The sequence below is a fragment of the Rhinopithecus roxellana genome, chromosome 7 (genome assembly GCF_007565055.1).
Source record: "Rhinopithecus roxellana isolate Shanxi Qingling chromosome 7, ASM756505v1, whole genome shotgun sequence".
In the NCBI taxonomy this organism is placed as follows: Eukaryota; Metazoa; Chordata; class Mammalia; order Primates; family Cercopithecidae; genus Rhinopithecus; species Rhinopithecus roxellana.
Window position 1 is genome coordinate 81,419,004 of NC_044555.1, and position 121,896 is coordinate 81,540,899.

Below are 121,896 nucleotides of genomic sequence, written 5' to 3' on the forward strand. Positions count from 1 at the left end.
AGCGTAATATCTTAATTTAAGTTTCAGGAAATTGCAGAAGGCAGGCTTCCTTTTGAAATCAGGAGTTGAGAAAATGAAGAGTCAATCTGATGCCAATCAAGGAATTTTTCAATATAATTGTAACCTTTGGTTAGTACTTTTACGTCTGTTTTGCATAAGTCGCTTAATCAGGCGGAGTTCAAGCTATGAGGCATTTAATAAATACTTATGAATGACATTTAAAGACTTAGACTCTTTTCTTTTTTCACACATTTCTAAGGCTGCAAAACAACAGAAAAAGAACATGTTAGTAATATCCAAGGCATACATGAATAATCAGTGATAGCAAAGGATGTATAGCACAAAAGACTTAGCTCTCCTAGGCCCTATCCAGCCACAAACTGGTAATTGTTGAAATAGAGTATTGGGGGCCGGGCGCAGTGGCTCAAGCCTGTAATCCCAGCACTTTGGGAGGCCGAGATGGGCGGATCACGAGGTCAGGAGATCAAGACCATCCTGGCTAATACGGTGAAACCCCGTATCTACTAAAAAATACAAAAAACTAGCCGGGCGAGGTGGCGGGCGCCTGTAGTCCCAGCTAATGTAGTCCCAGCTACTCGGGGAGGCTGAGGCAGGAGAATGGCGTAAACCCGGGAGGCGGAGCTTGCAGTGAGCTGAGATCCCGCCACTGCACTCCAGCCTGGGCGACAGAGCGAGGCTCCGTCTCAAAAAAAAAAAAAAGAAATAGAGTATTGGATATATAGGTGATTTATTCTCACCTTTTTTTTGTACAAGTTTGAAGTTTGCCCTAATAAGGGAAAAACAAATTCTAAATTCAGTTGACCCATGGTCTATTGCTGTTTAAACCTGTTAAGTGAATTCAGATAGTGAAGTTATTTAAAAACCAGATGCTCTCACCTGGCTCCAGGTACTATCAAGATAAGATATTGAAAGCTTATTGGCAGTCTGTCTTTTAAATCCTGAGCCAGACTTTTACATGGCTTCAACAAGGTGATTTTTCATGTCCTTAGACATTTTGACATACACACTCCCACTAAAAACTGTATTTACACAAACAGATAAAACGAAACAAAAGTGATTTTAACTTTGGTTTGAGAATTGTCAACACCTTTTAGGCAACGCAGACATACTTTAGGTGTCACTGGCTGTTACGAGTTGAATTGCATCCTCCCATCTCAAATTCATATATGTTTAAGTCTTAAGCCCCAGTACTTCAGAATGTGACCTCATATGGAGATTGGGTCTTTATAGAGGTAATTACAGTCATTAGGGTGGCCACTAGTCCAATATAACTGGTGTCCTTAATTAAAGGGGAAATTTGGAGACAAGATGAGAATGGCTTATGAAAATTGGACTTAATGCTGACACAAGCCAAGGAATTACCAGAAGCAAGGTTTATTAGGTGTTCTCCAGAGAAACAAAACCAATTGTGTGTGTGTGTGCGTATGTATATGTGGGTGTGCCTGTGTGTGTCCATGTGCACGCGCACATGTGTGTGTGTGTGTGTTTAGGGAGAGAGAGATTTATTTTTAAAAATTGGCTCATGAATGTAGGCTCATGAAATTTGCAGTGCAGGCCAACGGGCTGGAGACCAGGGAAGAGTTGATATTACAGCCTGTCTTACTCAGTTTTGTGCTGTAACAGAATACCTGACACTGGATAATTTATAATGAACAGAAATTTATGTGGCTCATGATTCCGGAGGCTGGGAAGTCCAAGGGCATGGTGCCAGCATCTGCTCAACATCTAGTGAGGGCTTTCTCTTGCGTCATCCCATAGCACAAGGCAGAAGGGCACGAACATGTGCATGTGAGGGGTGGGAGAGGTTGGGGGTGAAGAAGGAGGGAGGGAGGGTAACGAGGTCAAATTTATCCTTTTATCAGGAACCCACTACCTCAGAAACTAACCAGCTCCCCCTAATAATGGCATTAATCCATTCATGAGGGGAGAGCCCTCATGATTTAATCACCTCCCAACACTTTTGCATTGCAGATTAAGTTTCAAAAATGTGAACTTTGGGGACACATTCAGACTGGATTGTGAGCACAAACTGGTGCCATGGCACAGCTCCAGTCCAAAGGCAGTCTGGAGGTAGAATTTCCTCTTCCTCAGGCAACCTGTCTTTTTTTCACTTAAGGCTTTCAACTGATTGGGTAGGGCCCACTCACATGAAGGGTAATCATCTTTATTCCAAGTCTACTGATTTAGATGTTAGTCTCATCTAAAAAATACATTCACAGTGATATTTAAACTGGTATTTGACCAAACATCTGGGTACCATGACCTACCCAAGTTGGCACATAAAATTAACTATCCAAGTCGAAAGGCCTGGGACAGAGCTCTCATTGCCCTCAGAAGGAACCAACCCTGCAGAGAACTTGGACCTCAGATTTCTAGCCTCCATAACTGTGAGACAACAAAAAATTTTAAGCCACCCAGTCTATGGTACTTTCTTACAAACTAATACATTGGCCTGAAGACCTCCAGTAGGGAGTCAAGCCTAGAGGTAAGGAACCTCTATGGGATTCACAAACTTCCTACCAGTCCCCTTTAATGTAATGGCTGCACATCTCTGGCTCCCTGAGTTCAGCGCACATTCGCACAGTGACACATACACAAAGCAAAGCGCATGGCACTGTGCCAAAAGACTGGCTTCTTATCCTGCTGTGCTTTACTTCACAATGCACATAGAGATGATGCTCGCTCCTTTCACGTAGGTGTAGTCTTCCCTCTAGCTTAGATGGAGCAGAGTCAAGGACAGCAGTGCAGAGGAGAGGAGCTAGTGCACAGCCAGTAACTAGCATGAATGTGCACAAAGAGAGGGGAGGATAAAAGCACATTTGCCTCCTTGCTCAGCATCACTGAGGACCATGGTGTGGGTTTTGTATCTTACACTCTTCTTGGAAAGATGGTATGAAGAAATAAAGTTCAGATTTGTAAGGGAAATGTGTCTTTAGTGCCCCTCAACTTCTATGTTTGTGTCTTTTGCCACCCATTCCCACCTACCTCAACCCCCACCACCACCCCAGCATGGCCATACTGCTAAGAGCCCGTCTTTTGGCAAGAGAAGGCAGAATCTGAGATGGCAGAAACACCCTGCTGTGAACTGGTTTGCTCTGTGTTTTTCTTACCCATACTATGTGCATTTCAAGAGACTCCTAAGGGAGAAGTTACATACCTGGAAGGTACAGTTCAAGTCTTGGTCATCTTTGCATCATAGCACCCACCACTATGCTTGGAGCACAAGAAATGACAATACATTTTGAAATGAAAGTGCTAACTGGCAGAATCCCAGCTCTGTGAGACTAGATGGGGTTCATCGGGAGGGTCCTCTTTTAGATCAGGCAGGATTTGGGCGGTCCTTTGGATCTTTTAGCTAGGGATATGAGACCCTCTTCTCAAAGGAGAAATATTTACAAGTGTTTTAAGAGTATAGACATCCCTACAAATGGGTGATGGCATTTGAGAAAAGGAAAGACCCCCTAGTACTGTCTCAGAGCGTGCTGGCAGGCATGGCACAGTTCTTAGTTGTTGAAATTAGGACCAACATCTTTGTCCCCAAGGGAGCCTACTCGGGTCACTTGACTAGTACTCCCAGCACCCATTTTGAATGAGGCACTGTGTCCCTAAGAGATACAGCTCTGACCAAGGCAGACACGGTCCCTGCCACCATGGGGCTTAGATACTGAAGAGGATGCGGTGATAAAGTACATTCCTGGTCAGGTATTAATTCGACCCTGATAAACACTGTGACCACAAAGCAGTTCTGGGCTGACCTGGTGAGCACGTGGTCGGGAGAGCTTAGAGGAAGGGATGCTGGTGTCAGTCACCTGAAGTGGTGGTAGGGATTCACCATGCACAGATGGAGGGAGAGTCCAGGAAAGGAAGAGCATCTGCACAAGCTGGAGGGAAAGGCAGGAGTTGGAAGAACTAAAGTCCATGTGGCTGGTGGGCAGGCAGGAGCACCAAGTGAATGTGAGGGAAAGCAAGTGGGTCTGTCATCGTGGGGTGACCAGTGAGTTTGAGGAACAAAAATGGATGGATAATTGACTCCCATTTGTCCTCCCTCCACCTCAGGGTGTGTATTACTAGTCTGAATATTGTCCTACCTAGAAGTTTTCTCATGATCTTAAGTCTCTATCGTTTACAGCTTTCAATCCTCTGCCCTCTTCCCTCTAGGTTATTGGGTTCCTGCAAGTTATTTGGGAACTGATCAAGGTTTCAGGGTAAAGATGGTGGTGATGAACAGCCTGAGGGCCACTTGTCCTGTGTCCCCATGCAAATTGCTGTGGAGAAGTTTCTAGATTCCAAGGCCCAGGCCATCCTGCAGCCTCTGTACTTGTACTTACAAAATCCAGAAATAAACCTGTGAGTACACCATTTCATTAAAGAGAGGAGAAAAGACTTGTTGGTTTTATAAAAATCACGTGTGTTAAGCATTTGTAGCTATGATGTCATTGGCATTCCAGTGTGAGCTTATATGCCTTATGGACTGTGAGAATAACTGTTTCTCTATTTGTCCAGTAAAATAAATATGGAACATTCCTTCTTGACAAATGTTAAAATGTTACATTGATGTCATGCAGAAACTGGAGAAGGTTTCAGATATTCTGGAACCTGTTCTTTATTATTTATTGTTAGCAGTTGTCTTTTTGCTAAGGTTGATCCACAAACTGCAGATTATTTCTGTGAATCTTAAATTGCAGGAAGCTGCACATGAATGTTTGCAAGCACTTCAGTGGCTTCATGCTTCAGAATATTCTCTCCAGAGTTAAGAATTGCAGAATTAATTCTAGCTGACTGATTTGCAGGTGTGTGCTCTGCTGTAAAAACAGAAGATCGTGTGATGCAGCAGACGGTCTTCCTCAAGCCTTTCTCATCTTGTTCCCCTCCTGGAAATACAAGGTACTATCCGCAGCTGGATGTTGCAGGGATTCTGCACTGCGGCACGATGGACATTGGGGATAGATCATTCTGTGGTGTGGGGGCTGCCCTTTGCTCACTAGATGTTGAATGGCATCCCTGATCTCTTACCAGTAGCACTCCCCAAATGATCACATTCAGATATGTTTCAGGACATTACTAAATGTCCCCTGGGAGGGAGGGCAAAATAACCCTGGGAGAGAACCACTGAGATGATAGGAGAGATGTCTGTGATGGTGGAGAGATGTGTGTAATGAATTGGCTAAATATATCTTTTAGTTTTTTAAATATATTTTTCACTATTCACAATGAATTTACATAGTTTTCAAATACTGGCTTGTTTCAGAATTTGAGGTTTCTCAGATTGTGCTCTTTGGGTTTACCCTTGTTGAACCTCCGTGCACGTAAGAAAAGGAATTCCATTAATAATGTTGATCTAGCTGGATCCATTGACTTGAAACTGCTTCAAAAGAATTTTTTATTACAAATTTATTTTGTTTTATCCCAACATTGACTATGTTCTCGTTGAGATGAGTTGGTCGGGGTCATAACAAATTTATGATTGCTGGGTGTGCCCATATCCTACCCAGATTGGCTTATTCCAAACCCTGGCACTGCATTCTAAGGCTTAAAGTGGAAAAAATTTAGTCATTTATCTAGTTACTAACGTTTTGTGTGAGTGTGGGGTTTCTGCCTCGATCTTTAGTTTGTTTGTCTTTTTTTTTCTGAAAGTTGAGAGTTAAATCCCTAAAGTCCAGTCAGCCTATGCCATTAGGATAGTTTGCTGCTTTTAGTGCCAACAGAAACCAAACAGTGGTCCCCCGAGGAGGTGGGGTTCGCTTGACTAATAGCTGTATTATATGATGTGTTCTTGTTTCCAAGTTACTAGAAAAAACAGGTGAAAGTCACCATTTGATTTTGTTTGTGGTATATTTCACTGTTCCAACCTGTTTGCCCCAAGAAGAATATTGTGGTCTTTCTTGCCCTGAGCCTTTGAGCAGGTCCTATTCCTATATTCTGGACCCTCATCTGCTCAATTGTAAAAACAATTCTCCTTGTTTCTGACAGCTCAGTACCCCAGTGGAAGGCTAGTGTACACTTGTAACCAAGAATAACCCGAGATTCTTGAGGGTTAGAAACTCAGTTATGTGGCCGCGCACGGTGGCTCATCCCAGCACTTTTGGGAGACCAAGGCGGGCGGATCAGCTGAGATCAGGAGTTCAAGACCAGCCTGACCAACGTAGTGAAACCTCGTCTCTACTAAAAATACAAAAATTAGCTGGGCATGGTGGGGCATGCCTGTAGTCTCAGCTACTCAGGAGGCTGAGGCAGGAGAATCACTTGAACCTGGGAGGCAGAGGTTGCAATGAGCCAGGACCTGTACTCTGTCTCAAAAAAAAAAAAAAAATGAAAAGAAAAGAAACTCAGTTGTGGCAGCTACTTCTAGTACTTTGATTGTTATCATCATCATAGGCTCAGTGCCTGCCTCAGATGTTTTAAGTCTGACCATTTTAAGAGGAGGCAAAGCAGCATAAGGAGTGAATGAAAGTAGGAGGTTGTGGCAAATTCGGAAAGCAGCATTTCAGGTCAGCCCTGTGCTCTGTGCTCATCATATCTTTGCTCCCAAGGCTCTCCACAGATAATCTTTAGCTGTCAACTCAGATTGCTGTTTGCTGTTATCTCAAGTAGCAGACAGTAACTGTTGAAAGTCCTAACTTGAGGGACTTGTAATAAAACAAGATAAAAATAAAAGCCTACACCTGTTATCCAAGATGAAAATAAAATCAATTTCACTTAGTGTATCATCTAGTGAAATTTAGCATAATGATCACATAAAAAGATTTAGGTGGCCGGGCACGGTGGCTCACGCCTGTAACCCCAGCACTTTGGGAGGCCAAGGCGGGCAGATCGCGAGGTCAGGAGATCGAGACCATCCTGGCTAACATGGTGAAACCCCTTCTCTACTAAAATACAAAAAATTTGCCAGGCATACTGGTACGCGCCTGTGGTCCCAGCTACTCAGGAGGCTGTGAGGCAGGGGGATCTCTTGAACCTGGGAGTCGGAGGTTGCAGTGACCCGAGATCGTGCCACTGCTCTTCAACCTGGGCAACAGAGCAGGACTCCGTCTCAAAAAAAAAAAAATTAGGCATGAGATCTTAGACCATAGGAAAATTAATCATGTTAATTCTTCATGAAATATAAAGATTATCAGCTATAATGTAAATAGTACAAATTTAATATTATTCCAGTGATTCTTAATGTTCATGATCTCCCTGCTTTTAGAAAGAAAAGAAACATTTCCTTTTAGGATAACTTGGACTAGAATGGTGCTGTCTAAAATGTAGCCACAATTAAATGTAGCCATTATGGGTATTTACCTGTAAATTTAAGCACGTTAACATAGCCTCACGTGACTACAACTTAACCATAATGACATTTTCATCTTTAGAGAAAGTTGTATTTGACAGCACTGATCTATATTAGAATTCAACTGTATTATAAAGTTCTATTATTTTTCCAATTAATTTTGAAGAACCAAAGCCTGGAGAACAATACTTTTTTTTTTTTTAATTTAGCTTTTAAGTTCAGGGGTATGTGTGCGGGTTTGTTATATAGGTAAACTTGTCATGGGCGTTTGTACAGATGAGGACAAGAGTTTTAACAGGCTTGTTGTGCAATGTGTTCCTAAAGACCTCTGATATAGGCTGGGATGCCCCAGACTATATTGTCTTCATTAACTTTCAAAGGATCTTGAGAAACAGTGGGAGGATTAGGAGTCCCATGGAATTGTACTAATGGCTTCAGGGTTGTCTTCAGCTACCTGGGACTGACTATTAGCCCTGGAACTGACCGCCAAGAAATGTGGGCTTTTAGTCTCCTGTGCTGATAACTGCATGTGTATCCTATGGCTAATGGACTTGGCATCCAAGTGCCTTTTACAGCCCTGATGCTCTAACAAGGCAATTTGTGATCCTGCGATCATCCTCAGCCAAGTCATACAGTGGATCCCTGTGTATCCCATCACTGCACTAAGGCCAAGGCCTACGCAGGTGGTCTTCAATTACATGAGGAAATAGCACATCCCTCATAAAAAGGGTGGTACATAGCAAGGGACCAGATAAAAAGCACGTGAGGGTATAGGGCAACATTGTCCTATAGACATATAATTGAGCCACATGTAATTCTCAGTTTTGTAATAGTCATATTAGAAAAGGGGAAAAGAAAACAGGTGAAATTAATTTTAGTAACATTTTACTTAACCCAGTGTATCCAGGATATTATCACTTTAACATGTGATCCATATAACAATTGTTAATGAGTTTACATTCTTTACCTTGCACCAAGTCTTCAAAGCCTGTTGGGTGTTTTAAATTTACAGCACCACTCGTTTAGGATTGACCAAGGGGGCAGCATGGGAACACCAGCGTTTGGAAAGAATGAGGAGAATGATTAGATAAATGAGGAGGGTTCTAATAGAAAAACACAGGCACTTGGACCCAGAAGTTTCCACTTGATATACTGTCTTCAGCACAGGAGCACCCTGACAAAGCTGGTAATTTGGGAAAACTGAGTGGCTGAACTCAGGGTAAAGGGAAGTGAGAAAAGAGGACAAGTGACCAAGAGGCTTTGTGTGAAGTCTGCGGTGTAGGGTTCAGAACTAGGCTAGTGGTCTGGGCAAGGCGAGGAAGAGCTAAACCTGAATGATTGTTAAAGAAAAATAATGTGGGCCGGGCGCGGTGGCTCAAGCCTGTAATCCCAGCACTTTGGGAGGCCGAGACGGGCGGATCACGAGGTCAGGAGATCGAGACCATCCTGGCTAATACGGTGAAACCCCGTCTCTACTAAAAAATACGAAAAACTAGCCGGGCGACGAGGCGGGCGCCTGTAGTCCCAGCTACTCGGGAGGCTGAGACAGGAGAATGGCGTGAACCCGGGAGGCGGAGCTTGCAGTGAGCTGAGAGCCGGCCACTGCACCCCAGCCTGGGCGGCAGAGCAAGACTCCGTCTCAAAAAAAAAGAAAAATAATGTGATCCGTGGCAGTAATGGGAAATAAAGCAAAAAGAAGCAAACTTCTTCAGTGATACGCTTCATCTGATTCATTCGATCTACCATAGTAGTTGAAAGCCAGCTTGCATCAGGGCGCGGTGGCTCATGCCTGTAATCCCAGTACTTTGGGAGGCTGAGGTGGGCGGATCACGAGGTCAGGAGATGGAGACCATCCTGGCTAACATGGTGAAACCCCATTTCTACTAAAAATACAAAAAATTAGCTGGGCGTGGTGGCGGACACCTGTAGTCTCAGCTATTTGGGAGGGGTGAGGCAAGAGAATGGCGTGAACCTAGGAGGCGGAGCTTGCAGTGAGCCGAGATTGGGCCACTGCACTCCAGCCTGGGCGACAGAGCGAGACTCCATCTCAAAAAAAAAAAAAAGCCAGCTTGCTTGCAGAGCAGTGGGGGAGGCCGATAACTAAGCACGTGTACATAAAATTGTAACTATACCCATGTAATAATGTTGTGAAGGGCAAAACCAGAGGGCTATGATTAAAAATTCAAGGGGATCATGTTATAATAGGGTAGTCACAGGAGCCAGTGCCAAGCGGAATGAGGGGAAATTGATTCCAGCAGAGGAGGAGAATCAGGAACTAAGGGGCTTGATGCAGAAATGAGCTTTCTATATTTGAAGAGCCCAGGGACATACAAGGAGGCTAGAGAAATAGGTGGTGCAAGCATAAAATAAGTCAAACACAGGACTAGGCATATAAATAAGAACTAAGACCAAGTGCATCCTCACCATGAAATCTAAAGGAGTTTTCTTGCTCATCAGTGAGAGATTATTGACACCTTTTTAATGACAGTGTGCCCTTCGCTCACTTAAACCATGATTGAAACAGTCACAGTCTCTTCACTTTCTACACATAAGAAAAACCTGAAAATGAAGCCTCTGTTAGAATGCTTCGTCATTACCTTCCTGTTTTGAGGGAAAGTATGACAACTGCCAAGAAATCATTTCTATCTGTATTTTGTTAAAATGGCAGAAGGGGAGGGAAGAGGAAGAGAAAAGTGTGAGTTTATCATTAGCAAAACAAGCCCTTGGCAAAAAGTTGGCTTCAATAGGGGGATAGTGACCAAGGACTGCCTCTCCCCACAGTGGGTTGGATGGTCTAGCCTAGATGGATGGTCTTTGTTTAAAAAGGAGGAGGTGGGTAGGAGGAAAGAAAACCTTCTGGAAGCTGAACTTGTAAACTCAAGGGCATAAATTGATCGTGTCATTATGGTCATTAAAGAGCAATTGCAGGAATAGGCCCAGTTGTCTTGGGCTGGTATTTGCATGAGTGTGAGTGTTGATACTTCCCATTTCATGAATTAAATGGGGAACAATTAAGGGTGACCAAGGCATCATCTTAGGGAGCTGATTGTGACTCCAGTTCTTCCCTAGTCTTCACAGGAGAATGGCTTTGAATGGCTTTGAAGAATATGAATTCTCACATTATCAACCACTGAGTATCTCAGAGGGGAAGGTGCGTAGTCTCTTTGTGTCAGGAATCTTTAAAAATAGAATCGGCCCTTTAAGGGCTTTCTAGAAGGAATCTGCATTCTGATCAGATTATAGTATTGAAATATTGTGCCAGTTCAAATGCATTTTTAATTTTTGGCTCCTAAATTTAATGGAAAATTATTGTTCTTCTGTGAGGAATTCTTTCATACTAAGAAAAATTAAAACATTGGGTTCAACCTGTTGGGTATTATGCTCACATGGCTGGGGTGACAGGACCGTTGGGACCCCAAGCCTCAGTGTCACTCCATATACCAAACCTGCATGTCTACCCTTTATAGTTAAAGTAGAACTTAATTTTTTTAAATAGGTTTAAATCTCTTTAGAGATAAGAGAATACTATGTTATAGGAAGAAGTAGGAAAAAGAGAAGAATATTCTGAGTTTCTGTAGACTGAGATTCTCAACTGGGCCACTGTTGACATTTGGGGCTGGGTAACTTTGCAGTGGTGGCTTCCTCTGCTTTGTGGAATGTTTAGCAGCATCCCTGGCATCTATCCACTAGATGGCAGTAGCACCCTCTTCCAGTTGTGACAATGAAAAATGTCTCTAGACAATGCCAAATGTCCCCTAGGGCCATAGTCACTCTCTTTGATGAGACCACCAGTCTGGACACTCCCAAGAGAGCTCAGTGTCTGTACTGCCAGGACACTTTTGCCCACCCTCACAAAAAAATAAAGCTAAAGCTAAGATTTTAAACTTCCATCTTTGGGCTGCTACTGAAGCAGGAGAACTGTCCCCCTGTAAGAGTAAACCAGAGGGAAGTTTCTGGTTTTTATGGAAACAAGAGGGTGTCTCTGCCATGTTTGGGGGATTTGACTCGGTAGGAGCTGCCTAGTTATTTCTTAAATCCTTCGACCCATTCTTAGTGGTAGGGCGAGATGCAGAGGGGTCATTGGTAATGATTTCTCTCAATACATGTTTCTCCTAGTTTTCCTGTTGTTCTTGATCCTACCCATCCATGGTACTTCTAAAGGACAGGCAGCTGGACCACCCCAAACTGATACACATTGGTTCTGCTCATCACACATGGGGGTCTCAACAGGCCGATCTGTGTTATCAGCAAGTCTGCTGATACTTATTAGGGACTTGCTACAGAGACCTGGTGCTTGACTCTGGAGGACAATCAGCATCAGCAATGTCTTCAGTGCCTGTGGGGGATGAATTGTATGTGTACACCTTAATAGATAATCTCCACATCCCTGTGACACACTGCGACCTCCAGGGACCTTAGCAGTGCCGATGTTCTAGCCAGGTTTTGCAGGATGGCTGCCTGGTCCTCAGAGTTTGCTTACATAGGAGGTGAACTCAACTCAGCATGCACAGTTATGTGGGGCGAGCATCTTAAGGATGCAGGCTATGCGAGCCTTGATTTCTACCAGCCAACCAATTAAACACAATACTTGATTGAACATTTCCTTTCTCAAAGTTCTGCCCCCATTTTTTTTGTGTGTGTTTTTTGAAAATAAGTCTGTTATTGAAAATCAAATTAGTTTGTCTTTGTATTTAGAGCTAGTTTGGGGGCTTAGGGCTTCGGAAATTCTCAGTGAAGAAAAGAAACTCATTTATGAATACCTATTTCCACATGGCACTAATCTCCATGCATTTTACTGTTATCACAGGACTGATAGCACTTGGTTTAGGTGAGCTTAGTAGGCAGACTGAGATGAGTTGGGTTTTCAAGATGGCAGAATGCTGTTCTTCTGCTTTTAGCCTTTGCTTGTCTTTTAGCCTTTGCTTTAGTCAGCTGATTAAGGCCCTGAATGGCTAATTGCTAAAGCTGTTAGTTCCCATTAGCCTTGACAGGGTCTCCAGAAGTAGAATTGCCTCATATGTGATGCTAGATAGTGGACAGTCTTGATAATAGCCTGACCTGCTTTCTTCTAGTGCATCCACTCTGGGAGAGCGTGGACCTGGTTCCTGGGGGCGATCAACAGTCACCCATCAACATTTGGTGGAGGGACAGTGTTTATGATGCCGGCTTAAAACCGCTCACCATCTCTTATGATCCAGCCACCTGCCTCCACGTCTGGAATAATGGGTACTCTTTCCTCGTGGAATTTGAAGATTCTACATATAAATCAGGTGAGGGCAAGATCTGGTGGTCTTGTAAGGAGTTAAAGAAACAGTGTCATGTTAACAGAGGACAGATCAAACTCTCTCCATGACAGTATTGACCTCTTTGTGAGCAATGGCATGGAAGTCATTGGAATTTAAAAAAAAATTATGGTAAAATATACATAATATGAAATTTATCATCTTATCCATTTTTAAGAATACAGGCCGGGCGCGGTGGCTCAAGCCTGTAATCCCAGCACTTTGGGAGGCCGAGACGGGCGGATCACGAGGTCAGGAGATCGAGACCATCCTGGTTAACACAGTGAAACCCCGTCTCTACTAAAAAATACAAAAAATTAGCCGGGCGAGGTGGCGGGCGCCTGTAGTCCCAGCTCCTCGGGAGGCTGAGGCAGGAGAATGGCGGGAACCCGGGAGGCGGGGCTTGCAGTGAGCTGAGATCTGGCCACTACACTCCAGCCTGGGCGACAGAGCAAGACTCCGTCTCAAAAAAAAAAAAAAAAGAATACAGTTAAGTAGTAGTATATTAAGTACATTTCCATTATTGTACAATCATCACCACCATCTAGCTCCAGAAATCCTTTCATCTTGCAAAACTGAAACTTTACCCATTAAACAGTATTGCCCCATTCACCCTCCCTCCAGCTCCTCGCAATCAGTATTTGGCTTTCTTTCTTTCTTTCTTTTCTTTCCTTTCTTTCCTTTCTTTCCTTCTTTCCTTCTTTCTTTCCTTTCTTTCTTTTCTTTCTTTTCTTCTTCCCCTCCCCTCCCCTCCCCTCCCTTCCCTTCCCCCACCTCTCCCCTCCCCTTTTCCTCCGCGTCCGTCTCCTTCTCCTACTCCTTCTTCTTCTCCTCCTCCTTCTCCTTCTCCTTTCTTGACAGATTCTTGCTCTGTCACCTAGGCTGGAGTACAGTGGGGTAGTCTCAGCTCACTGCAACCTCTGCCTCCCAGGTTCAAGTGATTCTCCTGCCTCAGCCTCCCAAGTTGCTGGGATTATAGGCGCCTGTCACCACGCCCAGCTAACTTTTGTATTTTTAGTAGAGGGGGGTTTTACCATGTTGGCCAGGATGCTCTTGAACTCCTGACCTCAAGTCATCTGCCCGCCTCGGTCTCCCAAAGATCACAGACATGAACCACCACGCCCAGCCAGTATTCTGCTTTCTGTCTCTATGAATCGAACTACTCTAGGCACCTCATATGAGTGTAATCATACAGTATTTGTCTTTTTGTGACTGGCTTATTTCACTTGGTATAATGTCCTCAGAGTTCATCCATGTTGTAGTGTGTGTCAGAATTTTCTTCCTTTTTAAGGCTTAATGATACTCCATTATATGGATAGACCACATTTGTTTATCTATTCCTTACCTTTTGGCTTTTGTGAATAACGCTGCTATGAACATGGGTGTACAAATGTTTCTTTTTGTTCTTTTGGGTATATGCCCTGAATGGGCTTTCTGGATGATCATTGGACTCACTTTTCAGTGTATGGAAAAATTCCCTTTTCTTTTTTATGGACGTTTCCTTCTAGTATAGGTAATATTTTTTATTAACAAATACGTATATCTCTGTGTACAGATTTTGTAATTGGCATAGAAGAAAGGGCATGAAATGAAATGAAAGCTTTACCAGAAATCTATTTTCTGTGTGTTTATGTGTTGAATATGTACTAGTTTTCCTCTGCTGGCTTACTTTGCAAATAACTTCTATATTAAATAGTAATTCTATTTAATTACATTGTAAAATATAAGATCACAATACAGAGCAGAAGGATAATTAGGCAAGAAAAGCACGTTTTATATTTGTGGCCACCTAATAACACGTATGAATTTTATCATTATTTATGTATCCAACATTTTCTGAGTGGCAACTATGTGCAAAGCACTGCACGAAGTGCCAGGAGTACTAATTGTCAACCACCCAAAGGGCAAAGTCTAGTGAGGGAAGAATGCTTGAAATTAAAATTATAAAGCAAGTGTGGTTTGAAAAATGTTTCTGAAAGGGCTATGGGACCACAGAGGAAGGCGTGTGATACAGACTACTCAGCGGAGTCTATGATGATTTCACTAAGGAGGAGCCATTTATATTAGGTATTAAAGGATGTATGGAAGTTTGCCAAGAGCATTAGAAGGGCATTCTGGACTGAGGGAAAGTCGTGCAAAGGCAGATGTGATAGAATGTTCAGGAAATGACCAAAAACAAAAAAACAAAATGATGTGGCCAGAATGTTGAATGTGTGTTGTGGGGAGAGGCAGTGAGAGTGGTGATCATCAAAGCATAATAGGGTAGATGGAGGGCAGGCTCATCAGAAACTAGTTATATGTAAATGAGAGAGTGGCATAGCATGATTTTAATTAGCCAGTAACTTTATGTTTTTAGATTAGCCCAGGCAGCAATGCAGGGCCACAAGTTGAGATTAATCCAAGTGATAGGTGGTTGGAGATTAAATGAAGGCAATAGAAATATAGAAAATAGCAACTTTTAAAAAGCATTTCTGAAATAAAAGCAACAGAACTAGGAGGTGACATCCTCTTCCAGAGAAGAGAAAGCAAAGTTAACCAAGACCTTGAGGTGTCTCACTTAGGAGACTTGGGGGAATGGTGATGCCAGAAAATAAGTTCATGAGTGGTGGACAAGGAATGATTTGTAGAGAAGTTATCTTAATCCATTTGTGTTGCTACAAAGGAATATCTGAAACTGTAATTTATAAAGAAAAGAGGTTTACTTGACTCATGGTGCTGCAGGCTGTACAGGAAACATGCTGCTCACATCTGCATCTGGTGAGGTCCTCAAACTGTTTCTCCTCATGTTGGAAGGCCACGGGGAGCCAGCACGCAGAGATCACATGGTAAGAGGGAAAGGAGGAGGTACCAGGCTCTTTTCAGCAATCAGTTCTGTGACTGGACGCAATGGCTCACACCTGTAACCCCAGCTCGTTGGGAGGCCAATGCGGGAGGATCACTTGAGGCCAGGAATTGGAGACCAGTCTGGGCAATATAGTGAGACCTTGTCTATACAAAAAAAAATTAAAAAAAAAAAACAAAAAAAACCCAGCCAGGCATGGTGGCACATGCCTGTAGTCCCAGCTACTTGGGAGGCTGAGGTGGGAGCGTCACTTGAGCCTAGCAGGTCAAGGCTGCAGTGAGTCACAGTTGTGCCACCGTACTCCAGCCTGGGTGACAGAGTGAGACCCTGTCTCAAAAAAAGAAAAAACCTAAATCAGTTATCTTGGGAACTAAAAGTAAGAACTCACTTCCACCCGAATGGCACCAAGCTATTTATAAGAGATCTGCCTGCGTGATCCAAACACCTCCCATGAAGCCACCTCCAACACTGGGGAGCAGGTGTCAACATGAGACCTGGCAGGACCAAACAGACCATATGCAAACCATAGCAAAAATATAGGGAGATCATAAGGAAATATAATTGCTTCTTATAACTTTTTTGTAATTTAGGTTTTGTTTGGTTTGTTGGTTTTGCTTTTTTTTTAATAGGATCTCACTTTATCACCCAGGCTGGTGTGCAGTGGTGCAGTCATAGCTCACTGCAACCTTGAACTTCTTAGCCCAAGTGATCCTTCCGTCTCAGCTTCCCAAGTAGTAGGGACTACACAGTTGCGTAACACCACACCCAACTCATTTTAAAATTTTTTGTAGAGACGAGGTCTCACTGTGTTGCCAAGGCTGGGCTTGAACTCCTGGCCTCAGGTGATACTCTTGCCCCAGCCTCCCAAAGTGCTGACGTGAGCCAACGCACCTGGCAGTAATTTAGTTTTAAATGTAATATCAACAATAAAAACATTTTAAGTGGTCATCTCTCAAAGAAGAAGTGTGTCTTCAACTTTTTTTTTTTTTTTGAGATGGAGTCTTGCTCTGTCACCTAAGCTGGCGTACAGAGGCACGATCTCGGCTCACTGCATCCTCTGCCTCCCAGATTCAAGCGATCCTTCCACCTCAGCTTCCTGAGAAGTTGGGATTACAGACACCCACCACCACCACGCCTGCTGATTTTTGTATTTTTTTTTTTTAGTAGAGACGGGGTTTCACCATGTTGGCCAGGCTGGTCCCAATCTCTTGACCTCAAATGATCCACCCACCTTGGCCTCCCAAAGTCTTGGAATTACACATGTGAGCCACTGCACCCAGCCAGTCTTCAAGTGTTGTCTAATTCCTATAAGGATAATTTATTTTTCTCAATGTAAACATTTTCTCTTTTAAATGTAAATGGATTTTAGATGTTAGTATTTCATGGAAAGCAGAATGGGAACGAGCAAATGTTGATCCCTTACTGAAATGCGACTCAGTTTGCTATATGAATTTTATTTTTTCTCCCTAAGTCCTTTTATTCCAAAGAAATATTAATTGCTATTCTTGCCTAAATTTCTTCCTGGTCTTTGTTTCTATCTCATTTTGGATTGTCATATGGTTTTCTTAGTGGCTTTACTTTGGGTGAGGAAACATGTTTAAATGTCATAGGTTGACTGAGGGTGTGGGTTTATTCTGGAGAGATTCTGTGTAGTCATGTGTTAACCCTCTTTCCATGGTGTTTCAGCTGCACTTAGTGCATTGGAATGCAGTCAAATTTGAAAACTTTGAGGACGCAGCACCGGAAGAAAATGGTTTGGCTGTGATAGGAGTATTTTTAAAGGTAAAAAAAACTCACCAACTTTAAATGATGTGGTGTATTCTAGAATGAAAAGATAGAACATTATAATATTGTTGTTTACTTTAAGAATATTGGGATCCATACACTGGTAAGATAAATAGTGCTTGAAATACAGGATGGTTAAGGATATATTTTAAATGGCATGAAACTGTGCCGTCCAATAGAGTGATCACAAGCCACATGTGACAGTTGAGCTCTTGAAATGTGGCTGGTGTAACTTAGGAAATGAAGATTTAATTTACTTCTAATTCACTTAAATTTCAATTGAAAAACTGATATTCAATTCAGTTATTGAAAAACTTTTGGGTCGGGCGCAGTGGCTCACACCTGTGATCCCAGCTCTTTGGGAGGCCGAGGCAGACGGATCACTTAAGGCCAGGAGTTCGAAACCAGCCTGGCTAATGTGGCGAAACCCCGTCTCTACTAAAATTACAAAACTTAGCCAGGCGTGATGGCAGGCGCCTGTAATCCCAGCTTCTTGGGAAGCTGAGGCACAAGAATTGCTTGAACCCACAAGGCAGAGGTTGTAGTGAGCCAGGATCGTGCCACTGCACCCCAGCCTGGGCGGCAGAGCGAGACTCTGTCTCCAAAGAAAAAAAGAAGAAAAACTTTTAAGAATGTTTGGAACCATTTGGATATGTATATATATGTTTTCAAGTATAAATTTTTTTAAATCTAAATATAGATCAAGTATCTTGATGAAAAAGGTAGCATCCAAATTGAGATGGGCTGAAGTATAAAATACACAACAGATTTTTAAAACTTAGTATGGAAAAAACATAAACCATCTCAGTAACTTTTCTTACTGATTACGTGTTGAAGAGATAATATATTGAATATATTTGGTAAAATTATATTATTAAAAAGGATTTCATCTATTTCTTTTTACTTTTTAAATGTGGCTACTAGAAAATTAATTACCTCTGTGGCTTCTATTTTTAAGCACTGGTATAAAAGGATAAAGGCAAATAAATAAATAATGGTTACAATGTAAAATGTATTTTAGACCAGGTGTGGTGGCTCACACCTGTTGTCCCAGCACTTTGGGGAGGCCAAGGCGGGCAGATTACTTGAGTCCAGGAGTTCGAGACCAGCCTGGCCATCATGGCAAAACCCCGTCTCTACTGAAAATACAAAAATTAGCTGGGTATGGTGGCGGGCACCTGTAGTCTCAGCTACTCGGGAGGCTGAGGCAAGAGGATCACTTGAACCCGGGAGGCAGGGGCTGCAGTCAGCCAAGATCACGCCACTGCACTCCAGCCTGGGTGACGGAGTGAGACTCTGTCTCAAAAAATAAAAAAGAATACATTTTAAACAGAAGAATGTATTTTAAACAGAAAGATAAAGGCCGTAAACTCTAGGAAATCCTCATGAAGGGAACTAATATTTATGAGTGCTAAGTGACTCCATATTTGCCAAGTACTTAGTTTATCTTTCTAGGAACTCTCTGATGGCAATATTATTGTCTCCATTTTTCAGATGAAGAAAGTGAAGCTCAGTGAGGTTAAGTGCTTTCCTGCTAGGTCACACAGCTAGCTAATGGAGGACTGGGGTTAAAAATCCGTAGGCCACACTCTCATGGGGCCCCAGAGCTCTTGCAGGTTCGGCAGCTGCAGGCTCCCTGCATGCTCCCAACTTTCATCTGCACTGGAGGCAGAGTGTTTTAAGGGTACCTGGGATTTGTTTTAATCAGGTATAGTAAGAACATGCAGACATGGGAATGACTGTCATGAAGGAAGAAGTTGATCCTATTCCCAGATCCCTAGAAGCTGGAGGCATGACACACCGTGCAGGGCCACATGAGGAAGTACCGGGGTTGGTCAGGAGGCAGAGAAAGTGAGGGGAAAATGCGGGCAAGAGCTTTTATTGTGTTTTCAGTGGGAAGGAACAGGCGAGGCAGGGTATGCAGGCTTGGGATTGGCTACTTCGAATAATTTCAGAGTGTTCTGTGGCCTAGGGGGCTGTCCCCACTTGGCTGATACCTGACCGTGGGGTGATTGGTGCAGGAGAACAGTGGCCCTGGTGTAAGAGCCTGATAAAGTAGATGGCGGGGCTGTAAGCTCTGGATTGCAAATGAAGGGCGCTCTTGCAGCTGTCTGTTCTCTCTGGGAATCAGCCAACCTTGGGAGGGACAGTGCTTGTGGTGTCAACAAGTCCCCAGATGTCAAAGCATTAAATACAAAAGCTATTAATAGAAAACGTGCTTTATATACTGAGGCTCCTGAAACATGCCCTTGAGGACTTAGGGGTCTGTGCCGAAAGCCTCGCCTTCATGTGCTGTAGCCTGTTTGAAGAGCTTCAGCCTCCAGGGTCCCTGTGGGCCAAGGCTTAGAAAGGCTGGGGGAGGTGAGTGGAGCAGGAGCACCTTTCCCTGTGGACTACAGGCACAACTTCAGACAGCCTGCTCATGTATTCTGTGTCCAGTTTAATTCGGCAATGTTTATAACATTCTAAATTGCCAGTTTCAGCGGTTTCAGACTGTGATTTGTTTTTAGATAATCACCAGATGGTCATTTTTAATTCATATTTCATTCCAGTTCTACAGTGAGATGTCCGTTGTTTTTAATGTTTTCTCATTTTTTGTTCTTTAGCTAGGCAAACATCATAAAGAGCTATAGAAATTGGTGGATTCCATGCCATCAACTAAGCGTGGGGTAGTATTTTTCCTAAATTACCTGAAATATATTTTATGTTTCAATCTCAAGAGTGGCGACATTACCAAGGCACTTTGAATTGGGAAGTTTAACTAGGGGAACTGTATTCCGGTTCTCTTTGAACATTGCCTTAGAAGGAGACCTGTAATTTATGAATGACCCTGGCCCTGGGTCACATTGCAGGGGACAGAGGTGATCATGTGGGTGGGCCAATGAGCTTCCTGCGGTGCTGCTGAGGACTTGGGGACTCAGGAACATATTGCTGTCCCCTCCTCTGTTCCTGACACTGGCTCCTTCTAAGTCCTTGTGAACACACCCAGAGCAGCCTTCTTTTCTGTAGCTGCCATCCCACAGGCAGGGAGCAGAGAGCAGTTCTACAGAAACTTGCCTTGTCCAGCTGGAAAGAACAATGACCCACATCCTTCAGGTTGGATGCCTTTGTCCAGCCCCCCAAGATTATTTCTTCTATATTCAGATTATTTGAGATTCTATATTCAGAATCTCAAAGGGCTGTGCTCTGGAGGCCCATATATTCTCTCCTCCCTTTCTTCCCCCACTGTATCCTTCTGGTCCCCACCTCTTTCCCCCTCCTTTCCTCTCCATTTCCCTCTTTCTTCCTCTCCCCATTTAGTACAGAATTCTGACTCCTCCTGATCTGCATTTCATTTTTTGTTTCTATCAAGTTTTATTTTAGATACAGGGGGTACCATGTGCAGGTTTGTTACGTAAGTATGTTGCATGATGCTAAGGTTTAGGGTACGGATTCCATCACTCAGGTAATGAGCACAGTACCCAATGGGTAGTTTTTTAACCTACCCCTCTCTCCAGTAACCCCCAATGTCTATTGTTCCCATCTTTATATCTGTGTGCTGAATGTTTAGTTCTCTCAAGGACATGCAGTACTTGGTTTTCTGTTCTTGCATTAATTCGCTTAGGATGATGGCTTCCAGCTGCATCCATGTTGCTGCAAAGGACATGATTTCATTTTTTTATGGCTGTGTAGTATTCCATAGTGTATATATTATCACATTTTCTTTATCCAGTCCACCGCTGATGGGCACCTAGGTTGATTCTGTGTCTTTGCTGTTGTGAATAGTGTGACAATGAACAGATGAGTGCCTGTGTCTTTTTGGCAAAATGATTTATTTTCCTTTGGGTTTATACCCAATAATGGTATTGCTGCATTGAATGGTAGCTCTGTTTTTAGTTATTTGAGAAATCTCCAAACTACTTTCCACAGTGGCTGAACTAATTCACATCCCCACCAACAGTGTATATGCATTCCCTTTTTCCACAGCCTCACCAACATCTGTTGTCTTTTGACTTTTTATTAATGGCCATTCTGACTGTTGTAAGATGGCATCTCATTGCGGTTTTGATTTGCACTTTTCTGATGATTAGTGATGATGAGCATTTTTCATGTTTGTTGGCCACTTGTATGTCTTGAGAAGTGTCTGCTCATGTCCTTTGCCCATTTTTTAATGGGGTTATTTGTTTTTCTGCATTTCATTTTAAAAGGAAAATTCTCAGTCTCCCTTGAAGAAGTGAAGCCTCCTTCTTTATGCGCTGGGCACTGTCTAATACCTCCCAACAATACTTAGAGGAGACTACCTGCTGGAGCCTCACTAGAATTGAGAGATCAAATGGTTTTGGTTGTTTTCCCACTAGGGAATATAAAAAATACACAGTTAATTGCAGAAACAAAGGCTGGGCATGATTCCATCCTAAGCAGCGATTCTTCAGGTAGCTGCTCAGAAGGGCCTGAAGCTCCTCTGGACCACTGTTCATCTCCGCATACTCCCTGAGAACCATCACCTCGTCGTCTGATTCCTGAGTGGTTTTCACTACTAAATAATGACTCAGTAACCCAATCTCTTGGCCAGGACGCTCTCATGGAATTTGGGTCATTGGCACTTCCTGCCTGGTGCCCACCTTTCTAGATTACTGGACCCAAGTAGGTCCAGTATCTCCCTGGTCCAGCCCTGTCTGAGTCCATCACCTGGATCATTAAGAAGCAGCCAGTAGAGGTTGATCATGATCAGGTACATTCTCTCCACAATTTTCATCTAAGGAAATCCTCGTCTCCCCTTTTAAAACAAAGCTGGGCTCAGATGTGGCATCAGTTTTAACATCTTGTAATGCTTATGCATTTTTATTGAAGTGTACCAATGTCTTATCTCAGTTTGGACATGAATTTAGAGGTATTTCAGATTAGCGAAAGAAGAGTTAAAGTGACATGTTTTTATTATACATGCATTGTGTAGATTCTCTATGAAAATTAATACCCTTTTAAATAAAAAAAAGAAGGCTGGAAATGGGTGTATTCAAAACCCTTTAAAATCCTTAAGGGAGTTTTGCTATAGAATCTCAGGATAAAGACAGACTCCAGCAATGTTCATCCAGAAATTTTCATGTAAGTCAGTTGTTTGAAACTTGGAATTTATTTTTCTCTTAGAAACCAAATCTAAGTGGTGGTCACTGCATCAGCACACAAAATCCTGTTTAATTCATAAACTAAACTGTAATAATAACTGCGTATACGCGTTCATATTGGATTTTTATTGACTAAAAGCTTCCAGCCTCTTTTTTATGCAGCCAGGATAACAGTGATACCAAAACCTATCAAAGATTAGACCATCCTACCCCCGAAAAATAACAATAGGCCAATATCTCTGAAAAATATGTAACAACAACAAAAAAAGCTAAATAAAATACTAGAAATAGAGTCTAGTAGTGCATTAGAAGAAATATATACTTTGTCCAGGTAGGGTTTATTCCAGTAATCCAAAGATGGTTCAGTACTAAGAATGATATACTTAACGATTAATGGATTTCATCCTGTCAACAAATCTGTATGATCATTTCCATAGATTTCCTAAAATACATTAGATAAAACCCACCATCCCTTTAAAAAAATTTTTTTTTAATGAAACAGAAATGGAGAATTCCCTAACTGGATGAAGTAGATTTATCTCAGCTCAAAAATAAATAATATGTTTAAATGTTAACTCCATGATTATTAGCATACTAAATACTAAATTTAATTGAATTAACCTCAGGCAGGATCCAATAAAGTTAGACCAAAAAAGATAAAGAACATTAGAGAAACACTAAAAACTCCTACAAAGATAATTCAGCAATTAGTGGAGTACCATGTCAGTTTATAGAAATCAATTCCTTTGACACATGTAACTCACAATTAGTTAGAAGACATAACAGAAGAAGGAAGCCTATTTATAATAGAAACTAAAAAACTAAAATGCTCTTAATAAACAACATAAACTGTTAACAAGAAAACTATAAAACATTTCTGAGGGACACAGAAGACTTGAATTTATAAAATTCATATACCCTGTTTTTAAATAGGAAGATATCATAAAGACACCTTTGATGTCAATTCTCCTTAAGTTGTGATTCCATAAATTTAATATGGTTTTAATAAAAATACCAACAGAATTTTAAAACTAGATATAGTACTTCTAGAGTTGATGTGGAAAAGCAAATAAGCATGAACAGCTGGAAAAATTCTAAAGGAGAAAATAAGGAATGATTAGACCCATAAGGCTTTAAAGCCACAATAATTAAATAGTATGATACTAGCACATGAATAGGAAGATAAATCAAGGGAAGAAAATAGTTCAGAAATATGGCCAAGTACATGAGAATTTACTTTATGATAAAGATAGCATCTCAGCTCAATGCAGGAAAAGATAAATCCAGTAAATGGTATTGGGGGACAACCGAGCAGGCATTTAGGAGAAAAAGTTGGACCCATCGTTCAATCCTGACAAAAATATATTCCGGATGGAACAAAACTTCAAAGGTAAAAAAATGCCATAAAATTACGAGGGTAGGAAGATTCTTTCATACATCCAAATGGAGGAAGCTTTTCTAACTATAAATCAAAACCCAGAAGTAATCAAGAAAACAACTAGCAATTAGACTACATACAAAAATTTTAAAATCCTTTCTGATGAAAATCACCATAAACAAAAGATAGATGACATACAGGGAAAACATTTGCAACTGTTTACTCATTCAGCTACTATTTATTGAATGCCTACTGTATGCCAGCTACCCTTCTAGGTGTTTGAGACATCATAGTGAACAAAACAGAGAGTTAATTGCTCTAATATATAAAGAGTCTCTAGAAATCAGTTTTTAGATAATCAACAGCAAATGGTATAAACAGACAGCTTACAGTTAAGGAAACAAGAAGCCCAATACCATGTGAAAAAATTTTCAACCTTATAAAAAGCAACGAAACAAGATGAAACTACACTGAAATACGAATTTTCACGTATCAGATTAGCAGAAACCCCAAAATTATATTGCTCACAGTGCTGGTACAAGTGTGGAGCGTGGGCAGCCTCATGTGTTAGTGGGAGGTGGTAATGACACATGAATAAAGATACAAGAGACTGAAAAGTATGTTGTTTTACTAACAGTTAATTACAATATCAAAGGAAGATACAATGCTAAGTTGGTACTATTGTAATAGCTATCAGAGTGCAATTTACCAAACAGCAATTTAGCCTACACATAAACTGCAGACCTAAACAATAATACATATACATAATTATTCTTTGCCCTATTGTTGGCAAACAACCTGAATACCAGTCACCTCTATGGCATTCCTCCTCCAAAATTTCTATCCCCCATCTAAATCATGAGAAAAGACAAAACCAAACTGAAAAAGGACTTCTACAAAATACCTCACCAGCCCTCTTCAAAAGTATCAAGGTCGTGAAAAACAAGGCAGAAAAACTCAAGAGTGGAGGAGACCAAGAAGGAGTAGGTTCTGGAGAAGACAAAGGACACTGGGGCAATCTAAATAAAGTCTGGAATTTACTTAATAGTATCAACCCAATGTTAATTTCTTAGTTTGAGGAATGCGTTGTGATTATATAAGATAACGTTAGAGGAAGCTGGATGCAGGGTCTCAACCTCAGCACCACTGACATTCAGGGCAGATCATTCTTGGTTGTGGGGACTATCCTGTGTATTGCAGGATGTTTAGTTGCATCCATGCCTCGACTCACTGGATGCCCATAGTACCACCTCCCTAGGTCGTGACAACCAAAAATGTCTCCAGACATTCCCCACTGTCAATTGCAAACTCACCCCTTGTTGAACACCAAAAACACCAATGATATACATTGATCCCTAATATTAACTAACTGATAAAATGCTGTACCTCTTGGTGTATGAGAAGAAGAAACACATCTTCAATGTCTATGAGAATGGCTTTTAACTAATCAACACCTTGATTAACCAGTGGAAGGCATATTTAGTGGTGATTCACTTATGACTGCCTATACCTCACCAGGACAAAATTGTGGTTTGTCAAGAGTCTTTAGTCACAAACAGAATAAACAACCACTGGCTTATGTTGCAAAAAGGATATGGGAAATTCTATAGACATTGGAAAGAAAAAATACATTAAAAGAAGTCCACACCAGGCGCAGTGGCTCATGCCTGTAATTGCAGCACTTTGGGAGGCTGAGGCGGGCAGATCACCTGATGTCAGGAGTTCAAGACCAGCCTGGCCAACATGGTGAAAACCCCGTCTCTACTAAAAATACAAAAAATTAGCTGGGCGTGATGGCGGGTGCCTGTAATCCCAGCTACTCGGGAGGCTGAGGCAGGAGAATTGCTTGAACCTGGGAGATGGAGGTTGCAGTGGGCCAAGATCGCGCCATTGCACTGCAGCCTGGACAAGAGTGAAACTCAGTCTCAAAAAAAAAAAAAAAAAAAAGTCTATACCCACTCTAATGCCATTATCTTGAGACATCTTAGATATGAATAAAAAGCCATTCCAATCATTATGAGAACTGTCTTTAGAAGAAAATTATACCATAGGAATATCTCTAGATTTTGAAAATCATATACCTAGAGATCATTCCATAAATAAGGAGTCAGGCAAAAAACCAAAGGAATTCGTCGGTGAGTGTTAGGAATCTCATTCCCCCACAACTACTGGCTCACCCCAACCCTGCATTGCAAAACACTTGGCCCCCTCTGACCTCAAAAAGCATTTGGTGCTTCCTCGTTAAGCTCTATTTAGTGTTTTCAGTATTCACCCATCTTCCTCAGTCTGGACCAAATCTGTTGCCCGATCTTCACATTGGTTGCGACGTTTTTGTCTCTTCCCAATTCTGGCATTCCAGAGGGTCAATAGGTTCCTTCTGCAGGTGCTTTTGAGGGAAGTGTCCCCCCTAAAAAATTGTTTCACACCACCTTGAACAGACTCTAAACTTAAGCACTACAGTTACTAAGCAGCCTTTGGATTCTTTGTTTTTGAAGTTAGGTTTTTCAGCTATTAGTGGAAAGTGTGCCTCACTCTACTCCAGGATTACCAATAGAAATGAAAGGACAGAAATGGCATTAGTGTTCAGAGAAGATTATCCATACATGGCTGTATGAACACTGAAAATTACATGAGGGTCAACATAAAATCAGCATTACAGGTACTGAAACATAAATCCTGATGGCTTTCACCATTTTCTTAAGAACAAAATTGCAAAAAGTGATATTAACAGCCATCCTAGACGAATATGAGTAAATGATTTGTTTTTCCTTAAGAGAGCATCCAAGTGGATTGTAATCGTTTTCACACATCAAAGAGAGCACCCTTCTGTCAACAGGTATCTCCGGTTTTCAGGACCTGGCAGAAATTCTTCTGTGTTCTGCCTTTAAAGGTCAGGTACAAAAGTAGAGGCAGCTGCCAGGCCCCTTTGCCCAGAGCTAAGTGTCTGGGACCATGAGTGGGAAGGATTGAGACTTGAACCTCCTTGGGCCACCAGACAGCATGGGGCACCACCCACCCGTTCTGCAGCTGCGCGCCGCAAAGCTCTGGCCTGGCCGTAGCCTCCTGCCCCATGGGACACTTGCTGGCCATACCATACCCAGCACACGGCGCATCGTGCACTTTCTGACATTTTGATGCCAAGGGTCGCTGGTCACTGAGCACTGACATTTGATCTCGGACCGTGACCGCAGATTTTGGAAATTTCTGGCACCCCAGTGTCTACTGAAAGGCCCCACCCACTGCCCTGCTCTCATGGGCAGCTACCTGAGCCGCTTCCTGGGCTGGCTCTGGGCCAGAAAGCTGTGCCCCGCCCAGAAGCACTGGGCCCTGCGGTCCAGGCCCTTCCTCAGCCCCCAGGTCCAGGAGAACTGCAAGGTCACCTACTTCCAAGGGAAGCACTGGGTCCACACCTGGCCCCTCCCCACCGCTCCTCCCAGCTGGGACTACCCCCGCATCCGCATCCAGAGAGAGATGGTCCTCGCGCCCATCCACCTCGGGAGATGGTCCCCCAGGCCTGGAGGTGCTTTCCCAACAGGCCGCCGCTGCTGAGCAACATCAGGCCTGATTTCTCCGAGGCTCGCGTGGCTTACTTACGTGAAGCGGTGGCTTTGGACCGCCCGCCACTCCCCCAGCCTGTCTGCACCCTGGTGACTGTGAAAATCACCCTGCCAGAGCGCAGAGGGAACCGGACGCCCAGGCCATCTGCCTTCTTCAAGCCTGTGATGAGAAACGGAGTGGCCCATTCCTTTGTGCCCAGGTCTAGGCCGCTGGGTAGAGGCCCCCACTCCCAGGCAGCGTTGTCTCAATCCTCCCTGGCGGCCGCCTGCCATGCTGCAGGATGTGCGGCTGCCAGGCGCCCGGTCGCCGAGCCACCGCAGGAGCGCTGGGCCTGCGGGCACCACTGCCCTGACGCCTCAGGCTTGCCTGCACCTGGAAGGAGCTTCGCCAGGGGGGCCATGAGCCTCTGAGCACACCCAGCCTTCTGCCCAGCTCCAAGAGTCAGGCCCCTGCCACCACCTCCTGAGCCTCCAGCCCTCAGCGCCTTCACCCTACTGACTGTGGTTCCACCCCCACACCAGCCACCGGCCCCACCAGGGCACTTTCCACTGCTCCAGCCGACCACTCAGCGAGCCCCAGGCCCACCTCTCCTGTCCTTTAAAACCCTTCCCTTTTCCTTGCGCATTCGCCCCTGCCTTCTCCCTGGGGACAGAAGGCATGCTTCTCCCCAGTTTCCCCAGTTTCTACAATAAAATATTTGTTGTTGTTAATAATAATAGGTGTCTTTATTATAGAGATTGTCATATGCTTTCTTTCAAAGACAACACCATGGTTTCTCCAGCTTGGCACTATTACTTGGGCCAGATGGTGCTTTCTTGTTGGTGGGGGGAGGGGGCAGGGGGGAGGGGCACGCTGTCCTGTGCATTGCAGGGCCTTAGCAACATGCCTGGCCTCTCACCTCTAGGTGCCAGCAGCACACTCTCAGTCCTGACTATCAACAATGGCTCCAGGCGTTGCCAAATACTCCCTGGAAGGGTAGAGAGGTCAGAAGTCATACTGGTGGAGAACCACTGAGGATCAGTGACCTCTAGTGGCAGAAACAGGAAAGCCTAGTCCCCCAAAATGTGCGGTTTTGTAATACATATCAAAGACGCAGGGACAAACCAAATGAAGTGGCGCATGCTGGACAGAAAACATTTTCACCAGTTTTCTAGAATGCTTGGGGTGTGAATGATTCCTGTGGTCTGGTCTTACTAGCAATCAGGAAATGCAAAATTGTTACAAATGAGCTACTATTTTAAACTTTTCAAATTGGCAACAATTTAAAAGTTAAATAATACCGAGGGCTGGTAAAGACCCATGGAATTGGAATCCCAGGTGACGCTGTAGAAGCAAGGAGTCCAGCCACTCTGGAATGGCATTTGCAAGTGATTCCTAGAACAGAAAATGCAGCTACCAGAAACCCTGTGGCACACATACACAGACACTGGTGAGGATGTTCTTTGCAGCACTCGTCATCATAGCAGAGAACTGAAACAACCCAAATGTTCATCAGTACAGGAATAAAGTAAATACAGTATATGCTGTCGAGGGAATACTGTTCCACAGATTAAAGGAAAGAAATAAGCCAGGTGCAGTGGCTCACAACTGTAATCCCAGCCCTTTGGGAGGCTGAGGCGAGTGGGTCGCTTTGAGTTTAGGAGTTTGAGACCAGCTTGAACAATATGGGGAAATCCTATCTTCACAGAAAAAAATACAAAAATTAGCCGGGTCTTGGTGGTGTGCGCCTGTAGTCCCAGCTTCTCAGGAGGTTGAGGTAGGAGACTCGCTGGAGTCCAGGCGGCAGAGGTTGCAGTGAGCTGAGATCAGCCACTGTACTCCAGCCTGGGCGACAGAACAAGACTCTGTCTCAAAAAAAAAAAAAAAGGAAAGAAATAGTGCAGGGGTTTCTCAACATCAGCAGAATCAGGCCAAATAACTCAGTGTTGTGAGGATACTCTGCATTGTAGGATGTTTAACAGCAAACCTGGCATCTGTCTACCAGAGACCATTAGGACTACCAGCAGTTGTGACAATCAAAAATGGCTCCAGGCCTATAATCCCCGCAATTTGGGAGGCCAAGGCAGGTGGATCACTTGAGGCTAGGACTTCGAGACCAGCCTGCGTAACATGGTGAAACCCTGTCTGTACTAAAAATACAAAAATTAGCCAGCTGTGGTTGCACATGCCTGTAATCCCAGCTACTCAAGAGGCTGAGACACGAAAATCACTTGAACCCGGGAGACGGAGGTTGCAGTGAGCTGAAATTGTGCCACTGCGCTCCAGCCTGGGTGACAGAGCGAGACTCCGTCTTGAAAAAAAAAAGAAAAACCAAACAAAAATGGCTCCAGGAGTTGCCAAATATCCCCTGAAGGACAAAGTCACCCACTGGTGGCAACCACTGAGCTAAGAGCTACATTTTTTTTAAAAAAAGGATAAATCTCAAAAAAGTACTTTCAAATGAAAAAGATTGGAAGTATTTTGTGCAGCACAGTGCCATTTATTCAAATAATATATTTTATTACATACTATAGTGCTTATAATTTAATTCATATTTATATTTTATTTATAAATTTATATAGCAATTGCTCATTAAATATGAATTAAAATGTTCATAAAATTGAGGTATTTTGAAATGTTAATATGTAATATATTCTGTTAAGTTTCATATAAATATTTTATCATATAAATTACATAAAACATACCAGATAATATTTCTGGCATGATAGAGGAGGGCAGAAACCAGGTAAGAGGTAATTTGGATACCTTACCCATATTGTTATTTTTATCTAAAGCCTCTTTAAATACTGTTCAAACGTGAATTACATGGTATTCCCCTTTAGAGAGTCATAGAATGTAAACTGCATAAACTAAAGCAAATTCCCTTCTCATGGAGCTTGCTGTCTGAGGGGTTGGAGACAGAAGATAAACAAGTAAATAAATGCATACACTGCATACTGGTGGAGGGTAGGAAGGCAAGTGCTATAAAGAAAAATAGGGAGGGTCGCATTAAACTCTCAACCCAACTGGGGCCCCAAATACTCTCCTTGTCCCAGTTACCATGGAACGACACTCTCTTACTATGTATGCAAGTTCATCAAATGTTTCAATGTTTTCTTTGGTGGCAACTCATACTTTAATAGAGTACCTCACAAATAAAACGAAGATATTTTATCTACTTAGAAATAAAGATTCCCATAAGATTCAAATTGTTGCTGAAAATATTAAACCTTACATTTTCAATGGAAACAGTTTTGGTTACACACAAAAAGTCCTGGACTGAAGCTCTAAAAAATCTAGCTTTTAGTCTGAAATTTTCCACTCCCCCATCTCTGGGATTGACAAGGCGTCGCAATGTGAATGAGGTACAAGAAGGGACTTGGGTTCTGTGTGCATCAATGGTGACACTTTTGGCATTTTGGGTGGGATATTCCTTGTTATGTGGGACTGTCCTGAGCCTTAGACAACGTTAATTATTTCTAATCCCCACCCTCTAAATGCCATAGCACTCTGAGTCATGGATATAGCTCCAAAACAACCCTTCGACGTTTCTGGATGCTGAGGCGAGAAAGACTTCTAAATCTTTGACATTTATTTTCACACTCCACTTGCCTGCTTCTTGCCAAAAATTTTCTAACAACCATCTATAGTTACTCATCAAGGGCTGGTAATTATTCATTCATTTATTTGGGCTACATATTACTTTCTTCTTGTGAATTATTTCACTTTTAGAAATTGTATTCTTTGTATAGTTTTAGAGTTTACAGAATGATTAGTTATTTGAAATGCTGTCTTGCTCATTTGACATAGGTTTTTGTGGGCATTAACGCCAAAGCTGCTTTCCACAAGACACATCTGAGCTGTCAGTTGTATTAAAATATAATAGTGAGTGTGTGATAACACAACTCCATAAACTGCTTGACACTCCCCCCTCCAGGAGTGAAGCTTAAGTCTCCTTCCCTGAGTATAAGGGTTTAGAGATTCCCTTCTGCCAGTTACAGTTTGGAAAGGGAAACGTGGCAGGCACCACGTGATCCAAGGGATCAAGGTGAACTTAACAGTGATGTCATGTGTGTATCAGGAACCCTGACACCATATGCTGAGAAGGGCACTTCACCTCATTTTCTTCTCCAATAATCCCTATGTTCTGGCTAAATTATGAGAAAACAGCAGATAATATCCAGTTGAGAACTTTTACAAAATACCCAGCCAACCCTCTTCAGAAGCACCAAGGTCATGAAAAATAAGGAAAGACTGAGAAACACAGAGTTGGGAAGACGAAGGAGGAGGAGATCTAATCTCCTGTTGTAATGGATGCATGGTGGTTAGGTATAATAATAGCATTAGGGGAACTGGGTGAAGGGGCCAGAGCAGGCTTTCACAACCTCGACATTTGGGGCCACCTCATTGCTGAGGGAACCATCCTATGCTTTGTAGGAAGTTTACCAGCATCCCTGGCCTGCACATGCCAGCAGTACATCCCTTTCACCATAACCCCCTACCTGGCCAAATTGTGAAACCCAACAGTAAGTACCTCTGTATAGTTCCAAATGTTCTGGGGTAGGGAAAGGGCACAAATTGCCCCAGGTTCAGAACCCTTGTAACAAAGGAACTCTGTATCTCTGCAACTATTTTTTGAATCTAAAATTATTTTAAATTATGACATATATTTGTATATGTATTGATATGGTTTGGCTTTGTGTTCCCACCCAAATCTCATCTCAAATTGTAATCCCCATGTGTCAGGGGAGAGACCTGGTGGGAGGTGATTGGATTATGGTGGCAGTTTCCCCCATGCTAGTCTCATGATAGTGAGTTCTCATGAGATCTGACGGTTTTTTGTTTGTTTTTGGTTTTTTGTTTGTTTGGCTGGAGTGCGTTGATGTGATCCCAACTCACTGCAACCTCCGTCTCCCAGTTCAAGCAAATCTCCTGCCTCAGCCTCTCAAGTAGCTGGGACTACAGGTGTACGCCACCATGCACGGCTAATTTTTGTGTTTTTAGTAGAGACAGAGTTTCACCATGTTGGTCAGGCTTGTCTCGAACCCCTGACCTCAGGTGTTCCACCCTCCTTGGCCTCCCAAAGTGCTGAGGTTACAGGTGTGAGCCAAAACGCCCAGCCAGATCCTATGGTTTTAAAAGGGGCTCCTCCCCCTTTCCTTGCCTGCCACCATGTAAAAACATGGCTTTGCTTCTCTCTCGCCTTCCACCATGATTGTAAGTTTCCTGAGGCTTCCCTAGCCACGCGGAACTGTGAGTCAATTACCAGCACCCCTACTTCCTTTATAAAATACCCAGTTTCAGGTAGTTCTTTAAAGCAGTGTGAGAACGGACTAATACATGTATGTATCTATAAATTGATATATAGATGTATTTTAGCAAGAGCTAAGCAGTTATTGAAAAAGTTGCCTAGGCACTATAAATTAAACTACAGATAATGACATAAAGCACTGGATAAATTACAAGTTCTGATTGGCATCATTGATAATGACATAACAGCTAGAAATACACTTCAAAAATAATGAGATATATTCAAATGCAAGATATTGGCACCTGCCAGGTGCAGTGGCTCATGCCTGTAATCCCAACACTTTAGGAGGCTGAGGCAGGAGGATTGCTTGAGCCCAGCAGCTTGAGACCAGCCTGGGCAACACGGTGAGACCCTATCTACAAAAAAATTTTTTTTTAATTAGCTGGATGTGATGACATGCACCCATGGTCCCAGCTACTTGGGAGGCTGAGGCAGGGGGATTGCTCAAATCCAGGAGGTTGAGGCTATAGTGAGCCATGATTGCACCACTGCATTCCAGCCTGGGTGACAAAATAAGACCCTGTCTCAAAAAAAATTTTTTTAAATACATTGGCACCCATATGTTATAAGAACAGTCTTAGTAATTATTCAAAATTTTAAAAACTTAGCGTTTTTCTAGACATCCAATGCACTGTCCATTGCACGACAGAGCCAAAATTTAGCTTTTTTCTGTATTCACATGTTTCATATGTTTGTTTTTTTGCCATCCACTATACTAATGCCTTCAGTAGCACCATTTCTGTCGTTTCTTACAGGATTGGCATTAGGAAAAAAGGTGAATAGTTTTACTTGCTTAGGGTCTTCTTTAATGGAAGAATACTAAGCATCCCTCCTATAAGATGGTGCTGCCAATAGAAGTAAAATCTCAGATTTTAAGAAAACAAAAAAGTTACCTTGGGCTCAATAAATAGCAGTCATAGAAATATATCTGTAGAGATGTGTTTATATTTTGTTCACATACATGCAGTTGAACTAGAAATTAATAAGCCCACTTCCCACAGTAGCAATGTTGTGGGAAGGGGGCCAGGGGAAAGCCTAGCCCTGCTCTGAAGGCAGCCAAGGCTGTATATGAAGATGGAGACACACTCTGGGCTGGCACTTCCTACTTGCTCGGATGATGCTTTCAGAAACTAACTGATGTCTTGACCTCCCCAAGAGTAAGAAACCGAGGTCCAACAAAAGCTAACACCCAGGCAATAGGGAGCTGCTTCTACTCTGGCCATTGTGTGCCAAGTCCACCATAGGAGCATCCTCCTATGGGACTGAGGCAAAAAAGAGGAAGAAATTGGGGGGATTTGGGGGGACACTGTTTTCTTGCACCCACTGCACCTCAATAGACAGACCGCTGATTTAAGAGCCAGGATGTTAAACATGCTTCATTCACTCACAGCTGTTTACTAAGAGCTAACCTTGATTCGCCAATATGGTTAGGGATATGGTTAGGAAAAGAGTTCCTACTACAGCAGCACTTAGATTCCGTGCCCCATCCCATGCAGGAATTTAGTGATGCTAAGACTCTTGAAAACCAAGACTAGAGTCTTGAGCCCACCGGAGCATTAAATACCAAAGTGGAAGCCAGTAACCCCCACGGTGGCAGAATTTGCACATAGTTCCATGCCCTGTGTGAGAATAGACCCAGGACATGGGGAGGACAAAGAGCTTCTAGATTTCACATGGCTTGTCTGCATTCTTTGTCAGGAGGGTCTCTAATCCCTGCCCTGATTTGAACTTCATGATCTCCAAGCAAAGAGCACCTGTTTTAATTTGATCAGTTGCAGGGTCACTAGGGAGACTATCAAATACTTTGTCCATCAGCAACAAATAGATTTCTCTGTGCCCTGGGACATGAGAACATGCGGCCCAAGTGTTTCCTGTGCAGTGAGCCCCTGTATTCCTGAAGCTTGGCCAATGTGGACCATTCAGTAAGTGATTGTGAAATGAGTGGATGGATGACAAGAGGTTAACATCTCACTGTTTCTGGAATTTTTCCCCAAGAGACCCTGTCAAACATTTAGTTGTGTAGGAGCTGCATTAATAAATAAGGGAGGGAAGACGGAAGAGAGATTACTTCCTTGAAACTTCCCCTACCCGGATACAAATATTCAGAGACACATTATAACAAAAACTATAGTGAAAGAAGAATCCTGAATATGCTGTAGATTGAGGTAGCCAAAAGAAATTGTAAACATAAAGAGAGAAAATTTGTGCTAAAAGAGAAGTCACATGAAGAACACAGCTCAGTAATTCACTTCTTTAGCTATCAAAGGATAGACATTTCCTCTAATTATAAATTTTGTACAACTGGGGACTTCATGGTCTTTCTTCAAAATGTCACTACATTGAATGTCCTCCAAGATTTTAAGAGAATGAAAAATTAATCAACAAGCACTTATTCAGCTGGACATGTCTTTTAATAAGCCAAAATACCATTGGTGTAACTAAATAGAAACCCTGCATTTTCAAGGTGTTAAAGATAGATGGGTCTGATGAATTCACTTCAGTAATCATTTTGACCAGTTGTTTTTACCGAGAAATTATATTAACTCAGACACAAGTGTCTTCTTTAAGCAAATCACAAAAAAGAGGTAAAAGTGTTTACTCCCCTTCCTCAAGTGTGGAAAGCCCTGGTCTGAAGGTTTCTCTAAGAATTGGCTCCACTGCCATTTTTCATCAATGGCGCTAGACAGGGCCAACTGCCTCCAAAGAGTAGTAAGAATTGGGCTCTTGTTTCTGGAAATCAAAAGAACTAAATGGGCGCTGGGCTGCTGTTTTACAAGCACAAGACTGTTAATCCCCTTACCGTGGATACAACAGCACATTGTTCCTTTTTAGATCACGAGATTCATCCTTGAATAATTAGGTAGAGGAAGAAATCCATTATATATCCTACACCATTTAACTCAGAAAAAGAAAGCCATGCCTGAGCTAGACCTCTACCTCTCTTGCTAAAAATGATGAATTATCTAAAAGCCAATATTTGAGTAAACTAAGCAGTTGAATTTCTCAGTTGACCTGAGAAATAGTCAGGGGCTGTAGATAAATAAGAGAAGGAAGGAGAGAGAAAATTTCCCAGTTGACCTGGGAAATGGAGTAAACTTTATAGCTTCCTGAGAAATTACTTTCAACATTGTAAAATCCTTGTGACATCGTTTTAGTAGATCTGGCCTAAGTCTTATTATAAATAGTGGAAACACCCAATTTTTCAACCAACAACTGCAGAGTTGACATTTCCTATGTAAGTCCCAAGAAAACCTCAAATAGAATAACCTGTAGATATTAGAGCATTCTCCTATCAACTAAGTTTTTTCATCTACCATTCTACTTTTTTTTTTTTTTTTTTTTTTTTGAGACGGAGTCTCACTCTTGTCACCCAGGCTAGAGTGCAGAGGTGTGATCTTGGCTCGCTGCAACCTCAGCCTCCCAGGTTCAGGCGATTCTCCTGCCTCAGCCTCCTGAGTAGCTGGGATTACAGGCACGCACCACCACACCCAGCCAATTTATATATTTTTAGTAGAGATGGGGTTTCACTGTGTTGGCCAGGCTGGTCTCAAACTCCTGACCTCAGGTGATGCACCCGCCTTGGCCTCCCAAAGTGCTGGGATTACAGACAGGAGCCACCACGCCTGGCCTATCTTCCATTCTACTTTTAAGGAAAAGCAGCAAATAACAAGAAAACCATTTAATATAAAGATTTGTAAATAATCACTTCAAAAGAAGTGCCTTGTTGCTGTCACATTTAGTCCATCTTCGTGTAATTCTTATCTGGGCCAGTTTCTTGGGCATGGGACATGTGCAGTTACACAAGCCTGTGCTCTTAAGACGGTCTTACCCATAGTTTAATATTCTGCTGTTGCAGTCTTGAAATTCTTAATGATTTAATAAGGGGTCCTCCATTTTCATTTTGCACTGGGCCCTGCAAATTACATAACCCATCCTGATTTCTACAACTATAGAATAGCACAATGGGAATTCCGTATGGATTAATAATATGTGACACTTATGGCTTTTTCTATATGCTTCCAAGTACTTCATATAAATTACTTCATTTCATTCAATGGTAAAATTCGTAGGTGCTTAACTTTTAATGAAAGACAAAGTCAGATGCACTCTAAGGACTAAAAATTATATGTAGCATTACATTTTAAAGATTTTCAAAACATAATTTGTTGTGGAAATGAATTATTGTCATGAGGTATCCCCCACTAGATGGACTTCCTGTAGGATCAGGGGCCCTGGTCTTCTGTAGGGATGAGCAAGCTTTTCTGAAGGGCCAGGTGCTAAGTATTTCAGGCTTTTTCTGTCAGGACTACCCAACTCTGCTCTTCTAGCAAGAACGCAGTCTGTGAGCAATAGATACTCAAATGACCAAGCCTGTATTCCAATGACACTTGGTGTGTGGACACTGAAATTGGAATCGCAGATAATTTTCAGGCATCACAAATCTTTTTCATTTTCCACCTATTTAAAAATGTAAAAATCATTGTTAGCTTGTGAGCTGTATAAAAGCAGGCAACAGGCTGGATTTGGCCCACAGGCCATGCTTTGCTGACTGCTGATCTTAGCCCTCATTTGACTCTTAGTGCCCAGCACATAGCAGGCTTTCAGTAGAGGTCACTTGATCCTGTGGCTCCAGCCACAGCAATGTAGTTCCATGGGCTGACCTTGTGGACAGCAGTGAAGGAAGAGGTTGATGTTGCTCACACTGTTCCTTTTGGGCACTCTGTCAGCTCCTTCTTCCTCACCTCTTGACAGCATCTGGGGCAGATGTTGTGGCTTTCCTGTCACTTCCGGCTACTGAGGCATCCGGGCCAGTCTAACCAAAGCTGCCTTCCTGCCTCTCACCTACAGCTGCTCCCCTTCAAGCAGTTCTGGCCAGAGCAGGGACCTGAGCGGCGGGCTCCCGCCATTTGCTCCGGGCTCCACTCCCTCCCTGCCTGTGCTCCCCTCCCCCATGCTTCATTCTCCTCGCTTAGGGACAGGAAAGCAAGATGATGGGGGTGTGAGATAGACAAGGAAAGGCCAAATTCTTCTTCCTGAACCAGGGCCCTTGTGGTTCCCCCTGCTGTGAGGGGTCCTCTGTGGTGGTGGGCGTCCAGATGCTCTCCACTCAGAATGCTCCTGTGGAGCCTTCAGGGGCCCCTCCCGGGACCTCTGCACTGCGTCTTCCCCTGACATGGGTGACATGCTCTGACCAACTTCCTGCGCCCCATCTCAGCTCTGCCTCCAGGGGTGTACACCTCCAGCCTCACTCTGCTGTCTTGTTTTGCCCTGTCTCACTTAAGGACATGGGCCTAACAGGCAATGACTCCATCCTGTTCCCTTCCAAAACCTCTGTTTGGCCCCAGGAATATATTTAAGTGCAGACTGCTCAGAAAACTGCCCTCTCTCTCCCCAGTCACAGGCACTCAAGCCACCCTTCCACCATGAGACTTCTCCAGCTATGAGGCAGCCGCTAGCTTCAGAGTATCTTCAAGTTTTCTGAAATAGTCATAGAATAAGGAATGAGAAAAAAATAAACAGCCAATGTCCAAGACCTCTGAATCCATCTTTGGAAAGGATAATTCTACTGTGTTAGTTTCCTACGGCTGCCATAACAAATACCACAGACTAGATGGCTTAAACAACAGAAGTTAATTTTCTTATAGTCTGGAAACTGGAAGTCTAAGAGCAAGGTATCCGCAGAGTTGGTTTCTCCTGAAGCCTCTCTTTTTGCCCTGTAATAGCTGTTCTCTCCCTGTCTTCATGTGATATTTTTCTGTGCACATCTGTGTCCTAACCTCCTCTTCTTATAAAGACAAAAGTCAGATTGGATTAAGGCTCACCCTCATGACCCCATTGTACCTTTATTACCCCTTTTGAAGACCCTATCTCCAAATACAGTCACATTTTAAGGTACTGGCGTTTGGAACTTCAACATATGAATTTGGGAGGGTGGAGGACAAGATTCAGCTTATAACAGCTACCCTCCAGAATTTTTAATTCACTCAGTCTCACTTTGGAACCAAAAGACCTCTGGAAGGCAGATTTAAAAGCTAACCCATTTGCCAAGCTACTGGTGTTTTCCATCCACCCACCACACTGGAGAGAGGCAGTCTCTTTGCAAAGTTATTTTTAATCCCATCTTGCATTATGTGGTGCCCTTTCCCATAGGAAAAGGCTGTTCACGTAGGAGTGCAGCTTCCTGTATGTCAGTGCATGTGGAATCCAGCCCAGCACCTGAATTGCATCCTAAACACATCCTGCTTCATTAAGCTGCCCTCATCACTCATCGCCCTGACAGCCAGTACTGCTGGAACTCATACTGCCTGGCAGCAAGATCAGCATGTCCCTCCATGCAGGGCACCTGGCCAAGAACCAACTCTTCCTGCCTGGAACATTTTCCCCCTGGCAGGCTCCTTTTTGTTAATCCAGTCCCAGCTTAAATGGCACTTCCTCAGAAAGGCCTTCTCCTGACCACCCAAGAAGTCCTCCCCATCCCACCCCACCATATCATATCATTATCAAGGTAGTTAGTAGTTCTTTTCCTTTGTAACGTGGTTTACCATCAATTTCTCCATTGGTCTACAGATGTCATGAAGAGCATTTCCTAAGGACACTCAAGTTGTCACTTGTATGTTCCAATTTTGGCTTGGGAAATTTTGTGCACCATAGGCCTAACAACAGGCATCATTTATGTCACTGTGACCTATGCAGTTGGCTGCTACTTTTTCATGTAACTACACACAAGTAAAGGTGCAAGTATGTAGACAGTGGTGGCCCCAGGGGATGGTTTGGGGAGAATTTAGCCCATGATAAGTTCCATCAGTACTTCTCTCATAGCCACTCCATATAAATGTGAGATCTCAGTGAAAGGGGAACTTGCTGCCAAAATGTAGCTTCAACACAAGTCCCATATAATCTCTCCACCCATCAACAAAGAAAATCTGAAGCCACCACTGTCTGTGACGGTAGACATTCTCATTGACTACTGAAAACTAGAAGGAATGTCTCATATGTCATTAATGGCTATTTTGGTCATAGGATGGGTTGTTTTTTTTTTTTTTTTTTGAGACAGGGTTTTTCTATGTCACCCAGGCTGGAGTGCAGTGATATGATCATAGGTCACTGCTGCCTTGAACTCCTGGACTCAAGTGATTCTCCCGACTCAACCTCCCAAGTAGGTGGGACAACAGGTGTGCACCACTGTGCCCAGTTAATTTTTTTAAAAATGTTTTCTAGAGACGGGGTCTCACTTTGTACTCAGACTGGCATTGAATTCTTGGTTTCAAGTGATCCTCCCGCTTCAGCCTCCCAAAGTGTTGTTGGGATTACAGGTGTGAACCGCTGTGCCCAGCCAGGATGGATTTCAAGCTAATTTACATTGCAGTGAAACAACTCCCTTGGGCGTGAAGGAAGAACTGGCTTTAGATGTCCCCTTGTACTATCTGTAATAAGAAAAGAATAACTTGCTGAAATACAAATAAAATCCAAATCCTCACTTCAGTGAAGAATTTTGGGATTCTCTTTCCTCAAAGTTACTTTCATAAATATAAGGAAAAATAAATTTGAGTTTCACTCTCCCCTTGGTCCCTTTCCCTGCTTAAGTAGCAGAAGCACAGAAAGACCTCTAATCTACACACTTGAAAATCAAGAAAGACTATTGTTGATTAGGGGTTGGTACACACTGTTCAGATAGGGAAGGCTTATTAACACAATGTAGAGATGATGAATGAGCCTGTTCAAGTGTAGATAACAATGATGAGCTCAGTGCAGCAGATAAAAATGAAGATCCTACCTCCCAGGATGGCATCTGAAGAGTGGATAGTATTCTGCCAGCTTTGGAAACTGGATGAAAAGCAAATCTGGCAGAGGTACCCATTCCATTCCCAGCTTGCTCAGTAGCTGGTGATTGGAAGAAACTCTGCAACAATGTTCAATCCCTGGACAGGAAACCCTCCTTCCATGATTCTTCTTTAACATGGGTCTGAGAAAAAGAGAAATACTGTATTTTTTTAAATGAAGATGCTAGCCAGCTCTCACCAGAACACATATTTAAATTGTTTTTCAGTTCTTGAGGATGATTTAACCTGATCTGTCCTTTCATTGATTCCTCTTAAAACCAAGAGCTTGAGCTGGCTGGGTAGAAGTCCAGTTTTGGTCACAAAAGAAAGCCCCAAGCTATTTAGATCAGAACAGGATTGATGTAGTTCTAGATTGGGTTTTGTATCCTGCCAGTGAAACCAACTTATCCTGGACAAGTGTGAACAGGTTGAAAGCTTGTTCATTGAAATACATAGCATATTTCCCCTAGGGCATTCAAAACATTTCAAAGAAAGAGCCTCCATGCATAAGTGAAATTGAGCACATATACTAATGAGAAGGTGTAGAACTCACAAGAGGATAAGGAAAGAGATAATAGCTCTCAACATATGTATACTCTGTGACCCAAATTTCTACTGCTAAGTAAATACCCAAGCAAAAGAAAGCATACAGAAAAAACATGTACAAGAATGTCCATAGCAGTTTAGCCACCTGTTGTGCATATATCTGACGCAAAATAGGTGCTCAATAAATGTATAAAATTGAACATATCTTTATATGCCACATATGGTTTCACAGGCCAAGTGACACATACTAGTTGTGTCATCAGTTCATATTTCTAGCATGTACTATAAATACTTTAATAAAAACCATTGTATTAACAATTTCCATTTTAGTCTACTATTGCCTTAATAAAACATTAAAAAGAGGTCTTTAGGAATGATTTACTCAAGCTTAAGATAACTTTGCGGAAGGGCCCAGCAATAAAGAAAGTGTTATTAGAAAGCAATTTTTTCAAAATGAACACTCAGGTACTTCACTGACTATTTTAGTTCCCAGAGCTGCTCTGTCTCACTCTAAAAACATTTCTTGCCAAGGGGTTGGTTTTGATCAACCCAAAAATCTGGTAGCTGTGAAAATCAAAGTTAATGCTATAGAACAGCGTTGTCCGGTGGGACATTCTGTGATGATGGGAATGTTCTGTGTCTGTGCCGTCCAATATGGCAGCCACTACACATAGATGGCTATTGAGCACTCGAAAAAGTGGCAATAATGCCAAAATATGTCAAACAGAGCCCAGTGATTCCTAATATTTTATGCAACTGGAATGAACAAAGAACAGATCTACAACTAAATGGCTCCAAATTATTTACTGAAAGTTTACCCTCTGTCATTTTAGGTGGTTTAATATTTTCTTTTGAAACTCGTAAAACAGTCACAGGCTCAAATCTCAAGCCTCAACACATCTGGAAATTTAGAGAAATAACAAGTCCTTTAAGTCAAAGATGCACTCAAACAACAGAAAACTGGTTTGTTTTTGTTTATGTTTTTTTCTTTTTGCTTGGAACAGAGCTGGATGCAAAGTTAGTTAGGTTTTTTATTGCTATCTTTTAATATTATTTTTATTGCTGTTTTGACAGTGGTTATTGTCCAGCCTTTTCTCTTACTGGCCCATGTTAATGTATTTTTAAGTTTCAAGGCTAACTACCTGGTTGACAGAGTTCTGCCTGAATAGCAGTTACTGGCCAGGCACGGTGGCTCACGCCTGTAATCCCAACACTTTGGGAGGTGGATCACTTGAGGTCAGGAGTTCGAGATCAGCCTGGTCAACATGGTGAAACCCTGTCTCCAGTAAAAACAAAAAAAATTAGCCGGGCATGGTGGCAGGTGCCTGTAATCCCAGCTACTTGGGCGGTTGAGGCAGGAGAATTGCTTGAACCCGTTCTCATCATTGCAGTCCAGCCTGGGCCACAGAGTGAAACTTTGTCAAGAAAGAAAGAGAGAAAGAGAAAGAGGAAGGAAGAAAGGAAGGAAGGGAGGGAGGGAGGGAGGAAACAACATCCTTTTGGAATAGAAAAAAAAAGAAAGGAAGGAAGGAAGGAAGGAAGGGAGGGAGGGAGGGAGGGAGGGAGGGAGGGAGGAAGGAAGGAAGGAAGGAAGGAAGGTCGGTACTTTTGGAATAGAAAAAAAAAAAAAAAGCCAAACAAAAAAGGAAGAAAAACCCACTCTGCACTTAAAGCTGCCTGAGCCATTCTGTGACCCAGATTAAGATATCAGAAAAAGAACAAATCCATCACCTAAAAGGTTTAATGATTAACACCCATCATTTGGGTTAATATTTTCTTAGAAGTCGCCTGTCTCCTGTCAGTTATTTATGGAAATCTACAGATTCGTTGTTTTTTCCAGACTCTACCTCAAAAGAATGTTTCCTCTGCTGCCTCAAAGTTGGAATCCTTCCCTCGCCCCTTCTGCAATTCTCTGGTTAGGTGCATCATGGGAGGAACTGAGTCCTGTCTAGAGGTTTTCTTGGCATGCACTTTCCACCTTTTCGGGGCTAGGATACCGATTCATAGACAGACTATCTTCATTCAGGAAACAAACGTGACTCCTTTCTCTCTGGTAAACAAAGGGTGCCCTTCCGTGAAGGGCCTCACCTGAATCTCACCACAGCGGGTGAACATCCCAGGAGTGCTTCGGAGCTTCCTCTTACCTACTTGAGGGTAGAGGGTGGGAGGAAGGAGAGGATCGAAAAACTACCTATCGAATACTATGCTTATTATCTGGATGACAAAATCTGTACACCAAACTCCCATGACACACAATTTACCTATATAACACACTTGCGCATGTACCCCTGAACCTAAAATAAAAGTTAAAAAAGAACCCTGAAGTTGCAACAAAACCTCAGAGATGCTCTGAGAATTAAGAGTGTAAAAGAATCTTTCCCCGGTGGGCATTCCACAGATGCCAATCAATGCCCCGCCCAGAGGTTGATGTCAGGGCTTTCCTCTCTACCGTTCTGCCTCTTCATAAATTCAGTCCCCAAATTCCACCCCATTCCTTGAAAATCATGAATGGCAGAATTAGATTGGGTGACCCTGGTGTTAAATAGAAATATTGGATTTTCAAAGCAACAACGAGGAAAATATCAACAATGAGACTTCTGCAGCACTTTGAGAAACACATCATTTCTCCCTCCTTGTAAGGGTGGTATTTTATTGTAAAGGACCCACGTCCCGTCAGCTAAATCCAGCTGAGGAAGCTTTTTCTCTCTCCTTCATCTTGGTTGCAAGGACACAGAGTCAGGAAAAGCTGTACTAAAGGGAGAGGCAGCCACAAGTTAGCCCAGCCATTTCTAGCAATGTCACTATATTAGGTGCAATGGAAATTTCCAGAAGGAAGAGCTCACCTAGCTAACCCCTGGGGAAAAAAAAAAAGCCAGACTAGATGAAGTCATCTTGGGAAATGTTAAACTAAGTAAAGTCATCATGGTAAGGAAAAATCAATATACATAGATAGAGATTATAACAAAAGCATTTTGTTTGCATCAAGGAAGAAAGCTATGCTAAGGACATAGAAATCTGCTTCAGCTTTCCTTTAGCCTTACACTTCATAAAAGTATCAAGTGGCTTTCTTTGGCTTTTACTTAGTCATCTATGTAACTAGGGTTGAAGACAGTAAAACACTGGGTCTTAGTGTAAGTCATTCATTTGAGAAGACAATCTCTTGTGAATGATGGTTTCTCGATGTTTGTTGTATCATCTTTTTAAAGGAGCAATAGAAATTCTTTTTAGAAAATACAAAGAAGCAAAAGGAGAAAAGTAAAAATCACCTGTAATTCCACCAGCGTCAATGAATGACCAATGTTAACATTTTCTAAATATTTGGAACATACCTTTCTAAGCCTTGTGTTTTCTTTTGTGTGTGTGTGTGTAAATACATATACATTTCTTCTTAAAAACAAAACTGGAATCATGCTATTATACAGCTTTGTCATCTTCTTTGTTGAACTTAACTGTGTTTTGTTTTTGATTTTTGTTATTGCTGTTGTTTTGGTGTTGTTGTTGTTGTTGTTATAGAGACAGGATCTTGCTCTATCACCCAGGCTGGAGTGCAGTGGCACCATCATAGGTCAGTGCAGCCTCGACCTCCTGGGTTCAAGCAACCCTCCTGCCTCAGCCGCCCTCCGCCCCCACAATAGCTGGAAGTACAGGCACATGCCACCATACCCAGCTAATTTTAAACTTTTTTTGAATGGATGGATTCTTGCTTATATTACCCAGGCTGGTCTCAAATTCCTGAGCTCAAGCAATCTTCCTGTCTCAGCCTTCTCGATTGCTGGAATTACAGACCTGAGCACTGCATCCGATCCACAGTGTCACTTTGAGTGTATTCCCACATATTTTAATGACTGTCTAATATTTCATTCATTTTATAGATCTATTATATGCTTTTAAATTTATTTTTTATTTTTTAAAATTACAACAGGCAATGCTATAATAAATATTCTGGAAAATGACAAATTTTTATTCACTTCTATTAATATCTTTGGTGTAAATTTAAATTTTGGAGTCAAAAGGTATACAAACATGTAAGGTTTCAGTACATGTTAATTTCCTTTCAAAAGGTTTATATCAGTGTACAGATTATTTGCTGTATATGAGTGTCCATTTTCCGGAGTCCTGCACCATATATTATTGGCTCTCAAAACTCTTTTGGCAAAACAAATGGTATAGCAGTATATAAATACTGCTTTGATTTGCAATTCTTTGTTTCATAGTAAAACTGAACTTTTTATATGTTGAATAGTCATTTGTATTTCTTTTTCTGCTTATTTGATCCTTTGCCTTTATTTTGCCAAAATTTTCATTATTCTCTATTTTTTTGCATGACTTTATGTGTGCACAGGCATTCCTTTTTTTCCTTTTTTTTTTTTTTTTTCTTTTTGAGACAGAATCTTGCTCCGTCGCCCAGGCTGGAGTGCAGTGGCTCGATTTTGGCTCACTGCAACCTCCACCCACCAGGTTCAGGCGATTCTCCTGCCTCAGCCACCTGAGTAGCTGGGATTACAGGCACATCACCATGCCTGCCTAATTTTTGTATTTTTAGTAGAGATGGCGGTTTCACCGTGTTGGCCAGTCTGGTCTCGAACTCCTGACCTCAGGTGATGCACCTGCCCTGGCCTCCCAAACTGCTGGGATGACAGGCATGAGCCTCCGTACCCTGCTGCACAGACATTCTTTGCCAGTTGTTAGTTCCCCCTTTCAATTTGATATATGATTATTTTCTTGCATTTTCCCAGAAAGCAATCCCATATTTCATGTCATCTGCATATACTTTAAAGTTTCTCTCCTGCTTTTCAATAGTAATACCTAGTTGTTGATGTTGTTGTTTTGTCTCATTGTAGTGGCACTATCAGAACAGAGCGACATAATGGTGGGATAACATGGACACTTGTCTTCTTCCTTACTGTAATGGGACTGTTCCTATTCCACATAATCTGGTGAGTCACTGTTAAATATGATTTGCTTTCTGATAAAAGTATCCTTTTATTTCCAGTTTACTAAAAATCATTTTAATCAATAATTGATTTTGAAATGTAACTATCTTTTCAGTATGTATTTATTATGATCATTGGGTTTTTTAATCGTTTAGTACATTATACTGATAAATTTCTTTACATTGATCTAACCCTTATATAAGTTAATTTTTGTTTCGATTTCTCATTATTTGATTTTGACTATTTTAGTTATTTTCAACAAGCTACTGTACGTATTTTGCTAGGTTTTTCCTAAGATTTTTAGCTCTATTTTCATGAAGAATAGCATATAGGTTTCTTTTCAGGAGCTAATTCTTGAAGATTTTTTTTTTATTGCCACCATGAACGTGGTATAGAAATATTTCTAGCACTTTCTGTGTTTTGAAATACTTTAAAAAGCGTATGAAATAAAAACTTTATGGATAAATAATCTGAATCATGCATATTTGTGGTGAGAAGTTCTCTGAAAACTTCCCATTTCTTCCATGGTCATTGATATCAGATTTCATGAATCTTTCTAAATCCATTTAGACTCTACAATTTCCAAGAAAATCCTTTAATTCATTCAGATTTTTCAGTATTCTCATGAGCATTATAGGATATTTTCTATAAAATACCTGTTTTTGTTGCTATGTTCTCTTTATATTTGCTAGTAAATACATTAATTTTTTCTCAGTTTCCCGTTGGACATGTCAGAAGTTTTGCTAGTTTTTTGTTATTTTTTCAAAGAACATGCTCTTGGATTAATTTTCACTGTTATTCTTTCTGTTTCCTGATTCATTCATCTGAGTTCATTGATTAAGTCTGTTTACCAGTTGTTGTTGTTGTTGTTTTGCTGTTTTGTTTATAACTCTTGAGTTGACTAATAAGCTTGTTTATTTTTGGTCTTAGTTAGTAATGACAACATCTGTGGCTATGGATTTTCCTCCAAGTACTGCTCTGGCTATATAACATAAGAAATATAGATGTATAGTAATCTCATTATCATTAGTTTTCAGAATAGTCTATAATTACAGTTTTCATTTTTTCCTGTAACCCAGTTATTACGTTTAAAAGTATTTTCTAAATTTCTAAGTTCTTTTCAGATTTAACTCTAAATATATATGTACCGTATTTTAAATATTGTTCTTATTCATCTCAAGCACATTAATACATATTTAATCTTAGAGTTTATGGGAAAAATCTGTACAGTTTACTTTTAATCTCCAAATATATTTTGTAAATAACTTCAAATAAGCATCTGACAATATTCGTTTATTATTGTTATTTCCTCTGGCATTTCTCCTTTTTTTTTCTTTTTTTTTAATTTCAACTTTTATTTTAGATTTTTCGGGGCACATGTACAGGCTTGTTCCAAGGGTATATTGTGTGATCCTGAGGTTTAGGGTATGATTGAACCTGTCACCCAGTGAGCATAGTACACAGTAGGTGATTTTTCGACCCTTGTCCCCCACCCTCCTCCTCTTGTCATCCCAGTGTCTATTGTTGACAATATTCTTTTTAAAGGAATTATGAGTGAATATTGCACTATTAAATTTCTGTTTTTAAAATAAAAGCATCGTCTTGACTTTCCCATTATTTTAAAGCTGATCTATCATATTAATACGATGCTGATCTATCATATTAATATGATTAATACTATTAAAGGGCATGAAGTGGAAACTTTCTTAAGGTAGTAAGATTTTCCTATCAGGATAAAGCTACTTCTTGCCCATGGGCTGATGTGCTCATATGTTTAGATTTGTTTGACCACAGCAAAAAAAAAATTGCTAAATGTGTGGCCCAAAGTGGCAAGATTTCAGTTAATGACTTGTATACGTTCTATAAGATGAATAAAAAGACAAAAGCTCAAATGACAAATTTGCGACACTGCCAATAACTTGATTTCAAATATGAAGACACCACAGGTGACATGTCACATAGAAGGTACAAAAAACAAATTCATTGTTAAATAGCTTGATGGAGATCTCAGTAAAATAAATGGAAAATGGAACTTGATACTAGGATTCTGGCCTTTCAAGATATTATCTTTATTTTCTTAAACTTTTCAAAATCTTGCACAAATTTAGTGCTTGTCTTGATGTACAAGTTTTTGTGGTTTTTTGTTTTTGAGACAGAGTCTCACTCTGTCACCCAGGCTGGAGCGTAGTGGCGGAATCGCGGCTCACTGCAGCCTCGGACTCCTGGGTTCGAGCGATTCTTGTGCCTCAGACTCCTGAGTAGCTGGGACTACAGGTACACACCACCACACCCGGCTAATTTTTGTATTTTTAGTAAAGACAGGGTTTAACCCTGTTGGCCAGGCTGGTCTCGACCTCCCGACCTCAAGTGATCTGCCCGCCTCAACCTCCCAAAGGGCTAGGATTACAGGAGTGAGCCACCATGTACCCGTTTTAAGTAGTAAGTTTCCAGAGTCTTTAGATCTGTGTAAATTGCTTCATCAACTGCTCATTTCAGCAATTTCACATAAGGGAGCTTAATAACTTATTAGTGACTTTGGAAATGATGACAAATAAAGCAGTTTGAATCATTCTGAATATGTTACTATTTACTTCCAAACGTTCAGAGTGTAGAGCATGTAGATTTAAAAGTTCAGATGACTGTTGCCATGAGCCACACAAAAGGGCATCAAGTCTCCTGAGATGGGAAAAAGAAATTGATTTCTCCGTGTTTTTTATACTTCACAACACTCTTGAAAATCACTTTCTGGGCACTTAACTATTGATCTACTGCTCTGGGGTAAATAAAATATGAGATCACATGAAAATAAAACACGTGTCATTCTTTTGATTCATGCAAGATGCCTTTTAAAGTTCATCAGAGTCATAAAAGCATGAGGGCATATGTAGGCTCAATTCACCTGCAATAAAGCAAGAAGTAGGGAGGGCTGATGTTCCTTTTAAATTTGACTCTGAGTATTCTGTTTCATTATCACAGAAATGTAGTAAACATATAATGCCTAAAACTAGTATTATAAATTGTGAAACCATTTCAAATGTGACATTACTCTGTAAATTTGTATTGGGTTTTGGGAAATTTCTCTGGCTGTGACACATTAAAAGAAATCAAATAAAACCTGTGATGGCTGAATATGGAAACGTTTTATAAGATTTTAAAATCGTGCATTTTTAAAACTAGCATCTAAACCATTTAGCACCATCCAGAAATTTTCTAGAAGTTGTAGATTTTTAATCAAATGCGATCCTTCATATTTTAATTGCAATGAAATTGATATGTCTACATAATAAAACAATTTCAAGAGGTTTATAATAATTAGCCCAATATTTTCTGAATAATTAAGAGGTAACAAAATGGTTCTATTCTCTTTAAGCTATCATCAGGTTAAGATACATGTGGAGATAAAAGATTTTTGCCTCATGTGCAAGCCCTATTGTACTTTAACCCAGGGGTTCTCAATCAGGGGCAATTTTGCCCCCCAGAGAACATTTGGCAATGTCTGGAGAGACATTTTTGGTTGTCACAATTGCAGTGGGCAGGGATGGGGGTGCTACTGACATCTAGTGGATAGAGACCAGGGACACTGCTGAACGTCCTGCATTGTGTAGGGTAGCTCCACCACAAACAATTATCTGGGTCCCCAAGGACAATAGTGCTGAGGTGGAGAAACCTTGTTTCAACCTAATGTTGCTACTTTCATTGTATAAATGATTTTGGGGCCAGGTGCAGTGGCTTATGCCTGTAATCCCAGCACTTTGGGGGGGGCGGGGGGGGGCGGGGGGGGCGACAGATCACTTGAGGTCAGGAGTTCGAGACCAGCCTGACCAACATAGTGAAACTCTGTCTCTACTAAAAATACAAAACTTAGCCAAGCATGGTGGCATGTGCCTGTAATCCCAGGTACTTGGGACGTTGAGGCAGAAGAGTTGCTTGAACCCAGGAGGCAGAGGTTGCAGTGAGCCAAGATCACGCCCCTGCCCTCCAACCTGGGAAACAGAGTGAGAGTGTCTCAAAAAAAAAAAAAAAATGGTGATTTTGGATAATGGATCACATATGCCTTCCTAGTTTCCCAATATTAGAAATAGTAACTTAGGGTCTAGTGTTTTAGAGACAGTTTTGGTGCTGACACCTGGTTAATTGGCATCATTACTTTTATTGTTGACATATATAAATAAATAAGCCCTATACTGAGGAAACCTCCTAGATGTAGGTGTAGTGAATTTTCTCTATACCTGCTTAAGTGACAATGATTGAGTTCAATCTTGAACTCAGTCTTGACTGCTGCCTAGCAGCTTCCTGTCTCAGTACTGCACAGTTTACCTTGAAGAGTTCTGAACTTGGACATGTTAATCTTAAACTGAAAAGAATGCAAAGAGTTTGCTTGTAAACTTTTACACTGCTTGTACAAAATGAAGTTTTCATTTAACTTCAGTCTTTTCTTTTCTTTCTTTCTTTCTTTTTTTTTTTTTTTTTTTTTGAGACAGAGTTTCACTCTTATTGCCCAGGCTGGAGTGCAGTGGCGTAATCTCAGTTCACTGCAACCTCCACCTCCCGGGTTCAAGTGATTATCCACCTCAGCCTCCCAAGTAGCTGGGACTACAGGCGCCCGCCACCACACCTGGCTAATTTTTTTGTATTTTTAGTAGAGACAGGGTTTCACCATGTTGGCCAGGATGGTCTCGAACTCCTGACCTCAGGTGATCCACCTGCCTCAGCCTCCCAAAGTGCTGGGATTACAGGCGTGAACCACCACACCTGGCCTCTTTTCTCTTTTAAAGCTCTGTTTTTCTCTAAAGTGAGCACAGCATTTTGATATATTATTCTTATGAAGTTTCCCCCTATATTATCACCATCAACCTAACATCAATTTGCAAATTTCCTCTGTTTGTCCTTTTATTAACTCCCGTTTTAAAATTTGAGGTTATTTCCGTTAACCCAATTGATAAGAAGAAAGAAATTACCAGTTAAAGGCCTAAATAATGTTTCTCTAAAGATTATCTTTTTTTTTTTTTTTTTTTTTTGAGACAGAGTCTCGATCTGTCGCCCAGGCTGGAGTGCAGTGGTGCGATCTCGGCTCACTGCAACCTCCGCCTCCTGGGTTTGTGCCATTCTCCTGCCTCAGTCTCCCGAGTAGCTGGGACCACAGGTGCCCACCACCACGCCCGGCTAATTTTTTATATTTTTAGTAGAGACGGGGTTTCACTGTGTTAACCAGAATGGTCTCGATCTCCTGACCTTGTGATTCGCCCACCTCAGCCTCCCAGAGTGCTGGGATTACAGGCGTGAGCCACCGCGCCCGGCCTAAAGATTATCATTTAATAAACTTATGGGATACTGTTTAAAATGAAAGATCAGTCAAATATATATACAATATATGTTATAAGCTTATCATTTATCATTTGTTCCATATGTTTAAAAATTTATTACTTTTTTATTTTTTTATTATGGGTACATAATAGTTGTATATATCGTGTACATGTGATGTTTTGATACAGGCGTACAATTTGTAATGATCAAATCAGGGTAATTGGGGCATCCATCACCTCAAGAATTTATCATTTCTTTGTGTTAGGAACAGTCCAATTCCCCTCTTTTATATTAAAATATACAATAAATTAGGCCAGGTGCGGTGGCTCATGCCTGTAATCACAGCACTTTGGGAAGCTGAGGCAGGCGGATGACTTGAGGCCTAGAGTTCAACACCAGCCTGGCCATCATGGCGAAACCCTGTCTCTACTAAAAACACAAAAATTTGCCAGGCATGGTGGCATGCACCTGTAACCCCAGCTTCTTGAGAGGCCAAGGAATGAGAATTGCTTGAACCCGGAAGCTAGAGGTTACAGTGAACTGAGATCATGCCACTGCATTCCAGCCTAAGCGACAGAGCAAGACTCTGTCCCCCTGCCTCAAAAAAATATATATATGTATATATATATATATATACACACACACACACAATAAATTATTGTTAACTATAGTCGCCCTATTGTTATGTGCACTTTTATTTTAGGAAATACTGCTAAATAGCTTATTGAAATGTTGTAGCAATTTATACTTTCATGAGAATGCATGACTTTGCTAATATCCTCACATTCACCAACACTGGATATTATTACCCTTAATCTTAGCCATCTTATAAGTAAAATTCATTTCTTTTTGTTTAAATTTGAATTATTAGTGAGGTTGGGAATAGTTTTGTATTCTTTTGTTTTAACTTTCAGGTTCAGGGGTCCATGTGCAGGTTTGTTACATAGGTACATTGCATATCCTGGGGGTTTGGTGTACAGATTATTTTGTCACCCAGATAATAAGTATTGTACCTGATAGGCAGTTTTCCGATCCACACCCTCCTCCCACCCTCCACCCTCAAGTAGGCCCCAGTGTCTGTTGTTCCCTTCTTTGTGTCCATATGTACTCAAGGTTTAGCTTCTACTTGTAAGTGAGATCATGCAGCATTTGGTTTTCTGTTCCTGTGTTAGTTTGCTTAGGATAAGGCCTCCAGCTCCATCCATGTTGCTGCAAAGGACATGATCTCATTCTTTTTTATAGCTTCATAGTATTTCATTGTATATATGTACCACATTTTAAAAATCCAGTCTACTGTTGATGGGCGTTTAGGTTGATTCCATGTCTTTGCTATTGTGAATAATGCTGTGATGAACATACATGTACATCTGTCTTTATGGCAGAATGATTTATATTCCTTTGGGCATATACCCAGTAATGGGATTGCTGGGTGGAATCCAGTCCTAGCTGCTGGCATCACTATACTATTAACTGATTGTAACCTCAATACTACTTTCTTTGACCCTGCTGGTGGAGGTGACCCTATCTTATATCAACATTTATTCTGATTTTTTGGTCACCCCTAAGTCTCTGTCCTTATCCTACCAGGTTTCAGAATAATCTCCCATATTGTAACATATTATTCCAGGAAAACTCCAAACTGCTTTCCACATTGACTGAACTAATTTCCCACCAGCAGCTTATAAGTGTTCCCTTTTCTCCACAACCCCACCAGAATCTGTTATTTTTTGACTTTTTAATAATAGCGATGCTGACAGGTATGAGATGTTCTCTCATTGTGGTTTTGATTTGCATTTCTCTAATGATTAGTGGTGTCAAGTTTTTTTTCATATGCTTGTTTGACCACGTGTTTGTCTTCTTTTGAAAAGTGTCTGTTCGTGTCTTTGCCCACTTTTTAATGGGGGATTGTTTAGTTTTTCCTTGTAAATTTGGTTAAGTTTCTCACAGGTTCTGAATATTAGATCTTTGTCAGATACATAGTTTGCAAATATCTTCTCCTATTATGTAGGTTGTCTGTTTACTCTGTTGATAGTTTCTTTTGTGTACAGAAGCTCTTTAGTTTAATTAGGTCCCATTTGTCAGTTTTTGATTTTGTGGCAGTTTCTTTTGGAGACTTCATCATGAAATCTTTGCGAGGTCCTGTGTCCAGAATGGTATTTCCTAGGTTATCTTCCAGATTTTTATAGTTTTAGTTTTACATTTGGGTCTTTAATCCATCTTGAGTTGATTTCTGTATATGGTGTAAGGAAGGGGTCCAGTTTCAGTCTTCTGCATATGGCTAGGCAGTTATCTCCCATCACCATTTATTGAATAGGGAATACTTTTGCTTTTCTTTTCTTTCTTTCTTTTTTTTTTTTTTTTTTTTTTTTTTTGGTCGATTTTGTTGAAGATCAGATGGTTTTAAGTGTGCCTTATTCCTGGGCTCTCTATTCTGTTCCAATGGCCTATGCATCTGTTTTTGTACCAATACCATGCTGTTCTGGTTACTGTAGCCCTGTAGTATAGTTTGAAATCAGGTCATATGATACCTCCAGCAATGTTCTTTTTGCTTAGAATTGCCTTGGCTATTTGGTCCCTTTTTTGGTTCCATACGAATTTTAAAATAGTTTTTTCTAGTTCTCTGAAGAATGTCATTGGTAGTTTGATAGGAATAGTGTTGAATCTGTAAATGGCTTTGGGCAGTATGGCCATTTTAATAATATTTTAGGTTCAGGGGTATATGTGTAGGTTTGTTATATAGTTACATTGTGTGTCACGGGGGTTTGGTGTACAGATTATTTTGTTACCCAGGTAATAAGCAAGTCCCTGCGAGTCAGAGTCACTGTGTCTCACTTCTGTCCTTTATATTTGTTTTCAGGAGATTGCCTTAACTTGAATCCCGTGGGCTTTCGGTTTTTTACCTTTAAACTTCCTGCAGTTTTTCCAGGTCTATCCTGATTATCACCTCCTTTGAGAAACCTTTCTTTGCTTTTGTTTTAGTTATAGCTTTATAAGTGACTTGTCACATCTAGTAACTTTTTATCCTTTCCTTGTCCTGTGCACCCACAGCATTTTGTTCACATTTGTACATGCATCTATTGCCAACATAATCTACGTTTGTGTCCTACAAATTGTAAGTTCCTGGAAGATAGGGACTATATTTGGTTCATTTTTGCATTTTTCATAGCCCATGATTATTTGATTGTTGAATATAACTGAATTGACTAATCTTAATCATAAACTGGAGTTCTAAGAAGCCCAAAACTGTTGGGAATGAAGTGTCTTGAGGTATATTTGATTTTTTTTCTCATTCCTAGCTTAGGATTAAAAACAACAACAACAGCAAAGAAAACCAAACAAAAACCCAACTTCCAGAGTCAATCATAAACAAAGAATCCTGGAATGTTTTTGTCTTCATCCTGATATTTTATGTCTTTTTTTTTTTTTTTTTTTAAGACAGGGTCCCACTCTGTCACCCAAAGTGAGTACAGCGGCGCCATCTTGGGTCACTGAAACCTCTGCCTTCCAGGCTCAAGCAAGCCTACCACCTCAGCCTCCTGAGTAGCAGGGACTACAGGCATGCACCACCATGCCTGGCTAATTTTTTTATTATTTGTAGAGATGAGGTTTTGCCATGTTGCTCGGGCTGGAATGCTCTATTTTAAGATGAGAAAATCTTTTGAAACTAGCATATTCAAAAGGCTCACCAAATTTTGTAGGTGAATTAACAGCCATAACTATTATGAACTTTGACTTATTTTTCACAGGCTAATTTTTTTTACTTCAGAGAATTTTTTTTTTTTTTTTTTTTTTTGAAATGGAGTCTCCCTCTGTCGCCCAGGCTGGAGTGCAGTGGCGCCATCTTGGCTCACTGCAAGCTCCACCTCCCGAGTTCACACCATCCTCCTGGCTCAGCCTCTCGTGTAGCTGGGACTATAGGCGCCTGCCACCACGCCCAGCTAATTTTTTGTAGTTTTAGTAGAGACGGGCTTTCACCATGTTAGCCAGGATGGTCTCGATCTCCTGACCTCGTGATCCGCCTGCCTCGGCCTCCCAAAGTGCTGGGATTACAGGCATGAGCCACTGCGCCCGGCTACTTCAGAGAATGTTAATTACTACTGTTTAGAAATAAAAATTAACTCAGAAAAACTGAGTGAGTGTCATTTTGCCAACATATTTATAAAGTGGGAATTTAAAGGACAGTTTCTTAAACGGAATGCATGAGCATCTGTCTTTTTGTGTCTCATTCTGTGAATGATTCCCAATAAGGAATAATGAGTCCCATGTAGTGAAAGCAAGACGGTATTGACTCTTCTGATATTTTCTCCTAGATACCCAATTATTTACACTGCTTCTTGGTGTCATATTGAAAGTTTTCCATGGTCTTGGCACATAATACTTATTTTTCTGGGCTAAAAACTCATGCAGCCATGCATGGAGTTAGGATTTTCAGTCTTTAATCACTTGTTTGGCTGCCTGGTTGGAGTTTACCCTAAAGTGTTCAGCCTTGCCCATCCATACTTTAGAAAGAGATAGAGATAGAGGAGGCTGGGCACGGTGGCTCACATCTGTAATCCCAGCACTTTGGGAGGCTGAGATAGAGATAGAGGAGGCTGAGGCGGGCAGATCACCTGAGGTCAGGAGTTGGAGACTAGCCTGGCCAACATGGTGAAACCCTATCTCTACTAAAAGTAAAAAAAATTAGCCAAGCGTGGTGACACACGCCTGAAATCCCAGCTACTTGGGAGGCTGAAGAAGAATTGCTTGAACCTAGGAGGCAGAGATTGCAGTGAGCCGAGATCACGCCGTTGCACTCCAACCTGAGCGACAGAGCGAGACTGTCTCAAAAAAAGAAAGGAAGGAAGGAAGGAAGGAAGGAAGGAAGGAAGGAAGGAAGGAAGGAAGGAAGGAAGGAAGGAAGAAAGAAAGGTAGAGGGGGCATTAGATCATGTGCCACTTTGTTCAGATGCTCTCATTTTCATAATAGAACCTTAAACTAAGTTCCTCCTGGTTGGTATACAAAGCATATAAATTAATCAACACCTCAACGTTTCTGCCCTTAGGTTTTAGCCAGTGAAAATGACCTTGAATTCTCTACCAAGTGATAGTTATCAAGTGTGCTGTAAGGAGAAATGTTGTTTGGATAGGACTATAAAAGACCTGCATGCAAGGTCTCCATTCCTACGAATCAAAGATGTCACATAGGTTGTTGTAGGTAGCCACTCACCCATCTTGTACCCACGATAAACGTTGTTAATCAATCACAGAACATTTTCCTTCTGAGCATGGACTCAGTCACAGAACTTCACAACACAGTTTATTTAGGCAGCTAATATGAATGGATCAGAGTTGACATGCAAATTTAAACCTACTTGCCATGCTGGGGAATAATAATCTAAATGCTACCATGGATTAATCCAGACTTGGCCGGGTGCGGTGGCTCAAGCCTGTAATCCCAGCACTTTGGGAGGCCGAGACGGGCGGATCACGAGGTCAGGAGCTTGAGACCATCCTGGCTAACATGGTAAAACCCCGTCTCTACTAAAAAATACAAAAAACTAGCCGGGCGAGGTGGCGGGCGCCTGTAGTCCCAGCTACTCCGGAGGCTGAGGCAGGAGAATGGCGTAAACCTGGGAGGCAGAGCTTGCAGTGAGCTGAGATCCAGCCACTGCACTCCAGCCTGGGAGACAGAGCGAGACTCGTCTCAAAAAAAAAAAAAATAAAATCCAGACCATTCGCTGTTGGGGTGATCAGACCCAACACCAGATCATGGGGGAGACGAAGTCTGGCAGACTCAAAGGAATGAGAAAAGACAGTGTGAGAGAGAAAGTGGGACCACAGGGCCATCGCAAAGTATGGAGGCTGCGAAGGCCCCGAGCTCTGGAAGCCCAGACTATTTATTGACGATCAAACAAAGAAACAGATGGTGAGAATGTGGGGTTGAAAGGGAGCATTGCATTAAGCACATGATTTACATACAGCTGTGATGGTTTAGCATATGCTCTGCTACTTGAGATAATGGAGACCAGGTTCTTTTAACTCAAGATACAATCGATCCTGGGAGAGCAAGGAGCAAGGAGCCAGCAAGTCTAGACATGTTCCAGAGGCCATGAGCGGTTTTATGCTCTGAGTCCTGGATTCTATCCAAGCACGAGGGGTTTTATGCCCTGGGCTTAGATTATGGTGCGTCAGGGTAGCCTTCCACCCTTTAGCACAGAGCTTGGTGTTCCGAAGGCCACAAGGGGTTTTAGACCCTGGACCCCAGACATGTTCCAAGACTCTTTTACATTATGTCAGACATACAAGCCCTGCATCAGCTTCTCCCAACACTCAGCTTTTCTCCCAACAATTCCTGATGTGTGTACAGTCTTTGGAGTTGAACAGGAAAGTTTGGATAGTCATAGAATTGACTTAATGGACTGTGCTTTGTGATTGTAACAATAGCTTACATTGAAGGAAACTGTGTGTAATTCTTTAGGACACTTATTTCCCACTTAGCTCACAACCTCATCTTTATGAGGATTCAGGGTTTCTTTTGGCACTGAAATTCAAGAAAAACTGTAGTTCTCGAAATCAATCAAACAAGCAAACAAAACTCTGGCTTTTATTTTATGAACACTGGGCTGGGTGCAGTGGCTCACACCTGTAATCCTAGCACTTTGGGAGGCTGAGGTGGATTATCTGAGGTCAGGAGTTCAAGACCAGCCTGGCCAGCATGGTAAAACCCCATCTCTACTAAAAAAAAAAAAAAAAAATTAGCCAGGCATGGTGGCGTGTGCCTGTAGTCCCAGCTACTCAGGTGGCTGAGGCTCGACAATCCCTCGAACCCAGGAGGAGGAGGTTGCAGTGAGCCAAGATGACACCACTGCACTCCAGCCTGGGTAACAGAGCAAGACTGTCTCAAATACACACACACACACACATTATCAACACTGGTAAACCTTAAAATGATGGTCATTCTCTCTTGCTATGGGCATTCAGAAGCTTAGAGTCAAATCTCTGGCCCACCTTTAACAAGAACGTTTTCCTCTGTGCTAAGAAGGAAAAAGTTCAGGCTTGGTGACTTGTTTATTTTATCATTGGCTGCATTACTCTCTTTTCTTTAAACTTCCCTTCCCTTGGTTCCTTCAGCTTTTTATCCAGTATTGTCTTTAATTTTGTAAACTGTCTCAAATCATTTGTAGAAGATAAGCTGTTGCTAACTACATAAAAATGAACACAGTAACTTAAAACAAACCATATTTGGTCCCAATTTTTGTTTCTGTTTTCAGGCAAGAAATGTCTTACATTTGAAACATTTTCTATAAATGAGGCAGAATTCTCAGGGTCAGGGTGAACTTAATAAAAATGTTTTGTTGAAAAATTGTTCTTTTCTCTGTGCTCCTTCTAGCTCAACTTTGTGAATGTTCCCACTGTCTTTAAGGCAGAAATAGAACAGAAGGTGGGAAAAGAAGGGAACTAATATGTGATTCTAAAATCTTTACTGTTTAAAAAAATGAAAGTAAAGCCGGGCACGGTGGCTCAAGCCTGTAATCCCAGCACTTTGGGAGGCCGAGACGGGCGGATCACGAGGTCAGGAGATCAAGACCATCCTGGCTAACATGGTGAAACCCCGTCTCTACTAAAAATACAAAAAACTAGACGGGCAAGGTGGCAGGCGCCTGTAGTCCCAGCTACTCGGGAGGCTGAGGCAGGAGAATGGCGTGAACCCAGGAGGCAGAGCTTGCAGTGAGCTGAGATCCGGCCACTGCACTCCAGCCTGGGCGACAGAGCAAGACTCCGTCTCAAAAAAAAAAAAAAAAAAAAAAAAAGAAAGTAAAATCTCTATTGCTGGCAGATGAAGAATTATATGTAGCAAATCTTGCTGCTATGAGGGGAAAAAAAGTGTAGCTGTGTACACAAGTAAAAAGGGCGTACAAACAGTGAAGATTGTGTAAAAGACTGTAGTAAGTACTATAAATATGGCTTCCTGTGTTTGCTGCCCAGAAATATCCTACTAATCAGATCAAGAAAGCCTGGCTATGAAAAAATATGGCATCCTGACCAGGTGCGGTGGCTCATGTCTGTAATTCCAGTACTTTGGGAGGCCCAGGCAGGTGGATCACCTGAGGTCAGGTGTTCAAGACCAGCCTGACCAACAAGGTGAAACCCCATCTCTACTAAAAATACAAAAAATTAGCTGGGCATGGTGTTGCATGCCTGTAATCCCAGCTACTCAGGAGGCTGAGGCAGGAGAATCACTTGAACCTGGGAGGTGGAGGTTGCAGTAAGCCGAGATCAGCCATTGCATACCAGCCTGGGCAACAAGAGTGAAACTCTGTCTCAAAAAAAAAAACAAAAAAAAAAAAAAGAAAAACATGGCATCCTAAATAACCACCGTGCTTAATGACATATCAGATTTACATTCTAGTTCAAGCTTATCTCAGCTTGAACCAGATTACCTAGCAGTTCATAGGCTAGCACTTAAGTAGCACTGCCTTCTATCATTTATAGTTAATTCCTGCCATATAACTAAGCAGTCACTGAACAGATAAAGGAATTAATGAATCATAAAATTATTCATTTAACAATATTTAAAGGGCATTTTCTGATGCCCCAGGTACTGTGTTAACTGCCAGGAGTACAAAGTTGAACAAATTGGTCAGAGTCCCTGCTCTTAGGGAATTTACATTATAGTAAACAACCAACCAACCAACAAATAATCAAATAATTTTGAATACTGAGAAACACTATGAAGAAAATAAAATAGGTAATAGAGATGGAGAGGTGAAGCTGTTACTCAAAGTGTCTTTTTTTTTTTTTTTTTTGAGATGAAGTCTTGCTCTGTCGCTCAGGCTGGAGTGCAATGGCATGATCTCGGCTCACTGCCACCTCTGCCTCCTGGGTTCAAGTGATTCTCCTGCCTCATCTTCCTGAGTAGCTGAGATTACAGGCACCCACCACCACGCCCAGCTAATTTTTGTATTTTTAGTAGAGATGGTGTTTCGCCATGTTGGCCATGCCAGTCTCAAACTCCTGACCTCAGGTGATTTACCCACTTTGGTCTCCCAAAGTGCTGGGATTACAGGCGTGAGCCACCGTGCTCAGCCTCAGAGTGTCTTATAGAACCTCAGAATTGCATCTCCTGGCAGCGTGCTTGAAATCTAGAATCTCAAGTCACATCGCAGAACCACTGCATCAGAGTCTACATTGTAACATGATCTTTGGGTGATCTCTGGGCACAGTGCAGATTGAGAGGCTCTGGATACAACTTCAGATACAGTTGTCAGGAAAAACATATCTAAAGAGGTGACATTTTAGCTAAGTACTGAATAATGAGAAAACTGCAGCCATGTAAAGATCTGAGTAAAGAGTGGTCCAAACAATGGGAACAACAAAAGAAAATGTTCAGAGACAGGAATGAACATGGGAAGACCAGTATGGGTGGATCAGAGTGAGAAAGGGACCTGGAACTCTCTACTCTCTGACATATATCAAAAACCCTGTGGCGAGAAATTTTTTTTTTTTTTTTTTTTTTTGAGACAGAGTTTCACTCTTGTTGCCCAGGCTGGAATGCAATGGCACAATCTCGGCCCACTGCAACCTCTGCCTCCTGGGTTCAAGCGATTCTCCTTCCTCAGCCTCCCAAGTAGCTGGGATTACAGGCATGTGCCACCATGCCTGACTAATCTTCTATTTTTCATAGAGATGGGGTTTCTCCAGGTTGGTCAGGCTGGTCTCAAACTCCCGACCTCAGGTGATCCACCCGCCTCAGCCTCCCAAAGTGCTGGGATTACAGGTGTGAGCCACCGCACCCGACCATGAGAATTGTTGATTTTGAGTGACTGCACAAAAGTTCTACATGCAAGACCTCTATTTCTACAAAGCAGAGGTACCAGGTAGGTTATTGCATGCAACCGCTTACCTATCCTACACCCACAGCATTGTTAACTGAGTACAGAACTTTTTCTTTCTGAGCCTGGACAAAGACCCCAAACTTCTCAACATAGTTGTTCAGGCAGCTACTACAAATAGTTCAGAGTTAACATGTGAGTTGAAACCTGTTTGCCATCCTGAGGAAAGATGATCTAAATGCTACCCTGGATTAAGCCAGACCATTGAGGGCTTGTGTATTCAAGTTAACAGAAATATGTTGATGGTTCATGGAATTATTTTTTTTTTTTGAAACAGGATCTCAGTCTGTTGCCCAGGCTGTAGTGCAGTGGTGTGATCATGGCTCACTGCAGCCTCAGCCTCCCTAGGCTCAGGTGATTCTCTCACTTCAGCCTCCTGAGTAGCTGGGACTACAGGCATATACTACCACACTCAGCTAATTTTGTAGAGATGGGATTTCACCATGTTGTCCAGGCTGGTCTCTAACTCCTGGGCTCATGCGATCCTCCCACCTCAGCCTCCTAAAGTACTGGGATTACAGGTGTGATCTACTGTGCCTGGCCAATTCATAGAATTGATTTAATGCACTGTGCTTTGTGATTGTGCCAATAGTTTACATTGACGGGATTTGGGTGTCACTCCTTATGACACATAGATAGTTCCCACTAGGCTCACTACATCATCTTTATGAGGAAACTGTATTTCTCTCAGGACTAAAATTCAAGAAAAACTGCTTCTATAAAAACAAAACAGCCGGGCACGGTGGCTCACGCCTGTAATCCCAGCACTTTGGGAGACCGAGGCAGGTGGATCACCTGAGGCCAGGAGTTCGAGACTAGCCTGGCCAACATGGTGAAACCCCGTGTCTACTAAAATGCAAAAATTAGCTGGGCCTGGTGGCAGGTGCCTGTAATTCCAGCTACTCAGGAGGCTGAGGCAGGAGAATCGCTTGAACCCTGGAGGCAGAGGTTGCAGTGAGCTGAGATCGCGCCATTGCACTCCAGCCTGGGCGACAAGAGTGAAACTCCGTTTAAAAAAAAAAAGAAAAAAAGGCCGGGTGTGGTGGCTCAAACCTGTAATCCCAGTACTTTGGGAGGCCGAGGCAGGTGGATCACCTGAGGTCGGGAGTTCAAGACCAGCGTGACCAACATGGAGAAACCCCGTCTCTACTAAAAATACAAAATTAGCCGGGCGTGGTGGTGCATGCCTGTAATCCCAGCTACTCAGGAGGCTGAGGCAGGACAATCGCTTAAACCCGAGGGCCGGAGGTTGCAGTGAGCTGAGATCGCACCATTACACTCCACCCTGGGCAACAAGTGTGAAACTGTGTCTCAAAAAAAAAAAAGAAAAAAAAGCCAGTTTTTATCTTATGAACAGTAAAAACCTCAAAATGATTGTTATTTCCTCTTTTCTATAGCTTAGCTAGGGTCAAATTTCTGGTCTAATTCTGACAACTGTCTGGATCTGATGGAGTGCAAACTTAAATGTTAATCTTATCATTGGCCACATCATTCTCCTTCCATTAAGCTCTCCTTTCCTTGGTTCCTTCCCCTATTTTTTAAATCTAGTAATGTCTATATTTTAGTAAGCTGCCTCAAATCATTTGTGGAAGACGGTGAGGTAGAACTACTTGTATAAAGATCAACTCAGTAATTTATATAGGCTGTATTTGGACCAGTTTCTGTGGATTCATTTTTCAGGCAAAAAATGACTGACAGTTGAAACATTTTATAAATGAAGCAGAGTTCTCAGGGTCAGGGTGAGCATAATGAAAGTGTTCTGTTGAAAGTTATTCTTTTCTCTGTGTTCTTTCTAGCCCAACATTTTGAATATTCTCACTGTCTTCAAGCCAGAAATGCAAGGGAGGGTGGGAAGAGAAGAAAAAAGAACTGTGTGATTATAAAATCTTTATTATTGGCATATGAAGCAATATAAGTAGCAAATTTTACTTCTACAAAGGGGGCAAATTATATCTTTCTATACATGTGGAAAAGTAGATATTCAGTTAAGATTTATTGGTAATTTACTGTGTAAAGAAATGTACTAAATACTATAAAAGTGACTTCCTATGTTTACTGCCCCAAAATATTCCTACTAATGGGGTCAAGAAGACCTGAGATTACCAACTCCTTTTGCCACATCTTCCCCAATTTTCTCATCCAAACCCAAGTTGGGGCAACTTCAGACTGTAAGCTCCTTGAGGTTTGTCTTATTTGTCAGGGGAGCTTGTACTCGATAAATGAAATTTGCATGAATGAGGCAGAGATGTCTGTACACAGGGGAAGAAAGCTGGTTATAGCTTCTTCACATTTTTCACGTGGACCCAGAGTTGTAAATGGAGGGAAGAAGGATAGCAGAGGAATCTCAAAGCACAAAGCGGGGGTGATGTCTTCACGGGCCCTCAGCAGCAACGGGGCACTGGGTGCCTAGGAAAGGCCATCTGGAGGAGACATCAGGCAGTAGAGGAATTCTCTTTTTTCCACTCATCTGCCCTAGCATTTAAGGTCGGCTAAGAGGCTAGAAGGAACACATCCACGGTTCTGCTTTAGAGGATATGAAAATTGGGCTGGAAGGAACACGGGTCCACAGTTCGAGTTCAGAGGATATAAAAACTGGCTTAAAGAAACTCGGGTAAATTAGACATGAAAACTAGCGGGAAAGGACACGTGCATTGTTTGTTTCCCTACTGAGTCACCTGTTCCCAGCACATAAAGTCGTGGTGTTTGGAGATGGGAGGAACCGAGGGAAAGTCACTTTTTAGATAAGGCTCTAGAGCCTCAGGTCTAGTTTCAATCCACAAATGCGGCCAGCGGCGAGCAGGAGGAGGGAGGAGTGATCCCGCGGGGGGATTCGGGGGCGGGGCCAGAGCGGGGCTCAGAGGCGTGGCCCAGGCTAGAGGGACGAGCCCAGGCGGAGCGTAGAGGCGTGGTCAGGAGGGAGCAGGGGTGAATGGGGCCGTGGCCCGGGCGAGAGGGGCGTGGCTGTAGCTAAAGGGGTGCGGCCAGGGTGGAGGGCAGAGACTGGCACGGTTTGGGCAGGCGTGACCAGGGCGGTACGTGCGGATGTAGTGGGGCGTGGATCTGCCAGGTGGGGGCGTGGCCTATGTTGAGGGGCGCGGCCCTAGTATGTGGGGCGTAACAGGGCACGAGGGGACGTAGCTCTGATCGGCTGGCGTGCAGGCTGCGGATCCCCGGAGACTAGCGAGCGGCTAGGTTCGTGATCTGGAGAGACGCTCAGGTAAGGGACGGGTGCCCGAGAGGAGTGGGGCGACAAGGGGCAGGCCGATCCAGACAGGGCCGAGATTCTTCCCACGACTCCCTGCCCCACCGGGTTTCGGAGCTAGGAGAGCTGTTGATCCTGCGAGTATTGTCTGGGTCCCAGCAGGGCGCCCCGGAGTACTGGGGCCTAATGGGGTATCGAACTCCCCCACCCCAGCCCTCTTCCTCCACTATGGGAGTTACCAAACGGCTGTCATCCTTTAAGGTTCTTTGCACAGGACGCGATAATAGCTGTTCTAGAGAAAAGGGGGTGGGCGAGGGCAGTTCCTTGGTAGGTAGGGTTGCCAAGGTTGGTTGAATCCAAATAACTCCAGAAAGTCCAGCCTGCTGTGAATAGCTAGAGACGGGAGTAAGGGCAACAAATCTGAGGTTGCGGTTCCAGAAACCGAGGCGCAGTAAACTGGGACTCCCTCAGATCTGCATTGTAGCCGCACTGCCCACTATGCTAGGGGCTGTGGAGAGACACAGCCACCCACCCCCAAGATAGGGGATCAGCATCACAATTGTGCCATGCGGGCAAATCTGAGTCTTCTTCGCTCTGCAGTTCCTTCTGGCCTTTTTGTTTTGTGCTCAGCCCTAAAGCTGAAGGAGAGGAACCTGCAAATACAAACCGTGTTGGTTTTCGTGATTCTTGTGGCATTCAATGTTAAATGCTTCTGCCCTGAGGCTTGTGGCAATTGGTTAATATTGGTGTCAGTGCCCTTCCCTCAGGTGTATTTTCACTGAGAGAGTTTGAGAGACATGGGGAGTTGATATGTACACTTTAGTTTGAAAAGAACTTGTTCTCTCTTAACCAGTGAAAACCGCATTGCTTTCTGCTTCCCATTCTTCCTTTACTGATAATCTGGCCATCACTCTGCTGTTTAAAAGTCTTGCTGGAGTATGGAGACAAGTAGCCCTATTTCTGTGGTGAGAGAAGCTACCCCAGAGCATACCCTTGAATTGTCCCTGCACATCCCTCAGGAGTGGCCACTCTTCTTGGGTATGTTGGAAGTGGAAAACCATAAAGCTTTCTAGGAATAGTTTTTACTCAGGTACTTTTTTTTTTTTTAACCTCAGCACCAGGGTTGGAATTCACTGAAATGCCAAAAGCAGCAAGGGCACCGTTCTCTGTGCCTGTACACACCTGCCCTCTTCTCCCTGGAGCCAGGCAAAAAGCTACAACCACTCACAATTGGAACGCAGTAAAGGTTGAATGAATTGTGAGTGAATGAATGAATGAATATGAATATTTGGGAAATTGGACGGAAAGGGGAAAATGCATTTCATCTCATTGGTGGCACTGGGCAATTATTAGAAACATATTTTGAAACCTTTGGCTACCACACATTGGGATCATGCTCCCAGGGAAGAAGTGGGTGAGAGGGGGAAGCTGAGCTTTCTCAGTCAAGATATTGCAACATAATCTCTAATTTGGGAATTGCAAAAAGGCTTGTTTCCTTTTGAAATCAAGAGGTGATCAAAGGAAGGGTCAATCTGTTGAGAATGAAGGAACTTTTTCCAATGTAATTGTAACCTTTAGTCAGAGTACATTTTTTTTTTTCTGTTTTGCCTACATATGAATGGCTTAATCAGGCAGAGTTCAAGCTACTTGTCGTTTAATAAATACAAGATTTATGAATGATTCATTGAGGGCTTTCAGAATCTTTGTTTCCACACATTTCTAAGTCTGGAAAACAGCTAAGGGGCAGGTTAGCAAAATCCGAGGATATACATAAATCTTCAGTGATGGCAAAGAGCATATAACACAGAAAGCTCCCCTGTAGTCCATCGAGCCCAGGGACCCATCTTTATGGACAAACTTAGGTATGGACAGATTCTCCATGAAATACAGTAATGTATGGTATTAGTTGATTGTTACGTGCTGTGTTTGATGGTTAAACATTATTTTTGGTTTCACAAACTTGGGTTTTATGAATGCAGTAAGTTTAAATAACCAACTCTTAATAAACTATAACTTCTAATTTAACAGAGAGGATAGACCTTAGGCCTGAACAAAAATAACCTTATGTGTTGTTATAGGTATTGCAATCTAGTATTAGCTAAATTGAATTTCTGTTTACTTGGATTTTCCTGGAACCTCCTCACCTGGACCTTCCAAGCTCTGTTCCTTCCTTGATTGCCTTTGACTGTTTGTTCTCAGTCTCAGCATCCTTCATGGCTCCTTTTTGTGAGTCTCCCTTGATACACCTGTAACTGCTGGGAGTAGGGGATTCTCTTTCTATCTGTAGCTTCCTGACCGCTCCTGAGCACCAGAGCTCTGTTGCCAACTCTCTCCTAGACCTCTCCTCTCAGCTGTCCCATTGACACCTTAAATCCAATATGATTAGCGGGCTGGGCACCGTGGCTCACGCCTGTACGCTTGTAATCCCAGCACTTCGGGAAGCTGAGGCGGGTGGATCGTTTGAGGCCAGGAGTTCGAGACCAGCCTGGACAACATGGCGAAACCTCATCTCTACCAAAAATACAAAAATTAGCTGGACGTGGTGGTATACCTGTGGTCCCAGCTACTTGGGAGGCTGAGGTGGGAGGATCACTTGAGCGTGGGAGGCAGAGGGTACAGTGAGCCAAGATCATGCCACTGTACTGTAGCGTGGGTGACAGAGACCCCATCTCCTTCTTCTTTTTCTTTTTTTTGAGACGGAGTTTTGCCCTGTCACCTAGCCTGTTGTACAGTGGCGCGATCTCGGCTCATTGCAACCTCTGCCTCCTGGGTTCAAGTGATTCTCCTGCCTCAGCCTCCCGAGTAGATGGGCTTATAGGCTTGCACCACCATGCACGGCTAATTTTTGTATTTTTAGTGGAGATGGGGTTTTGCTATGTTGGCCAGGCTGGTCTGGGACTCCTGCCATCAAGTAATCCACCCTCCTCGGCCTCCTAAAGTGCTGGGATTACAGGTGTGAGCCTCTGCACCTGACCCGGAGACCTTGTCTCAAAAAAAAAAAAAAAAAAAAAAAAACCATCCAATTTGATTAGAGGTATGACCTGCTATCATCTTTCTCTTCCCTGTTTCTCATGACAGATTCTTTTTTTTTTTTTTTTTTTTTTTTTTTTTTGAGTCAGTCTCGCTCTGTCGCCCAGGCTGGAATGCAGTGGCACTATCTCAGCTCACTGCAACCTCCACCTCCTGGGTTCAAGCAATTCTCTGCCTCAGTCTCCCGAGTACAGGCGCCTGCCACCACGCCCGGCTAATTTTTGTATTTTTAGTAGAAATGGGGTTTCACCATCTTGGCCAGGCTGATCTTGAACTCCTGACCTCTTGATCCACCTGCCTCGGCCTCCCAAAGTGCTGGGATTACAGATGTGAGCCACTGTGCCCAGCCCGACAAGTTATATTTTTCTGTACAGGGATTCATCCTCGTCCTACTGCCAGCATCACTCCAGCTATTAAATAAGGTCTTCCTTCAGTTCTTCCTTTTATTCTCCTTTAACTGAGTGACAGACCCTACATTTTAAAAATCACAATGGCTGTCTCTTGAATACCAAGCACCCTGTCCAACTCTACTGTCACTGCCCAGTTCGGTGCTTCATATTCTCTCACTCGGATTATTGGAGTTTCACTTCAAACTCCACATGCTTAAACCTGACCTACTTATTTCCCACCCAAAACCTGTTTCTCCCACTGTCTCCCCTATCTCAGTTTGTGGTAACTTTATCTTTCCAGTTGTGTAGACCAAAAATCTTCCAGTAATCCTTAACTCTTTTCGTTCACATCTTATGGGCTGTATATTCAAGATATATCAAAAATCCAACCACTTCTTACCACGTCCACTGTGACATCTCTGGATTAGTTCAAGCCTTGGATTATCCCTAAAAGGTTTTCCTACTTCTTTCCTACTTCCTACTTCTTTCCTGTTCCTCCCGGTCTCTACTCCCCAAGGCAATTTTCAATAAGACATGCTGTGATTTTTTTTTTTTTTTTTTTGAGGCGGAGTCTCGCTCTGTCACTCTGACGCCAGGCTGGAGTGCTCACTACAACCTCCACCTCCTGAGTTCAAGCGATTCTCCTGCCTCAGCCTCCCGAGTAGCTGGGATTACAGACATGCACCACCACACCTGGCTAACTTTTGTATTTTTAGTAGAGTCGTGATTTCACCATGTTGGCCAGGCTGGTTGCGAACTCCTGACCTCCAGTGATCCTCTTCTCCCACCTGGGCCTCCCAAAGTGCTGGAATTACAGGCATGAGGCACCACACCCTGCCTGAGTGATCTTTTAAAAATGTAAATTACTGTATGTAAATATAAAATGTTACTGCTCTGCTCAGAAACCTCCATTGTCTCCTCTTTTTACTTAGAGCAGTGGTTTTCAACCTGTGGTAATCCTATTCCCCTTCCCCAGGGGACATCTGGCAATGTCTGTAGATATTTTTTTGTTGTAACAACTCTGGTATAGGGTAGAACTGGCATCTATTGGATGTTAGCCAATACTGATGCTGCTAAACACCCTACAATGCACATGACATTCCCCCACAACCAAGAGTCATCTAATCAAAACTGTCAATAGTGCCGAGACTGAGAAACCCTAACTTAGAGAAAGAGAACCCTTGCAGTAGCCCAGAAGTCTTGATCTGTCATCCATTACCTGTGAACCTCATCTCCTACTGCCTTCCTCCTATTTCACTCTACTCCTGCCATATTGACCTCCTTACTATCCCTTGAATATGCCAGGCATACGCCCACTTCAGGATCTTTGCCCAGGCAGTTCCCCACGCCTGAAATGTCCTTCCTTTAGATAGCCATGTAACTAATCCCCTACCTCCTCCAATCCTTTGCTCGAATTTTATCTTCTTAACGAGGCCTCCTGTGAGCAATATATTTAAAAATATAACACCCTCTCTCAAGTGGCACTCCAAATTCATCTTACCCTGCTCCACTTTTTACTGGACATATTCAAATTGTCTCTACAACTGACTTGTGTATTACATTTATTGTTTATTACCTGTATCCCCTACTAAAATGTGAGCTCCACAAGGGTAAGAGCTTTGTTCTCTTCCCCAATGAACCTAGAACCATGTTTCATACTTAATAGATGTTCAATTGATATCTTAATGACAAAAAGAATAAAAGAGTGATGGATTGAATGAAGGATGGTTAAAGGAATCACCTCCTCCCTGACTTTCCTGGCTCTACTTGCTCCCATCCATCCTGTACTCCATTGTCAGAGTCATCAGAAACCATCACTGCTTTATCCTGTACCCATGGAATAATATCCAAAGCCTTCCAGTCTCTTGGAAGTTCATATTCCCCAAATTAATCTCAAATCCTCACCTAGCCCCACCTCCTACTGCATCCCCAGGGCATCTGCTTGGCCAGTGTGTTGACAAATATTAATAGCCGACTTGGAATGATGGGAAGTTCAGAAATACTCTTGGCTTTCTTTCAGAAAAACCAGTTTGAGGTTTGCGGGTTTTTGTTTTTGTTTTGTCTAAAGGAGAAAAAGAAAATCTTCAGAGTCAGGGTCCCCTGCAGTGAGATCAGCACCATTCTGGGGCACAGATAGAGGTTCAGACTTTTGGACCGCTACAAGCAATCTACCACTGAGTGTGGAGGAGAATGACCGAGAGGGTGAAGGTGAGGGTGAAGTCTGGCCCTCTGTCCTAGAGAGTCCTGTCCCCTAGCCCTAGAGAGTCAGTCTGGATGTACAGGAGAAACTTCCTCTAGGCCAGACGTCATTGGCCTCCAGCCTTGGTGTTGTGCAGACAGTGTGATTACAGAATGCAGGGCAGTCCTCAAGGCATGACCATGGCCCTGGCCGTCAGCCCCAGCTTGCCATGCCTCAGTGCTTTCCGGATGGCTCTCTGTGGAGCAGAGTCAAGGGTCATTTCCCAGACTTCTCTGAGTGCCATGCTAATAGGCCTCAGACCCATCCCCCACCCCTAACAACCTCTTGTGCAGGACCCTGTGCCTTGGCCTGGTGTGTGTTCACTCATCTGTTTGTACAGCTCTCCTGGCTGGCGGCCATGCCCTTGGCCTTGTCTTATCACAACCTTCCCTTTGAAGGCAGAGCCCACACATCCTTTCTGTTGACTTTGCATTGTACTTGCCATCATCCTCCCAAAAATTACTATGTCTCATTCTAACTCGATTGTGAGCAAGAAAGGAGGCCTTTTCCACTTGTTTGCCCATATTCCCCTGACACTGGAATTGTTTATTGAGTAAACCTAAGGTTCTGCCCATTTTGACTCCAATTGTTTTCTTCGGCCTTGGGGCCTAATCATCCCCTTCCACCTCCTCATCATCGGGGAAGGTTCCCCTGTCCATCCCTCTGCCTTTGCCTCCCTGTTAAATTATCTCTCTCCTACGATACATTTTTCAGATGCCACCCTTTCCTGAAACTTAGAGCCCCTGCACCATATATTCTCATTGCACTAAATCAAGGCCGTCATCGTGTCCAGCTTTGATTAAGAAATATTTGCTTATGGCCAGGCACGGTGGTTCACGCCTGTAATCCCAGCACTTTGGGGCGCCAAGGCGGGCAGATCACCCGAGGTCAGGAGTTCGAGACCAGCCTGGCCAACATGGTGAAACCCCGTCTCTACTAAAAATACAGAAATTAGCCGGGCATGGTGGCGGGCGCCTGTATTCCCAGCTACTCTGGAGGCTGAGGCAGGAGAATCAGTTGAAGCTGGGAGGTGGTGGTTGCAGTGAGCTGAGATCACGCCACTGCACTCCAGCCTAGGTGACAGAGCGAGACTCTGTCTCAAGAAAAAGAAAAGAAAAGAAAAGAAAAGAAATATCTGTTTAATTATGCTAAGTAAAATAAGCCAGTCACAGAAGGACAAATACTGTATGATCACACTTACGTGAGGTACCTAGAATAGGCAAATAAATACACAGAGACATAAAGTAAAAGAGAGATTGCCAGGGGATAAGGGGTAGAGGAGAAGTTCTTCTTTAGTGAGTACATAGTTTATGTTGGGGATGATGAAAAAGTTTTGGGTACAGATGGTGGTGATGGTTGCACAACATTATGAATGTATTTAATGCCACTGAATTTGTACATTTACAGCTGGTTAAAATGATAACTATTATGTATGCTTTATCACAATTTTGGAAAAGGTAACAAAAAAGAAGTCTTTGTTTAAATAGTTTTTCTTTGTAGATTGCAAGCTTGTGGGAATGGGGAAAGAGCATGATCTTTTCATCTTTACACAAGCCCAGTGCTCGACATGAGATAATCGCTCACTATTGCTTCAGTTCAGGACTGGAAATCAATGGAAAGGAAGCACAGTTAACGCGAGGTTTCCCTATATCTTTTAGAAGGTTTTGAAATTTCATTTTAATGTCAAATCAGTTTTATTAGAGGGAATCCTGATTAGTTGCAATTGTTTGTTTGGGGATATTTATTGGCTTTAAAAGAAAACAAAAAATGATATTAAAAGTCATCCAAAATGACTATTTTCTTAGCTTTCTGCATTTATACAATGGGTAGCATTTTAACAAAATCAATTTGAGTAATAATAACTTATATTTATATAACACTTAGCAGCTTTTTCAGAGAGCTTTCATAGCTTGCACCATTTGAAGCCACAGAAAGCATCAACTTCTTGTTTTTTTGTTTTGTTTAATTTTTTTTTTTTTTTGAGGCGGAGTCTCGCTCTGTCACCCAGGCTGGAGTGCAGTGGCACGATCTCAGCTCACTGCAGCCTACACCTCCCGGATTCAAGTGATTCTCCTGTCTCAGCCTCCTGAGTAGCTGGGACTACAGGCATGTGCCACCATGCCTGGCTAATCTTCTGTTTTTCATAGAGACAGGGTTTCTCCAGGTTGGCCAGGATGGTCTCGATCTCCTGACCTTACGATCCACCTGCCTCAGCCTCCCAAAGTGCTGGGATTACAGGCGTGAGCCACCACACCCGGCTGAATTTCTTGTACAGTGTAACTGAGCAACTATTTTTCCTGCTCCTTGGGTTCTAGATTCTTGCGTAAATTTAAGGGTGTACTTTAAGCATTAATCTTAACCATTTCAGTTCATATTATTGTAACCGCTCAAGGGATTCTTCCTACCTGCAGCACAAAGACAGACCATGGCATTGCAACCGCTGCCTGGACAGAATCCATTTACCAAGACGGGGGAATTGCAATGGAGAAAGAGTAATTCACACAGAGCCGACTGTGTGGGAGACCGGAGTTTTATTATTACTCAAATCAGTCTCCACGAGCATCCAGGGAGCAGAATTTTTAAAGATAATTTTGCGAGTAAGGGCTTGAGAAGTGGGGAGGGCTGATTGCTCAGGTTTTCCTGCTGTCTTTTGTTCCTGGGTGGGATGGCAGAACTGATTGAGCCAGATTACGGGTCTGGGTGGTGTCAGCTGATCCATGGAGTGCAGGGTCTACAAAATATCTCAAGCGTTGATCTTAGGTTTTACAATAGTGATGTTATCCCAAGGAGCAATTTGGGGAGGTTCAAACTCTTGGAGCCAGAGGCTGCACAACCCCTAAACTGTAATTTCTAACCACTAGCTAAGTTGTTAGTCCTGCAAAGGCAGACTCGTCCCCAGACAACAAGGGGGTCTTTTTGGGAAAGGGCTGCTATCAATTTTGTTTCAGAGTCAAGCCATGAACTGAATTCCTTCCCAAAGTTAGTTCGGCCTACATCAAGGAATGAACAAGGACAGCTTAAAGGTTAGAAGCAAGATGGAGTTGGTTAGGTCTGATTTTATTCACTGTCATCATTTCCTCAGTTATAATTTTGCAAAGGCGGTTTCAGCATCGTAGTAAAGAAAGAGTTTAGGTAGACACGGGGCCGGCCACACCATGCAGGAGATGGAATTAGTAGTGAAATAATCTCCGCCAAAGCTCATAGGTTAGGAGTTTTTCAAAGGCAGTTTAGGGGAATGGGTGGAGGTGGCTAGGCTTGCTGCTGATTGTTTGAGGAGGAGATGAAATCAGTGTCCTTTGATTTCAGAAATATAATGAGGGATAAATTGATAGGATGTCCGGGAATTTGCTTCAAAATAAGCTGGGGAGGAAAAATAGCAGGGGGGGTAGGAGAAGTATAAATAAAACTTGATTGGCCATGAACAGATGGTTGAAATGGAATATTGGGTATGTAGGTGGTTTTATTATAGTGTTCTTACTATACTAGTATAAAATTGAAGTTTTCCATAATAAAGTTTTTCTTTGTTAAGAAAAACAAAGCAGAGTGAGAGTCTAAATTGAAGTTGCCAATGGCCTATTGTTCTTTAAGTTTGCTCCGTTAATTCAGTTAAGGAAGTTATTTGAAAACAGGGTGCTAATGCGCGTCTTTGTTTTCTGGGGTATAGTGTCTCACCCCGAGAAGATTAATGACTGGAACACACACATGGAGTTAAGGAGAGGAAAGTTTAATAGGCAGAAGAAAGGAGAGAGGAGAGCAACTCTCTCTCTTGTGAGAGAGGCGTCCAAAAAAGGGACAAGTGGCAGACTGCAGCAGATTTTATAGGCAGGCGTGAGGAGGCGGTGTCTGATTTACATAGGGGCCACAGGTTGGTTCGAACAGATGTGACATTTACATAGCATGTGGGAAGGCTGATCGTCCCACCCTAATCTTATTTTGCAAAAGGGCTTTCTACTTGGCCAGTGCCATCTTGTCTGCTCCTTACTGTACACTTGGCTGGCAAAGAGAAGATGGAGCCACCATTTTGAACATGCCTAGTCCTAGGTAGTATTTTTCTATTGGCACAACTGCCAGCATTCGCCTGTGCAAGCTTCCAGCTTGCTTGTCTATGTCTGCAGCTCAATATTACAGGCTTCTCTTTGTTAGAAAAGAAAATGATTTGGGGGCTGCTTTTTATTAAAAGGAAAACCTTACTGAGGACTCCCATACCCTCACTATCTGCCTAAGTAATTTCTTCTCAACTCCTATATCACTATTATTTAGCTCAAGGCACTATCAAGATAATCCCTTGAAAGTTTATTACCAGTCCATGTTTTAAATCCTGAGTCAAACATTTGCATCTCTTAAATAAGGTACATTTTGACATACATGCTCCCTTCAAAAATGTATATACACAAATACACACACAAAACTATAACCTGGCCAGATGCAGTAGCTCACACCTGTAATCCCAGCACTTTGCGAGGCCCTGAAGCAGGAGGACTGCTTGAATCCAGGAGTTCGAGACCAACCCAGGTAATATAGTGAGACCTGCCCCCCCATCTCTAAAAAAAATAAACAAAATTAACCAGGGATAGCCAGACTCAGTGGCTCACAGCTATAATCCCAGCACTTTGGGAGGCTGAGGTTGGAGGATCACTTGAGGTCAGGAGTTCAAGACCAGCCTGGCCAACATGGTGAAACCCTGTCTCTATGAAAAATACAAAAAAGAGCATCTGCACAGAATGGAGGGAAAGAAAGGAGTTGGAAGAACTGAAGCCCACGTAGCTGGTGGGCAGGCAGGAGTGCAAATAGATGTGAGGCCGAGATCTTAGCAGGGCCAGAATACATGGCCTTGCAGCCACACCACAGTCATGGTTGCACAGATGGTGTCCTGAACAGCTGTTTGAATGTGTCTCAAGTACTCAGACTAAACACTTCTAAATCTGTAGTGGAATGAATGTGTAACCAAGAAAAATTGATTTTTTTTTTCAAAATTTCAGAATGGAATAGGGATAGTTTTCAGGGAAAATGGATGAAGCAGTATTGTGGTGGGGAAGGTGTTCAAAGTGAATATTACCATAATTTCAGGACACCATAGTGGATACCTTGGAAAGCATCATCTTCTGAGACTTTGACTGTGACCATGTGAAAGGTGGAGAGAGAATTCAGGATTAACTTTGTCTGTTTTCCCATGTTCAAGGACCATTGTGTTACACCAAAAATTGGCAAAGAGTCATAGATTATATTTAAGCTCAGATTTCAAAACTGCCCAGGACTATTTTGGCAGGATGTATCGTGGGTTTTGTTTTGTTTTTGTAAGCAATCTAGATACAGATGTTTGTTTTTAGTCCGACAGCCTGGAGGGAGCTTTAATGTTGGAGTTCTTCGTACATGTAAATACCATGCTGGATAATTAACTGGGATTTCCTGGAGCAATGTTTTTTTTTTTTTTTTTTTTTTTTTTTTTTTATTTTAAGAAACTGTACTGTAAACAGTTTTTTCATTCTTGTGGCTAAAGAGAAGCTTTTCTCTGGACTTCTAATATTTGCCAACCCTGAGGGAAACGCAAAGCATGTGAGTCAGTCCTCAGGACACTCCCTGCCCTCCACTGAGGGGACCAATGAGTTTGAGGAACAAGAGTGGATAAACCGTTAACTCTCATCCGCCCTCCCTCCCTCCACCTCAGGGTGTGTACTCCTAGTCTGAATATTGTCCTACTTAGAGGTTTCTCCATGATCTTAAGTCTCTGTTGTTTACAGCTTTCCCTCCTCTGCCCTCATCCCTCTAGGTTATTAGGTTCCTGCAACTTAACTGGGAACTGATCAAGATTTCAAGCTAAGATGGTGGTGATGAACAGCCTAAGGGTCATTCTTCAAGCATCTCCAGGCAAATTGCTGTGGAGAAAGTTCCAGATTCCGGGATTCATGCCAACGAGGCCCTGCAGCCTCTACACTTGTACTTACAAAACCCGGAACCGAGCCTGTGAGTACACCACTTCCTTAAAGAGAACAAAAAGGGCTCCAGCCTGAGTGACAGAGCGAAATCTCATCTCTTAGAGAAAAAGAAAAGAGGGAGCAAGTGTGCAAGAACAAAAATACTTGTCTTTATAATAATCACACATGTTAAATATTTGTAGCTATGCTGTCTTTGGCTTTCCAGTGTAGGATTATATGCCTTATGAACTGTGAGAATAGCTGTTTCTCTACTGATTCATGAAAGTAAATGTAGAATGTTCTTTCTTGACTAATTTTAGCATGTTAAAATGATGTCATGCAGAAACTGGACAAGAGACAGATCCCAGTGTTTAATACTTTGGAACCTGTTGTTTATTATTTCTTGGTAGCAATTGTCTTTTTTTTTTTCTTTTAAACAAAGGTTGATCCACAAACCACAAATTATTTCTGGGAACCTTACGTTTCTGGAAGTTGCATGTAAATGTTTGTAAGCAGTTTACTAGCTTCAACGTTCTGGAATATTCTGTCCTGAGTTAGGAATTGCAAAGTTAATTCTAGCTGTTCAGTTTGCAAGTGTGTGCTCTGCTGTAAGGATGGAAGATTGAGTGAGGCAGGAAATAGTCTTCCTCACACCTCTCTCATCTCGTTCCCCTTCTGGAAATACAAGGCATTGTCCATGTCCGGATGTGGCAGGGATTCTCCACTGCGGCGTGATGGACGCTGAGGATGGATCATTGTGTGTTGTGGGAGGTTGTCCTGTGTCCTGGAGGGTCTTTACAGCATTCCTGGCCTCTGCCTACTAGTTGCTAGTAGCACCCTCATGAAGCTATAACAACCAAAACTGTCTGCAGATTGCCAAACATGCTCTGCATGACTGCCCTAGAGAGGGCAGTTGAGAGGATGGGAAAGGAAAATGTGTGTATTTGTGGACAGATAACTTTGAGTTAATGGAGATATGAAATGGCTAAGTATTATCAATAAGGAGGAATTTTTCATGTTTTCCGTTACTTAAAAAACACGGGCACAGAGTTTTCAAATGTTGGGTTGCACTGAGGTCTGGGTTTCTCCACTTTCATGTTTATTTTCTTTGACCCCATATGCACATAATAAAAAGACTGGGTAAGAATGGAATGCTTGTAAATTAGTAATGCTAATCTAGCTACATCCAAGGGCTTGAAACTGCTCCACAAATATATTTTCACTGTAAGTTTATTTTGTTTCCTTCAACATTGACTGTGTTCTTTTTCAAATAAACGGGCCAGAGGCATAATAAATTTCTGGTTGCTAGGTGTGGTTTCCTACAAATATGCCACATCCTACCGAGACTGGCTTATTCTGAACACTGGCACTTTGTGGTCTAGGGTTTATGTTACAAAGTATTAGTAGTTTTGCTGTTTTTTTTTTTTTTTTTTTTTTTTTTTTGACAGTTGAAATTAAACATCCAAATCCGGTATGCTTATGTAGTTAGGATAGTTTGCTGCTTTTAATGCTGACAAAAAAAACAAACAGTAGTGGCTTCGGGAGGGGCAGCTTTACTTAGTGAATTTCCCACAACAGATGACATGTTCTTGTTTCTAAGTTACTAGGAAAAACAGGGGACAGTCACCATTTGATTTTGTTCCAACCTATTTGCCCCAAGAATAATATTGTGGTCTTTGCTGCTCTAGGCCTTTGAGCAGGTCCTATTTCTATGTTCTGTACCCTCATCTGCTCAATTGTAAAGACAGTTCTCATTGTTTCTGACAGCTCGGTACCCCAACAGAAGGCCAGTGTACACTTGTGACCAAGAATGACCCCAGATTCTTGAGAGTTTGAAAAGATAACATGTGTTGATGAAAAAAGCCAAACTCTAAAATATTGGAAGAGGTTCATTCTGAGCCAAATATGAGTGACTGTGGCCCATGACACGGCCTCAGGAGGTCCTGAGAACACATACCCAAGGTGGTTGGGTTACAGCATGGGGGAGACAGAAGTGACAGGCAAGACGTATATCAATACCTGTAAGGTATACATTCTGAGGGCGAAACTCTGATTTTTTTTATCTTGCCCAAATTCCTATCTAAGGGCTCTGGGGAGTCATGCCCCACAAATCATAAATTGTTACCAGATGGGTTTTATTTAACCCATATATCGTGATTTACTTTCCAACCTGACTTTGGTGTAACATTACAAGACAAAGAAGAAAATCAAAATATTTTACCCCAAAACATGTTTCTTTGCCATATTTTGAAATTGCCCTGCAAAGCTGTTCTGTGTGGGGGAAAAATTGTATCTGTAAAGAATCTCTATTAACATAGCTAGATCTTTTTTTTCCAGACCCTCCCAATCCTAAAGAGATTAACTAAGATCTGAATAGGAAATATTTCTCATCTATTTTCTCTAAGGGCAGCCACTATAAGACTTCAAAAGAACTTTGGTCTCCACAGTCTTTATCTTAACCCGAACCATTCCCTTTCTACCAATCCCAGGTCTTTAGACAAATTCAACCAATTGTCAACCAGAAAATGTTTAAATTTACCTATAGCCTAGAAGCCCCCCCAATCCCCACCCCAGCTTTGAACTGTCCCGCCTTTCTGGACCAAACCAGTGTATTTCTTAAATGTATTTGATTGATGTCTCATGCCTCTCTAAAATATATAAAAACAAGCTGTGCCCTGAGCACCTTGGGCACATGTTCTCAGGTCCATGTGGGGGCTGTGTCACGGGCCACAGTCACCCATATTTGGCTCAGAATAAATCTCTTCAAATATTTACAGAGTTTGACTCTTTTTGTCAACACTTGGTTTGGCCTGGAAAGGACATCTCTAAGCAGGGGCTTACAGGTCATAAGTAAGTGGATTCAAAGATTTTCTGTTGGCTGGGCGCGGTGGCTCATCCCTGTAATCCCAGCAGTTTGGGAGGCCGAGGCGGGCAGATCACAAGGTCAGGAGATCGAGACCACGGTGAAACCCCATCCCTACTAAAAATACAAAAAATTAGCTGGGTGCAGTGGCGGGTGCCTGTAGTCCCAGCTACTCAGGAGACTGAGGCAGGAGAATGGCGTAAACCCGGGAGACGGGGCTTGCAGTGAGCCGAGATTGCGCCACTGCACTCCAGCCTGGGCGACAAAAAAACAAAGATTTTCTGTTTGGCTGTTTGGCAGTTGGTTGAAAAAGTTAAGCTTTGCCTAAAGACTTGAAGTCAACTGAAAGAAATGCTTGAGTTAAGATAAGGGGGATTGTAGAAGCCAAGGTTCTTGTTATGTAGATGAAGCCTCCCATTAGCAGGCTTAGAGAGATTAGATGGTAAACATCTCTTATGGGACCTTAAAAGGTGTCAGATCTCTCCTGGATCAGGAAAAGACCTGGAAAGGGACAGGGGCTCTCTACAGAATGCACATTTATCCCACAAGGGATGGTTTTGCAGGGCCATTTCAAAATATGTCAAAGAAATATATTTTGGGATGAGGCTGGGTGCAGTGACTCACGCCTGTAATCCCAGCACTTTGGGAGGCTGAGGCAGGTGGATCACCTGAGGTCAGGAGTTTGAGATCGGCCTGGCCAACATGGTGAAACCCCATCTCTACTAAAAATATAAAAATTAGCCAGGTGTAGTGGTGTGCGCCTGTAATCCCAGCTACTCAGGAGACTGAGGCAAAAGAATCACTTGAACCCAGGAGGCGGAGGTTCTGGGTGAGCTGAGATCACGCCATTGCACTCCAGCCTGGGTGAAAAGAGCGAAACTCTCTCCCAAAAAATAAATAAACAAATAAATAAATAAATTTTGGGGCAAAATACCTTGATTTCTTTCAGAGCCTTCTATCTGTCATGTGATGCTATACCAGGGTCAGGTTGGAGGTAGGTATTTTATTGCTACAAAGATTCTATGTCAGTCTTATGATCTCTATTTGAGTGTTAATGCTGGTCAGTTGTGCCTAAACTCTAAAGGGAGGGAATATAATGAGGCATGCCCAACCTCTCTTCCTCTCATGGCCTGAACTAGTTCTTCAGGTTTCTTTGGGATCCCCCTGGCCAGGGTAGGGGGGATCCATTCAGTCCGTTGGGGAGCTTAGAATTTCATTTCTGGTTTTCATGTGCAAAGTCCTTAGCTAGTGCTGTCACATAGTGAGGACTCAGTGTTGGGAGCTACTTCTAGTACTACAATTGTTATCATCATCATAGGCTCAGTGCCTGCCTCAGATGTTTAAATCTGATCCTTTTAAGAGGAGGCAAAGCAGAATAAGGAGTGAATGAAAGTAGGAGGTTGTGGCAAATTCAGAAAGCAGCATTTCAGGTCAGCCCTGTGCTCTGTGCTCATCATATCTTTGCTCCCAAGGCTCTCCACAGATAATCTTTAGCTGTCAACTCAGATTGCTGTTTGCTGTTATCTCAAGTAGCAGACAGTAACTCTTGATAGTCCTAACTTTGGAGACTTGTAATATAATAAGATAAAGATAAAAGCCTATACCTATTATCCAATGTGGAAATAAAATCAGTTTCCCTTAGGTATCGTCTGGTGAAATTTAGTCTAATGGTCACATAAAAAGATTTAGGCATGAGATCTTAGACCATAGGAAAGTGCATTTAATAATTCTTAATTGAATGAAATATAAAGAATATCAGGTAGAATGGAAATGATACTGATTTGTTATTCCAATGATTCTTAATGTTCATGATCTCCTTACTTGTAGAAGAAAGAGAAACCTGTTAGGATAATAGGGACTAAAGAAGCCAGCACTGTATAAAATGTAGCCACTAACCCCATGTGGGTATTTACATGTAAATTTAAATTCATTAAAATTTTGTAGCTACCTATGACTAGATCTTAATATACTGGACATTTCTATCATCAGAGAAAGTTCTATTTGACAGCAGTAATCTATATCATAACTGTACTGTGTTTGAAAGTTATTCTAGGCCGGGCGCGGTGGCTCAAGCCTGTAATCCCAGCACTTTGGGAGGCCGAGACGGGCGGATCACGAGGTCAGGAGATCGAGACCATCCTGGCTAACACGGTGAAACCCCGTCTCTACTAAAAATACAAAAAACTAGCCAGGCGAGGTGGCGGGCGCCTGTAGTCCCAGCTACTCCGGAGGCTGAGGCAGGAGAATGGCGTAAACCCAGGAGGCGGAGCTTGCAGTGAGCTGAGATCCGGCCACTGCACTCCAGCCTGGGTGACAGAGCAAGACTCCATCTCAAAAAAAAAAAAAAAAAAAAGTTATTCTATTATTTCTCTAATTAATTTTGAAGAATACAAATAAAGCCTGGAGAGTAATAAAAAGCTTGTTTTGCAGTGTTTTCACAAAGAATTCTGAAATATAGATTCAGGATGCCCCTAGATTGTCTTTATTAACATGCAAGTAACCTTGAGAAAAGAGCTGATTAAGAGCCACTTAGAATTGCATTAATGGCCTCAGGGTTATCTTCAGCTGCCTGAGACTGACAAATAGCCCTGGAACTGACCATCAGGAAATGTGAGCTTTAGTCTCCTGTGCTGATAACTGCACAGGGAGGTATCCTATGGCTAATGGACTCGGCATCCAAGTGCCTTTTATAGCCCTGATGATGCTCTAACAAGGCAATTTGTGATTCTGTGATCATCCTCAACCAAGTCATACGGAGGGTCCCAGTGTATAAACCCATCACTGTATTAAGGCCAAGGCCTACACGAGTCGTCTTCAGCAACATAAGGAAGTAGACATCCCTCATAAAAAGGGCAGTACATAGCAGGGGACCAGATAAAAAGTACATGAGGGTATAAGGCAATGCTTTCTGGTAGATAAATAAACCACAAATATGAGCCATATAGGTCATTCTATATTTTCTAATAGACCAGGTACAGTGGCTCATGCCTGTAAGCCCAGGACTTTGGGAGGCCAAGGTGGGAGGATCGCTTGAGGCCAGGAGTTTGAGACCTGCCTGGGCAGCATAGCAACACCCCATCTCTTCAATAAAATAAAATAAAAATATGAGTAATTCTATATTTTGTAATAACTGCATCTTAAAAAGTACAAGTAAACAGGTCAAATTAATTTGACTAATATATTTTATTTAACCCAATATATCCAAAATATTATCACTTTAACATGAAATGAATATAAGAATTATAAATGAAATTTTAATATTTATTTTGTACTGAGCCTTCGAAGTTCCTGGTATTGTACATTTATATAGTACATCTCAATTTAGGCTAGCACACAGGGACAGTGCTACCATATTGGGGAGCTCAGGAACAGAGATAATAGGTGTTGAGGAGTAAGAACAGATGAAAGATGCTTTATTTAGGGTGGGAGTATCAGAGAAGGGGCTTGAACTGACCTTGAAAACCTAGTAGAATTTTAAGGAACAAACGAATAACAGATAGATACGATTAGGTGAACCTAAGAGGTGTTCAGGGCAAACCAGCTTGCCTGGTAGAGAGATGGTGGCTGTGAGGTAATGGGTAGAGAGCCTTGGTATCAATTTGTTTGGTTTTCTGTATCAGTAAAATAAGCATTTAGTACCTCTTCTGTGCCTTGCACCAAGTGAAGCCCTGGAGACTATAGAAAAAGTGGAGGACACAGACCTCATGGGCTTGGAGTTGACACAGACCCTTTGGGCAGATAAAGCAAACACAGATTACGTGAGGAATGGTTGGGTGCTAAATGGTGTGAAAGCAAATTCAGTGTGTGTTCAGAAAAAGCAAAGCTCAGAGTGGTTGGAGAGTATGTCATCAGGGAGATTAGACTTGAACTGGAAAAGATTTCTTTTGGAAATCTGGAAAGATTTCCAGACTTGAACTGGAAAAGATTTCTTAAGGAAAGGAAGGGCTTCTAAGCACAAGCCAAAGTGGGGCTAAAGGCCAGGCGTGGGGGCTCATGCCTGTAATCCTAGCATTTTGGAAGGCCAAGACAGGAAGATAGCTTGAGCCCAGGAGTTCAAGACCAGCCTGGGCAACATAGCGAGACCCTATCTCTACAAAAAATTTTATTTAAAAAGTTTTTAAAAACCAAAGTAGACAGCTGGGTGTGGTGGCTCACACCTGTAATCCCAGCACTTTGGGAGGCCAACGCAGGTGGATCACGAAGTCAGGAGTTCGAGACCAGCCTGGCCAAGATGGTGAAACCCCATCTCTACTAAAAATACCAAAAATTAGGCCGGGTCCAGTGGCTCACGCCTGTAATCCCAGCACTTTGGGAGGCCGAGGCGGGCAGATCACAAGGTCAAGAGATTGAGACGACCATACTGGCTAACATGGTGAAACCCTGTCTCTACTAAAAAATACAAAAATTAGCTGGGCATCATGGTGGGTGCCTGTAGTCCCAGCTACTTGGGAGGCTGAGACAGGAGAATCGCTTGAACCCAGGAGTCGGAGGTTGCAGTGAGCTGAGATCGTGCCACTGCATTCCAGCCTGGCGACAGAGTGAGACTCCATCTCAAAAACAAACAAACAAACAACAATTTTAAAAAAACACAAAAATTAGCCAGGCATGGTGACGGGCGCCTGTAATCCCAGCTACTCAGGAGGCTGAGGCAGGAGAATCGCTTTTACCCGGGAGGCGGAGGTTGCAGTAAACCGAGATCATGCCACTGCACTCTAGCCTGGGTGACAAAGCGAGACTCTGTCTCAAAAAAACAAAACAAACAAACAAAAAACCAAAGTAGACATAAACTTGTGTAGGTAGGCAGTTGTAAGAAGAGTAGCTTGCTAAGGGGAATAACATGACAAGAAAAGTAGCATAGGAACACCAGAGTTTGGGAAGAATGAGGAAAATGAGATTAGATAAGTGAGATGGGTTCTAATAGGAAAACCTGGGCATTGAACTTGGAAGTTACAACTTGATATACTGTCCTTAGCATAGGAGCAATGTGACAAAGGTGGTTATGTAGGAAAATTGCTGAGTGGCAGAACTCAGGAGTAGAGGAGAGTTAGAAGAGGAAATCAACCAAGAGGCTTTGTATGAAGTCTGGGGTTTAGGTTTCTGAACTAGGCTGCTGTGCTGAGCAAGGCGAAGAAGAGATAAACCTGAATGATTCTTAAAGAAAAATAATGAAATAAAGCAAAAAGGAGAAACGAACTGTCTTATTCTGTTTGGGCTGCTATAACAGTAACTCAGACTGAATAATTTATACACAACAGAAATGTGTTGCTCACAATTCCGGAGGCCAGGAAGTCCAAAAAACCAAGGTGCCAGTAGATTCAGTGTCTGATGAGGGTTCTCTCTGCTTCAAAGAATTTGCCTTCTTGCTGCATCCTCACATGGTAGAAGGAGCTCAGGAGCTTTCTCAAGCCTCTTTTATAAGAGTATTCGTCCCGTTCATGAGGGCTCTGGCTTTGTGACATAGTCACCTCCCAAAGGCCTCAGCTCTTAATACCATCACCTTGGGGAAAAGGATTTCAGTGTGTACATTTTGGGTTGTGTGTGTTTTTTTTTTTTTTTGATATAGGGTCTTGCTCTGTCACCCAGACTGGAGTGCAGTGACACAATCTCAGCTCACTGCAACCTCTGCCTCCCGGGTTCAAGAGATTCTCCTGCCTCAGCCTCTCAAGTAGCTGGGACTACAGACATGAGCCACCACACCCAGCTAATTTTTTGTATTTTTACTAGAGATGGGGTCTCCCCATGTTGGCCAGGCTGGTCTCAAACTACTGACCTCAAGTGATCTGCCCACCTTGGCTTGCCAAAGTGTTGGGATTACAGGTGCAAGCCACCGCTGCCTGGGTAAATTTTGAGGAGACGCATACATTCACACCATAGCACAAATCTTCCCAGTGATGCGTCTCATCTTATTCCATCCACAAGTATTCACCAAAAGCCAGCTGGCTCACAGAGCAGTGAGGAAGGCAGATAATTAGACACATATGCATATAATTATAACTGCACCCATGTAATAAATGTCATGAAAGAAAAATCGGAGTGCTATGATTAAAAAATTATAATATGAAGTGATCATATTATAAGAGAGTAGCCAGAGATCACTTTGTCAAGGAGGTGACAGTTAAGCCCAAGACCTAAAGATAATGGGGGCTAGCCCTGAGCCAAATGAGGGTAATTGATTTCTGTGGAGGAGGAGCACGAAGAAAGGGACTAAGGCAGGAATGAGCTTTCCATGTTTCAGGGGCTAAAAGGACAGTGCCAAAGCTGGGGAAATAGGTGGTTACAGCAAACTGAATGTTCATGACCCCCTAACATTTATATGTTGAAATCCTAGCCCCCAAGGTGATGATATTAAGAGCTGGGGCTTTGGGGAGGTGGTTAGATCATGAGGGCAGAGTTCTCACGAATAGGATTAGTTCCCAATATAAAAGAGACCCCAGAGAGCCCCCTCGTACCTTCTACCATTTGAAGACAGCAAGGAGGCTGTCTATGAACCAGAAAGCAGGCCCTTGCCAGACACCCAGTCTGCTGGCGCCTTGATCTTGGACTTCCCAGACTCCAGAACTGTGAGAAATAAATTTCGCTTATTTATAAGCCACCTAGTCTATGGCATTCTGTCATAGCAGGCTGAATGGACTAAGACAGTGCTAAAGCACAAAATAAATCAAACCTAGGACTGCTCATGTAAACAACTAAAATCAAGCACCTCCTCAACAGGGAGTCTTCTGCAGGGTTTTTGTTGCCCATCAGCTACAATTTACTGACACCTTTTTTTCTTTTTTTTGAGACGGAGTCTTGCCCTGTCGCCAAGGCTGGAGTGCAGTGACACAATCTCGGCTCACTGCAACCTCCACCTCCCGGGTTCAAGCGATTCTCCTGCCTCAACCTACCGAGTAGCTGGGATTATAAGCACGCACCACCACATCCAGCTAATTTTTTTGTATCTTTAGTGGAGATGGGGTTTCACCATGTTGGCCAGGCGGGTCTTGAACTCCTGACCTCAGGTGATCCGCCTGCCTCAGCCTCCCAAAGCGCTAGGATTACAGGCACGAGCCACCGCACCTGGCCGACACCTTCTTAATGACAGTGTGTCTTTGTTAATATAAACCACAGTTGATAAAATCACTATCTGTTTATTTCATTTTCCCTATACAAGAAAAACCTGAAAATGAAGCTTCTGTTAAACCACTTAATCATCACCCCATTATCTTTAGGTCTTGGGCTTAATTGTCACCTCCTTGACAAAGTGATCTCTGGCTACTCTCTTATAATATGATCACTTCATATTATAATTTTTTAATCATAGCACTCCGATTTTTCTTTCATGACATTTATTACATGGGTGCAGTTATAATTATATGCATATGTGTCTAATTATCTGCCTTCCTCACTGCTCTGTGAGCCAGCTGGCTTTCGGTGAATACTTGTGGATGGAATAAGATGAGACGCATTACTGGGAAGATTTGTGCTATGGTGTGAATGTATGCGTCTCCTCAAAATTTACCCAGGCAGCGGTGGCTTGCACCTATATTATTTTTTAATAATTTAAATAATGTCTTATTTTTGAGGTAAAATATGAGCACCTACCAGGAAATTGTTTTGATCTGATTTTTCCTTAAGTAGAGGAAAAGGAGGGGAGTAGGAGAGAACAAAAGTGTCAGTTTAGCAAAACAAGCCGTTGGCAAAAAATTGGCTTCAGTAAGGGGGCAGTGACCAAGGACCCCCTCCCCACACAGTAAGTTGGATGGTCTAACCTAGATGGTGTAGTTTAGTAAAGAAGGAGGTGGGTAGGAGGAAAGAAAATCTGGAAGCTGAACTTGTAAACTGAAGGGTATAAATTGATCGTGTCATTATGGTCATTAAAGAGCAATTGCAGGAATAGGCCCAGTTGTCTTGGGCTGGTATTTGCATGAGTATGAGTGTTGATACTTCCCATTTCATGAATGAGATGGGGAACAATTAAGGGTGACCAAGGCATCGTCTTAGGTACCTAATCACTCCAGTTCTTCCCTAGTCTTCACAGGAGACCCTCATTAAATGGCTTTGAAGAATGTGAATTCTCACATTATCAACCACTGAGTGTCTCAGAGGGGAAGGTGCGTAGTCTCTTTGTGTCAGTAATCTTTAAAAACAGAATCAAGGCCTTTCAAGGGCTTTCTAGAAGTTTAAAAATTAACACAATTTGAATCATTTTTCAGATCGTTTGAATCCTTGCAAAACATTTGAATTTGAGCTTTTCCCCCCCCAACAATGGCAATTGGATACGTTACAGGGCATATGTTTATTTTATTTTTTATTTTTGCCTTTAAAAGAGATGTTTATTCATCATGAATATGAATCCAAGTGTTTGGGTGGATATAACAGAACCAAATGTAACAGAAATTTAAGATCATCTTTTCCCCTAAGATGAAAAATATATGATATTTTACTGGATAAAATTACTAAACATTTTTAGACCCTGAGGTTGTATATTTTATGATGTTGGCCGCTGCATGGTTGCCATGATAGCTTTTTCAAATTGTTAATTTATTTCTTTTTAAAAATGTCCATTTTTATTTTACATTCAGGGGTTACATATGCAGATTTGTTACATGGGTATATTGCATGGTGATGAGGTTGGGCTTCTATTGATCCTGTCACCCAGATAGTGAACATAGTACCTAATAGGATGTTTTCCAGAAGGGCATATGTTTAATAAGATACCACAGGGCAACAAAAAAGGAGGAAGATGTGGCTCCTGCCCACAAGGAATTTGCATTCTAATTAGATTATGACAGTATAGCCCAGATTCTGTTTCAGATGTGTCAGTTCATGTGCATTTTCCATTTTAGATTTCTGAAACAGAAACTTCTTGTTCTTTAAAGTTCTTGTTCTTCACAAGTTGTTTTATACTAAGGAAAGAAAAAAAAAATAAAACACAGAACATTGGGTTCAGACCTCTCCAGAGATGAGAGTACTGCATTATATGAAGAAATAGAAAGAAAAGAATATTATGAGTTTGCATGCACCTTTTATCTTTAGACCAGGGTTTCTCAACTTTGGCACTATTGGCTTTTGGATCAGAATGGTTTTCTTCTGGGAGCCCATCCTGTGCATTGTAGGATGTTTAGCAGCATCTCTGGCCTCTAACCACTAGATGTCACTAGCACGCTCTCCCAGTTTTGCCATCCGAAAATGTCTCCAGACATTGCCAAATGTTTTTGGGGGACTGAATTGTTCTCTCTGTTGAAAACCACTGATTTAGGCACTCTCAGGAGAGCTCTTTGTCTGTATTGCTGGAGCACTTTTATAAATAAAACAAAACAAAACACTAAGACACGAAGGTTAAGATACTGACTTACGGTCAGGCGCAGTGGTTCACGCCTGTAATCCCAGCACTTTGGGAGGCCGAGGTGGGTGGATCACTTGAGACCAGGAGTTCAAGTCCAGCCTGGCCAACATGGCGAAACCCCATCTCTACTAAAAATACACAAAAGTTAGCCGGGTGTGGTGGCATGCGCCTGTAATCCCAGTTACTCAGGAGGCTGAGGCAGGAGAATCGCTTGAACCCAGGAGGTGGAGGTTGCAGTGAGCCAAGATCATGCCACTGCACTCCAGCCTGGGAGACAGAGCAAGACTCCGTCTAAAAAAAAAAAAAAAAGAAAAAAAAAAGAAAAAAGATACTGACTTCCAGCTTTCAGCAATTCCCGAAGGAAGAGGATTATCTGCTCTGTCAGAGTAAACCAGGGGCAGGTTTCTGCTTTTTATGGAAATAGGAGGATGATGCTGCCACTGACGGGGCATTTGACAGAGTAACAAAACAACTACCTTAGTCTCATCGTTTTTTGTTTTTTTTTTTTGAGACAGTCTTACTCTGTCACTCAGGCTGGAGTGTAGTGGCACAATCTCGGCTCACTGCAACCTCCATCTCCCGGGTTCAAGCGATTTTCCTGCCTCAGCCTCCCGAGTAGCTGGGACTACAGGCGTGTGCCACCACACCCGGCTAATTTTTTTTGTATTTTTAATAGAGACGGAGTTTCACTGTGTCTTGATCTCCTGACCTTGTAATCTGCCAAAGTGCTGGGATTACAGGCGTGAGCCACTGCGCCCGGCCAGTCTCATCCTTATTCTTAGTGGTAGGGCGAGATGCAGAGGGTCGTTGGTAATGATTTCTCTCATGTTTCTCCTAGTTTTCCTGTTGTTCTTGATCCTACCCATCCATGGTACTTCTAAAGGACAGGCAGCTGGACCACCCCAAACTGATACACATTGGTTCTGCTCATCACACATGGGGGTCTCAACAGGCCGATCTGTGTTATCAGCAAGTCTGCTGATACTTATCAGGGACTTGCTACAGAGACCTGGTGCTTGACTCTGGAGGACAATCAGCATCAGCAATGTCTTCAGTGCCTGTGGGGGATGAATTGTATGTGTACACCTTAATAGATAATCTCCACATCCCTGTAACACACTGCAACCTCCAGGGACCTTAGCAGTGCCGATATTCTAGTCAGGTTTTGCAGGATGGCTGCCTGGTCCTCAGAGTTTGCTTACATAGGAGGTGAACTCAACTCAGCATGCACAGTTATGTGGGGCAAGCATCTTACAGGATGCAGGCTACGCAAGCCTTGATTTCTACCAGCCAACCAATTAAACACTGACAATACTGATTGAATGTTTCCTTTCCCAAAGTTCTCCCATTTCCTTTTTTGAAAATAAATCTGTTATTGAAGATTGAATTAATTTGTCTTTGTATTTAAAGCCACTTTGGGGAGTTGGGGCTTGGGAAATTCTCAATGAAGAAAAGAAACTCATTTTTGAATACCCTATTTCCACATGGCACTAAACTCCATGCATTATGCTGTGATCACAGCACAGATTGCACTTGGTTTAGGTGAGCTTAGTAGGCAGACTGAGATGTGTTGGTTTTGCAAGATGCCAAAATGCTATTCCTCTGCCAGGTGCTCTCTGACCTATCTTTATCCTCTACTTTTGTCTATCGATTAAACCCCTAAGTGGCTGTATTGGTCGGGGTTCTCCAGAAGCAAAATCAATAAGGTATATAGATAGAGAGATAGATGAGCGGGAATTTATTAGTGGCAATTGCTCACACGATTATAGAGGCTGAGAAGTCCCATGATAGGCCATCTGCAAGCCAGAGACCCTGAGATACTGGTAGTATGGGACAGTCCAAGACAAAGGCCTCAGAACCAGGGAAGCTGATGGTATACCTGTCAGTCTGAGGCCAAATGCCTGAGAACCCAGAGAGGTGCTGGTGTTAGTTCTGGAGTCCAAAGGCTGGGAAGCCTGTACCTGTTACCCAAGGACAGGAGCAGAAGAGTGTATCCAAGATCCAGCAGACAGATGGGCACATTCAGTTTTTCCATGTTTTTGTTCTTTCTGGACCCCCAGCAGTTTGGATGATACCTGCCCACATTGAGGGCGAATCTTTCCCACCTAGTCCACTCAGAATTACATGCTAGTCTCCTCTGTAAACACCCCCAGAGACACACCCCAAAATAATGCTTTACCAGGTTTCTAGGTATTCTTTAATCTAGTCAAGTCAACACCTAAAAGTAACTATCACAGTGGCTAATTCCTAAGGCTTTTAGTTTCCATTAGCCCTGACAGGTTCTCCAGAAGTACAGTAGACAGGCTTTGTTTTCTTTTTTTCTTTTGAGACATGGTTTGGGTCTGTCACCCAGGCTGGAGTGCAGTGGTGCGATCATGGCTCACAACAGCCTTGACCTCCTGGGCTCAAGCAATCCTCCCACTTTAGCCTCCCTGGTAGCTAGGACTACAGGTGTGTACCACCATGCCTGGATAATTTTTTTTTGTATATTTTGTAGAGACAGGGTTTCACTGTGTTTCCTAGGCTGGTCTCGAACTCCTGGCCTCAAGTGATCCACCTGCCTTATCCTCCCAAAGTGCTGGGATTATAGGAGTGAGCCACCGCACTTGGTCCAACAGTCTTGATAATAGCCTGACCTGCTTTCTCCTAGTGCATCCACTCTGGGAGAGCGTGGACCTGGTTCCCGGGGGTGATCGACAATCACCCATCAACATTCGGTGGAGGGACAGTGTTTATGATCCTGGCTTAAAACCGCTCACCATCTCTTATGACCCAGCCACCTGCCTCCACGTCTGGAATAATGGGTACTCTTTCCTCGTGGAATTTGAAGATTCTACAGATAAATCAGGTGAGGGCAAGATCTGGTGGTCTTATAAGGAGTTAAAGAAACAGTGTCGTGTTAACACGGACACATCAAACTCTCACCATGACAGTATTGACCTCTTTGTTAGCAATGGCAAGGAACTCATTGATCTTAACTTTTTGAATGTGTGAAAAAAATTCCTTCTAGTTTTTATGCATATTTTCTTCAACTAGTATAGGTAGTATTTTTAATTAATAAATTTATCTCTCTCTCTCTATGTGTAGATTTATAATTGGTATAGAGCATAGGTGTGAAATGGAAGTTTTGCCAGAAATTTAGTTTGTATGTGTATATTGAATATGTACTAATTTTTTCCTTTGCTTGTTGACTTTACGAGAACTTTTACATTAAACAGTAACACTGTTTAATCAGATTTAACTTAGCAGATTACAATACACTTGAAATGGGGCCAAAAGAATAGTCATGTGTGTATTAGGTTGCAAAGACTAGTCATATATTAGAGAAATGGAAATTATGATCTGGTAATTTTGTTAAATAAACAGTATTACCTACTTAGTGTAAAAGAATGCTTTAAAAGAGTTTTTCAAATTCAAATAGTATATTGATTTTGAATCTTTTTCTAACCTTCCTGGATATAAACTAATGTGAATGATTTCAAAGTTTACCTGAAACTTCTTAGTGTCTGTGGAAGATAGAAGGTGGCAAATTTTGTGAAGATTTATTTTCCCTTTTTTTGTTGTTGTTTGCATGTTTGTTTTACTGCATTTGATGATGTCAAATAGTCCAAATTAGTCTCAAAATAATTATTATTTGAAATAGTTTAAAGTAGTCATCAATTAGTGGTAATTTTGCCAACTTTCCCCCATACCCCTCCATATCCCTCACTCCCCAGTGCAGGATCCAAAGGCGTTTTTGATTGTCACAACTTGGGAAACAAAATTGGCGTCTAGTGTGTCAAAGTCAGGGATGCCGCTAAAGATCCTGCAGTGCGCCAAATAACCTTAACGAAGAGTTATCTAGCCTCCAGTATCAATAGAGCTAAAACTGAGAAATCTTGATCTCAAGGAAACTTGTTTTCTCTCATGAATGTTAGGAAATGAGTCCATAAAAATGATAATGAGGCCAGGAGCGGTGGCTTACGCCTGTAATCTCAGCACTTTGGGAGGCCGAGGTGGGCAGATTGCCTGAGCTCAGGAGTTCGAGATCACCCTGGGCAACATGGTGAAACCCCGTCTTTACTAAAATACAAAACATTAGCCAGGTGTGGTGGCGCATGCCTGTAATCCCAGCTACTTGGGAGGCTGAGACAGGAGAATTACTTGAACCCGGTAGGCGGAGTTTGCAGTGAGCTGAGATTGCACCACTGCACCCCAGCCTGGTGTCAGAGTGAGACTCTGTCTCAAAAAAAAAAAAAAAAAAAAAAAAGTAAATATTCACTCCTGCTGTAATGCCCAGACCCGCGATGCCCCGAAAGCAACCACCAGAGTCAAGAGACAACGCCAAGCGGCAGGGATCGCTTTATTTCGAGTTCAAACTCGGTTCCCTCCAGCTAGGTATCAGATCCTAGGGAGAGACCCCGAGCTCGGTGTTCAGCCGTTTTTTATAGTCAGACACAAACAAGTTACAGCAAGTTACAGAGTCACTGGGGGTTTTTACAGTTGTAGGTTTACAATTGGCTGACATTTAAAGTTAAACATTAGTCAGTTGTTCATTGGTTCCCGCCCTTTGACCAAACCACAAACGGCCGCTTGCCCTGCTAGGGACTTTCCAGATAACCTTGTTGTTTTAGCATTAAGGGGAGTTTCCTGACTTTTCTGACCTCTGATATTCAGTATTTTTCCACTCCCCATTCCCCCCTCTCTCTAGTATCTTGAGAGCCAATCTTGGGTCTTATATGTCTGACTCGGAAGTCTCGGTGAGTACAGGTTGGTACTGGGCTCTCAGGACCATAAGCTGGACAGTGTTGAGTCTTTCTTTTACAAAGTTTGTTAATCTGTTTATTATACATGGTCCTATAGTGAGTAAGAGAAGTATACTTATGAATGGTCCTATGAGGAGCACTAGAAGGGAGTACATGGAGGAATTCCACCAGCTGTTGGCAGCAGAGGTGAATTGTTGTTTCTGCAATTCTAGGCTGAGTTTATGTAGTTGTTGAACTCACGTTTCTACGAGTCCAGATTCATTTATGTAGAAACAACAATCTTCTCTGAGGAAAAGACAGGTCCCTCCTTTTTCAGCCGTTAACAGGTCTAGTGCACGGCAGTTTTGTAAGGTAACTTGGGCAAGGGAAGTCAATCGTCTCTGTAATGAGGCAAGGGATTCGGCGGAAGCTTCCATAGCTATGGAGAATTGATGAGAGAGTTTTGCAGTGCTGATAAGGGAGTGACCTAAAGCTCCCCCGGCTAGTCCTGCAGCAACTAAGGACGTGGTGAGTGAGACTCCGGCTACTAGGGGGAGGAATGTAGCTCGTTTTGGTCTAGGGAAAGGGGCGGAGTCCCACCTGGAAAATTCTGCAGGGGTGCGCAAGGTTAGTTGGGGGACTAGCGTGGCAGGGAGACACAGTAGGGTTATAGTGGCCTGAGTGGAAAGGTTCTTATATAGGGTCCCATTGCACCAGAAGAAAGAACCGGGAGGGGCAAAGAGGGTTGAGTTGGGAGTGGAAGTTGTATTACAGAGGGTAGTGCCGGCATTTGAATAACAAAAGGAAACTTGTGTCTGTCCAGGGTTTAGGAACAAGGGGACGTCAGGAATCGGGGGTGGTATGTGGCTATTGTTAGGGTTTAGGCTGAGAGAAGCGTTAGACGGGCCTGGAAGTGGAACTGCGGTTAACGGCGGTCGCCCTAGAGCCGCGCAGAAGAAGCATGCAGAGAGATTGCCTAGGCCAGTGGCGTTTGCGATTTCTAACCCTTCTCTTAATAGGGATAACCAGGAAAAGGGGCGGGTAGGAGTTAAAGTTGAAAGCTGGACATTTAATTCCCTTTCCTGGTTCTGTATAGCCGCGTGTAAGGTGGTCTGGATCTGAACAAGGGAACGCCAGAGAAAGAGACGGCTACTAGGCCAGGTAGTTCCTGAAGTCAAGTACATAGACCCTTTTTGCTGGGAAGTCCAGCGGGAGTCCCAGGGGTCCCAGATAACCCAGGTGTAGCCTGATGTGGTTTTAAAGAAATTGTGTGACTGCCACGTTTGACTGGATAGGGACTCAGAAGTTTTTAGGATTTTAACGGTGTGGATTTTGCAGGACCTATATGGACAGCCGACACTTTGTTCTACCCATGAGTTATTACAATAAGAGAGTGTTTGGTCAAAGAGGAAACAAATTGCGGGTGCTGCTTTTCCTGGCTGGTGTTTAAAATCAGTGAAATTTAGATGGATGGGAGTGCTACAACCCCCAGGGGGACAGTCAGCAGTGCCTAATACATAGCCCTTTTGTTCTGTCTGAGCATAATTGGTCCAGTTCTCAGTCAGGAAGAAACGCCAAGCGAAAGGGGATGTTGCCGGGTTCGCCTGGGTCTCCCCACAAGGGATCCATAAGAGTAGAAGGGTTATAAAGGAGGTAGGTGTCATAGTTACAGTTTAGGTTGCTGACGGCGTAGAACAAGTTTTAGAGGGTTTTCTTTTGTCCGGTCAACTGTCCAGGTTGCTGCCTCTCCCGTCAAGGATGTAACAAGGTCCGAGAGCGGGTCTATAGGCTTGGCGTGGGTGTGATGAATCCAGGCAGCGATGCCTTCCACTTTGAGGGCCGTAGGCGTAGTCAGGATCACCTGGAATGGTCCTTTCCACCGGGGTTCTAGGGTTTCTTGTCGGTGGTGCTTGACAAGGACCCAGTCTCCTGGTTTGTATTGATGTGGAATGGGTGGAGGCCCAGCTTCATATAGTTCTTTTAGCTTGGGCCAGACTTCCTCATGAACTCTCTGTAGGGCTTGTAAGGAGAACAAAAGTTCAAGACCATTATCTGTGTCAGCTTTGAGGAGACTGTCTTTAAGGTTAGGGAGGATAGGGGGTGGTTTGCCATACATTATTTCATAAGGGGTAAGTCCTAGTTTATAAGGAGAGTTACGTGCCCGGAACAGAGCGTAGGGGAAGAGGACTACCCAGTTAGCGCCAGTCTCCATGGTCAATTTAGTTAGGGTCTCTTTTAATGTTCTGTTCATTCTTTCTACCTGACCTGAGCTTTGGGGTCGATAAGCACAATGTAGTTTCCAATTAGCCCCAAGGATGGAAGCCAGTCCCTGACTTACCTTTGCGGTGAAGGCCGGCCCATTATCCGACCCTATCGACTGGAAAGCCGTACCTGGGCAGGATTTCTTCTAGGATCTTTTTGGCCACAATCTGTGCAGTTTCTTTTTTTGTCGGAAAAGCTTCTGCCCATCCTGAGAATGTATCTATAAAAACTAGTAAATATTTGTATCCATATTTTCCTGGCTTTATTTCAGTAAGGTCAATTTCCCAATATATACCAGGTCTATCTCCCCTGTGTCTTTTTCCCGTGGTCTGGGTCCCGTGACTGGCGTTATTGAGTTGACATACTACACAGTTTTTAACCGTGGCGTCTACTTTTTCAGGGGCGTTATTAATTTTTAGCCCAGCGTGTTGAATCAAATCTAACATCCGCCGCGGGCCCAGATGAGTGCTCCGGTGGATTTGTGCTATTACTCGCTGTCCCAACCTGTCCGGGAGAATGGTATTGTTGTTAGAATCTTTCCACCACTGATTACTGACCTGTGTTCCGGGGAGTTTACTTATCCACTGGAGGTCTTCTTCTGAGTATTCTGGGTGAAAGGGCAACTCTCTGGGCCCGGGATCAGGCAGCTGGAGGGCCAGCAGCTGAGGAGTGGTTTTAGCCACGTCTTTTGCAGTCTGGTCAGCCAGGTTGTTTCCTCGAGTGACTGGGTTAGTGGCTTTTTGATGTCCCGGACAGTGGACGATAGCCAGCTTTTTGGGTTCCCAAAGGGCAGCCAGAAGATTTAAGATTTCTTCTTTATTTTTAATGTCTTTTCCTTCAGCTGTGAGGAGCCCCCTCTCTCTGTATATAGCCCCATGTATGTGGGCAGTGGCAAATGCATACCGGCTGTCAGTATATACTGTCAGTTTACGGTCTTTGCCTAGTTTCAGGGCTTGTGCCAAGGCTATTAACTCAGCCTTTTGAGCCGATGTTCCTGGAGGTAAAGGCTCAGCCCAAACTATCTCAGTCTCTGAGGTTACCGCCGCCCCCGCATACCTCTGTCCTTGGTGAACGAAGCTGCTTCCCTCAGTGAACCAGGTGAGGTCTGCATCTGGTAGCGGTCGGTCCTGGAGGTCTTCTCTGACTCCATGTACCTGGGCTAGTATTTCAGCACAGTTGTGGAGCGGCTTACTTAAGTCTGGGTCTGGCAGCAATGATGCTGGGTTTAGGGTTGTCGGGGGCTTAAGTGTTATTCTGAGGGGGTTTAGTAACAGCCCGTGATAATGGGTAAGCCGAGCATTGCTGAGCCATCGGTCAGGGGGTTGTCGGAGGATGCCTTCGACAGCATGAGGGGTGGTGACTTGTAATTCTTGGCCCATGGCCAGTTTGTTAGCGTCTTTGACCATCAGGGCCGTTGCAGCAGTCATCCGGAGGCAAGGAGGCCATCCTGCAGCTACCGGGTCCAGTCTCTTTGAGAGGTATGCAACCGGTCTGCGCCAGGGACCTAAATTTTGAGTTAATACTGCTTTCGCTATGCCCCGGCTTTCGTCCACGTATAAGTGGAAAGGCTTAGAGACATCCAGAAGACCCAGTGCAGGGGCCGAGAGCAGAGCAGTTTTGATTTGCTGGAAAGCTTGCTCAGCCTCTTCAGTCCAATTGAAGGGCTGCTGCTCTTTGGTAGCCTGATAGAGGGGTTTTGCCAGATCAGCGAAGCCAGGTATCCAGAGTCTGCAGAACCCTGCAGATCCCAGGAACTCTCTTACCTGTCGTGTTGACTGCAGTCTGGGGATCTGTAGGACAGTTTCTTTTCCAGCATTTGTTAGCCAGCGCTGTCCCCCTCTAAGTAGATACCCCAAGTAGGTTACCTCTGGCCTGCAGATCTGGGCCTTTTTAGCTGAGACTCGATAACCCAGGTTTCCCAAGGTTTTCAGGAGGTCTTTTGTTCCTTGGATGCAGGCCTCTGGGGACGTTGCCGCTATTAAGAGATCATCAACATACTGCAAGAGAGTTATACTGGGGTGTTGGCGTCGGTACTCACCCAAGTCTTCGTGGAGGGCTTCATCAAACAGAGTTGGGGAGTTTTTGAATCCTTGTGGCAGTCTGGTCCATGTCAGTTGGCCACTTATGCCTCTCTCAGAGTCTGTCCACTCAAAGGCAAAAATTTCCTGGCTTTTAGGGGCTAAAGGCAGGCTAAAAAAAGCATCTTTTAGGTCTAGAACAGTATACCATTGATTTTCAGGACTCAAGGTACTCAGGAGGGTGTATGGATTTGGCACCGTCGGGTGTATGTCCATTACCCTTTTATTGACTTCTCTTAAGTCTCGTACCGGCCTATATTCTTTACTGTTGGGTTTTTGTATTGGTAGCAGCGGAGTGTTCCATGGTGAGTGGCAGGGGCATAGGACTCCATGATCTAGGAGTCGGCGGATGTGTGGTATAATTCCCTCTTTGGCTTCCAGGGCCATTGGGTATTGGTGCACGTGAACAGGGTCCATCCCGGGCTTAAGCTCAACAAAAATGGTGGGATGGTGCTTTGCTAGCCCTAGCCCTCCTGTTTCTGCCCAAGCCTCCGGGAAGTTCTGGAGCCAGGAGTCTATATTTTGGTTAGGAGGCGTTAACTCCTGGTGAAGCCGGTACTCATCCTCTAGAGTTATGGTAAGAACAGATAGTGGCCTGTTTTGGGAGTCAGTCACTTTGGGTCCTTCTGGTTGAAAATGGATTTGTGCCCCCATTTTTGTCAACAGATCTCTCCCCAACAGGGGACAAGGGCTGTCAGGGATGATCAGGAAGCTATGGGACACTTTCCCGGTTCCCAAGTTTACTGCTGTCTGGGTTGTCCATGGATATTTCTTGGTTCCTGTGGCCCCTTGGACCCAGGAGGAGTTGGAAGATAACTTTCCATAGGGCTTGACTAAGACCGAATGTTGTGCCCCGGTATCGACCAGGAACTGGACCAGGGACCCCTCCACTTGTAAAGTTACCCTAGGTTCGGGGAGGGGATCCGAACCCCGTCTCCCCAGTCTGTATCTTGGGTAACTAGTATCGGCATAGATTTGAGCTGCCATTGTCCTTGGCCTGGCTGGCGCTGTTTCTTTTTGGGGCAGTCTTTTATCCAGTGACCAATTTCTTTACAGTATGCACATTGGTCTTTACTCAGATTGCGCCTAGGGGCACGCGTGGATTGGGTGCTTCCTGGCAGTGGTTGTTCTTTTTCGACGACCGCCGCCAGGACTTTGGTCATTTTCTCAGTGGCCCTAATTTGTCTTTCCTCTGGAGCATCTCTGTTGTTGTAAACTCTCTGTGCTATGCGAAGGAGGTCCTGGACCTGTTTTCCCTCCAAATCTTCTAATTTTTGTAGCTTTTTTTTAATATCTGGAGCCGCCTGGTTGACAAAGGACATAACGACTGCTGCCTGATTTTCAGGTGCCTCTGGATCTATAGGTGTATACTGTCTAAAGGCTTCCATTAGTCTTTCTAGATAAACAGCGGGGCTTTCTGTCTTTCCCTGTAAAACAGAATATACCTTAGCCAAATTAGTGGGCTTGCAAGCTGCAGCCCGGAGACCCGCCATTAGAGTCTGGCGATAAACGAGTAGCTTTCCCCTACCTTCTGCTGTATTGTAGTCCCACGTTGGCCTGGTCAAGGGAAATGCTGCATTAATGAGGTCGGGGTTTGCAGTTGGTTGACCGTCATCTCCAGGAACCAACTTTCTAGCCTCTACCTGGATTCTCTCCCGTTCCTCCGTTGTGAACAGAATGTGGAGGAGCTGTTGGCAGTCATCCCAGGTGGGCTGATGAGTGAACATGACACTATCTAGAAGGGCTGTTAGGTCCTTGGGGTTATCAGAGAACCGGGCATTCTGAGTCTTCCAGTTGTACAGGTCACTGGTAGAGAATGGCCAATACTGGAGTCTAGGGTTACCTGTGTCATCGGGGGGTCCTGTTTCCCTTAAGGGGAGCGCTACAGTGGAATCGGGAACTCGCGGAGTTGCCTCACGCTGGACACGCCCGCACGTTCGCCCTGCCGGCCCTCCCGAGCCATGTTCACTTTCAGTTTCTCCTGGCGCCGCGTCCGCTTCTCAGCCCTCATGGCTTCCTGGGAGTGCGGCCGGTTGGGCTTGGGCATGGGGTCCGGGAGGGGGAGGATAAGGCGGGGGTTCCAAGGATGCGAGGTCCTGGCTGTCGGGCAACACAGGGGGCAAGGGGGCAGTTGGAGTTTTTGGTCTTTTGGTGGTCCCAGTTGGTTGCGCGACTAGGGTTTTACAGGGTTCAGAGGTCAGCAGAAAGGGAGCTAGCCACGGGGGCGGATTTTCCACCAGATCTTGCCAGACTAAAATGTAGGGGATCTGATCTGGGTGTCCCGAACGACCTGGCAGGAAAACCCTTGATTTTACCTGGAGGATAATGGGGAGGCAAAAAGTTCCCTCGGCTGGCCAGCCTACGCCGAAGCTGGGCCACTCAGAGCGGCAGAGGGTTATTAATTTTCCCTTTTTAAGTTCTATACTGAGATCATGTCCCCTTGCTCTCACATCTTTAAAATTATCGACAAGGAGAGAAAGTGGTGTGGTCTGGGAGTTGCCCATTCCGAGGAAGTCCTGTTGATAGAAGATGGGTGGTAAGGGATATTAGTGCCTGGTACAGGACTGGCTCCGGAGCTCCTGTAAATCAAGGTAAATTAGTAAGGGGCGTGCAACAGATAACTTCCAACAACCAAGATATATTGATCGCTAGCGCATCTCGGGCTTAGGACCCGACCAGAAGCAGATGGGCCACAGAATACAGAGCCCCAGATGAGTACCAGAGGACGTCTCCCACCAGCCTCCACTGACTGTCCTATAGCGCGTCCGCCAGGACTAGATCAGTCTCATATACAGACCCCGCGGGATTATTCAGAGGCAGACAGACAACATATAAACAGAGCCGGCTTACTCACTTTTGCGATGACCCGTTGGCCTGGGGTCTGGTGGGCTTAGGGGCAATCCCGGACGAGCCCCCAAGATGTAATGCCCAGACCCACGATGACCCGAAAGCAACCACCAGAGTCCAGAGACAACGCCAAGCGGCAGGGATCGCTTTATTTCGAGTTCGAACTCGGTTCCCTCCAGCTAGGTATCAGATCCTAGGGAGAGACCCCGAGCTCGGTGTTCAGCCGTCTTTTATAGTCAGACACAAACAAGTTACAGCAAGTTACAGAGTCACTGGGGGTTTTTACAGTTGTAGGTTTACAATTGGCTGACATTTAAAGTTAAACATGAGTCAGTTGTTCATTGGTTCCCGCCCTTTGACCAAACCACAAACGGCCGCTTGCCCTGCTAGGGACTTTCCAGATAACCTTGTTGTTTTAGCATTAAGGGGAGTTTCCTGACTTTTCTGACCTCTGATATTCAGTATTTTTCCACTCCTCACTGCATTTATCCTGGCTCTGAGTCTCAACTGTGTCTTTATTTTCTTTGTATTTTGCTAGTGGTACTCTGATACTTAGACATGGCACTCTGGCCCAACTACAAACAGACTGCTCCTCCAATGGGCTTAATCTGTCTCTGGTTTTCTCCCTTCTGATATATTTCTCTGCTGTGATTCAGAAGGTATTTGAGTCTGTCTTTAAGAGTTTAGGTGTCTCCATGTCCCCAACTTTCCTTTTTCCTCCAGGGTATGACACAGCCCCCAAACCATGAACATCTTACTTTCATATCTCAAAGTAGGAAATTCTTTTTCCTCCCAGATTCGTGGGCATCTTTCTTCCCCCCCTTTTTTTGCATAAAGTTATTTATTTAAATTTTATATCTGTGAATTCACAGGTTGATGTGTTTCATTACATTGTTTCTAACTCTCTTAAAGTAACTTACTATATAAGTAAAAGCTTCTTGTACCATGTAAAACCATCTCGTGTGCCATCAGCGGTATATGTACCATGCTTTGGGAAACATTGTTTAAGGCCATCTGGGTCTGTTGGTGGAACAGCTAGAGAAGGGAGGAATAAAAAAGATAAGAAAGAAAATTGATATTGATGTATGTTCTTTTAAAATATATTTAGTGGGTATAAGTTTAGTTTTGTTATTTGTTACATGGATATATTGTGTAGTGGTGAAGTCTGGACTTTTAGTATACCCATCATCAAGCATCTTTCTTAATTTCCCCAAAACTCTAGAGTGTGCCCCCTTCTCAACTGGAAGGCTATAATATTACCTTGTTTATACGGATTCCAGAAATCTTCAAAACAACAAGCTAAATTCCTGTGTTTTGGATGACTATCTGGCACTCTGGTGAGCTCTACTTGTCCCCTTGGGGCTCTACCATTATCCCTGCCAGATGTAAACTAATGGGCAGACCCAGTCTACAGGATACCAACTCTCATCCATTTACTCTGCATGCATAGCAATCCTTTTGAATTCTCAACCCCATCTAGGGCCCTAGCAGCCTGCTTTCTTCTGGGGATCCTTGGTATTGGTCAGCTTTCTAAAGCCCTTGACAGTATAAGGACTCTCTGTTGCCACTATATCATTGCTTCGTTGAGTTGGAAGTCTTAGAAAGTTGCTTAATGAGTTTCTTAACCAAGTGACTTGAGCCCAAGAACTTTTAGAACAAATAGCTGTTTTACTTTTTAGTCTTCTCTTTTTCTTTTGAACAACAGATTCTAGAATTCTTTTTTTTTTTTTTTGAGACAGGGTCTCGCTCTGTTGCCCAGGCTGGTGTGCAGTGGCATGATCGCAGCTTACTGCAGCCTCAACCTCCTGGACTCAAGCAATCCTCCCACCTCAGTCTCCTGAGTAGCTGGGACTACAAGCGTGGACTACATGTGCCACCACGCTTGGCTAATTTTTTTGTTTGTTTGTTTGTTTTTGTTTTTGTTTTTGAGATGGAGTTTTGCTCTTGTTGCCCAGGCTGGAGTGCAGTGGCATGATCTCAGCTCACTGCAACCTCTGCCTCCCGGGTTCAAGTGATTCTCCCACCTCAGCCTCCTGAGTAGCTGGGATTACAGGCGCCTGCCACTACACCCTGCTAATTTTTGGTATTTGTAGTAGAGACAGGGTTTCACCATGTTGGCCAGGCTGGTCTCGAACTCCTGACCTCAGGTGATCCACCCCCCCCCCCCCACGGTCTCCCAAAGTGCTGGGATTATAAGCGTGAGCCACCGCACCTGGCCTTTTTTTTTTTTTTGAAATGGTGTCTGACTCTGTCATCCAGGCTGGAGTACAGTGGTGTGATCTTGGCTCACTGCCACCTTCACCTTCTGGGTTTAAGCAATTCTCTCACCTCAGCCTCCTGAGTAGCTAGGATTACAGGCACATGCCATCACGCCTGGCTAATTTTTGTATTTTAGTAGAGACGAGTTTCACCATGTTGTCCAGGCTGGTCTCAAACTCCTGACCTCAAGTGATCTGCCCATCTTGGCCTCCCAAAGTGCTGAGATTATAGGCATGAGCCACTGCGCCTGGCCCCGGCTAATTTTTGTATTTTTTGTAGAGATGGGGTTTCACTGTGTTTCCCAGACTGGTCTTGGATTCCTGAGATCAAGTGATCCTCCCACCTCGGCCTCCCAAAGTGCTTGTATTACAGGTGTGAGCCACGGATCTAGGCCTCGAGAATTCTTATCTACCCATTTGCATGAGTAATCTGAGATGGAAAACAAGTCATCCACGTTTTTGTCATAATAGCTTCTTTTTAGATACCTACAAACCCAACCGACTAATTCACCCCTTGACCATGTCTTCCCTAGGTGTGTCAATCACACACTTACAAAATATGCAAGAAAAATTGTAGAGTTTGCTAATTTTTTTCTTGTTTGGTTAGAAAGAACTAAAACTGATAGCCCTTTTAAATTATGCTTTAATAATTATTTTCTTTAAGATAGCATCAAATACTAATAGAAAGTTAGTAATTACCTAACTTTCTCTCTCTCTCTCTCTCTCTCTTTTTCCACCTTTCAGTGACTGCCTCTTATTTCCTGCTTATTCTTCGTTGCTATTTCTCCATGTTGTTGCAAATCAATAGCATGCAAAGAGGAAAAAAGAGTGAATGAACATAAAAAATAAAAAGTGAAAGAAAGCAAAGACATTCTAGAAACAAAGAAAGGCAAGAAACAATTCTAGAAAAGTAAAAACCTAATAAATATCGATGTCTATAAATTTCAAAGAAAAAACCCTAAGAAATGCTGCCACAGTGTGCTTTATGAGGATTGGAATAAAGAAAAGGAGCTGGGGAAGGTATGTGACAAAAACATTATACCAGTCCTTTTGGGATGCAGCTAAAGCAGTGCTTAGAGGTAAACTTATAGATGAAAATGCCTATAATAGAGAAGAACTTTCTCAAGTCAGTATCTCAGCTTTCCATCTTAAGAAACTAGAAAAAGAAGAACAAACTAAACCCAAAAGCAAGTAGAGAGAAGGACATAATAAAGAACGAGCAGAGATCAATGAAATCAAAAGTTGGTTCTTTGGGAAGATCAACAGAGTTGACAAACTTTTAACTGGGGGAGACCAAGAGAAAAATAAAAGACAGAAGACTCAAATTACTAAACTCTGGAATGAAAAAGAGAACAACATGACCTACCTTAATAGGATTATAAGAGAAGGTATGTGAACATCTCATACCGCAGTCCTCTGCTGGGCGTTATTTAGTATTTGGTTCCCCTGAGTAGGACATTGTTACTGATTTGAATGAGTGCATATAAGAGAGTCGAAATACTGTGGGGAAGGGCACTAAATTATCCCTGGATGATCCCTGTCAATTATCATGTCCTCTGGAATTTCTCTTATTGGCACTGTCAATAGGCATTAAAGAGATGGAGAGGTGAGTGCCTTTGTTCTCCTCCTCAGGGTGCTTCCTGCTCCATCCTGCTTCTTCCTGCTTCCCTGACTTTACACTCCTTTGGGGCAGTGCCAGTGAACCTAGTAAGAATGCTTTCACATTTTAAGTTCTCCTTCCCTGTGTTGGTCCTACATTTACTTTAAAACACATGTACCCAGTTTAAAACACACGTACACAGTTTAAAACACATGTACGCAGTTTAAAACACACATACAGTTGAATGATTTTTAAAGGAAATTTACAAGAGTTGTGCAACCATCACTATAATCTAATTTTAAAACATTTCCATCACCCCAGAAGCATTCCTCCTGTCCATTTCCTGCATTTGCTTTTATCTGTATGGGTTCTGTGTATTTCCTTTTCTTCACCATCCCTTTCTCTGTCAGCTCCTTCTCTTTCACATTGAAAAGCAAAAGGAGGGAGTGAATATTACAGATTGCTTACTACCAGCCAGACTCTTTGCTGAATGTTTTATATTTGTCATGTAATTTTTTACAAGTTTAATCCTTTCTCAGAGCATGGAAAGAATAAAATATCAGGCCAAGCATGGTGGCTCATGCCTGTAATCCCAGTGCTTTGGGAGGCCGAGGTGGGTGGATCGCTTGAGGTCAGGAGTTCGAAACCAGCATGGCCAACATGGTGAAACCCCGTCTCTACCAAAATACAAAAATTAGTCGGGCATGGCGGCACACGTCTGTAATTCCAGCTTCTCAGGGAGGCTGAGGCAGGAGAATCGCTTGAACCTGGGAGTTGGAGGTTGCAGTGAGGCAAGATTGTGCCACTGCACTTCAGCCTGGGCAACAGAGTGAGACTCTGTCTCAAAAAAATTTTTAAAAAAAGAATAAAATATCAACAACCTCAAATATATAAGTATATATTTATTTGATATGTGTTATGACTGCTCTGCTTTCCAATTCACTATCTTCTGTCTACCTGCCCCATTTCTTTGTTTCTTTCTTTTTCTTCTGTAGAGACTGGGTCTCACTCTGTTTTTTAAGCTGCTCTCAAACTCCTGGCCTCAAGTGATCCTCCCACCTTGGCCTCCCAGAGTGCTAGGATTATAGGTGTGAGCCACTGCTGGGCCTGCCCCATTTCTTGATGACTATATTTCCTTCTTTCCCGCATTCATCTCCCCACCCAACCCCACCTTTTTCCTTTAATCTTGCTGAGGTTACCAGTGACATCCCAATTAACTAGCCTGACAGCTGCTTGACAGTCGATTTTTCTCTCTCTCTTCTTTCCTTTCCTTTTCTTTTCTATTTTTTTATTTTTTATTTTTTTAGAAAGAGTCTTGCTCTGTCTCCCAGGCTGGAGTGCAGTGGCGCGATCTCGGCTCACTGCAAGCTCCGCCTCCTGGGTTCAAGCGATTCTCCTGCCTAAGCCTCCAGAGTAGCTGGGACTACAGGCACCTGTCACCATGCCCAGCTAATTTTTTTGTATTTTTGGTAGAGACGGGGTTTCACCGTGTTAGCCAGAATGGTCTTGATTTCCTGACCTGGTGATCTGCCCGCCTCGGCCTCCCAAGGTGCTGGGATTACAGGCATGAGCCACCGCACCCGGCCAAAAACGTCTTATCTGGGCCAGGCGCAGTGGCGCAACCGCCTGTAATCCCAGCACTTTGGGAGGCTGAGATGGGTGGATCTCTTGAGCTTAGGAGTTCGAGACAAGCCTGAGCAACATGGCAAAACACCGTCTCTACAAAAAAAAAAAAAAAAAAATTAGCCTGGCATGGTGGTGCACGCCTGTAGTCCCAGCTACTCAGGAGACTGAGGTAGGAGAATGGCTTGAGCCCAGGAGGAAGAGGTTGCAGTGAACTGACATTGTGCCACTGCACTCCAGCCTGGGCGACAGAGTAAGACCCCGTTTCAAAAAAAAAACAAAAATAAACACTTGTCAATATTTTGCCTATAATATATTGGTAATAATGTGTGTGTGTGTGTGTGTGTGTGTGTGTGTGTGTGTGTGTGTGAGAGAGAGAGAGAGAGAGAGACAGAGTCTCGTTCTGTCACTCAGGCTGGAGTGCAGTGGCACGATCTTGGCTCATTGCAACCTCCACCTCCTGGGTTTAAGTGATTCTTGTGCCTCAGCCACCTGAGTAGCTGGACTACAGGCATGGGCCACCATGCCCAGCTAATTTTATTTTTTGTATTTTTAGTAGAGATGGGGTTTCACCATGTTGGCCAGGCTGGTCTCAAATTCCTGACCTCAGATGAGCAACCCACCTCAGCCTCCCAAAGTGCTGGGATTACAGGTGTGAGCCACCAGGCCCGGCCAGTGTGTTTTTTCAGTTGACATATTTGTATATATTTACCAGGTACAATGTAATCTTTTGATATATGTATGCATGGTGGAATGAGATTATATCAAGCAATGAAAATATTCGTCACCTCACGTGCTTACCATTTTTTTTTTGTAGTGAGAAAATCTACTGTTACTCTTTTAGTAATTTTGAAATGTGCAATACATTATTATCAAGTATGGTCACCATGCTGTGCAATAAATCTTGAAAATATATTCTTCCTAACTGAAGCTTTGTACCTTTTGACCAACATCTCCCAGGTGATCGTTTTTGACTTGCAAATTTCCTATTCCATTTCAATGAAAGGGAAAGCAACACTAGTATCTTCAAAAATTGAAAAGCAAAGTGTCCGTGCATAAAAAAAGAAGGATCCCTTTATCCCCATATTTCAGTATTATAAAGTCATGCTGGATAAATATGCTGAGAGAAATTTGCATTTTATTGCACACAAAAGAAAACTGGACACAATAATATAGGATATAAAATTAAGGCAAGAATTGGCCTTTAACAATTGTTTGTAGCTTGTTATGTAGTTAAATCTTGATGTTATTTGGTCTCGTCCTTATATGTGCATTGACTTCATGAAAATCAAATTTATAATCACTTGTATATAATTCAGTGTAATCCATTTAAGACAGTTCACATGGAGGGTCCACTGGAGATTTGGCCTTTCACCCACATTTCCCCACTGCACAAATAACTCTTCCCTGAATTGTTGGATGTGCCATTTTAGTGATCAAGGGAGGACCCCTGGAACACAACTACCGATTGAAGCAGTTCCATTTTCACTGGGGGGCCATCGATGCCTGGGGTTCTGAGCACACCGTGGACAGCAAATGCTTCCCAGCAGAGGTATGTTGAGAAGGTCAGGAACAGTGACAACTGTAGAGAAGTGGGGATAATTCTGAACTTTTAGTTGTAAGAAATTATCACAAAGAATCAGGTGATTCCTATAAATGCTAAATAGCTTTCTCAGGCAGTTTTGATCATTCTCAGCTAAGACATGTAAACATGTTAACTTCTCTCATCTCAAATAATATAGTTGAAATGAACCTTAAGATCCTCAAACTGAATTCTTCTGGAATTCGAAGGTGGACTCAAATAGTAGCCCAAAGTAATAACCCAGGGAACATTGTGGAGCCGCAGGTCGAATTAATGCAAGTTTGCAGTGGTGCGAGCCTAAATGAAGGCTGTGGCAATAGAAGTAGAGAAAAAGAGCAAGATTTATCAAGCGTTTCTGAAATTAAAGCAACAGGACTTGAAGGTGGGGTTCTCTTCAGGATAGGAGAAGGCAAAGTTAACCATGATTTTGTGGTGTCTCACTTGGGAGGCTGGGTGATAATGCATTCATAACTGGTGGATGAGGAATAATTTGTAGGGAAATAAAGGGAGATTTTAAGGAAATAGAATTTCTTCTTACAACTTTTTTCCTAATTCAGTTGTAAATGTTATGTAAAAACTAAAAACACATTAAAACATTTATTTTATATTTGTTTCATTTTATTTTGTTTTGTGAGACAGGGTCTCACTCTGTCACCCAGGCTGGAGCGTACGGTTCACTGCAGCCTCGACCTTAAGCAATCCTCCCAACTCAGACAACAGGCGCACACCACCATGCCCTGCTAATTTTTTTTTTTTTTTTTTTTTTTTGAGACGGAGTCTCACTCTGTCGCCCAGGCTGGAGTGCAGTGGCCGGATCTCAGCTCACTGCAAGCTCCGTCTCCCGGGTTCACGCCATTCTCCTGCCTCAGCCTCCCTAGTAGCTGGAACTACAGGCACCCGCCACCGTGCCCGGCTAATTTTTTGTATTTTTAGTAGACACAGGGTTTCACCGTGTTAGCCAGGCTGGTCTCGATTTCCTGACCTCGTAATCTACCCACCTCGGCCTCCCAAAGTGCTGGGATTACAGGCTTGAGCCACCACGCCCGGCCTGCCCTGCTAATTTTTAAATTTTTTGGTAGAGACAGGGTTTCACTATATTGTCCAGGCTGGTCTCAAACTCCTGGGTTCAAGTGATTCTCCCACCTTGGCCTCCCAAAATGCTGAGATTACAGGTGTGAGCCACCACACCCAGCCTAAAAGCACATTTTAAATGGTTATTCCTTGAAGAAAAAATTTGTCTTTAACTCCTGCGTAATTTCCATATGGAGGATCTATTTCTCTCAATATAAACATCGTCTCTCCTGTAGATGCAAGTGGATTTTGAATATTGGTATTTCATGCAAATCAAGATGGGACTAGACAGATGTTGCTTGCTCACTGAAGTGTCACTTTGTTATATGAATTTTCTATTTTTCTCCCCAAATAAATCCCTTCATTCTAAAATAATATTAATTGCTGCTCTTGCCTAAATTTCTCTCTGATCTTTGTTTCTATCTCATCTTGCACCATGTTGTCATATGGTTTTCTTAGTGGCTTTACTTTGGGTGAGGAAACATGTTTAAATGTCGTAGGTTGACTGAGGCTGTGGGTTTATTCTGGAGAGATTCTGTGTAGTCATGGGTTAACCCTCTTCCATGGTGTTTCAGCTGCACTTAGTGCATTGGAATGCAGTCAAATTTGAAAACTTTGAGGATGCAGCACTGGAAGAAAATGGTTTGGCGGTGATAGGAGTATTTTTAAAGGTAAAAAATTTCACCAACTTTAAATGATGTGTTGTATTCTAGAATGAAAAGATAGAACATTATCATATTGTTATTTACTTTAAGAATATTGGGATCCGTACATTGGTAAGATAAATAGTGCTTGAAATACAGGATTGTACGGCCAGGCGTGGCAGCTCACGCCTGTAATCCCAGCACTTTGGGAGGCCAAGGCAGGTGGATCACGAGGTCAGGAGTTCGAGACCAGCCTGGCCAACTTAGTGAAAACCCATCTCTACTAAAAATATAAAAAAGTTAGCCAGATATGGTGGTGGGTGCCTGTAATCCCAGCTACTTGGGAGGCTGAGGCAAGGAGAATCACTTGAACCTGGGAGACAGAGGTTGCAGTGAGCTGAGATTGCACCACTGCACTCCAGTGAGACTCCGTCCCCCACAAAAAAAAGAAATACAGGATTGTTAAGAATGTATTTTAGGCCCAGGCACAGTGGCTTATGCCTGTAATCCCAGTACTTTGGGAGGCTGAGGCAGGTGGATCACTTGAGGTCGGGAGTTCGAGACCAGCCTGGTTTCCACGGGGAAATTCTATTTCTACTAAAAATATAAAAATTAGCCGGGCATGGTGGTGCGCACCTGTAATCCTAGCTACTCGGGAGGCTGAGGAAGGAGGATCGCTTGAGCTTGGGAGGTGGAGGCTGCAGCAAGCTGAGATTGTGCCACTGCACTCTGGCCTGGGCAACAGAGAGAGACTCCATCCCCTGCACCACCAAAAAAAGAATATATTTTGAATGGTATAAAAATGCACAGCCCAATAGAGTGGTCACAAGCCACATGTGGCAATTGAGCACTTGAAATGTGTCTACTGCAATTGTGGAACCATTTTTCATTTTATTTAATTTTAATTCCAATTTAAGAACTTAAACGAAGCAGGGGGCACCTTTCTCTGCAGGCATGCTGACCTTGTCAGCAAACAGCCTGCTCATGTGTTGTCTAATTTAATTCAGTAATGTTTATAAAATTATAAACTACAAGTTTAAGTGTAATTTCAGTCATGCAATTTGTTTTTATGTAATCACCAGTTAATTTTAATTCACATTCTGTTACAGTTTCTACAGTGAGATGTCCATTGTTTGTAATATTTTCTTATTTGTTGTTCTTTAGCTAGGCAAACATCATAAAGAGCTACAGAAATTAGTGGATACTTTGCCATCAATTAAGCATAAGGTACTATTTGTTTTCCATAATTACTTGAAATGTACTTTTATGTTTCAATCTCAGAGTGGAGACATTACCAAGGCACTTTGAATTGGGAAGTTTAATTAGGTGAACTGTATTCAGCCTTAGAAGAAAACTGCCATTTATGATCCCAGGGGACAGAAGTCATGATTCTGTGGGTAGGCAGTGAGCTTTTTGGTTTTGCCACGGTGCCGCTGAGGACTTGGGGACTCAGGAACATATTGCTGTCCCCTCCTCTGTTCCTGACACCAGCTCCTTCTAAGTCCTTGCGAACATACCCAGAGCAGCCTTCTTTTCTGTAGCTGCCATCCCACAGGCAGGGAACAGAGAGCAGTTCTACAGAAACTTGCCTTGTCCAGCTGGAAAGAACAATGACCCACATCCTTCAGGTCGGATGCCTTTGTCTAGTCCCCCAATATTAATTCTTCAATATTCAGAATCTCAAAGGGCTGCTCTGTGGTGGCCCATATATTCTCTCCTTCTCCCTCTCATCCCCCACTGTATCCCTCTGGTCCCCACCTATTTCCCTCTCCTTTCCTCTCTGGAAGCCCATATATTATCTCCCCCCATCCCCCACTCTCTCCTTCTGGTCCCTATCTCTTTCCCTCTCCTCTCCTCTCCATTTTCCTCTTTTTCCCTCTCTTTCCTTTTAGTCCAGGTTTCTGGCTCCTCCTGATCTGCATTTCTTCCTAAAAGGACAAGTCTCAGTTAGCCTCTCTTGAAAATGCAAAGCGTCCTTCTTTATGCAATGGCCGCTGTCTGAAACCTCTCAACAAAACTCAGAGGAGACTACCTGATGTAACCTCACTGGAATTGAGAGATCACATGGTTTTGGCTGTTTTCCTACTGCGGAAAATAAAAAGTACACAGTTAATTGCAGAAACAAAGCCTGGGCATGATTCCATCCTAAGCAGCAATTCTTCAGGTAGCTGCCCAGAAAGGCCCAGAGCTCCTCTGGACCACTGCTCATCTCCACATACTCCCTGAGAACCATCACCTCGTTGTCCGATTCCTGAGTGGTTTTCACCATTAAATAATGACTCAGTTATCTCTTCTCTTGGCCAGGACACCCTTGTGGAATTTGGGTCATTTGACCCTTCCTGCCTGATGCCTACCTGCCCAGATTACTGGACCTACTCAGGGTCTCTGACCACCCCACCCCTCTCCGAGTCTGTCACCTGGATCATTAAGAAGCAACCAGTAGAGGTTGATCATGATCAGGTACGTTCTCTCCACAATTTCAATCTAAGGAAATCCTTGTCTGCCCATTTAAAACAGGGCTGGGCTCAGACTGTGGCATCAGTTTTAACATCTTGTAATGCTTATACATTTCTATTGAAGTGTACCAACGTCTTGTCTCAGTTTGGACATGAATTTGGGGATGTTTCAAATTAACTAGAGAGAAGAGTTAAAACACAGAAGAACATAAGCTTTTTACATCTATATTTGACAATTACATATGTCTTCTTATGCCTTGTGTATTTTATATATAAATATTAAACTCTACAAAATCAAGACCCTTTTAAAGGAAAGAATGAAAGCTGGAAATGAATGTGTTCAAAAGTCTTTAAAATCCTTAAGGGAATTCTACTATAGAATCTCAGAATAAATATAGAATTCAACAGTGTTTGTCCAGAAACTGTAATGTAAGTCCGTTTTTTGAACTTGGGTTCTATTTTTCCCTTAGAAACTAAGCCTAAGTAGTAGTTACTGTGCAAACACTCAAAATCCTGTATAATGTATAATATAACTAAACTACAATAATATTTACTCATACTTGTTTTATGGGATTTTTATTGATTACAAAGCATTTTCATAAGAGAAAAAGCTTCCAAATTCTTTTTATGAAGCCAGCATAACTGATACCAACACTCACCAAAGATTGGAACCCCTTCTAAAGAATATAAAAGAAAAAAAAAGCTAAAAAGAAAGTATTAGAAACAGAATCCAGCAGATTCATCAGAAGAAATATACACTTTGTCCAAGTAGCTTTTACTCCAGTAATATGAGAATGGTTCATTGTTAAGAATGATATTAATATAATTCATTCTATCAGTGGATCTAAATAGAAAAATCATATTATCATTTCCAGGGAAGTTAAAAAGACATTTGTAAAGATCACCATTCCGTTTTTGAAAATTTTTAATAAAACAGAGCTGAATAGAGACTTCTCTATCTTGATAAAAGAGATTGATCTCAGTTCAAAAGCAAATAGTAGGTTTTCAATGGAAAGGATTGTTACCGTATTAAGTTTTATATTAAGTTATTCATTCTGGAAGTAGCCAGTGCAGTTAGACCGGAAAATAAAAAATAAATTAGAGAAACAATAAAAAACTACTACAAAAATCAGAGATAATTTGGTAATCAGTGGAATACAATATTAATTTCTAGAAATCAATATATTTGACATACATAAATCACAATCAGCTAAAAGATATGATATAAAGATATAATGTAAGAAGGGCCCCTATTTATAATGGAAACAAAAATATAAAATACTTTGGAATAATTTTAACAAGGAACATTAATAAGAAAACTTAAAATGTTCCTGGAGGATACAAAAGAAGACTTGAATTAATAAAGTTAACACATTATAGGATCAAAAGACATAAAGACACCTTTTTTGTCATAAATTACAACCTAAGTTGTCATTCTCCATGACTTGTTTATTCACCATAAATTTAATGTGTTCCCAATAAATATGCCAATAGGATTTTTAAATCGATATGCTATTTCTAAACTCATGAATAAAGACAAACACATAAATAACCAGGGAAAATTCTAGAAAAATACGGGATAATTAGACTCACAAGGTTATAAAGCCTCAATAATTAAATAGCATGTTACTGGCACATGGATAAATAGATCAATCAAGGGAAGTATATTAGCATTCTCCAGAGAAACAGAACCAATAGGATAGATATTGTATTAGTCCATTTTCACACCGCTATAAAGAACTACCTGAGACTGGGTAATTTAGGAAGAAAGGATGTTTAATTGACTCACAGTTCCATAGGCTTAACAGGAAGCATGACTGGGAGGCCTCAGGAAACTTAAAATCATGGCAGAAGGCAAAAGGGAAGCAAGGACCTTCTTCACATGGTGGCAGGAGAGAGAGAGAGAGATGGAGGAAGTGCCACAGACTTTTAAACCATCAGATCTCGTGAGAGCTCTTTCACTATCATGAGAACAGTGAGGAGGAAATCCACCTCCATGATCCCCTCCCCTGACACGGGGGATTACAATTGAACGTGGGATTTGGGTAGGGACACAGGGCCAAACCATACCAGATATAGATAAAGATTAAAAAAAATTAAGAAAGACAAAGTTGATAAAGTTAGATAAATAACCCTATAAAGGTTAAATAACCTTAACTCTATAACCCTATAAAGATAAATAAAGAAAAAGATAGATAAAGTTTTATCATAAGGTATTGGCCATGTGATTGTGGAGACTAAGAAGTCTTACAATCTGCCATCTGCAAGCTGGAGACCCAGGAAAGACAGTGGTGTAGTTCAAAGGCCTGAGAGCTGGAGAGCTGATAATGTAGATTTCTATCTTGGTCTGAAAGCCTGAGAACCAGGAGCTCCGAAGAAAGGAGACAATTGATGTTCTAGCTCAAGCAACCAGAGCAAATTCAACCTTCCTCTGCCTTTTTGTTCTACTCAGACCCTCAATTTATTGGATGATTCCCATCCACTTTGGGGAGGGCCATTCTCTTTACTCAGTCCACCAATTCAAATCCTAATCTCCTCCAGAAACACCTTCATAGACGTACGTAGGCATAGTATTTAACCTGTCTCTGCATCCCATGGCCCAATCAAGTTGATACATAAAGTTAACCATCACAGGAAGAAAATAATAATTTCAGAAATATGTCCAAATACATGTGAGAATTTATTTTATGATAAATATAGCGTCTCAACTCAGTTGGCAGGAAAGATAGAGTATTCGGTAAATGCTGTTGAGGAACAATTGAGCAGGCATTTGGGGGAAAAAATTGGATCCACCATTCAGACCTTACACAAGAATACATTCCAGATATATACCGCCATAAAAGTACTAGGATAAGCATAGGAAAATCCTTTTATGCCTGCAAATGTATAGGCTTTGTGGCCTGTACAATTAGTCTGTTTCTATTCTTTGGATTAAAAAATTGACATATTTCCTCGACTTGTTTTCCTTCTAGAAAAACAAATGGACATAACATTGAAAAACAAAGTAAATACATCAGAGGGTCAGTGGCCCATGTGAGGACTTTGTAAATACAATTTCAACAAAATTTTAAAATTTATTTTTCAAGTATATAATTTAAAATTTTATTTTGTATTTTCTGGTCTAACTGTACTGGCTACTTCCAGAATGTAATTTAATATAAAACTTATGGTAACACTAAAAATTTAGTAAGGAAAACAATGCTAGCTGTCATCTATAATATTATCCTAGTTGCCTATAATTTTACCACTATCATTGTTAAGGGAAATTCTTCTGGTCTCTTGTCTATCCAGATGCACATAAGTCCTTCTGGTCTTTTATCTATATAAGTATACACAATTTTTGTATGAAAATGGAATCATTCTGTGCATACCATTTTGCTGCTCTTTTCACTCAGTGATGCCTGGAACATTTTTTTTTTTTTTTTTTAAAGACAATGTCTAGCTGTTGCCCGGGCTGGAGTGTAGTGACGCGATCTCGGCTCACTGCAACCTCTGCCTCCCGGGTTCAAGCAATTCTCCTGCCTCAGCCTCCCGAGTAGCTGGGATTACAGGCACCCACCACCACGCCCAGCTAATTTTTTGTATTTTTAGTAGAGATGGGGTTTCACTATGTTGGCCAGGCTGGTCTGAAACTCCTGACCTCGTGATCCACCTGCCTCAGCCTCCCAAAGTGCTGGGATTACAGGTGTGAGCCTGGAACATTTTATAGATAATGAACATCTTCGGTATTTTTAAGGACTGTATACTAGTTCATTTCATAGATAGATGTCATTTATCTTTGATACTTTAGACTATTTCTAATCTTCTGCAATTAGCTGAATAAAAAGAAACATTAACTACTTGTACAGCTTCCTAATTAGTGAGGGCTTTTGTGTGATTTGCCGCTGTGTGATACGTCCAGTGCTTGTTTTCAGTCCTAGTTCTGCCTCTTCAGCTCTATTTGCCCTGAAGCCTTTGTTGCAAATGACTCTTCACTTGCTTGTCTACTGTGCCCCAGGCTATCTTCTCAGTTTGAATGAGGGGAATGTGAATGGATTTTCCTGCTGGCCTGAAGTAAAATATTTCCTTTTTTTTTTTTTTTTTTTTTTTTTGACATGGAGTTTCGCTCTTTTTGCCCAGGTGGGAGTCCAGTGGCGTGATCTCAGCTCACTGCAACCTCCGCTTCCTGGGCTCAGTAGCTGGGATTATAGGCATGCGCCACCACGACTGGCTAATTTTATAATTTTAGTAGAGACAGGGTTTCACCATGTTGGTCAGGCTGGTCTTGAACTTCTGACCTCAGGTGATCCGCCCGCCTTGGCCTCCCAAAGTGCTGGGATTACAGTTGTAGGCCACCACGCCCAGCCTAAGTAAAGTATTTCATAACACAATTGGGTCTGAAACCAAGGGGCTACTGGTCGATACCGCTGCTACATCAGAGAACAAGCCGTTGATATTCTGGGTTGCTCCTTTTGCATTGAGCTATATTGTCTAATATTGTAACCACTGGACACATGTAACCATTTACATTTAAATATAAGTACATTAAAAGTAAAATTCAGTTCCTCAGTTACACTGGCCACATTTCAAGTGCCCAGTAGCCATATGTGGCTTGTGACTACCATAATGGACCATGCAGAGAACATTTCCGTCATTGCAGAAAGTTCTATTGGACAGCATCAGCAAAGAGAATCCTGTCTCCAGTTAAGACACCTACATGCAGCCTGGTGTGGTAGCTCACACCTGTAATCCCAGCACTTTGGGAGACCTAGGTGGGAGGATCACTTGAGGCCAGGAGTTCAAGACCAGCCTGGGCAACATAAGGAGACCCTGTCTCTACAAAAAATTAAAAAATTAGCTGGGTGTGGCGGCATGTGCCTATAATCCCAGCTAGTTGGGAGGCTGAGGTGGGAGATCACCTGAGTCCCAGAGGTTGAGCCTGCCGTGAACCATGATCACACCACTGCACTCTAGCCTGGGTGACAGAGTAAGACTTTGTCTTTAAAAAAAAAAAAAAAAAAAAAAAAAAGGAAAGGAAAAAAATAAAGACATCAATATGCATTGCTTTGCCCACAATACCCAGGTGCAGTGAGCAATCAGTAATACTTATTTTATGTTAATGATTCAGTTAAATTATTTTATAAACCCACTTTTTTTGGTGGTGTTAGTATATGCATCAGATCTTTCCTTTCTCATTCTGTAAGCTGGCTCTTTTGCTTATTTAAAGAGGAGGTTCTTGAGAATGAAAGAGATGAATTAACTCATCATCCTTGGTAAATGGATAATATGTGGGGACAGGGCCTTTGCCCCAAGCCTTTGGATCCCAAGTGCCCTCCTGGTTTCACCACCTCCTGCTGCTCTCCTCCCCACAGGACCACCATCAGGATCACCACCACCACTGGGCATTTTATTCCCTGTCAAGTGGTGAAGGCATTCTTACCCAGAAATAACTTCTCCTTCTGTATCTAATTTGCAAGGAATGCTCAGAATTGTAAAAATGAAAGTAATTTATTCACAAGGTAAAGCAAGTTTTCTATTGAAATTATTTATGCTTTCTGTTTCTATTTCTAGCTTGAGCAATTTCGAACCCTGCTTTTCACTTCTGAAGGGGAGAAGGAGAAAAGAATGGTGGACAACTTCCGCCCTCTTCAGCCACTGATGAATCGCACTGTCCGTTCATCCTTCCGGCATGATTATGTGCTGAATGTACGAGCGAAACCCAAGTCGGTGACCAGCCAAGCAACCCCCTAAAACATTCATATCTAGGCAGTATTTTGCTTTTGCTATAATATATACTAGCTTACTAAAAATTGCTAACTAGACTATTCTAAGTGCCTGCATTTGATAATATTTACAGATGAGCATCTCTTAGCATGAGAGTGCTTCATCAGTCTTTGAGGAAAGCGATTTGGTACCAGCTAAGAGACACAAATTTCTCTTGCAGCTACCTGTTGGTAATTGTAATGCCTTTTTTTTTTTCTTTGAGAGACTAGGTCTTGCTCTGTTGCCCAGGCTAGAGTGCAGTGGCCCAGTGAGAGCTCACTGCAGCCTTGAACTCCTAGGCTCAAGCAGTCCTTCTGCCTTAGCCTGTGGAGTAGCTGGGGCTACAGGTGCTGGCCACCTGGCCCGGCTTGTAATATCTTTTTATGTCTGACATTTTTGAGCTATCTTTTTTATGTTTATCCATTAGTGGTTCTATAGCACTATACGTAGGGATTATAATCAAAAGTAAGGCACAGACACTGACCAGAACTCAGGCCTTTCAGAAACAGCCTGTTGGCCCAGACTGGTACTTCGTGGCTGAACATTGGCCATGGTTTAGATGTATTTTATTTTATAACATGAATGTGTATTCTTTCATAAGGACTTATCAATCAGTACATTTGCCCCAGTGTTTAGTTGTTACAAGGACATGATACGCTTACTTACTATCGATTTATGATGTAGAAAATATATTTTGTAATTATAAGAAAATAAGACTTTTCCTATACCCAGAAATCCCTTTGCATTTCCAAAGATCAGATATTTTACTTAAAGGTCTGATCATATAGGAAATATATGCAGAATATTTTAAAGAAAATGCTTGGCACGGTGGCTCACACCTGTAATCCAGCACTTTGGGAGGCTGAGGCGGGAAGATCACTTGAGGTCAGGAGTTCGAGACCAGCCTGGCCAACATGATGAGACCCTGTCACTACTAAAAATTTAAAAAATTAGCCAGGCATGGTGGTGGGCACCTGTAATGCCAGCTACTTGGGAAGCTGAGGCTGGAGAATCGCTTGAACCCAGGAGGTGGTGGTTGCAGTGAGCCAAGATCGCACCACTGCACTCTAGCCTGGGCGACAGAGTGAGACTCCATGTCTAATAAAAAAGAGAAGAGAAGAGAAAGGATGCTTAAAGTGCCTAGAACTTAGAATTCTTTCATTGTACATTTCCAGAAATATTTTTCAAAGGACTAGTAATCTAATAGCCTATGGTTTATAATATTATTTTGTATTGTTTGCACACTGTTACATAGTATATAATGATAACGTTTTCTACAGTGAAAGAGCTATCCTGTCTTCACTTTACAACTGTCTGAACTTTATTTACTCATTAGTCAAGGTTCTTTGCAAGGCAGGTGATTAACTTAAATCTCTCAGTTTATACAGTGCTTTAAAAAACTTTTGTTATGGTAATAGGGAGAGAAACTTATCAGATAGGCTAAAATCTAGATAATTCTACATATTCTGAGGAATTCGTGCCCCCGTGTCTCTTGCTTATAAATATCTTGGAATGTTTCCGAATGCATCTAAACCTATGTTCAGACTCAGTGTTGCATCAATGACTGGTAGTAGTTCTTTCATTAATATGTTTGTCATCTGGTCTGCAAGATAGGGTTGGATGAATATACTTAACACTACTGACTGTACACTTAAGATAGTTAGGAAGGAAATGGGACTACATCAAACTTAAAAATTTCTGTGTGTCAAAGGAAGCAATCAACAAAGTGAAAAGGCAAGCTCTAGAATGAGAGAAAATAATTGCAAATCATATATCTTATAAGGAGCCCAAATCCAGAATATATGAGGAACTTCTATAACTCAACAACAAGAAAACCAAATAACTCAATTTTTTAAAATGGGCAAAGGACTTGCACAGACATTTCTCCAAAGAAGATATACAAATGGCCAATCAGAACATGAAAATATGCTCAACATTGCTAATTATTAGGGAAATATAAATCAAAATCACAATGAGTTATCATCTCATGCCCGTCATGTTGGCCACTATCAGAAGAACAAAAAAATAACAAGTATTGGGGAGAATGCAGAGAAGTTGAAACCCTTGTGCACTGTTGGTGGTAATGTAAAATGGTGGTCATGGAAAACAGTACACGGGTTTCCCAAAGAACTGAAAACAGAATTACCATAAGAATTACCACCAAAGCGGGATCTCAATGAGATATCTGTACACCCATGTTCATAGCAGCATTATTCACAATAGCCAAGAGGTTCTGGAAGCATCCCAAATGTCCATCAACTGATGAATGGATAAAGAAAATGTGGTATATACATTCAATGGAATATTATTCAGCCTTTAAAAAGAAGGAAATGCTGTCAAATGTACAATGTGGATGAACCTTGAAGGCATTATGCCAAGTGAAATAAGCCAGCCACAAAAGAACAAATACTGTATGATTCCTCCATGTGAAGTGTCCAAAGTAGTCAAAATCATACAATAGAAAGTAGAAAGGTGGTTGCCAAGGGTTGGGGGAAGGGGAGAGGGTGAATTTGTATTTAGTGGTTACAGAGCTTGTGTTGCAAGAATTCTAGAGATCTGTTGCAAAACAAGTGTGATTGTACTTAACACTACTGAACTGTATACATATAAGTTTGAGAAATATCTCTTTTAAAAAGGGGGAAATGTGAAGGCTTTTACATGTATGCCCTAGGAAATGCATAAAATTCTTTTTTTTTTTTTTTTGGAACAAACTTTCGCTCTTGTTGCCCAGGCTGGAGCGCTATAGCGCCATCTCAGCTCACTGCAACCTCTGCCTCCCGGGTTCAAGCAATTCTCCTGCCTCAGCCTCCTAAGTAGCTGGGATTACAGGTGTCCGCCACAACGCCCGGCTAATTTTTGTATACTTAGTAGAGACGGGGTTTCACAGTGTTGACCAGGCTGGTCTTGAACTTCTGACCTCAGGTGATCCACCCGCCTCAGCCTCCCAAAGTGCTGGGATTACAGGAGTGAGCCACCGCACCTGGCTGGAAATGCGTGAAATTCTTAAAAAGGTAAACGTGGTAAAAAGAGAAGTCTTTGTTAATTTTCTGCAGTTCACCTGTTTCAAAGTATAGTTACCTTTAAAAGGGTAAACACACAAGATATGCATTTTCCAGAGCACACAGGCTTTCCTCCTAGCTGTCTTGTGAAACGATCAGTGCAAAACCCTGCTGCACTGAGTTTTCCAAATTGAAGGGAGAAGCAATGTACAGAATGCTGACTTGCCCTTACATCTTATATCTGGTGTTCTGGCGTGATTATTAACCACACTGTTTTTCACTTTGAACCATGTCCTGGTTTGCATGACCACCTTCCCTGCAGAGGTGATAGAAGCTGGCTTGAGGCAGTTTCTTTCTCTATGCCTTAGTTAGATGACCCTCAAAGGGGCACAGCAGATTTCCCTGGCTACTGATACACCTTAACAACAAGCTTGTGTTTTTCATGCCCTCAAAAGTGTTTTACTTGCACTTTCCTAGACATAAAGGTGGAAAATTGGGCCTAAGGTCTGTCAAAGGTCTTGGAAAAGAAGATTGTATTAAAATTGCTGCCCATCTTCATTAAATAATACTAGCTCAATAAAACCCTTTCTTTACAATATTAGCGGTTGGTGAAAGACTTCCTATTGTTCCAGTCTATATATATGTCTGTAAATTAATGAGATATCCTTTAACAGGTTCAGTGTACACTGGTTACCAACCTGTCTGAGTCCAGCGTGACAGAACACACTCATACCCAATACATTACATGAAGCAGATGTATTACTTACAGACAAAAAGCAAGGGACAACAGAGGCCCTGGCTCCATTGTGAGCCAGTACCCCAGGGCTCAAGAAAGCTGCCCGGGGGAGGGCTGATGGAGTCTTAACTGTACATGCCCCATTTGCACCATAGCCTGCCTTGGGTTATATACCATAGGAGCCACATAACTCATTGGGCAAAGCTTTAAAGGACATCCTGCTTCCAGGAGAGAGAGGAACACAACCTGGCTGTCTCAAACAGTTCCTCCCTAACTCAAGATGTTACATTCCCTAGGAGGGACAAGAACAAGGCCAAGCTGTTTCAGGCAGTTCCTCCATATCAGGATATTGGATTCTCAGTGCATTCTACAGTTATTCTTAAGAACTACAAGCAAGGAAGAAGGGAGAACTGGGTCAGTCCAAGGCCACCTGGAGGACTGTCTTGTACATCGGTTAGGGTAAAGTTGGCTATTCTAAAACCAGGCATCCACCCAAAAGAAGTCTTGGAAGACATCTTTCTCTGTTAAATTCAAATGATGGTAATTATAGTTCGGAAATGGAATTGGCTTTTAGAGTTACATCTGTAATGAAATTAATAAGCAATTCAGGCCTGTTTCTGAAAATGAATTCAGTGGTTAATTGTTAAAAATAAATGTCTAACTCCTATAAAAGGAAATTTACATTCATTTCTAACTCACTAAAAAATCTATGGCTGGGTGCAGTGGCTCATGCCTGTAATCCCGGCACTTTGGGAGGCCAAGGCGGGCAGATTACCTGAGGTCAGGAGTTCAAGAACAGCCTGGCCAATATGGTGAAACCCCGTCTCTACTAAAAAATACAAAAATTAGCCGGGTGGTTGTGGCACGCACCTGTAATCCCAGCTACATGGGAGGCTGAGGCAGAAGAATTGCTTGAGCCCAGGAGACGGAGGTTGCAGTGAGCCGAGATTTCTTAGAAGGAATTGTTACTTATTGTTCTGAAATGAAAGTCTGGTCTGATTCATAAGAAGTGTTACAACAGCTCAAACACTGATGCTTTCAGAATGGGCAGCAATTCTCAGCGTAAATTCTCATCACAAGGACCAGCAAAATTGGTGACCTGCATAGCTACAACATTCTGTGCCATCCAGGGCACTCTACTTTGGGGATACAACTGCCAAACCTCCAACTAGACAGTTTAAGATTTAGTCAAGAAGCCGGGCACGGTGGCTCAAGCCTGTAATCCCAGCACTTTGGGAGGCCGAGACGGGCGGATCACGAGGTCAGGAGATCGAGACCATCCTGGCTAACACGGTGAAACCCCATCTCTA

General features: G+C 42.6%; 1 protein-coding gene, 1 long non-coding RNA gene and 1 other non-coding gene across 7 annotated transcripts in view; all 3 read left to right on the top strand.

The window, feature by feature from the left end:
• The window catches only part of LOC104664528, a 23,576-nt gene extending 2,172 nt beyond the window's left edge, over positions 1-21,404 (top strand). The window contains exons 2-5 of one of the 4 annotated variants that reach the window (XR_004058291.1): positions 12,364-12,561; positions 15,295-15,398; positions 17,102-17,197; positions 21,388-21,404. This is a non-coding gene — a long non-coding RNA (uncharacterized LOC104664528). Of the gene's footprint in view, positions 1-4,179; positions 4,369-4,811; positions 4,906-10,368; positions 10,443-12,363; positions 12,562-15,294; positions 15,399-17,101; positions 17,624-21,387 lie in introns of those variants that run through there. The other 3 variants (XR_004058290.1, XR_004058289.1, XR_748287.2) reach the window with 3 other exon arrangements.
• An 18,895-nt stretch (positions 21,405-40,299) lies between these two features.
• On the top strand, positions 40,300-40,439 carry LOC115898893. Its single transcript, XR_004058547.1, has one exon. It is a non-coding gene; the product is annotated as a small nucleolar RNA SNORA7 (small nucleolar RNA).
• Positions 40,440-64,096: 23,657 nt separating this feature from the next.
• Positions 64,097-118,370, top strand: CA5B (carbonic anhydrase 5B). 2 transcript variants are annotated; one of them, XM_030933602.1, is made up of 9 exons: positions 64,123-64,221; positions 65,322-65,464; positions 75,632-75,825; positions 90,615-90,812; positions 106,790-106,908; positions 108,585-108,680; positions 109,818-109,880; positions 110,958-111,113; positions 116,660-118,370. In XM_030933602.1, exons 3-9 carry the CDS (start codon positions 75,684-75,686, stop codon positions 116,837-116,839), a joined length of 954 nt encoding a protein of 317 aa, XP_030789462.1. In that variant the 5' UTR covers positions 64,123-64,221; positions 65,322-65,464; positions 75,632-75,683; the 3' UTR covers positions 116,840-118,370. The 2 variants fall into 2 exon arrangements, with proteins under 2 accessions (XP_030789461.1, XP_030789462.1); XM_030933601.1 differs by lacking the exon at positions 65,322-65,464 and having other exon boundaries at positions 64,097-64,221.
• The last annotated feature ends 3,526 nt before the right edge of the window (positions 118,371-121,896 follow it).

Excerpts from the sequence above, each read along its gene's own strand:
- CA5B (XM_030933601.1), top strand. The coding sequence starts at position 75,684 with ATGGTGGTGATGAACAGCCTAAGGGTCATTCTTCAAGCATCTCCAGGC. Across the intron at positions 75,826-90,614 it reads CAAAACCCGGAACCGAGCCT|TGCATCCACTCTGGGAGAGC; the intron begins GTGAGTACACCA and ends GCTTTCTCCTAG. Across the intron at positions 111,114-116,659 it reads TAGAGGTTGATCATGATCAG|CTTGAGCAATTTCGAACCCT; the intron begins GTACGTTCTCTC and ends TTCTATTTCTAG.